The 127,972-nt window shown below is 44.4% G+C and overlaps 1 protein-coding gene across 1 annotated transcript; it reads left to right on the top strand.

Moving 5' to 3' along the window:
- Positions 1-24,627: 24,627 nt before the first annotated feature.
- On the top strand, positions 24,628-126,112 carry LOC137522195 (potassium-transporting ATPase alpha chain 2-like). Its single transcript, XM_068242226.1, has 25 exons — positions 24,628-24,715; positions 38,570-38,770; positions 66,296-67,266; positions 86,784-86,906; positions 88,848-88,907; positions 90,463-90,666; positions 90,767-90,880; positions 90,979-91,113; positions 91,226-91,343; positions 92,247-92,515; positions 92,625-92,823; positions 94,460-94,569; positions 102,036-102,170; positions 104,737-104,929; positions 105,646-105,821; positions 107,136-107,272; positions 107,359-107,509; positions 109,247-109,415; positions 111,933-112,087; positions 113,407-113,530; positions 114,728-114,873; positions 115,025-115,158; positions 120,093-120,194; positions 123,260-123,351; positions 126,012-126,112. The coding sequence occupies exons 1-25, from the start codon at positions 24,628-24,630 to the stop codon at positions 126,038-126,040; spliced, it is 4,335 nt and encodes a 1,444-aa protein (XP_068098327.1). The 3' UTR covers positions 126,041-126,112.
- The last annotated feature ends 1,860 nt before the right edge of the window (positions 126,113-127,972 follow it).

Below are 127,972 nucleotides of genomic sequence, written 5' to 3'. Positions count from 1 at the left end.
TAAAACAAAAACCCAAATACTTACCTAAGACGAGGGAAGCCACTAGATCCTGCTGCTTGTCGGACATGTTATGTTTTTTTAATTAGTCACCTTGGGTTTACTTACGCACATTACACGAGGCTGTGAGTGATTGCTGCTAAGTTGTGGGGAAAGATGGAGTGACTGGATCTCCCATGGGAGTTGTGGAGAAGATAAGGTTGCCGAATATGTCATGTGCATGTTAATGAAAAAGAAGGGGTGGCTAGATATACCAAATGCCTCTTAATGAGGCTGTCTCCAGTCACTTACTGGGATAAGTTGTGATCACAGAGCCTGGGCGCCTAAGATCCGGTCTATTGTGTCCATTGGTGTAAATTAATTTCCCGTGCCACCTAGTGACATCAGCGTGGTTGGCTAGCAACCGGTGAGGGACCTTGTGGCTGGAAAGGTGTATGCAAAGGATGATGTTGCGACTGCACAGGAGGACACCTGGAGCGGCCTGCTTCTGCCGCCACCCCTTTAGTTCGCCACTGTTGCCACTGTGGCTGTTGCTGACTTACTAACAGAATGTAACATTCTTAACAGAACTTGCCTGGCGTCTGACAGCTGGCTTGGCGGAACTGCTAGCTCGCCAGCTGTTACCATACTAGCTAGTGGACTCTGAGGCCAGTATTCAGTAGAAAAATACATGTATTTGCATAGATCTGTACATCAGTCCTGAAAGAGGGACAAATGAGGGAGAAAGAGGGACAGAGGGACAGGGTTCCCAAAGAGGGTCTGTCCCTCCGAAAGAGGGACAGTTAGGAGCTATGCTGCAGGACTTCTCAAGAGCTGCCCCCACCCTCTGGAACTCCCTTAGACTACCCATCAGGCTTGCTTTATCCTTCGACACCTTCAAACAAGCCCTTCAAATGCACCTCTTCAAGAGTGCTTACCCCCCAATGCCATTACTTGCTCTTATGAGCACCTGTCATGCAACTAGTACCTAATGTTTCCCTAACTCCTTCCCTTTTAATTGTAAGCTTCTGGCAGTGTCCTCCCACCTAGTTGTATCCAACTTAATCATGCAGCCCTTCATCGGGTAACCTTCCTGTGGACTGACTTGAACTTGAACTAGGGGATCTCTAAGATTTAAACCCTGTTTCTGCCAAGTCAAATTCCTTGTAAAACTTGATTCTGATTCTGTTGCACTGCATGATCTTGTATTTTGTACCTTGTACCTCTATTGTCTGTCTCCCTGTTTATCTATTGTTCAGCGCTGTGTAATATGCTGGCGCTTTATAAATACAAATAGGCACAATTTCCCTCTTATAACAATTTTCTCATTCACAAACAGTGGCGAAGCTAAGGATCTGTAGGCCTCAATGCAAGTTTTACAATGGGGCCCCCCAAGCACTCTATACATAACAATTGATACGGCACACCAAAACCTGCCAATGGCAACTACAGTATCAGAGATACAAGAAGGGGATGGGGAGGGGTTTGATTACCACTATTCAAAGTATCTATAGAAAGTGATAATTATGAGCACAGGACCAATAGAGAGCTAATACTGTGGTTGAGGACGGGCCCTTCGGGGTCCCTCTGGCGCTAGGGCCCCGATGCGGTCACTACCTCGGCATCCACTATTGCTACGCCCCTGTTCACAAAGCTTACTGGGGGTATATTGACTAAACCCTGTTAAACTTAACTTGTGCAGGCAGGGTACATTAACTTTACTGTGATTCACACAAATGATGTAACCTTTTATGTAACTTACATAACTCGGGTTATAAATGGAACACCTACATTGCTTGTGTAACAGATATAACAAGTTCTACAAACTACGTGTTACATCATTGGCATCAATTCCAATAAACGTAATGTGCGCTGCCTGCACGTGAGGTTTAGCGGGGTTTAGTGAATTTACCCCATGATGCTGTAATGCATGGATCTACACACGTTATTTCACCCAAGTAAACGTTTATGTATAAACTGGACAGTTAGAGTGCTTTAGGGGGTATCAGTGCTGCTCCCCATTTCATGGGGACATGGGAGGCCTACAAACGGTGCCCATGTTTAGATGCAAAGTATTTTGCCTGGGCCAACTCCTGCTCCTGCGAGGCATAGCAGTGAGTTTGTTTCAGACCCTGCATATTTTGGCAAGCAGATGTCAATAGACAATTAGGCAGCCAGTGAATGGGCCTGATTCACAAAGCAGTGCTAACAGTTAGCACGCTGGTGAAAAGCCCTTTATCATGCCTAAACTCAGTTTAGGCATGATAAGTTTAGGTGTGATAAGTTTAGGCATGTTAAGTTTAGGTGTGATAAGTTTAGGCATGATAAGTTTAAGCACAAACTGGGTTAGCACCGCAGTGCACAGTTGATCAAAAGTTTTGCGCTAGCAAAGTCTGGTGCACTTCGCATGGGGCCTGATTCACAAAGCGGTGCTAACAGTTAGCACGCTGGTGAAAAGCCCTTTATCATGCCTAAACTCAGTTTAGGCATGATAAGTTTAGGTGTGATAAGTTTAGGTGTGATAAGTTTAGGCATGATAAGTTTAGGTGTGATAAGTTTAGGCATGATAAGTTTAAGCGCCAACTGGGTTACCACCGCAGTGCACAGCTGATCAAAAGTTTTATGCTAGCAAAGTCTGGTGCACTTCGTATAAAGTTTAATGGCGCTGCTTTGCGTGCTGGACTTTGCAAGCGATCTAAACTTATCTAAACTTATCATGCCTAAACTTATCACACCTAAACTTATCATGCCTAAACTTATCACACCTAAACTGGCTTTTCACCAGCGTGGTGCAATGGTTATCATGCCTAAAGTCTCTAACTGGGTTAGCACCGCTTTGTGAATCGAGCCCATAGAGTTTAATGGCTCTGCTTTGGGTGCGATCTAAACTTATCTAAACTTAGCATGCCTAAACTTATCATGCCTAAACTTATCACTCCTAAACTGGCTTTTCACCAGCGTGGTGCAATGGTTATCACGCCTAAAGTCTCTAACTGGGTTAGCACCGCTTTGTGAATCAAGCCCCATATATGTTAGGTGAGCGTACACCTTCTTTTTCCTTTTTGATGCGGATGGGTTCAGCACTTGGGGGTCTTGTCTGTGACTCCCCCCTCCTCCCCCCCTTCCCCCCCACACACACAAACACACAATTTCGGTGTGCGCTGCCCCCAGGATATGCATTATGCATAGTCTTGCAGTTGGATAAAATTTGTTAACAGGTAAGGGACCTATCCTTGGGGGGGGTTGGATGGACTTGGCCACACCTGGGGGTGGGCTGTCTGCGTCTCTTTGCTCTACTCCTCCCCCCCCCCCCCCCCTTTCACCAGGCATGTGCAGTGCTCCTGGGCAGTGAGAGTGCTTTAGGGGGTGCCATTTCTTGAGGGCACGGGAAGCCCCCTGTTGAGGTGCAAAGTATTTTGTGTGGGCCAACTACTGCGGGGCATATCAGTGAGCTTGTTTTAGACTCTGTACAGTATATTCTCGTAAGCAGATGCAATAGCGAATGCTGTGCCATTTTAATTAGTCAATATACAATTAGGCAGCCAGTGAATACAATATATGTCAGCGACTCTTTAAAAAAAACCTGAGCAGAGTTAAAAAAAATGCAATACTGAACTTACATGGGCCTTCCTCCAGCCTCCTCCCCCCTCCCACCCCGCAAGGTCCCTCTGCGTCTTCTGCGAATGAGCAGCTGTGCACGACTCCCAGGCGGGTCACACAGCTAATAGAGCCTCCAGCAGGAGAACAGAGGGGACTCAGAGGACGCCAAGGGGCCTACGAGGGGCTGAAGGTAGCGCCAGGTAAGTCCAGTGTTCCATTTTTTAGCTCTGTTCAGTGCTACTTTAATTTATTGTGTTTGTGTTTTGTTGTCAATAAAACTTGTTCAAGTATACATCTTTTACCTTAGGAGGTTGTGTGACATTGTTGCCTGAGGTGCGGTGATGTCTGCTTATGGCCCAGTAATATATGGGGCATTTGGCATGGGTAGAGCAAGTGTGGCATGTTATGCTCATTATTGAGACAGGCACTCATCCATTTATTACACTCTACCTGCCTGCACTTTGTAAGGGATTGTACAGTATTACCATTTGCTACTGCATACTTTCTTTGTGCCGATAAATCTGTGTTTGTTGTTGTGACTTAAATTCACCATATGGTGGCGCCCTGGAGCCAGGTTCCTGTCACAGTCAAAACCGTCTGGGAAAAGCACTAGTAAATTCCACAGTTTTCTAGCATGTACTGTCCCCTGTGTCAGAACACAGAATGTAACACAATGAATCCTCTTCACCTGTCAGACAACACTTCACCCTTATTGTGACCCACAATTACACAGGCTAAGATAGTGTCTGGTCAAACCAGGTTCACAGGTACTCCAGGCTCTTCACTTTTTATAGACTGTAAATTTTAAAAATTGTTGACATAATCTTTCACAGATTCAGCAGTGTAGACTGCAAAACTTTTACTGAAGATTAATAAAGAGGACTCAAACTGCAGGTGTTCAAGATTGAACGCATGCAAGTTTCGTATTGTGTCTGATCGTACACAGCTTACTGGCTGCAGGACCGTTTCTAGCCTTTTTGTCCCTCCAGGCAAGAAGTCCTGTGTCATTCCCCCCCCCCCCCCCCCCCCCCAACAACCTGCTGATCCTGCCACATTTCAGTATACACCTTCTTCCCGCACTCCCCCAGCCCAATGTATAAATGTAGAGTATAGTGCAGCAGGAGCTGTGCTCTCACCTCTCTGCTGGTGTCCAGTGCTGTGCTTCCACCTGTCCACTCATTACTCGACATAGTGCCCAGCATCTCCTACCACATATAGCATGATTACACACGACATGAGTAGAGCGAGGTGCCAGCACTAGAGGGAGCAAATTTACCAGTGTTGCTGCACCAATGGATCAGATGTACAGGGACCACCACTGGAATCACAGGGAATCTTCAGTAATCACCAAAGGTCCTCACCATCAAAGTTCACATCTCTTTATTTATAGCTCTTTAAAAGTTACATCCATAAAAACAGGTCTGCAAGATGATGATATACAGGCGTTTCGCATCGTTACCGGCATCACATAACCTACACATGAGGCAGCCAATCACCGTCTAGTGCAGGCATGGGCAAACTTGGCCCTCCAGCTGTTACGGAACTACAGGTCCCACAATGCCAGGGGAGGACTGGCCCAGGGGGACAGGGGGCAATTGCCCCCCGGGCCGCCCGAATCTTAAGTAATTAGGGCCAGCTGCTGCTATACGCAGCGGCCGCAGACATACCACAGGTGGCAGGTTCGCAGTGGGGATCGCAACCTCGCGCGATATTTCCCAGCAAGTTGAAGTATCCAATCAGAGAAGGGGCTGAGGCGCCGGCCGTGGTGTGCCCTTGTGCGTGGCTGCGCCTGCGGTGGATGTGAGCGGCACAAGGACACAAATAGCTTCGGTCCTCTCCGGCCGGGTGGATTGACCCTGCTTGACTCCGCCCCCCGCCTGGAGCCATTGCCGCCCGCAACGTGCTGCTGTGCCTGCGGTGTCAGCGGAGTGAGCTGTCTCACTCTTCAGCTTTCTGTGCTGGGGGGGGGGGGCTTCGGGCCTGGAGCTGCTGCTACGTGTGGCTGGCTGGAGGAGTCGGACACTCGGGGGGCTGGGAGTCAGAGACGCCACCTATAGCTGCTTGCTGCTGTGGAGGAGGAGGTGTAGGACTGAGGAGACAGGAGGATAGAGGAGGTCGGGTCCAGGTCGCCAGAGGAGAAGGTGGTTTTTATAAATTTTGTTTCTGTACTTCTCCCTTCTTTTCACTGAGTTACTCACACTTTGCTGCCTGCCTGCTACTGCTGTCAAATTCAATTCTCTGCCCAGGCCAGTGACCTCTGAGTTTTTTTTTGTGAGATAATCATCCCCATTCTGACCCTGGCCTGAGGGGGAATGTTTTTTCTTCTTGTGGTGTGATTGGTGGCAGGGGAGGGGGGAGGCAGGCAGTTAGGCACTGTCAAACAGGTAGTTGGAGGGGGGGGGGGGTAGGTGTCAGACAAGTAGTTTGTATGGTGGGTGGGCAGGAGTGGAGTTAGGCATCACTAGGTAGGTAGGTTTGTGTGTGTGTGTGTGTGGGGGGGGGTTGTTTAAAGGAGTTATCAGGCATTTTTAATGAAATAAGTACTACTTACCCGGGGGTTCCTCCAGCCCCACGCTCCCAGCATGTCCCTAGCCGCAGCTCTGCAGTCAGCCATTCGCTGCCGTTGCCTCCCAGTCCCCGGCGATGGCACCAGTCCGACCTGGATGTCGGCCTGTACTGCGCCTGTGCGAGCAGCACTGTCAATCACCGCCACGTGGACCGGAGTGTACTGCGCAGGCGCAGTAGTTCTGCGTCTGCACAGTACGCTCTGGTCCATGTGGCGGTGATTGACAGCGCCGCTCGCGCAGGCGCAGTCGGCCTGACGTCATCGCCGGGGGCTGGGAGGCAGCGGCAGCGAACAGCTGACTGCAGAGCTGCGGCGAGGGACATGCTGGGAGCTTGGGGCTGGACGAGCCCTGGGTAAGTAGCACTTATTTTCATTAAAAAAAAAAAAGCCTGATAACTCCTTTAAGGTTAGACATCAGACACAGACAGGTAGATTGTGCAGAGAAATGGGGTTAGGCATCAGGTGTGTGTGTGTGTGTGTATGTGTGTGTGTGTGTGTGTGTGTGTGTGCGTGCGTGCGTGCGTGCGTGCGTGTGTGTGTGTGTGTGTGCGCACACAAGGAGGATATGGCTTTGGGCTGGGGATGCCGTGAAACGGGCCTCTAGTTTGTGTTGTCCCCCCAGGCCAAAAGGTCCCAGTCCTCCCCTGCACAATGCATTTGCCTTTATGAGTCATGACTGTGGCTGTCAGACTCCTGCAATTCATTGTGGGACTTGTAGTTCCGTAACAGCTGGAGGGCCAAGTTTGCCCATGCCTGGTCTAGTGTCTAGTCTTCTGGCGGACGTCGTCGGCATAATGGTGATTGGCTGCATCATGCGTAGGTTTTTATGCATCCGCATGGGTCTGATGCAGACATTTGTCGCCCTTAATCTGATTGGTTGGGCAGCCCATGATATGTTAGCTCTGCCCATCGCACCTAAGTTGATACAATGTTGGATGGTCTACAATCATATTTTGCAGCCGTTCATCCAGTTTTTCCCTGATTTGATTACTGCATACTTAGAGACTGTCCAATTATATTTTTAGTGATATTTTATCTGTTTTCCCTTTCCTCACAGATGCATTTCTGATTGGTGTATTCTACCTAATGAATATGCAAATTGTGAGTGTTCCATCAGGACTTCTGGATACCTTTAAAAAGGATGTGTGTTGTGTGATGTTTGTCAGACTCTGCAATGATTTGAGAAAAAGGGTCGAAACGCCTGTGCGTCATCATCTTGCAGACCTGTTTTTATGGATGTAACTTTTAAAGATCTATAAATAAAGAGATGTGAACTTTGATGGTGCGGACCTTTCGTGATTAGCACTAGAGGGAGCAGAAGACAGACAGGATAATCGCACAGGCACAGCACTAGACTTGGGCAGGGAGGTTAGAGCACAGCTTCTGCTGTGTTATACTCTACCTTTACTCACTGGGCTGGAGAAGCGTAGGAGGAGTACGGGGACAGATAGTGGCACAAGACAAGACAAATAACATTTATATTGCGCTTTTCTCCTTGCGGACTCAAAGCGCCAGAGCAGAGCAGCAGCCACTAGGGCGCGCTCTATTGGCAGTAGCAGTGTAAGGGAGACTTGCCAAAGGTCTCCTACTGAATTAGTGCTGGCTTACTGAACAGGCAGAGCCGAGATTCGAACCCTGGTCTCCTGTGTCAGAGGCAGAGCCCTTAACCATTACACCATCAGCCAACTGCTAGGGGACAGTGGGAGGCACGAAGGGGGACAGAAAGAGGCCCAGTGAGACAAAGAGATGCACAGGGAGCAGAGGTAGCAAAGGGGAACAGAAGGAGGCACAAAGGGGAACAGAAGGAGACACAGGAGGGCAGAAGGAGGCACAGGGGGACTGAAGGACATACAGAGAGTGTAGAGGTGCCATGGGGGACTGAAGGAGTCACAAGGGACAGAAGGAGGCACAAACATCCTTGTTGGCGTGGCTTTGCTCTGGAGGCATGGCTTTGTTTGAGCTAGGGCTTAATTAGGGGCATGGCGCCCCCCAGGACGAATGGCACTCCAGGCCATTCCATGTGTTGGCTATGTGTGGTATGTGGATTTTTGGATACATCCATTCATAAAAGAAGCTCTTGTGTGGATCATTCTGCTTCTTTGCATTAACAATATGGGAAGTCGCCCATGCAGTGTGACAAGCGGAGCAGAGAGGAGAAGCAACTCACCTCTCCAGGCTCCACTGATGATCTACCTACCTTCACTGTCACCATACTGTATCTATGGCCCCAGTGGCTTCTCTATTCATGCATGTACCGGAGGGTCAGATGAAGAGGGATGCTACTGGTCTGGATCCATGGAGACAGGGAAACCTAGAAGGAGGGGGGGATCATTGGTGGACCTTGGAGAGGCGACCTACTTCACTTCTCTGCTCCACTTGCCTCTACACTTCAGCCTGCCTGCGCGGGTCTCTGAGGCCTGTTGCAGTTTCCCTTGTCGCCAGCCACTGAGAACTGTCTCCCTTGGCTATGTGCACCAAAGCACCTACTGGCTGCTGTGATGATCCCTATGCCACTGGGAATGAGTAGCATCTTACTTTCTTCCCATGCCAGTGATGATTTCAGGCACTCCAGCAGGACTGTTCTGTTGCATGGACCAGGTTCTACACTGATGACGTCATTAGGCTCCAACTGGTAAACATAGTGGAGGAGATCAGCTGCCATACAGGACCGGAGGACATATCACCTTATACATATATAGCCACACATCCAATTACTACACTTAGCGAGTCCTGGTGTTCCTCTGTATATCTTTTTCCTGAGGTTGTGCAACGCAATAACATTACTTTTCATGACAAGTGCATTGCCGTGACTCTATTCAAAACTAGAGAAAGTAAAATACAGGTCAAGCAAGAACAGCATGGGCTCGATTCACAAAGCGGTGCTAACCCAGTTAGAGACTTTAGGCATGATAACCATTGCACCACTCTGGTGAAAAGCCAGTTTAGGTGTGATAAGTTTAGGTGTGATAAGTTTAGGTGTGATAAGTTTAGGCATGCTAAGTTAAGATACGTTTAGATCGCACGCAAAGTCCCGCACGCAAAGCAGCGCCATTAAACTCTATGCGAAGTGCACCAGACTTTGCTAGCGCAAAACTTTTGATCAGCTGTGCACTGCGGTGCTAACCCAGTTGGTGCTTAAACTTATCATGCCTAAACTTATCACACCTAAACTTAACATGCCTAAACTTATCACACCTAAACTCATCACACCTAAACTTATCATGCCTAAACTGAGTTTAGGCATGATAAAGGGCTTTTCACCAGCGTGCTAACTGTTAGCACCGCTTTGTGAATCAGGCCCCAAGAGTACTTATGCTTCATTTTGTGCATCAATGTTCCTGGATTCCATCCGGCTCACATGGAGAACAAAACTGGTCTGTTTCTGTGTCCCCCAAAAAAGTATACAGCTATGGAAGAGGTCACTGATTATTTTCTTTTAAAATTGCTACACCCCTGGCAGCTGCACTGGTCTTCAGCCTGCAACACCTTCGGAGTAGCAATAAAGACAGCTGGTTTTAACAAACCCCTGCTGAATATAATTAGGATCCCAACCCTCATAATAAAGGGCTACAGTGACAAGCTAAATGTATATTTAGATATGCAAAAATTATATGTTATTACACATACTGTAGCAGCAAGAACTCAATCTAATCCTAATGTGTAAACTTTATTTAATGTCAAATTGTCCTGCACATTTAATTATACACAAATCAATTATTACAGGTGTGGAAAGCAGGCAACAATTGTCCATGCTCTCTGCAGCTGGATTTTTTTTAAAATGTTGTAGTTCTTACTATTTAACCCTCCAAAAGAAAATAGGCAAGGTGTAAGAAACAAACTGTTTTGCAGCGTTGGTGTTTGAATTTAGGGGACCGCACACCACACTTCAGCACTGGAAACTGGAAGAGGACAGGGTCACAGGGAGTTCACTTATTTGTGGTTCACACCATGCTTCATATGACTGGAAGCATAGGAGTCACGTGAAGTGTGGTGTGGACCGCAAGTAAGTGAACTCCCCGTGACCCTGTCCACTTACTCAGATGCTGAAGCTTGGTGTGCAGGAGAATTTGGGCTTCCAAATTCAGTCTCCTGAATTCTAACATCAACACTACGGTTTTATCTAACTACCTGGATGAGGTTTTTTTGGGATCAGTTGAAAAGGGCACCTGAGCTGCCTGTATGAAAAGGGTCGTCCATAGACATCAACGTTATTTCTGCAAATATCGGCTACAAGGTGGTGAAAAGGGCGCCCGAGTTTTGATATAGGCTACAAGCAGGCGCCTCTTGGTAGACCATACTTTTTGTCAGGATCTCTCCTGTAGCATGTTCTGTCGCTTGCAGTGGAGCTGCAACTGGGCAATTCTGACTTGTCTGCTTGCATTTGATTGCGCATTCGCAGTCAGTCTTATTGTCATTTGCAATCACTCTGCAGTTCAGAGTAGTTCAGGATGCTGTCAGGATTCCTGCTTTGGTTTGCTGCAGTTGAGCTGCAGCCAGATAGCCCTGGATTTCCTACATGCATGTTGTTGTATAGTACTGCATGCATTTGTTATGATAGTCTTTCAGCTAGCAAATGGTAATCAAGCCAGCTCAGGATTGAATGATTACCATTCAGCTGTGTGGAAATTTGCATACCTGCATCCACTGGCTTATGCCGGCATAAAACTTTGCCTCCCATTTCAGACTCTGCCCGACATAGCGGTCAGTACGCTGGTCTGCTGGCCACTTTTTCACTCCGTAATATATCTGTTATTGTAGTTCAATGCGACCTTATTACTTGTGCTTGCTTTAGCTAGTTTCTTGATAAATATATATGCAGACTTGCTAATATATATTTATCCATTAGTTGAGCCGTTTGTTATTTTTCTGTATTATTGTGTATTGCCTTGTTTCCATGCCTGATAGACGTTCGCTGCATCCGCGGTGGGTCAGTGAAGTCCACTATCCTGATAGCTTGGATTCTGCCATCACAACATTAGTGACTGGTAGTATTCCTGCTGCTCTAGTTTCTTGGAGCGTAACTATAGGCTGCGGTTGCTATTAGTTACGTTCTTTCCTGTAGTCTTGCCTGTGTGGATGCTTGCTTGTGACTGGTTTTTTAACCTGCTTGCTCTGCTTCTGTGGACGTGACTGTGAGCTGTGGTTGCTAGGGATGCTCGCTGGATGATTCCGGCCGGAATTAGGTCAATATTTACGCGGAATCGAATAAAAATCAATCTCTCTCTCTCTCTCTAGACCAGACGGAACGGAATGAGTAATTTCCACCTAAAAATTCCGGAAAATACAATTCCACGGAAGTCGGTGACCATCCCTACTAGAGAGAGAGAGAGAGAGAGAGAGAGAGAGAGAGATGAATCTACCTGGCTATCTGGGGTTCTCTTCGGACAACTGTTGAACACAAAAGGCAAGGCCATGCCTGGCTACAAATCCTTAAGCAAGCTACTTTTTCTCTTGGATTGATCATAATGGTACATGCTATTCTGGCTTCAGCATGTAGTGTTGTTGGTGGTATAGCGGATAAGTCAGTTGCCTATCACACACTGAGACCTGGGTTCAATTCCCAGCCATGGTGAGTTGGCTTTTGACATGCTACAAATCCTTAAGCATGCTACTTTTTCCTCTTGGATTGATCATAATGGTACATGCTAGGCTGACTTCAGCATGTTGTGTTGTTGCTGATATAGTGGATAAGTCAGTTGCCTACCACACACTGAGACCTGGGTTCAATGCCCAGCCTGGGTTCAATTCCCAGCCCCGGTGAGTTGGCTTTTGACATGCTACAAATCCTTAAGCATGCTACTTTTTCTCTTGGATTGATCATAATGGTACATGCTAGGCGGGCTTCAGCATGTAGTGTTGTTGGTGGTATAGTGGATAAGTCGGTTGTCTACCACACACTGAGACCTGGGTTCAATTCCCAGCCGTGGTATGTAAGCTGGCTTTTTAAAAACTACAATTCCCTGGAAGATGATACCCTCCTCCTTCTGGGAGGAGAGAGAGAGAGAATTTCGTACAAATCCGGCGTAATTTTCATAGCGATGGAATTTAACACTGACGTAATCCGTGATTTCCGGCGGAATGGAATTTGCTGGTTCTGATCATCCCTAGTGGTTGCTACTAGTTACGCTCCAATCTATAGTCCTGTCTTGTACCTGTCTGAATGCTTGCTATTGCTAGGGCACCGCTAAGTCTTGCAAGCGTTCCGTCTGTCGGTTCGTTCTTTGTCTGGTTACTCAGATCATAGGCAGCGCAACATCGCACTGGGCTGCCATTGTGTCTTATTTGTAGCGATATCGGAAGTCCAGAGCTGCAGTTGCTCTGGGCAACCTGTGTAGCCTCTTTCATTATTCAGCCACTAGCCTTGTTGCTCTGGGTGGTCAGAAAGCATAACCCCCAGGCATCACACTTTATTTGGCTTACTTTTGGCTACAGTAGTGCACCCCTTTGTAGCCCATAATTTTTATTTGGCTGCAAGGTTTTCGGCTACAAAAGGGTGCCCCTTTATAGCCCATAATTTTTGTGGCTACAAGGTTTTCAGCTACAGTAGGGCGCCCCTTTGTAGTCCATATTTTTTTTGGCTACAAGGTTTTCGGCTAAATTTGGCGTATGGGCACCCTTTGTAGCCGAATTTGGCATATATGGGCTACAACAGGCGCCCATTGTAACCAAATTTGACATATATGGGCTACACCAGGCGTCCTTTGTAGCCGAATTTGGCATATAGGGGCTACACCAGGCGCCCATGGTAGTCGAATTTGGCATGAGCTACACCAGGCACCCTTTTTTCCAGGCGCCCTTTTCAAATGGATACGTTTTTGTTTTTTTTTGGTTGACCCTTATGAAAGGGGGAGGATCCGGAGGGGCAAGAAGTAAAAGCTACCACACATGGCATCAATTAGGCAAAGAACGAGCATGTCCAATCAATATTTGATCTATATTTTGATTGTAATATTGACTGTGAACACCATAGTTTTGCTAGTTTTTATTTAAATTCCATGTTCATATTGAAGCTAATAAAAAAATAACAATGACATCATCCAAGCATATAAAGAGTACAGACAATACATATCTTAAACCACTCCACGACGGCCACAGAAAACAACTCAATGTACCCTAATAACACATGCACACACCCATCAGGGTCCACTTACAACAGACACTCAATATACTAGACAGTATACTTACACTCATCAATAACTTCCTTCCTGATGGAGCTTAGTGTTCTGTACACGCAGATAGGCACTCAGTATAACAAGTAAGAACTTTTTACTGAAGTAAAACATGCAGAGATATATCATATATAAAAAACCTTGGCGCTGTTAGCACTTTAAAACCTGCAGTCACCTTAGTGCTCAACAAACAACGGATGACCAGAACCACACACAATAGATATGCAGATAAAACATTATTTATTCTCAATAATCATTAAAAGCACGTAAATAGATACTCACATTGTGGGTCCTAAACAACACGGACCCACATGTATGGTTTCGCCTTGAATGTACAACAGAATGTAACAATCGATCAGAGTGAAGCCCACTCTCCCTATCCCGACCGGTTTCGGCATTCCACCATTGTCAGAGGTGATTATATATATATATATATATATATATATATATATATATATATATATATATATATATATATATTAGCTGATTGCCCGGCGTTGCCCGGGTATGTATTTGGCTGGTGTTGGCTCTGGATACTTTTTCTAGCCCTAACACACAATTACTCAATAACCAAGTTTGTGAGCTTTGCGATCTTTGGTATCAATAATTTGCATTGAAATGAAAAAATCTGATTGGCTGTTTGTGGCTCCACACCCTTTTCTGAATTGGAACCCCAGTCACCCAATAACCAACTGTACCAAGTTTGAGGCCTGTGCCATTAACAGTGCAAGAATGGTAGCAATTAAATATTCCCCTTGAAAAGCAATAGGTGAAGTGTGATTCACTTTTGTAGACTCCACCCACTTTTCTGAATATTAATCCCAGTCACCCAGTGACCAACTGTGCAAAGTTTAAAAACCCTGCCATTAACAGTGTAAGAATGGCTGCTGTTGACATTTTCCCAGTGAAATTTGTATTTGTCTCCACCCACTGATGACCCGGCGTTGCCCGGGTATGTATTTGACTTGTGTTGGCTCCGCCCACTTTCTAACTCTAACGCACAAACACTCAATGATCAAGTTTGTGAGCTTTGGGGTCCTTGGCATCAATAATTTTTATATTCCCATAGAAATTAAACAAATCAGATAGGCTGTTTTTTGGCTCTGCCCCTCTCTAGCATTTGAACCCCAGTGACCCAATGGCCAACTGTAGCAGGTTTGAGGCATCTGCTATTAACAGTGTAAAAATGGCAGCAATTTAAATATTCCACTTGAAAATCAACAGGTGAATTTTGATTGGATATTATAGGCTCCACCCACTTCCCAGAATATTAATCTCAGTCACTCAGTGACCATCTGGGCAAAGTTTGGGAACCCTGCCATAAACAGTGTAAGAAGGGCTGCAGTTTACACTTTCCCAGTGAAATTTGGTTTTGGCTCCACCCACTTTTTGTAACCTGGACACAAAGTCACTACTAAGTGACCAGATTTGTGAGCTTTGGGGTCCTTGGCATCAATAATTTGTATTTTCCCATGAAATGAAACAAATCTGATTTACTGTTTGTGGCTCTGTCCCTTTTCTGAATTTGAACCCCAGTGACCCAATGACCAACTGTACCAGGTTTGAGGCTTGTGCCATAACAGTGCAAGAATGGCAGCAATTTTAATATTCTCCTTGAAAAGTGACATGGGATTTTTGATTGGCATTTTTAGGTTCCACCCACTTTTCTGAATATTAATCCCAGTCACCCAGTAACCAGCTATGCAAAGTTTGAGAACCCTGCCATTAACAGTGAAGAAGGGCTGCAGTTTACAATTTCCCAGAAAGATTCACAGTTTTTAACTCCACCCTTTTTTATAACCTGGACACACCGTCACTACTCAATGACCAAGTTTGTGAGCTTTTGGGTTCCTGGCATCAAAATTGTGCTAATGGAAGCAGTTTATTCAGTTCTGGCTGTTTTTGACTCCGCCCCTTTACTGAATTTGAACCCCAGACACTTAACGACCGACTGTAGCAGGTTTGAGGCCTCTGCTATTAACAGTGTGAGAATGGCTGCAGTTTCAATATTCCCCTTGAAAATCAATAGGTGAATTTTGATTGGCTGTTGTAGGCTCCACCTACTTTTCCAAACATTATTCCTAGTCACCCAGTGACCAACTATGTGAAGTTTGAGAACCCTGCCATTAACAGTGTAAGAAAAGCTGCAGTTTACATTTTCCCATGTAAAAAGTTAGTTGTTTTTGGCTCCGCCCACTATTTCTAATTTTGCCATACAGTCACTTAATGACCACCTTTATGAGCTTTGGGGTCCTTGGCATCAATAAGTTGCATTTTACCATTGAAATTAAACAAATCTGATTGGCTGTTTTTGGTCTGCTCCCTTCAGAATTTAAACCCCAGTCTCCCAGTGACTGACTGTAGCAGATTTTAGGCCTCTGCCATTAAGAGTGCATGAATGGCAGCAATGTAAATATTCCCCTTGAAAATCAAAACGTGAATTTTGATTGGCTGCTGTAGGCTCCACCCACTTTTCTGAATATTAGTCCCAGTCACCCAGTGGCCAACTGTGTCACGTTTGAGAACCCTGCCAATAACAGAATGGCTGAAATCAATCTAACAAATCTGATTGGCTGTTTGCGGCTCCACCCCTTTAATGAATTTGGACCCCAGTTACCCAATGACTGACTGTATCAGGTTTGAGGCCTCTGCCACTAACAGTGTAAGAATGGTAGCAATGTGAATATTCCCGTTGAAAATCAATAGGTACATTTTGATTGGCTGTTGTAGGCTCCACCCACATTTCTGAATATTCATCCCAGCCACCCAGTGGCCAATTGTGTAAAGTTTGGGAACCCTGCCATGTTAAGAATTTAGCTGTTGGCACTGCCCACTTTTTCTAACCTTGACATACAGTCACTCAATTATCAAGTTTATCAGCTTTGGGGTCCTTGGTATCAATATTTGTATATTGCCATTGAGAAATAAACAAATCTGGCTGTTTGTGGCTCTGCCCCATTTCTGAATTTGGACCCCAGTCACCCAGTGACCAACTGTACCAGGTTTGAGGCATCTGCTTTTAACAGTATAAGAGAATGGTAGCAGCTTAAACATTCTCTTTGAAAATCAAAAGGTGAATTTTTATTGGCTGTTGTAGGCTCCACCTACCTTCCAAAATCTTAATCTCAGTCACCCAGTGACCAACTGTGCAAAGTTTGAGATCCCTGCCATTAACGGTGTAAGAATGGCTGCAGTTTATATTTTCCCAGTAAAAGTTGTTTTGGCTCCACCCACTTTTTGTAACCTTGACACACAGTCACTCAATGACCAAGTTTGTGAGCTTTCAGGTTCCTGGCATCAAAAATGTGTGAATTTAATGGGTGCAGTTTATGCACCAAGAAAGTCTGATTGGCTGTTTGTGGCCCCGCCCCTTTAGTGAATTTGGACCCCAGTCACCCAATGACCAACTGTAGCAAGTTTGAAGCCTCTGCCATTAAAAGTGTAAGAATAGCAGCAGTTTAAATATTCCCCTTGAAAATCAATAGGTGAATTTTGATTGGCTGTTGTAGGCTCCACCCATTTTCTTGAATCTTAATCGCATATGTCCAGTGACCAAGTGTGCCAAGTTTGAGAACCCTGCGATTAACAGTGTCAGAATGGCTGCAGTTTACATTTTCTCATTTAAAATGAACGGCTGAAATTTGATTGGATGTTCTATGCTCCGCCCACTTTTCCTGGATTTGTAACCCCGGTCACCAAGTGACCAACTGTGCCATGTGTGGGGACTCTGGCTTGATTACTGTGAGAATGGCAGCCTTTTACATTTTTCCCATTGACTTGAATGGGTGAAATCTGATTTGCTGTTTGTAGCTCCGCCCACGTGTGCAGGGGGGGCGCAAGACCCCCAGAACATATCATCCCAGGTAGTAAGGGATCTGTATACCAAGTTTCGTTCAAATCGGTCAAGCCGTTTTTGCGTGATCGCGGCACATACACACATACACACACACACACACACACATACATCCGATTTTATATATATAGATATATATATATACGTTTTGTCAACCTGCTGCTATGGAATAGGATCTCTGGCTGCCATGTGAGCACTAACTATTCGTGTGATTGCAATATTAGAGATATATCATACACAACCATTAGGAAATGCAGCTCACTTTGAACAGAGAGGAACACAGAGGTGAATACAGGAGATAACAATGCCATAGAGATCCTCATCACATTTTACAGACAGTGACATTTGTGGTTGTTTTACTATACTGCCTTTCCTGGCTCCAGCGGGGGTGCTGTTGTGGCTCTCTGCACGGTCATAGGCGAAAATAACCGACCTCTGTCGGGTCCGCTCTACTGCACAGGAGCAGGGGACTTGCGCCTGCGCAGTAGAGCAGACCAACAGCGATCAGGTATTTCCGCCTATCTCCGATCGGAGAGCTGATACTGCGCCTGCGCTGGAGCTGGAGCCGGGAAGTTCGGGGAGCTTTATCTCCGCCGCCATGGGACCGTGGACGACGGGGGAAGCCTCAATAGGATCCGGAGGCTTTCCCCACCCGACTTGAGGTGAGTACCCCCTAGAGGAGGTTTTTTTTGTTACAGATTTTCTTTAATACCTTCCCTCCAAGTTCCACCTACAGTAGACACTGAGTCAGGACCATTTCTGGCCATTTTGGTGCTCCAGGCAAGACACCAACTGCCACACACCCCTTCCCTATGCGATCTGGGAGATAGGCAACTTATATAGAAAACTAAAATAATCATGAGCTTAATTAGCATGTTAATTGAACCTGGCACATCATGGTTAAGGTAATGAGAAGACTATTGTCATGTTTTTCCCAGGTATCCATGTTGATGTTGACAAATTATTGGTCTGGCCAGGTGTTGCAGGTGGGCCTTTTGCCTCCCCTTATTTAGTCAGATCCTTTCATGAAGTAATTAGCACACGCATGTAATAGTTCCACTAAAAATAGTGAATTTACCATAGTTCTTTGGTGCCCCCTCCAGCAGTCGCTACCCTAGCAACTGCCTAAGTTTCCTATGCCTGAAAATATGCATTCAATATACTAGAGAGTGTATTGACCGGGCCCTTATCAGTCCCATCTGTCCAAGTTCTACCTACAGCAATTATGCACACAATCTGAAAACAGAGGTCTTATACTGGTTGGGGTTCCACCTCTCGTCCCCAGAAAGCAACAGTATACCTTTCAAAGTGATAAAGGAAGACTGAGATACATTCTAACAAGCATCAACATAGTATTAGTATTATTTGGATATATATATAGCACTAGCATCTTCCCTGGAGGTTTACAATGGAGGGCAATAGGTTACCGATAAGCAGCAATTGAACAGCTCAGCAATGCATTGTACATGAAGGTGGAAAATATGAAACCACAGCAATAATAACTAGTGATGACAAGCACTCATTTTGCATAGTTGTAATTTTGCACCGTAATTTGCAATTACGATGCCAAATTTGAATCAAAATTTGGGGGAAATTCGTAACAAATTTTGAATGTAAATGTAATCCATCCATAATTTTGCGTAATTTTGTACCGTCTTTGGCACTTAATAGCAAAGCCCCCACACATGCTATCATAACCAAAACTGTTACGTATGTTAAAGGACACCCGAAGTGAAAATAAACGAATGAAATAAACGATTGTATCTATCTTCCTTCCTATTGCACGCAAAGTCCTGCGCACAAAACTTTGTACGTGCACAGCGCAGTGCGCGCAAAACGTCGCATTGCGGTGCGATGAAAACGGCACACCCGATACGCCAATAAGATCGCATGGGGTGCGACCTTAACGTCGCACCCCATGCGATCTTTTAAGTGTATCGGGTGTGTGAGCCGGACTTTGCGTGCGAGTGCTATTTATCACACCTAAACTAACTTTAGGCGTGATGCAGGGCTTTTCACAGGCATGCTAACACTTAGCACTGCTTTGTGAATCAAGTCCAAGGTGTCTCTGAGTGCAGTTTGTGGCTGGTAATATCCTTGCAGAAGGGCCGAGGGGAGCAGGCAGAATGGACCAGGGTCAGCACTGCTGGGGCCTGAGCAGAGGTCGGGGCCCTGGGGCATATGCCCCCCTTTGCCTCTATGGTAGCTCTGGCCCTGACAAGACAGAAGCTGTCACTTCCATGCCTAAAAAAACTTAACTCTTTCAGGCAGCAAAATAAAACAAGTAAAACAGCATGGCCATTAATATGTTTTACCCTCTACATACACATGTTTATTTCATCATGTCACATGTCACCTTGGGTACACTTTAAGGGGCAGCACAACAGGTAGTGGGAGTGGTGTGTACAAGGTGGCAGTGTGGTAGTGGTGGGTGGCTAGTTATGAGTGTTAGTTGAGATTACATGCTTGCCTGAAGAGGGGCATCTTCAGGTTCCACCTAAAGACAGCAAATGTTGATGAGTGATGCACAGATTGTGGAAGGGAGTTCTGGAAAAGTGGGGAATGTCACATTTTTTTCGATCAATGATAAATATAAATGGTCCACAAGCCTAGACTCACAAACAATAATTATAATGACATCAGGGGCGTAACTAGAGGGCAGCAGCCATTGGCGTAACTAGACTTAATAGGGTCCTCCATGCAAAAATGATAGCATGGGGCCCCTTGGTCCCCAAACCCCATGCAGGTCACGTGATCCGGAGCTGGCGAATGGCAGCAGAGAGTTTTCTGCTGTGAAGCAGCAACAAAAAAATGACACGGTTTTTATGAGCAAACAGGGAGGGTTTTTGGCCGATTGGCAGCACTTGCAGTTGGGGAGAGAGAAGAGGAAGGGCCCTGAAAGCCTCTGGGCAGCCCTGCGATAGCAGAGGTCACAGGGGTTATTGCTCCGCCCATGGCAGCAGCCCCTGGGATCACAGGGGGAGCCCAGAGCTGTGGGGGCCTGAATTACTAACCTTCCCTCCCTCCGATACAAAGGACTAACCTTCAGATTCGGTGTTTTTGTGGCTACTGGGAACTGGGAGGAAACCGGAGAACCTGGAGGAAACCCACACAAACACGGGGAGAATATACACTCCATGCAGCACTGTCCATGAAGGAGAACTATTTTCTTTACACTTTTCCAAAATGAAATGCTGTGTTATAAACATATTGATTGCTCATTTTCAGCACGATGACACGAATATCACCAAAAATTCTAATGCTAACTGGTGGAAAAATGAGGCACTCAGTATATTAGCAGTATGAGATAAGCGTCAGGCCTTGTATACCTGGAAAATGTGTTTTTGTTTTGTTTTGTACAATATCCCCAAACTATAACAGATGGGCAGGAGTGATGGAGGTAAAGCTACTAATGGTAAGCCAACAACAGGGCCGTTTCTTGGACAGGGCGGGCAGGTGCTCCAAAACTCATGAGCTATTTTATCCTAAGCCTGTGTACATTTGCAATAAAAATTAGACGAACATAATTTCCAGTTTGGGTGGATTCTTCTCCACTTCATAGCAGCTGAGCTTAGAGTTGAACTAATTAAAAAATTGCAAGAATAGTTAAAGCATGGGCGTCCGCAGAAAATTTTCCAGGGGGGGGGGCAAAAAGTGGGGAGCAAAAGGCGGGGCTGGGTTGGTGTTGTGCGCCAAAAAATGGAGTTACGTCATGGGTGTGGTCATGAACCAGAATGTGGGTGTGGTCGTGGGTGGAGACAAGTTACATGAACTAAGCAATGGTGGGACATTAGATTAGGACAGTGGTGGCGAACCTTTTGGAGGTGGAGTGTCCAAACTGCAAAGTCACTTTACTATCACAAAGTGCCAACAGCAATTTAAATACAAACGTTTTAACTCATACATGAACATTATGGAAAATTAAGTTGAAAATAAACTGTGAAGATAAACAATTTCATCCATCGTACTCCTGAAAAAATTATTCATTTTTTTTAGAACATCCCAGTTTCATTTTCTGTTTTAAAAAGCGGAAAAAGTAGGTCTCGCAGTTAGCAATCATGTGACCCCCAACAAGACAAATTCAGCAATCATGAGGCCCCCCCCCCCATCAAGACAAATTCAGCAATCATGAGGCCCCCAACATGACCAACTCAGCAATCAAGAGGCCCCCAACAAGACAAATTCAGCAATCATGAGGCCCCCAACAAGACAAATTCAGCAATCATGAGGCCCCCAACAAGACAAATTCAGCAATCTTGAGGCCCCCAACAAATCATGAGGCCCCCAACAAGACAAAGTCAGTAACCATGAGGCCCGCAACAAGACAAATTCAGCAGTCATGAGGCACATAAATAGACAGCTTTTCACATAAATAGGCAGAATGCCCCCTTAATATGTAGACACCTCTCACCTGGCAGCAGTTTCCCAAAATACACTCAATCTGACAGCAGTGGTTCCCAAAAAATAGGTAGCCCCAGGTCTATAGGTGTCCCCAGAATAGGTGGCCAGCGGTATAGATGTCCCCAGAACTGGTAGCCAGGGGTAGAGATGTCCCCAGAACAGGTAGCCAGGGGTAGAGATGTCCCAAGAACAGGTAGCCAGGGGTATATGTGCCCAGTATATGTAGGCCGGGGTATATGTGCCCAGTATATGTAGGCAGGGGTATATGTCCCCAGTATATGTAGGCAGGGGTATATGTCCCAGTATATGTAGGCAGGGGTATATGTCCCAGTATATGTAGCCAGGGGGATATGTCCCAGTATATGTAGCCAGGGGGATATGTCCCAGTATATGTAGGCAGGGGGTATATGTCCCAGTATATGTAGCCAGGGGGATATGTCCCAGTATATGTAGCCAGGGGGATATGTCCCAGTATATGTAGGCAGGGGTGCTCTGCTCTGGCGCTTTGAGTCCGCAAGGAGAAAAGCGCAATATAAATGTTATTTGTCTTGTCTTGTCTATATGTCCCAGTATATGTAGCCAGGGGGATATGTCCCAGTATATGTAGCCAGGGAGATATGTCCCAGTATATGTAGGCAGGGGGTATATGTCCCAGTATATGTAGGCAGGGGGTATATGTCCCAGTATATGTAGCCAGGGGGATATGTCCCAGTATATGTAGGCAGGGGTATATGTCCCCAGAAAAAGTAGCCAGGGGGATATGTCCCAGTATATGTAGGCAGGGGTATATGTCCCAGTATATGTAGGCAGGGGTATATGTCCCAGTATATGTAGGCAGGGGGTATATGTCCCAGTATATGTAGCCAGGGGGATATGTCCCAGTATATGTAGCCAGGGTGATATGTCCCAGTATATGTAGGCAGGGGTATATGTCCCAGTATATGTAGCCAGGGGGATATGTCCCAGTACATGTAGCCAGGGGGATATGTCCCAGTATATGTAGGCAGGGGGTATATGTCCCAGTATATGTAGCCAGGGGGATATGTCCCAGTATATTTAGCCAGGGGGATATGTCCCAGTATATGTAGGCAGGGGTATATGTCCCAGTATATGTAGCCAGGGGATATGTCCCAGTATATGTAGCCAGGGAGATATGTCCCAGTATATGTAGGCAGGGGGTATATGTCCCAGTATATGTAGGCAGGGGGTATATGTCCCAGTATATGTAGCCAGGGGGATATGTCCCAGTATATGTAGGCAGGGGTATATGTCCCCAGAAAAAGTAGCCAGGGGGATATGTCCCAGTATATGTAGGCAGGGGTATATGTCCCAGTATATGTAGGCAGGGGTATATGTCCCAGTATATGTAGGCAGGGGGTATATGTCCCAGTATATGTAGCCAGGGGGATATGTCCCAGTATATGTAGCCAGGGGGATATGTCCCAGTATATGTAGGCAGGGGTATATGTCCCAGTATATGTAGGCAGGGGGTATATGTCCCAGTATATGTAGCCAGGGGGATATGTCCCAGTATATGTAGCCAGGGGGATATGTCCCAGTATATGTAGGCAGGGGTATATGTCCCAGTATATGTAGGCAGGGGTATATGTCCCAGTATATGTAGCCAGGGGTATATGTCCCCAGAAAAAGTGGCCATGTGTGCCCCAGCAGGAGGGGAGCAGCGCAGAGAAGAGGGAGAGCTATGGGCACTCACCTTAGGGGGCTCTCCCTCCCTCTCTCGCTCTCCCCTCCGGAGTCCGGAATGAAGTGTGCAGCGGCTGGGCAGCGGGCGGAACTTACCTGCTCTCGTCGCACGCGCCGGATGGATTAGCCGCTACACTGGTCTGATCCAGACCAGAGTGCGGCACCAGAACTTCCGGCGCCGGAGTGAGACGAGGTAAGTTCCGCCCGCTGCCCAGCCGCTGCACACTTCATTTCGGAGGGGACAGCGAGGGAGAGAGAGCCCCCTAAGGTGAGGGAAGGGGGGGGGAGACGTCCGCCCTTCCCCACTGTGCCCATAGCTCTCTCTCTTCTCTGCGCTGCTCCCCTCCTTCTGGCTGCACGGGCACACGGCCGGGGGGGGGGAGGGGGGTACTAGCGGGCGGCCAGGCTCGGGCAGATGCCCAGTTTTGCCGTATGTGCGGTCGCCCATGAGTTAAAGCCAAACACTTCTAAAATGCACAGCTAACTTTCAATGTGCATGCAAAATAACACAATGATGATAAAGCAAAACAATTTTATCCAAAGGCAGTAACTCTTTCTGAAATAGATGCAGCTCTGCCCCCGTCTCTGTCTATCCCTGTACCTTCTAACAGCATGACATTGCAAGACAGAATGAGAAACCCCTCCCCTCCTCCCCTTCATAAAGGCCTTTGGAGTGGCCTCTTAGGAATGGTTTCTGGTGCAAGGGGTGCAATTATTAGCCAAGCAGAGGGAATTTCCCATGTTTCCCGCCCGATCTTGTCCCGTCTGACCGCACCCTAGGCTGTATTTCCTCGTTCTTAACTAAGCTGACCACATGTTGAAGTTCACTGCCCGGCTTTTGAGATCCTGAGAGAACAGGGCAGATTTGCTGCGAGACATTTATACATTTATGGCTTCAGCATATTCTGACTCAACTGAAAAAGGCAGGCAGCTACAGTACTCAGATGTCACTATTTGCATGTTCATTCTGGGTCTGAAGCTAAAGAATTATACACAGAAAATCTGCATGACAGCCAGGCAAGTGCATGGTTCATAAAGAATAAACCAAATACAGCAGCTTTCATATCCTTCTTATTTGGGAGTCAATATACCGTAGTCCATAAATAGCAAAATGCTGAAGTATTTTAAAGGAGTTATCAGGCTAAATGGTCAAAATGAGCTTTACTCACCTGGGGCTTTCTCCAACCCCTTGCATCCGACTGTCCCACGCCGACCGCTCCGCTCCCCGCCGCTGTCCCAGTCTCCATTCTCAGTATTCAGGCCAACCACGGGGTCGGCCTTACTGCGGCTGCGTGAAGTGCCACTGTCAATCAAGGCCATGTGGGCCACGGCGAACTGCACAGGCGCAGTACGTGGCCATGATTGACAGTGGCGCTTTGCGCAGCCGCAGTAAGGCCAAGCCCGCGGTCAGCCTGAATACCGAGAACGGAGACCGGGACAGCGGCGGTAGGGTTGAGCCGAAATTTTCGAAATTTCGCGTTACTATAATTACGCATGCGAAATTTGCTATTACGATGCGAAATTATGGTAGCGTAATTGCCATTAAAATCGTAATTGAAAAAACCGTAAGCGTAATTTTCAACGCGTAATTTCGCGTTTCGTTCATAACGTAATTTTGCGTTAAACCATAACGTAATTTTGCGTTAAACCATCCCGTAATTTCGCATTTCTTCGTAATTTCGCGAATTTCGTAATTAAGAATAGTAATAATTGTTGCATCATTGTCAATCTTAGATTTCAGCGGAAATCTAATCAAGGGTCTACTGAGCGATTGTCTAAGCTAGTGTCATACTGCTCGTTGCTAGGGCTGGTCGGAAATGCCCATTTCCAATTCTGCAAATGCTAGTTTTGATTTTCCCAATTTCAGGTTTTCCGATTTTCCAATTATCGGGGAGTATTTTATTGCCATTTTTTGCATAAGAGAATGTAAAAAAGGACAGAAAAAAACAAAACAAATGGAAATCGGAATTTTTGGGAACAATTCTGCATTCTCTGATTGGTCCAATGCTTCCCAGTTCTGTGATTGGGCTGAAATTCCCGAGGTTGTGGTAAGGTAAATTGGATTTGCAGGGAATTACAATTTCCTATTTTCGTATTCCGATCAGAAATGCAGAAATTTAAAGTCAGCTGAGTCCAAATGAGCATCCCTACTTGTTGCATCACAATATTATGCGTTCATCACAAACCTTTTTTTTACCACTTTCAACTCTTAAACGTTCCAAAATCAATCACCAATTATTAGTCATATATATGTTGGGGACAAGTGATTGAAACTGCCAGAAGTATCAACCCATGTATGAACCCCTTATGGACCATTTCAGAAGTAAATTTGTTTCATTAATTACCGATATGTGTGGGAAAAAATAAATGGTCACGTTAAACTTTAAACTATAACATTTCCATATCTCTCGTCCTAAATGTTAACTGACCCATATCCATTATGAAAATCATACTCAGGTAATCCATGTAATATTGAACCAGGTCATCTAGATCGCGCAGTGCCAGCTGACAGCACGGATATAGCAGTAATGTTATAGTTCGCGCCCCACACACAGGTAATTAGGAGATCCCGCAATCTACGGACCCTGAATTACTTCTCCCTCTGTGTTGCTATGACTTGGAGGTGAAATACTATTTAATGCCACCCGGCGAATCAGCGGCAGCAGAGTGAGCCGTCATTCGGCTCGCCCTTTGACCAGCTCACGGGGCAGCCAAACAATACGTACGCTGTAATATTGCTAATGTCATCTGGAAACTTTTTGGAATCAACAATAAGCAATAGTCTTTAGAAGCAGAAAAAAAAGTAACAAAAAATGTCCAAATTAAAAAAAATAAAAATTAATAATCAGTATAATTTCATGATAAATATTCAGTGGTATAATTTCATGACAATTTTAATTCAGCAGACACCCTCCCAAAAAAATATAAAAAGTGGATTCATTAAATTACAAATGCATCCGCACAAAAATCACAGAATGCGTGACATTCTCATGCTCACATTATATGTCACCTACACCGTACAGTTTAGCAAGGTTCAAGAAGTAATAGATGCTTAAGCCTCCCCTTCTGTAGAAACATTCTTGAGATATTTTCTCTCTCTTTACACCTGTTTGCTAGTAAGTCATGCACTACAGGATATACATGAGTGCAGCACAATATGCCAATACATGCATGGAACTACAATCACAATAAATAATAATCTGTATCAGAAAGAAAATGTTTTTGCTAAATACACATTTTTGTGTAAGCATTTTTTGTCACTTAAAATAACTCTTTTTGGACTATTTCATGCTAGCTTTGTTTACAGGCAGCGCTGTTTATGCTTTGCAGCATCCATCATTTTTTATTCTAATGATCTCTGGCAATTTCAGCTCTGAAAAGTTGGGATACCTCCTTTGTTCTTATTTTTTGGGTTTTATAACTTTGGCACCTATTCTCAGTTTATGCATTTTTTTAAATGTAAATGTGCAGTCCTTGCTAGTTGTTTCCTTACTAATGTGTCTACTGACAGCAGTCAGCAGTAAGATGCTCACTGACTCACCAACTTGACTGGAAGATGAGCATTAAGGTTGGGAGACCCACTCAGCCACCATCCTGCATCTCCGAGGTCTGTTCACCAGGTGAGGGTTGTCACAGCTAAGGGATGCTATAAAGGCATTTTTTGACATGTTATAGAGATATGACTTATGCCTGTGGGGTGGGTCAGGCCTAAGACACCCAAGTGCAGAAAATCCAGACAAGAAAAAATGAGATGTTTCTGCTGGAAACTAGATTATTCTACTTTTAGCAGGTAACAAAGTCACCCAAATCTCTTTCAAATGAAGGTTAAAGCATGTTTCCAGCCGATGGGGAGTTGTTGTTTTTTTCCTGTAGAATGTTGCAGTCTGACAGTTTTTATCTCTGTAATAAGAACACAATGAATACATGTCCTGAAGAGAAGTAAACAAGGAACAGGAGGAAATGAGTAATTAATGTAAAGTCTATCTCCATGATTCTTTTTCCATTGACAAAGTAGGGTTTTTGTTTTTGATTTTTGCATTTTGGTGCAATTTTTTGTGCAGCTTTTTTTTTCTCTTTCTTTTTTTTTTTGATAATGCAATTGTGTTTGCATTTAAAAAAAAAAATTAGGTGACACATTTGAACAAGAAAATTGAAAGAAAATCACAAAGCACCGCATTTGGTATTCGATTTTCTTTTGCTCCCATTGACTTTAATCTAAACACAAGCACAAGGAAAATGGATCAGGCAGAGGCCTATATGCAATTAACTTTTTCCCCTGAGTTATCTCCTAAAAGATCATTTTCATCTTCTCTTTAAAACAACTTTTCAGCATTTGACAATTGAAAAAGTACTCAAAGGTTGGTGAAGAGGTACTATCAAAATTATTTTGAGTATTTTCTTGCTTGCATTTTATGGTGAGGTGTGAAAATATCACCTAGGAGAAAACTCAGGAAAAAAAATGAATTGCATACAGGCCAGTGGCTCTTATTTGTTTCACTTTTGCTCCTAAGTTTTCTCCTACGTGATATTTCACATTTTGGCCCATATGCAATTCACTTTTTTTCCTGAGTTTTCTCCTAGGTGAAATTTTTAAACTTGTCAATAAAATGCCTTTTAAGCGGCAAGCAAAAAAAAATGCTCAAAATAATTTTGATAGAACTTTTTCATGCACTTTTTGGTTCTTTTTCAATTGGAAAATGAAAATGTATTTTAAAAAGAAGATGAAAAATTACCCCCTAGGAGTTAACTCATGAGAAAAAGTGAATTGCATAAGGGCACTTATCACTTAAGCTATCAACGAGTGATAATCAGTGGATGAAATCCGAATAGGTTTTATTTATAAGAGCACCTGTGCGGGTGGGTTTAAACTAACCCAGCAGGTGTCTTTTTTAACTGCTTGGATGTGGCGGCAGCCCCAGGACCGCCTAACGCCGATCGGCGTAAAGTCCTTGGGGCTCACAGTGCAGGAGATCGCACGCAGGCTGCGCGCGCATCTCCTGTTTGGGGGGCGGAGCTCCGCCCCTCTTTCAGTCTCGCCCACCCGCACAGGTGCTTTAATTACCTAGATGAAATCCAAATAAAACTTACAAAAAGCAAGAAAGATTTTGATGGTACTTTTTTCACCTACTTTTTGGTACTTTTTAAATTTTAGAGTACTGAAAACGTATTTAAAAACAAAGAAAGAAAGATGATCGACCCTAGAAGAAAATTTAGGAAAAAAAGTCAATTGAATAAGGGCCAATGTGTTTGCATTTTGGAAAAAAATTTGACTAGATCAGTGGAAACAAGGGTCCGGAATTTCAATGATAATCACATTGCTCTTGAGTTCTGGGGGATTCGCAAATTATCCGCAAAAACGCTGCACAGCGCTGTACAGAGGAAATTGAGCAAAATCAGTAAATTACAAGAATAAAAAATGATGGAAACAGGCTTTAAGGGATAAGTGAACTTGTAAAACAGGTAACATAAAAATATTTAGAGTTAACTCCTGAAAATAATTTGCATTTAGGCTGCTTACACACAGGGACGTTACAGGCGCACGTTAGTGCGCCTGTAACGCTCCCCCAAAGCACAGCAATGTAACACAAGTGGGCTGTTCACACAGCCCATGTTGCGTTACATGTAACGCTGCACGTTATCCGGAAAGTGCAGCATGCTACGGCGTTGGAGCGGCTATAGCCGCGTTAGACTGTTTGCACATGCTCAGTGGGGGGCAGAGAGGAGGCGGGGAGAGCCAGCTACAGTAGCCGTTCACATGGCTACTTAATATTCACTGCACTGGCGGCAGCTGATTGGCCGGCAGGACCACGTGATGCGGAGTGTCTCGCTCCGCATCACGTGGTCCCGCCGGCCAATCAGCGCCACTCTGGGAGACCTTATAGGGATAGAGCCACCTAACGCGGCTCACTCTACTGTCCTTTCTTGCAGCACCGTACGTTGTGTTAGGTGCACGTTATGCGACCTTAACGTGGCACCTAACGCAACGTCTTGGTGTGTAAGTAGCCTTAAGGTTACAAATTTTTCTCACAGAACACAATTCATTATATAAACAGAATTAATTTCCAGGAATTCCTAACACTTTTTTCTTCTTTTTTTTTTCAAATGGAAATTGCCTCTGTAAAGTTTAAATATTTTTTGGCTCCACAATTTCCTGGGGGTCCGTTATTAAAATTATGCACAGGTGGTCATCATAACTGACGTTGCATCATTTATGTTTCATTTAAAAAAGCATATTAGGAAAAGAAAGATAACCAAAAAAAATAAATAAAAATAAAATCAGATGTAGGTAAAAGCGGAGATGAAGCATTTTGAGTTGCACAGGAGCGCAGCTCTGAATACACTGTATTTTGCAGCAACCATACCTTTTTTTACTCTGATGATCTTTAGCAACCTCAGTAGAGTTTCTTGCAAATTTTCGACAAAGTCATTTTCACATCAAAAATGCTATTTTTGATTTTGAGAATATGGTTAAAAAAAAATCTTTTGGATGCGAAAATTTGTGGAAAGCACAAAAAAGCATTACTTTAGCATGAAAATTTATGAAAATTCGAATACGTGAAAAAAAAAATACGTGAAAAACACATAAAAGCTATTTATTGCGAAAATTTGTGAAAAAAAGTGAAATATCACAAACTTCTTACAAAATAATTTTCGATGGCATTTTTTATTCGAAAGTCAAATTTTACATTATTTTGGCAAACATTAATGCAAAAAGAATGTCGCCATTTTTGCTCACCTCAAGTCGTGAAAAGTATTGTGTGTCCCCCAGTTTTCTCTCTTCTTTATGTTTGGATTTATGCAGATTGTGGCACCTATTCTCTGTTTTAGATTTGTATGCATGTTAACGTGCAGTAGTTGTTTTTTATTTTCTTACTAACTTGCCTACTGACAGCCATATGATGCTCACTGACTTACCCAGTTGAAGATCAGCATTAATGTTGGAAGAATATGTCAGCCATCCTGCATCACTGAGGAGTATGACCTTGTTTGGATCAGTGTGAGCTAACTGATGCTGTAAAGGTATGCACTGAATGTACAAAGACACATCCTATGCCCATTGGCTGGGTCAGCCCATGACATCAGAGTTCAGAAAATTCAGACAAGAAAAATTAAGACATTTCTGCTGGAAACTAGTTTATTCTACTTTCAGCAGGTAACTAAGAAAGCCAAACATCTTTCGATTAAATGTTAAGCATATTTCTAGGAGATATCACTGTCAGCTAAAGACAAAATAGCCTGTGCTCACGCTATTCAGTTATATACTTGCCAACAAGTGCTGGACATGGTATATTGTGCAGATACTTAAGTATATTGCCAGGAAGGATATGTTGCCTAATCATGTTGTTTGAGGGAACTCGTTGCCTAATTATGGCGTTTGGTGCATATGCCTGCTTAACCCCCTTGCCGTTCCAATTATATCGACAAGGGGGCGGCGCAGCACTTTTTTTAAAAAATTTTTAATTCATGTAGCTAGCCTAGCGCTAGCTACATGATAGTCGCTGATAAGCGGCATCCCCCTAAGTACTTCAATCGCCGCCGGCGATCTTTGCAAGCAGGAAATCCCGTTCAGAACGGGATTTCCTGCTGGGCTTCCCCCGTTGCCATGGCGAAGGGGCTGGATGACATCACCGACGTCATGGACGTCGGGACGTCAGAGGGAATCCCGATCCACCCCTCAGCACTGCCTGGCACTGATTGGCCAGGCTGCGCAAGGGGTCTGGAGGGGCGGCGCGTCGGGCAGCGGTGAATCGGCGGCGAGCAGCGGTGATCGAGAAATGCACGCAGCTAGCAAAGTGCTAGCTGCGTGCAATAAAAAAAAATTGAAAATTGGCCCAGCGGGGCCTGAGAAATCCTCCTACGCAGGTTACTCCGAGCTGAGCTCGGGATAACCGGCAAGGAGATTAATGATGACCTAAGAGTCTATGGACTTGATTCACAAAGCTTACTTATTTTTTACCTCAACTGTAAGGGGTGATATTGTATGAGAAAAACACATAAGGATAGATAATTCATGATATTAACAGATAAGGGGCCTGATTCACAAAGCGGTGATAACCCAGTTATCACACCTAAAAGATTTTAGGTGTGATAAGCTTTGCACCGCTGAATTAGCACCGCTTTGTGCTGCTGATCGCGCGCAAAGTCCCACGCGCAAAGTTGTGAGTGTGCAATCGCGTAATTGCGCGTGCAACGTCCATAGGGCTTAATGGGCGCATCGCGCGCCAGTTTCTTCTTATCACGCTTAAACTGAGTTTAGGTGTGATAAAGGGCTTTTCACTGGCGTGCAAACAGTTTGCACTGCTTTGTGAATCAGGCCCCAGGAGAGATAAATCATGAGTTAAATTGAACCTGTAGTGACCAGTATATGGAGGCTGCCATATAAATTTCCTTTTAAGCAATCCCAGTTGCCTGGCAGCCCTGCTGATCTATTTGGCTTCAGTAGTTTCTGGATCACACCAGAAACAAGCATGAAGTTAATCTTGTCAATCAATTTACAGAAATGTCAGAAACATCTGATCTGCTGCATGGTTGTTCAGGGTCTATGATTAAAAGTGTTAGGCCCAGTGCACACCAAAACCGCTAGCAGATCCACAAAACGCTAGCGGTTTTTGGAGCTGATTTCAGAGCGATTCTAGGTATGTTTAGAGACGTTTTCTAAACACACCTAGCGGTTTTGGGTGCGTTTTTGGGTAGCAGATTTCAGATATTGTTACAGTAAAAGCTGTTACTGAACAGCTTCTGTAACAAAAACGCCTGGCAAACCGCTCTGAAGTCGCGTTTTTCAGAGCGGTTTGCGTTTTTCCTATACTTTACATTGAGGACGAAACGCTTCAGAAAACCGCAAACGTGCAGCAGGAGGCACGTTTGCGGCTTGGCAAAAACCTCAAACCGCCGGTGTGCACCATCCCATTGCAATACATTAGGCAAGCGTTTTTACAGGCGGATGCGGGCGGCGGATCGCTCCAAAAACCGCTCGGTGTGCACTAGGCCTTAGAGGCAGAGGATTAGTAGGACAGCCAGGCAACTGGTTTTGCTTAACAGGAAATACTAAATATGGCAGCCTCCATTTACCTTTTGCTTCAGGTTTCCTTTAAGTCAAATAAAGAAGAGATAAACCATGCGATAAGTAGACAAAGTAGAGGCTGAACAGTATTTTACTTGTATGAATGTAACCATTATCAGAGTTTGTTAGTGCTTTGTGTTAATAATTTTAGGCCCTTGATTTGGCCTGAGGAAGTGGGTAGGGACCCACGAAACGTGTTGCCAGGTCTATTAAAGTTCATTTTATATGGATTTGTCTCCATTGAGGTAAGCCACCTTAAATTTCATTTATTTTATTGTTTTAAATTAATCGTATCATTCTCTGGGTTACTTTTCATTCTGCTGTGCATGCGATAAGTAACCCCCCGTTCTCCTCGGTCCCCCTCCTTTGCCTGCTAAATGCCCCCCGCAGCCTCTTCTGGATTGGCTGGGTTGGGCAGTAGTGCTCAGGCACTGGTTCGGCTGTGGCCAGGATCGCTTTGTGCATAATGTCCTGGCTACGCCATGGGGCTTCCTCCAGCCCCTGGAAGCCTATGTGTCCCTTGCCACAACTCTGCTCCAAGCCTTTCTCCCAGGATCCCCTGCATAGTGGCCTTCTGCACAGTACTTCTGCACCTTCACAGAATGCTCCCAGTCACGATATCGAGAAAGGTGTGGCGATGTGCTCACACATACTCAAAGGCTGCCTAGCTGGTCAGTGGCTGCTATGGAGGCAACCCTGGGAGAACTGCTTGGAGCAGAGCTACAGCGAAGGACACATAGGGCTTGATTCACAAATCAGTGCTAACCTACTTAGCACGTCTAAAGTCTTTAGACGCGCTAACCAGGGTGCTAAGTAGATTAGCACCGGATTTCTCAATCAGATCGCGCGCTAACTTTGCGCGAGCAAAGTTTTACGCTCGCAAAGTTTTACGCGCGCTAAGTCCCATAGGCTTTAATGGGCACTTCGCGCGGAGCGCCCTGCGCTCTGTGCAGTACACGCGTTAAGTTTTATGCGCATAAAGTTTTGCGCGCGTAAAGTTTTATGTGCGAAAAGCTTGTTTAGACGTGCTAAGGGGGTTTTCACAGGCATGCTAACAGTTAGCACCGCTTTGTGAATCAAGCCCATAGGCTTCCAGGGGCTGGAGAAAGCCCCAGGTAAGTAGATCTGATTTTTTTTCACTTCCTTTGTGTTTTCTTTAATGTTTTCATCATTAACATGTTATCAGCAGTGTTTTCTCAGCCAAATAGAAGTGTTTTGCCTTCTATTTAAGTAAGCTATTCAATTATCTATTCTGGTGGTCGATCTATCCTTAGATTCACTTGTTAAAGTGAACCTTTGCCTCTCTCCTCTGATGTCTGTTACTTTCTTCAGCCTTATTACATGCGTAACGTTGATTGGCTGTTAAGTAATCAGATGTTTTATATTGATTTAATAGCAACCTGGCATTTGTTATGTGTTAATTATCTCTATAAGTATGGTACTGATTTTACACACACTCTGTGCAGACAGTTTGTTGTAGCAACAGAGAGAGAGACGCAGGGTTGCTACAAAGAGGGGGCGGAGCATACAGCCGAATCAGCCATGCTTGTCAAGCCCTGCCCACCTACCAGACTGTGCCAAGAGTAAATACGGGAGCGCATAAAAGGCCATTGGCTGGTCTCTATCCTGAAGCTCCCACGTGGCTATTTGAAGTAACAAGACTATTGTCCACCCTACCTATAATCGCCTTTTGCCAATAAAAAAGCAAGTTTATTTAGTGCTGACCCCTCCTCTCTTCTTCTTGTCTCCTTAGGTAAGTAACTTTTTTATTTTCAGATAGCTTAAGTTTGCCTTAAATCGAATCAAGGGGGAATCAAATACATTTTTGGGGCCATAAGCAATTCGAGGAGATAAGAAGCTTAAAACATGCGAGCTTCTTATCTCCTCACATCGCTCAGGATTTACCAGCAAATTCAATTGCCAGTTTCACCTGAGCGATGTCCTTGTGTAAAGGAGCATAACTCAGGCGAATACTAGGTTTTTGCTGAGCGATGCTCCTGTGTAGTGAGCGATGTGGAGCGAGGCATCAGTGCCGGGGAGCTGTCCTTCAGCACCACAGCACTGCAGCCTTGCTCCCCGGGAGATGAGCGCGCATCCGTCGCAAGAGCCAGCCTTTGCTCTTACCCGCTGTCCGTCGTCTCCTGCCGCTCATGTTGCCAGGTCTATTAAAGTTCATTTTATATGGATTTGTCTCCATTGAGGTAAGCCACCTTAAATTTCATTTATTTTATTGTTTTAAATTAATCGTATCATTCTCTGGGTTACTTTTCATCCTGCTGCGCATGCGATAAGTAACCCCCCGTTCTCCTCGGTCCCCCTCCTTTGCCTGCTAAATGCCCCCCGCAGCCTCTTCTGGATTGGCTGGGTTGGGCAGTAGTGCTCAGGCACTGGTTCGGCTGTGGCCAGGATCGCTTTGTGCATAATGTCCTGGCTACGCCATGGGGCTTCCTCCAGCCTCTGGAAGCCTATGTGTCCCTTGCCACAACTCTGCTCCAAGCCTTTCTCCCAGGATCCCCTGCATAGTGGCCTTCTGCACAGTACTTCTGCACCTTCACAGAATGCTCCCAGTCACGATATTGAGAAAGGTGCGGCGATGTGCTCACACATACTCAAAGGCTGCCTAGCTGGTCAGTGGCTGCTATGGAGGCAACCCTGGGAGAACTGCTTGGAGCAGAGCTACAGCGAAGGACACATAGGGCTTGATTCACAAATCAGTGCTAACCTACTTAGCACGTCTAAAGTCTTTAGACGCGCTAACCAGGGTGCTAAGTAGATTAGCACCGGATTTCTCAATCAGATCGCGCGCTAACTTTGCGCGAGCAAAGTTTTACGCTCGCAAAGTTTTACGCGCGCTAAGTCCCATAGGCTTTAATGGGCACTTCACGCGGAGCGCCCTGCGCTCTGTGCAGTACACGCGTAAAGTTTTATGCGCATAAAGTTTTGCGCACGTAAAGTTTTATGTGCGAAAAGCTTGTTTAGACGTGCTAAGGGGGTTTTCACAGGCATGCTAACAGTTAGCACCGCTTTGTGAATCAAGCCCATAGGCTTCCAGGGGCTGGAGAAAGCCCCAGGTAAGTAGATCTGATTTTTTTTCACTTCCTTTGTGTTTTCTTTAATGTTTTCATCATTAACATGTTATCAGCAGTGTTTTCTCAGCCAAATAGAAGTGTTTTGCCTTCTATTTAAGTAAGCTATTCAATTATCTATTCTGGTGGTCGATCTATCCTTAGATTTACTTGTTAAAGTGAACCTTTGCCTCTCTCCTCTGATGTCTGTTACTTTCTTCAGCCTTATTACATGCGTAACGTTGATTGGCTGTTAATTAATCAGATGTTTTATATTGATTTAATAGCAACCTGGCATTTGTTATGTGTTAATTATCTCTATAAGTATGGTACTGATTTTACACACACTCTGTGCAGACAGTTTGTTGTAGCAACAGAGAGAGAGACGCAGGGTTGCTACAAAGAGGGGGCGGAGCATACAGCCGAATCAGCCATGCTTGTCAAGCCCTGCCCACCTACCAGACTGTGCCAAGAGTAAATACGGGAGCGCAAAACGGCCATTGGCTGGTCTCTATCCTGAAGCTCCCACGTGGCTATTTGAAGTAACAAGACTATTGTCCACCCTACCTATAATCGCCTTTTGCCAATAAAAAAGCAAGTTTATTTAGTGCTGACCCCTCCTCTCTTCTTCTTGTCTCCTTAGGTAAGTAACTTTTTTATTTTCAGATAGCTTAAGTTTGCCTTAAATCGAATCAAGGGGGAATCAAATACATTTTTGGGGCCATAAGCAATTCGAGGAGATAAGAAGCTTAAAACATGCGAGCTTCTTATCTCCTCACATCGCTCAGGATTTACCAGCAAATTCAATTGCCAGTTTCACCTGAGCGATGTCCTTGTGTAAAGGAGCATAACTCAGGCGAATACTAGGTTTTTGCTGAGCGATGCTCCTGTGTAGTGAGCGATGTGGAGCGAGGCATCAGTGCCGGGGAGCTGTCCTTCAGCACCACAGCACTGCAGCCTTGCTCCCCGGGAGATGAGCGCGCATCCGTCGCAAGAGCCAGCCTTTGCTCTTACCCGCTGTCCGTCGTCTCCTGCCGCTCATGTTGCCAGGTCTATTAAAGTTCATTTTATATGGATTTGTCTCCATTGAGGTAAGCCACCCTAAATTTCATTTATTTTATTGTTTTAAATTAATCGTATCATTCTCTGGGTTACTTTTCATCCTGCTGCGCATGCGATAAGTAACCCCCCGTTCTCCTCGGTCCCCCTCCTTTGCCTGCTAAATGCCCCCCGCAGCCTCTTCTGGATTGGCTGGGTTGGGCAGTAGTGCTCAGGCACTGGTTCGGCTGTGGCCAGGATCGCTTTGTGCATAATGTCCTGGCTACGCCATGGGGCTTCCTCCAGCCTCTGGAAGCCTATGTGTCCCTTGCCACAACTCTGCTCCAAGCCTTTCTCCCAGGATCCCCGGCATAGTGGCCTTCTGCACATTACTTCTGCACCTTCACAGAATGCTCCCAGTCACGATATCGAGAAAGGTGCGGCGATGTGCTCACACATACTCAAAGGCTGCCTAGCTGGTCAGTGGCTGCTATGGAGGCAACCCTGGGAGAACTGCTTGGAGCAGAGCTACAGCGAAGGACACATAGGGCTTGATTCACAAATCAGTGCTAACCTACTTAGCACGTCTAAAGTCTTTAGACGCGCTAACCAGGGTGCTAAGTAGATTAGCACCGGATTTCTCAATCAGATCGCGCGCTAACTTTGCGCGAGCAAAGTTTTACGCTCGCAAAGTTTTACGCGCGCTAAGTCCCATAGGCTTTAATGGGCACTTCACGCGGAGCGCCCTGCGCTCTGTGCAGTACACGCGTAAAGTTTTATGCGCATAAAGTTTTGCGCACGTAAAGTTTTATGTGCGAAAAGCTTGTTTAGACGTGCTAAGGGGGTTTTCACAGGCATGCTAACAGTTAGCACCGCTTTGTGAATCAAGCCCATAGGCTTCCAGGGGCTGGAGAAAGCCCCAGGTAAGTAGATCTGATTTTTTTTCACTTCCTTTGTGTTTTCTTTAATGTTTTCATCATTAACATGTTATCAGCAGTGTTTTCTCAGCCAAATAGAAGTGTTTTGCCTTCTATTTAAGTAAGCTATTCAATTATCTATTCTGGTGGTCGATCTATCCTTAGATTTACTTGTTAAAGTGAACCTTTGCCTCTCTCCTCTGATGTCTGTTACTTTCTTCAGCCTTATTACATGCGTAACGTTGATTGGCTGTTAATTAATCAGATGTTTTATATTGATTTAATAGCAACCTGGCATTTGTTATGTGTTAATTATCTCTATAAGTATGGTACTGATTTTACACACACTCTGTGCAGACAGTTTGTTGTAGCAACAGAGAGAGAGACGCAGGGTTGCTACAAAGAGGGGGCGGAGCATACAGCCGAATCAGCCATGCTTGTCAAGCCCTGCCCACCTACCAGACTGTGCCAAGAGTAAATACGGGAGCGCAAAACGGCCATTGGCTGGTCTCTATCCTGAAGCTCCCACGTGGCTATTTGAAGTAACAAGACTATTGTCCACCCTACCTATAATCGCCTTTTGCCAATAAAAAAGCAAGTTTATTTAGTGCTGACCCCTCCTCTCTTCTTCTTGTCTCCTTAGGTAAGTAACTTTTTTATTTTCAGATAGCTTAAGTTTGCCTTAAATCGAATCAAGGGGGAATCAAATACATTTTTGGGGCCATAAGCAATTCGAGGAGATAAGAAGCTTAAAACATGCGAGCTTCTTATCTCCTCACATCGCTCAGGATTTACCAGCAAATTCAATTGCCAGTTTCACCTGAGCGATGTCCTTGTGTAAAGGAGCATAACTCAGGCGAATACTAGGTTTTTGCTGAGCGATGCTCCTGTGTAGTGAGCGATGTGGAGCGAGGCATCAGTGCCGGGGAGCTGTCCTTCAGCACCACAGCACTGCAGCCTTGCTCCCCGGGAGATGAGCGCGCATCCGTCGCAAGAGCCAGCCTTTGCTCTTACCCGCTGTCCGTCGTCTCCTGCCGCTCGTCGCTACCGCGGGACCTGCTGGGACCTTTGGCAAAAAACATCCCTCTTTCGTTTCCGTCTCGCCGCATGTCCCACCCCGCTCCTCCGCTCATTCTTCCTCTGTCTCTCTGTTAATTCTTGGAGCCCGGCAAAGCATCTTTGAGTCTCCCACCGGGGCTCTCCATTCATCCACTAGGTGGCCCAATGAGAATCATCCTGATTCTAATTGGACTAATGAGAATCAGGATGATTCTCATTGGGCCACCTAGTGGACGAATTGGGAGCTCCGGCGGGAGACTCAAAGATGCTTTGCCGGGCTCCGAGAATAAACAGAGAGACGGAGGAAGAATGAGCGGAGGAGCGGCGTGGGACATGCGGCGAGACGGGAATGAAGAAGGTATGTATTTTCGTTACATTTTAAGTAGGTAAGGTGTCAAAACTGACATCTGGGGTTTCCTTAGTAAAGGAGGCTCCCAGATGCCAAAAACAGCTTGCCGACACCGGCGATAGGTCTTTTCGCCTGCTCAGAGCAGGTGAAAAATTAACATCTATGTTTGGCGGGAAGCATCGCCTCCCGGAGGTTGCAAAATGCATTTGCATAGGGGAAAAGTTGCTGGGCGATTATATCGCCGAAGCGAGTTCTTCTCCGCCCGGGGGGGGGGGGGGGGGGGGGGGGGCGGGGGGGGTTGTTAAATGCAATTGCATTAGGCGACCTTACTGACGCCTAATTTAAGAACTCGCCAGCACTTAGCGCTGACGAGTTTGGTAATTGCATCGAGCTGAAGATCAAAATTCTGTCAGTCAAACAAGATAGAAAATTTTATTACATTGCAAAGGAGTGGCTGTTGTTTCAACTGTAGATCGATTTACTGTTTCTAACAATGTGACTTTAACTTTTTCACATCAATCTTATTGCAACTATGAGTGATCAAAACACATATTACGTTTATAATTTGGATGAAATGTAATCACTATCAATGTGTGGGGCTTTGATCAATCTATTCTCTACGGATCAGAACTTTGGAGTATATGGCTAGCTTTACTTTTCAGGACAATAGGCTGAATCTGCCTAGCTGTGCAGGAAAATAGAAAGGGACTTCAGACAATTTCTTAATAGGACCAATACCATAAGTAACTATGTTTACTCTTTATGTCACATGTCGGTTCTGGTACCCTTTTAGGCTGACATATTGCGATGCAATTAAATCGTAATGGGATGTTCAAATCGGTGCATTCACAGTGTGGTGTGGTAGAATCCTATGGCATATTGCAAGGCATTCAGTGCGGTACTGGACAACATCCACGTTTACAGCTACAGCAGTGAAACATACTTTTAGTGTACTGTATGCTTCAACGTATGCATCATATCGCACAGATAACACGCGATTAGTGATGATTAATGATGACCATAACATGCTAGTTACGATGACATGAAATCTTGCATAAAATGTTGCAATTACGGCCACACGTAATTATGATTTGTAAATTCACTTGACTTCGCACAATCTCACTAATATTATAAATGGATGTTTGGATGTTTGGAAGTTTGCTACTCAATCACGCAAAAATGGCTGAACGGATTTGAGGGAAATTTGGCACACACATAGTACATTACCGGGAATAACATATAGGATACTTTTTATCCCCACAACCAAAAAGTGGGTGGAGACAAATACAAATTTCACTGGGAAAATGTAAACTGCAGCCATTCTTACGCTGTTAATGGCAGGGGTCTCAAACTTTGCACAGTTGGTCACTGGGTGACTGGGATTAATATTCAGAAAAGTAGGTGGAGCCTACAAAAGCCAATCAAAATTCACTTATTGCTTTTCAAGGGGAATATTTAATTGCTGCCATTCTTGCACGGTTAGAGGAACAAGCCTCAAACCTGGTACAGTTGGTCATTGGGTGACTGGGGTTCGAATTCAGAAATGGGGGTGGAATCACAGTCAATCAGATTTGTTTAATTTCAATGCAAATTATTGATGCCAAAGACTGCAAAGCTCACAAACTAGGTCCTTGAGTAAATGAGTCATTGTGTGTTAGGGCGATTTTCTGGCAATCGCATTTCAGTGCTATAGAAGCGCTAAATGCGATTGTGGAAAAACCGCTGCAGTGTCCAGTGATTTTTCCGCATTAAATCACAGAAAAATCACTCCCGCAAAATGCCGGCGATGTTTTGCTCTTTTAAGTGTGAATTGGTCCTTAGGGTTAGAAAACGTGGGCGGAGCCAACACCAGCCAAATACATACCCAGGCAATGCTGGGCCATCAGCTAGTATTGATTTTAAAAATGCAAAGGAAAAATGTTTTTTTTAACTCAATAAAAGTGGGAACAAGGGAAACCTTTTTTTTACAAAAAGACCGTATAGTTTTTGAGATCATCGATTTTAAAAGTTCAATGAAAATTTCGAAGGAAAAAAGTAATACATGTAAATGCGCTAAATACATTAACTGTCATTACCGCTTTTAAATGTATACTATTTTCCTTTGAACCTTTAAAATTGATTATCTCAAAAACTATAAGGTCTTTTTGGGAAAAAAAAGGTTTCCCTTGTACCCACTGTTCTACTTAATATATCCTGCAAATTTGGTGATTGTAACATGTAAGGGGGCTTTGCTATTAACCGCTAAAGTCGGCAGGATTTAATCACTAATACTTTTTCATTGAAAACTTTAAATTTGATTTTCTCAAACTATAAGGTCTTTTTGAAAAAAAAATTTTTAAGTTGCAGCCACTGATCACCTTTATAATCCATGCAATTTTGGGGACTGTAGCATGTATGGGGGCTAATCTGTGATCACGGCCGTAATTCCGGATATTAGAGGTAATCACGGAAAAAAAATCAAATTCGTAAGTCAGTGTCAAATCTGGAAAAAAAATCACGACTTCGGGCTCGTTTCCACCATAGCGAATCCGCATGCGGCGACGAGATGCGGATTCGCTTGTTACACTGAAGTGGCCAGGGCTGTTTCCACATGTGCGGCGTGCGGGAGCAATTTGGCGGCGGGCCAAATCTGCACGACGGGACCCACAGAATTCGCCTGCGTCGGGAATCCGTACGAATCGCCGCTAATGTATTTAATAGTAAAAACGCATGCGTTTGTTACATGCGTTTTTACCCGCGATTTCGCGTGCGATTTCGCACCCTTTTCAATGTTATTTTGCCCTGGCAGTGTCATGGTTAATTTCGCATGGCACCCTGCCATGCGAAATCGCACGCGAAATCGCGGGTAAAAACGCATGCGGAAACGCATCCGCATGCGTTTTTACAAGTGTCGGAATGCCGGCGAAATCGCGTCGCAACAGTGGAAACGGGCCCTTCGTCTGATTTTTTTTTAATCATGGCGGAATAAGTTGAATCCGTGATCGGGGGTATCCGAGCATCACTGCTTTGGAACACATAGTACTGGACTTTTATCTGCCTATAATAATCATATCTGAAGGCACCCTGAGCACTCTGACTGCTTAGAAGCACTCGGCAGAGTTTGTACATCGCAATAAAAGCAGACAGAGCCGGAATAGGCATTCTGCACATACACGGTGTACTATCACGCACAGGCTCATTATCTCGCAGCCTTCTTGCTTCACTCAGATATATATTTTGACAGTACAGGGAGGGACAGGCTGGAATTACCAGCTCTTCATCTCTCAATTACTATTCTAATGTCAGCCAGGAACTTCCCAGAGTTGTCTATCACTCATCCGGTTCTGACTAGATGCAGCGGACATCAAACCAGACTGATCCGCACCCTAATACTTAGCACAAAGTACATCCACTTCTAGGTCTCTAATTCTATGCCACTTATTTTTATATCCAAACGAAGCATGAATGATACCAGGTGCAGCTGCAGAAGGTGTGCCAGGGATGCAAACATTTTGGGGTTAAAGGAAACCTGGGATTACTTAAAGGACTTCCGAGGCCAACTCAAAAAAAAGTTAAATACTTGCATCACATTTGAAGGCACGGAGGACGCGGTCCGCGTCCTCCGTGGCGTTCCGCCGGGTCCCCGCCGCTCAATAACCCCCCGGGCCGGCTCCCGACCCTACGGTTACAAAAAACATACAAAACACATACAAATAGGAAGTACATTTCTCCCAGAGTAAAATGAGCCATAAATTACTTTTCTCCTATGCTGCTGTCACTTACAATTGGTAGTAGAAATCTGACATTACCAACGGTTTTGGGCTAGTCCATCTCTTCATGGTGGATTCTCAGCATGGCCTTTATTATTTATAAAGACAATTCCCTGAAAATGATTAATGCAAAGATGCTGGCCAGCCTCCCTGCTCACTGCACACTATTTTGGCAGTTGGACGGAGCACCTGCCATTCTTTTAAAAATAAAGAAAACCCTGTGAACTCCACTATGAGAAGATGGACTAGTCCAAAATCTGTCGGTAATGTCAGATTTCTACTACTTTCTGTAAGTGACAGCAACATGGGAGAAGAGTCATTTATGGCTCATTTTACTTTGGAAGAAATGTACTTCTTATTTGTATGTATTTTAAATTTCAAGATTTTTGCAATCGTTACTCTTTAAAAGAGACACTAAAGGGGAAAAAAATATGATATAATGATTTGTATGTGTAGTACAGCTAAGAAATAAAACATTAGGAGTAGAGACATAAGTCTAATATTATTTCCAGTACAAGGAGAGCCATTGAGCTCCATGACTTTCAAAGTCGCAGAGAGCTCTATCTTCTGAAGCTTGTTATCTCAACTGTCAGTCTGTAATGAATAGCGGAGATGTCGCCGCGCGGACAAGCGGCAGGGCGGCTGTCTCCGCGTTCAAGCCGGCGGCTGTTTCCACGCAGCAACATGTCTCTGGTTTGCCTGGTCCTTCTAGTGCACACAGATGGAGAGCTACGCACGCGCGCCAGGCGACAGGACCTTTATGCCAGCAGGACGGGAATCAGCTGATCAGGCCGATCAGCTGATCCCAGCTGGACTCCTGATTGGCTGAGTGGCTGGTGCGGCCCTGCAGAGCGCTGTAAGTATATATAGAACTTGCTTGTCAGTTGCTGGTTGTCTGCCGTTGCGAATACTCACGTGTGAGCACCCAGACCTCAGTCAGATCCTACAGTGTGTTAGAACTAGTTGGAACTGGGAATTCACACTTAGCCAGATTCCGCTTTAGGAGATTACTGTGTTATTACTGTGTTATACTTCAGACTAGTTCCCGGGTGTTGAGACCAAGGACCTCCCACCTAAGTCTAGGATATGACTGTGTTATACTTCAAACTAGTTCCCGGGTGTTGAGACCAAGGACATCACACCTAAGTCTAGGATATTACTGTGTTATACTTCAGACTAGTACCCGGGTGTTGAGACCAAGGACCTCACACCTAAGTCTAGGATATTACTGTGTTATACTTCAGACTAGTTCCCGGGTGTTGAGACCAAGGACCTCACATCTCAGACTAGGATTGTGCTATATTGATACCTGTTATGATCTCTAGCTTTGCTGACCTCTCTCCTGCTTTCTGATTCGGTACCTCGCATATCTGTCTACCCGTTGCCAACCTTGCCTGTACCCTGACACCGAATTAGCCTTCTGTCTCTGTACCTTATTTGCTGGTGTGTTGCCAACCTGACTTGTATGACCCTTCTGGCTGTCACCCGTCCCTTGGGTGAACAGTCACTCTGTCATCCTTGAGACACCAACTCTATAGGTGTCCATTAGCTGTAAGACTGCCTGCTCCTCAGGAAGTCCTTCTTACAGTGCAGTCAGGGGACTTTACCTATAGAAGTCCACTGGTTGTAATACAGTCTTATTCCCAGCCCATCAGGGAATCCTTGGCTGCAGTACAGTCTGATTCCCGATCCATCAGGGAACCCCTGGCTGCAGTACATTATCCATCTCCTCCTCTTAAGGAGGTTAGGGTCTACACAGTCAGAGGTCACCTGCGCCTCAGGTGTCCACTGGCTGCAGCGCAGTCCAATCCCCTGCTCTTCAGGGAATACTTGGCTGCAGTAGTGTCTATCTCCCGCTCCTCGGGAGATAACCTTTCTTACTGTTGCACCAAACACTCACATTACATTAGGTGTCTTGTGTCAAGCTATACTTGTATTATTGGTGATTCTGCAGATCACCATTTAATCAGGTATAACATCTGTATTATTGGTGATACTGCAGATCACCAATAATCAGATACACTCTGTGTGCTGACACCAATCGTTACACAGTCACTGTATTTTCTTTTTCTCTCCAGAGGGCAGGTCAATAGTTCACTGGCCTCCTCTGTAAAATCATTTAGAATGCTGAGTAGTGTGTAAACTGCAAATATTAGAGAGTGATGCAATTGCGAATATTTTCTTTGCTACTAATGTTCTAGTAATTATCCGTCCTACACAACCAATTCATTATATCATAATTTTTTTTTTTTTGCTTCAGTGTCTCTTTAAAGCGTTCAGTCTACTCAATGAGCATAACAAAATGATCTCCAGTCATGAGCTCATCAACATTCTTATCTGCGTTAATAATGAGAAGATCACTGAAATGATCTCAGCAGGTCCCTTTGTGACAGGGATAAAATGCAGTGGAAAATAGTTTTTTGGGGATTTCGTCAGGGCTGACTATAGCATGAGACGAGAGAGGGCTGGGCCCCCTCAAATGTTCTGCCCCCTAAATCGGGCAGAGCGGCAGGAAGAGGCAGCGGGGACAGCGGAACAGCGGACAGGGGACGTGCCCACCTTCCCCCACCAGACTGTGGGACCCCTGTGGTGAACTGGCCGCAGCGTCTAATAGACACCGCACCACTTTATCCCTGCAGCTCACCGCTCCAGCCTGCATAGTCTTCCGGCAGGCAGAGCAGGGCTACAGGAAGATGGCGCCTGAAGTCCTGTACTGGAGACTATTTGTGTCTTCAGTACAGGGCTTCAGGTGCTATATTCCCGTAGCCCTGCTCTCTGCCTGTCAGCGCTGTACTTTCGCAGGCTGGCTGCGCCGCTGCAGGTCTTCGGGGGAGAGGAGTCTTCTGCAGGAGGTGGGGTGAAACGCTGGCCATATTAAGATTATTTTCTGGTGAAATGCTGGCCACATTATGATTATTTTTTGGTGAAACGCTGGGCACATTATGATTATTTTATGGTGAGACGCTGCCCATATTACAATTATTTTCTAGTGAAAGATTGCCGCATTACGATTATTTTATGGTGAGTCATTGCTACGTTGCGATTATTTTCCGGTGAAAGATTGTCATATTACGATTATATTATGGTGAATCATTGCTGCGTTATGATTATTTTCTTGTGCAAGATTGCCACATTATGATTATTTTATGGTGAATCGTTGCTGCGTTACGATTATGTTACGGTGAAAGATTGCTGCATTACAATTATTTCTATGGTGAAGCACTGCTTGCATTCATGTGTCAGAGGTAATAGTTCTTGCATTGCATGTGTCGGAGGTAATAATTCTTGCATTTCATGCGTCAGAGATAACAGTTGTTGCATTTTATGTGTAGGAGGTAATGGTTCTTGCATTTCATGTGTTGGAAGTAATGGTTCTTGCATTGCCGCCTCACTGTTATGCATTACATTACAGTTAGCACCACCCATGACGTTATGACCACACCCATTTTTTCGCCGCAGCACGCTTCACGCACCGCACTAGCATTACTGAAAAAAATTGTGCTCGAACATGATGTCCCTTCACATTTCTGACTGCCCCCTCATATGTGCCTTTCTAGAACCGGCCCTGGATTACGTTCATTTTCATGGCAAAGAAGGACTTTGCATTTCATCTGATAACTTCCTAAAATTATGGAGTATATGCAAATTGCCTTCATTAAAACTGAAGCAGCAAACTATGAAAGTGTGTATTTGTGCCACTCTCAAAACTTTTGGCTATCGCTGCACTATATTTACAGTGGTTTGCAAAAGTATTCGGCCCCCTTGAAGTTTTCCACATTTTGTCACATCACTGCCATAAACATGAATCAATTTTATTGGATTTCCACGTGAAAGACCAATGGTGGTGTACATGTGAAAAGTGGAACGAAAATCATACATGATTCCAAACATTTTTTACAAATCAATAACTGCAAAGTGTGCTGTGCGTAATTATTCAGCCCAATACTTTGTAGAACCACCTTTTGCTGCAATTACAGCTGCACGTCTTTTAGGGTATGTCTCTATCAGCTTTGCATAACTAGAAACTGAAATCTTTGCCCATTCTTCTTTGCAAAACAGCTCCAGCTCAGTCAGATTAGATGGACAGCGTTTGTGAACAGCAGTTTTCAGATCTTGCCACAGATTCTCGATTGGATTTAGATCTGGACTTTGACTGGGCCATTCTAACACATATGTTTTGTTTTAAAGCATTCCATTGTTGCCCTGGCTTTATGTTTATGGTCATTGGCCTCAATTCACTAAGATCATGCTAGAGATAATAAGGCAAGAGAAAACTTACCTCCACACGTGAGAGAGTCATCTTACCTCTTCATTCCTTAAGTTACCTCTCCTGTAGTTAATTTACCTCCTCTGTAGTTAATTTACCTCCTCTGTAGTTAATTTACCTCCTCTGTACTTATTTTCACATGCAGCTAATTAACAGCTTGGCCTCAATTCCCTAAGCTTATCTCCTGTCTTTAATAACTCTTCTAGAGTTGTTACCATGGTGATAAGGCATGTAGTATTCAGGAAACATTTTACCTCAGGCAAACCTAATGTTAACTCTTCTGTCTTTAAGTTAACTCTTCAATCCTTAAAATAACTCTAGAGTTAAAGACAGGCTGTTTATTAACTGCATGTGAAAATAACTACAGAGGAGGTAAAATAACTACAGAGAAGGTAGAATAACTACAGAGGAGGTAAAATAACTACAGAGGAGGTAACTTAAGGAATGAAGAGATAAGATAACTCTCTCTTATGTGGAGGTAACTTTTCTCTTGCCTTATTATCTCCAGCATGATCTTAGTGAATTGAGGCCTATATAGTCTTTAACTCTGGAGTTATTTTAAGGATTGGAGAGTTAATTTAAAGACAGAAGAGTTAACTTTAGGCTTGCCTGAGGTAAAATGTTTCCTGAATACTACATGCCTTATCACCATGGTAACAACTCTAGAAGAGTTATTAAAGACAGGAGATAAGTTTAGTGAATTGAGGCCATTGTCCTGCTGGAAGGTGAACCTCCACCCCAGTCTTAAGTCTTTTGCAGACTCCAAGAGGTTTTCTTCCAAGATTGCCCTGTATTTGGATCCATCCATCTTCCCATCAACTCTGACCAGCTTACCTGTCCCGGCTGAAGAGAAGCACCCCTAGAGCATGATGCTGCCACCACCATATTTGACAGTGGGGATGGTGTGTTCAGAGTGATGTGCAGTGTTCGTTTTCCGCCACACATAGCGTTTTGCATTTTGGCCAGAAAGTTCCATTTTGGTCTCATCTGACCAGAGCACCTTCTTCCACATGTTTGCTGTGTCCCCCACATGGCTTGTGGCAAACTGCAAACGGGACTTCTTATGCTTTTATGTTAACAATGGCTTTCTTCTTGCCACTCTTACATAAAAGCCAACTTTGTACAGTACACGACTAATAGTTGTCCTATAGACAGATTCCCCCACCTGAGCTGTAGATCTCTGCAGCTCGTCCAGAGTCACTATGGGCCTCTTGACTGCATTTCTGATCAGCGCTCTCCTTGTTTGGCCTGTGAGTTTAGGTGGACGGCCTTGTCTTGGTAGGTTTACAGATGTGCCATACTCCTTCCATTTCTGAATTATCGCTTGAACAGTGCTCCATGGGATGTTCAAGGCTTTGGAAATCTTTTTGTAGCCTAAGCCTGCTTTAAATTTCTCAATAACTTTATCCCTGACCTGTCTGGTGTGTTCTTTGGACTACATGGTGTTGTTGCTCCCAAGATTCTCTTAGACAACCTCTGAGGCCGTCACAGACCAGCTGTATTTGTACTGACATTAGATTACACACAGGTGCACTCTATTTAGTCATTAGCACTCTCATCAGACAATGTCTATGGGCAACTGACTGCACTCAGACCAAAGGGGGCTGAATAATTATGCACACCCCACTTTGCAGTTATTGTGGCTGGATAGTGTAATGGTTAAGGGCTCTGCCTCTGATGTAGGAGTCCTGGGTTCAAATCCTGGCTCTTCCGACTCGGTAAGCCAGCACCTATTCAGTAAGGAGTTCATTGGGCAAGTCTCCCTAACACTGCTACTGCCTACTGAGTGCGCTCTAGTGGCTGCCTCGCAAGCGCTTTGAGTCCGACAGGAGAAAGGCGCTATACAAAAAAAGGAATTATTATTATTTGTAAAAAATATTTGGAATCGTGTATGATTTTTGATCCACTTCTCACATGTACACCACTTTGTATGTCTTTCACGTGGAACTCCAATAAAATTGATTCATGTTTGTGGCAGTAATGTGACAAAATGTGGAAAACTTCAAGGGGGCCGAATACTTTTGCAAACCACTGTACAGAGTTGTACTATGTATAATTAGCCCAGAGGGTGAACTGATCCAGGCAAGTCGCGCAGTAATTAACACACACTGGTAGGTATGTTTTCTGCTTGAATATGGACTTCCCAAAGGTATCGTCATGAAAACAGAAAACGACCCTTCAGGGTAAAAATACTGTTGGCAATTTTTCCTTCATTGTTGTCATAATAAACAAGTCTTACTACAGGTTGAAGGTTTACCTAGTCACATGTTTTGTTTGTCTTTTCTTTTATCAGACTTCCATCCAAGACAAGAGACAAATAACATTTATCTTCTTGCAAACTCAAAGCACCAGAGCTGTAGCCAGTGGGACACACTCTATAGGCAGTGGCAGTTGTTAGGGAGTCTTGCTCAAGGTCTCCTGTCTACTGAATAGGTGCTGGCTTAATGAACAGGAAGAGCTGAGATTCAAACCCAGGTCTCCTGTGTCAGAGGCACAGCCCTTAAAGAGAACCAGAGACGAAGCACCCTTATGTATTTTACCATATATATCAATGGGAACATGACAGTAAACACCTACCCTGCTCTTTGTTTCATTCTTCTCTGCTAAATCTGCTTGTTACCAGCTCTAATAAGAATCTCTGACTGAGCACAGCCACTCACCGATGCTCCGGTTCACTTCTGGAATTTCAGTCTTTAAAGTCTGAAAACCAATGTGCCTGCGTTGCCGTGTCCTTGCTCCTGCTGATTTAACCAGGAGTGTACTGCGCAGGCCCAGTATGGTCTGTGCCTGCGCAGTGCGCTGTTGGTGCCATCAGCGGGATGTCTGCGGGGGACCATTAGAAGCCCCGGATAAGTTCAACTCATTTTCCCCCGACCCCCCTACAGTATTCCTTTAAGCTTCGTCGACCCAGAGAGGATCGGGCTGCCTCTGTTGTAATGAATACAAGTTATGCTCGCCTTCTGCAGGCTCTGTGTGCTTTGTTTACTCCTCACTCTCTGCTCTCAGTTTCTGATGCAGTTTGTGAGGCAGAGGGGGAAAGAGCTGCCTGTCACATGCTAAGAAACTGTGAGAATCCCAGACTGGAGTGCAGATAATTTACTATGTAATAAAAACTTGTAGTATACTGTAACATTATATATACAGTGGTTTGCAAAAGTATTCAGCCCCCTTGAATTTTTCCACATTTTGTCACATTACTGCCACAAATATGAATCAATTTTATTGGAATTCCACGTGAAAGACCAACACAAAGTGGTGAACACGTGAGAAGTGGAACGAAAATCATACATGATTCCAAACATTAAAAAAAAAAATAACTGCAAAGTGCGGTGTGCGTAATTATTCAGCCCCCTTTGGTCTGAGTGCAGTCAGTTGCCCATAGACATTGTCTGATGAGTGCTAATGACTAAATAGAGTGCACCTGTGTGTAATCTAATGTCAGTACAAATACAGCTGCTCTGTGACGGCCTCAGAGGTTGTCTAAGAGAATATTGGGAGCAACAACACCTTGAAGTCCAAAGAACACACCACACAGGTCAGGGATAAAGTTATTGAGAAATTTAAAGCAGGTTTAGGCTACAAAAAGATTTCCAAAGCCTTGAACATCCCATGGAGCACTGTTTAAGCGATCATTCAGAAATGGAAGGAGTATGGCACAACTATAAACCTACCAAGACAAGGCCGTCCACCTAAACTCACAGGCTGAACAAGGAGAGCGCTGATCAGAAATGCAGTCAAGAGGCCCATGGTGACTCTGGACGAGCTGCAGAGATCTACAGCTCAGGTGGGGGAATCTGTCCATGGGACAACTATTAGTCGTGCACTACACAAAGCTGGCCTTTATGGAAGAGTGGCAAGAAGAAAGCCATTGTTAACAGAAAAGCATAAGAAGTCCTGTTTGCAATTTGCCACGAGCCATGTGGGGGACACAGCAAACATGCGGAAGAAGGTGCTCTGGTCAGATGAGACCAAAATGGAACTTTTTGGCCAAAATGCAAAACGCTATGTGTGGCAGAAAACTAACACTGCACATCACTCTGAACACACCATCCCCACTGTCAAATATGGTGGTGGCAGACTGGCAGCATCATGCTCTGGGGGTGCTTCTCTTCAGCAGGGACAGGGAAGCTGGTCAGAGTTGATGGGAAGATGGATGGAGCCAAATACAGGGCAATCTTGGAAGAAAACCTCTTGGAGTCTGCAAAAGACTTGAGACTGGGGCGAAGGTTCACCTTCCAGAAGGGCAACGACCCTAAACATAAAGCCAAGGCAACAATGGAATGGTTTAAAACAAAACATATCCATGTGTTAGAATGGCCCAGTCAAAGTCCAGATCTAAATCCAATCGAGAATCTGTGGCAAGATCTGAAACTGCTGTTCACAAACGCTGTCCATCTAATCTGACTGAGCTGGAGCTGTTTTGCAAACAAGAATGGCCAAGGATTTCAGTCTCTAGATGTGCAAAGCTGGTGGAGACATACCCTAAAAGACTGGCAGCTGTAATTGTAGCAAAAGGTGGTTCTACAAAGTATTGACTCAGGGGCCGAATAATTACGCACTCCCCACTTTGCAGTTATTTTTATTTTTTTAAATGTTTGGAATCATGTATGATTTTCATTCCACTTCTCATGTGTACACCACTTCGTATTGGTCTTTCACGTGGAATTCCAATAAAATTAATATGTTTGTGGCAGTAATATGACAAAATGTCGAAAACTTCAAGGGGGCCGAATACTTTTGCAAACCACTGTATACACACACACACGCAAGCACACACACACACACGCAAGCACACACACACACACGCAAGCACACACACACACACGCAAGCACACACACACACACAAACACATATTAGTGTAATGGCAAAGAGGGATCCAGGACTAGATTGGTATGTTTTTTTATTGTACAAATCGGACAGTACAGATTCTCTTTAATATGAATAAATGTGTAACAAAATCTAAAGGTGGCCACACACCATATAATTTTTTAATTTCTGTTCAATTTAAGAATTGCAATCAATTTTTCTGACTGATTGTAACATTTCAAAAATATGACCAATGTACCACACACCTATGTTCAAGTTTTCCCCAATTATGATAAAAAAGATTGGAAACTTTGACAAAATTGCTAGGGTGTGTATATTAATAAATTGATAATCTAACACACACACCATACAATCTTTAGAAAGATTGAAGAAAAAATATCTGGCATTCTGGATTGATAAAAATCGAAGAAAACGGGAAATCCGATCAGATTTTTCAGTCTAATGAAAAAAAAGCTTACGATTTTTTTCGGGAGATCCGATTAATTTTATCGAATTGCCATAAAATCAGATCATTTTATTGTATTGTGTGTGGCCACCTTAAGCCAAAAAAGGGTCAGAGAGCCTAAGGAGATCTAAAGGATTGGACCAATGCATGATAAATGTCTGCTGTGATTTATCAAAATGAACTTTGCTAGAGCACGAATAGATTACCATTCAACTAAACTCCAGTTGTATGGCTAATTTTAGTCTCCGTTTTTAGTGCAGAAGCAGTTATCAGTGGAAACATGGTGGACTGTGAAGGGTTAATTTTATTAGATGGTGTCTATGTACTACCTGGCCTGATAAATTGCAAAACAATAATGTACTCTATAGCCCAGAATAAGGAGACAGACCTGTACAGGTTGCACAGGAATCCACAGCAGGTGAATACCAGTTTTAACAGCAGGCCAGTGATGCTGGTCAGAGGTTGAGAGTAGAGACATCTCTACACTCAGTTCATCTTTGATATGCATCACTAGAACTTTTCCAGAGCTCCATTAGTGATATATTATAGTGCTGCATAATAGGATTACTATGGCATCGGGATCATTAGCCTATTCAGGGGCATAATAATAGCCACTGGCCCCCTGCAACCTCCATGATTGTGAGTGGGCGGGGCTGTGTGCCCCCCCCCTCCCCCCTCCGCACCTGCATGCAGAGTAGCGCAGGGAGTGGTGAAATATATACCTGCTCCAGCACTGAAGGTATCCTCCATGCTTGCATGAGTTATGGGCTACATGGTGGCCTAGTTGTGAGCACTCTCGCCTTGCAGCACTGGGTCCCTGGTTCAAATCCCAACCACAGCACTATCTGCATGGGGTTTTTATGTTCTCCTTGCATATATGCATGGGTTTCCTCCGAGAACTCCTGTTTCCTCACACATAAAAAAATACACTTAAAGAGAATCAGTGCTCTAAAATTCTTACAATAAAAAGCATACCATTCTATTCATTATGTTCTAATGGGCCCCTCTTTGCCGTTTCTGCCACTCCCTGCTGCAATCCTGGCTTGTAATTGCCAGTTTTAGGCAGTGTTTACAAACAAAAAACATGGCTGCTATCCAGCATGTGATAGGCTGAGAGAAGCTCAGTCTGTGACTCATACAGAGCCTGCAGGGGGCGTGGAGAGGGTGTGTATTCTACCTATCACAGTAGAGCAGCACATTCCTGCCTGAGCCGGCAAAGGAAAGAAGATTCAATTATATAACAGAGATAATACAGCCACTGTGCAACTAAAAAAGGCTGCAGTAAAACAGACCACATTAGAACAGGTATAGGAACTTATAGGATAGAAGAAATAAGGCTGAACATTTTGCTACAGTTTCTTTAAGTTAATTGTCTTCCCAATAAATTTGGCCCTAGACTACAATACATACCCTACACTTGTGTAGCAAATGGGGGGTGCAGAGGTTGCGACCGCATTGGGGCCCTTGGGCCAGAGGGGCCCCATAGGACAACCCCAGTATTAGCTCTCTATTGGTCCTGTGCTCATAATAATCACTTCTATAAATGCTTTGAATAATAGTAATCATTAACAAACTTCTCCCCATTCCCTTCTTGCACCTCTGACACCGCCATTGGCTGGTTTAGGACCACCGTATCAATTGTTATTTATAGAGTGCTTGGGGGGCCCCAATGTAAAACTTGCATTGTTGCCCACAGCTCCTTAGCTACGCCACTGACACTACACGATACATACATATGACTATGGTAGGGATAAGATTGTGAGCCCCTCTGAGGAATAGTTAAGGTAGAAGGCAATATAGTCTGTACAGCACTGCGGATGATGTCGGTGCTATATAAATAATAATAATGTGTCACAGCTGCACACTCTCTGCTGGCTCCTGATTACATGACGTATGATCACATGACATATGTGAGCCATGTGATCGGAGGATGGCAGCGCAGAGCAAGTGGCTGCTCGGAAACAGAGAGGTCACCTGCACCACAGGAAGCAGGTAAACATCTCACCATTTCCTGTGCTACTCCACAATGGGCTCTATTCACAAAACTTCTAATAAATTTCTTATTTATGACCTATTTGATAAAAATAACCTTTCAGCACATGACGTTCCTGATTATTATTATTCCGTAATTTCAACATCACTTTTCTTTCCTTAATTATATGATATTTTTGGCCTTTGGTTCGCGAGGGTTTGTAGGTCCATGGAGGTCTAAGGTGCCAGGGCATCTGTGCCTACAGGCTCCTGTGATGTAAATCCTGGCCTGAGTACTTGTACTTCTTGTATTTGGTTACCAATTGTCTTACAGGTTAGTATCAACCCTATAGTCTGGAAACACACAGCATCAACCCTATAATTTTGAAATTACACTCCTTCTTCCATGTTTGACAATTGATGTTACAGAATGAGGAACAATCTTTATGCCTACTCAATGGCATAGAAAAATCCTGTATGATGAGCCAAACATTTTGAATTTTGATTCAACAGTCCAGAACACCTTCTTCCAGTCTTCAGTAGTCTACTGGTGGTATTTACTGCCCAGGAAAGCCTCTATTTTCATATTCTGATGTCCAGGGGCAGACCTGCCATGATGCCACCTGAATCAGGCATCAAAATCAAGGGGGTGGGGGAAGAGACATTTGGACAAAAACTTTGGGCCACCTAGCACCTGCCTCCTCTTTTCTCTTCTGCCCACCTTCCTGGCCCACACACTACTCTTCTCATCCACACATCCCCATCCTCATTCAACTGGTGGCACCTGCTGCCGTTACCTATGTCATCATAAGCAGGTGAGGTGTTGGTATATGCCTCTTATCAAAACATGCTACAGTAAAATCCCATCACTGGTGAGAGATCACCATGGCCAGTCACAGGCAGAGGTGTATCTAGAGGGGTGCCGGCATGGTTCATGCCATGGGCGCCACAGCAGCATGGGTGCCAATTCTGCCCCTATGCTGTGCCAGATGCCTGCCCTGTGCTGCACTCCAACACCTGCCCCTGTGCTGCGCCCCAATGCCTGCCCCTGTGCTGCGCCCCAATGTGTGTCCCTGTGCTGCGCCCCAATGCCTGCTCCTGTGCTGCACCCCAATGTCTGCCCCTGTGCTGCGCCCCAATGCCTGCCCCTGTGCTGCACCCCCAATGCCTGCACCTGTGCTGCACCACCAATGCTTGCCCCTGTGCTGCGCCCCAATGCCTGCCCCTGTGCTGCATCCCAATGCCTGCCCCTGTGCTGCGTCCCAATGCCTGCCCCTGTGCTGCACCCCATTACCTGCCCCTGTCCTGCACCCCAACGCCTGCCCCTGTGCTGCACCCCAATGCCTGCCCCTGTGCTGCACCCCAATGCATGTGCTGCGCCCCCATGATTGTCCTTGTGCTGTGCCCCCATGCCTGCCCCTGTGCAACATCCCCATGCCTGCCCCCCATTCCTCCTGTTACTCAGACCTCAGATTAAATTAATTCTGTTATTTGGGGAACATGGCTTCTTATGTATGTAGGGCCCACTTAGCTTAGTGTTAGAAAAGAGGACAGAGAGGAAATAAGAAGAGATATTTTCAAAAAAGTAACTTCAGCAATATCCCGAGCCCAAAACACAGGCGACCATAACAAATGTACGTGAGAAAGGATGTTGTTCTTAGGAGGAGGGGCGAAATTTCAGAGTTTGCCATAGGCTCTATATTACCCAGATACGCCCCTGGTCAGAGGGGAATCTTTGGCATGCAATCAGGCCGGGGTGCTGGCACCAGACTGGCCAATCACAGCAGCCTGCTGCTCCTGTGCTAACTGGTGCTTATGGTCTTGCAAGCGGGACCTCAACACTATCATTGGGTCAATTGCTGCACTCGATCGGTAGCAGTGACAGATGATAGATTACATCTTCCAGTCTAAGTATCCCCAGTTTCTGAGTGCCTTTTTTAGATATTGAAAATTTAAATATTTTGTAAACTAGGTGCTCTGGTCTCTTTAAGGCAGGTGTCCCAACCTTTTCAAACCCGAAGACCGCTTTGACGCAAGACATTCTTCCCAAGGCCCGGCAGATCGAGATAACGGGACGCTAAAGGACATGAGGCCGTCGGGAAAACGTCTGCGCAGTCAATACGGAAGCTTACAAACACACAAGTGACCCCGAGGTCATTCCCCAGGGACTATTTGCTGTGAATAGTATAGTGCATTGCTAATAATCCATTGCTAGATCCAGCCAGCTACTGCTGAATACATGAATACATGTCTCGCTCACCAGTCTTCAAATGTCCTCCACTGTTGCCACTAGCCATGCTCCATCGTTCAGCTATGTCTACTAGTAGCCAGTAGCTACTGCCATGGAATTATGCAGAGATGCGGGGAGAGGCAGACACCCGCTTTGATACAGATCCGTCAGCACGTCACACTTCTAAGTACTAGTCACACTACTAAGTGGTGACTTCTTCACTCAACTCTCTAGGCGGGAGATGAGGCTGCAGGCGATGTAGCCACGTGCAGTGCCGGGCCGAGGCAGAGGTGAGAGAGGCTCCAGCCTCAGGGCGCAGTGTAGGAGGGGGTGCACAGCTCACTCAGCTATCATTCCCCTATTGTGTTTGAAGCAGAGAGAAATAAGAAAAGGTAATACATGGCAGTAACTGCAAGTCAGATAACTAGAGATTAAGGTGTTGGGGCAGTTGGGGGCCCTGGGGCGCCTGTTAGTCTAATAGCAATGAGTGTGTGACGGCTGGGGTGAGAGGGTGCTGGAGGACCTTGTCCCGGCTCTGGCCACTAGAGTGGGGCCGAACCTCCGATTTTCGGTTCGCGAACTGGGTTCGCGAACTTCCGCGGAAGGTTCGGTTCGCGTAAAAGTTCGCGAACCGCAATGGACTTCAATGGGGATGCGAACTTTGAAAAAAAAAAAATTATGCTGGCCACAAAAGTGATGGAAAAGATGTTTCAAGGGGTCTAACACCTGGACCCCCAGGTGGAGGAGTGGGATACATGCCAAAAGTCCCCGGGAAAAATCTGGATTTGACGCAAAGCAGCGTTTTAAGGGCAGAAATCACATTGAATGCTAAATGACAGGCCTAAAGTGCTTTAAAACATCTTTCATGTGTATACATCAATCAGGTAGTGTAATTAAGGTACTGCTTCACACTGACACACCAAACTCACCGTGTAACGCACCGCAAACAGCTGTTTGTGTAGTGACGGCCGTGCTGGACTGGTGCGCACCATGGCGAGAGTGCAGGTTTTGGTGGCTTTACAGCCCATATGGTCGCCTGGCTGATGTAGCTGAATGACAGAACAGGTATACAGTGGCGGGTTCACTGAACACAACAGGTATGCAGTGGCGTGTTCACTGAACAGGAATACAGTGGCGGGTTCACTGAACAGAACAGGTATGCAGTGGCGGGTTCACTGAACAGAACAGGTATGCAGTGGTGGGTTCACAGAACAGGTATGCAGTGGCAGGTTCACTGAACAGGTATACAGTGGCGGGTTCACTGAACAGAACAGGTATACAGTGGCGGGTTCACTGAACAGAACAGGTATGCAGTGGCGGGTTCACTGAACAGTACAGGTATGCAGTGGTGGGTTCACAGAACAGGTATGCAGTGGCGGGTTCACTGAACAGGTATGCAGTGGTGGGTTCACTGAACAGGTATGCAGTGGCGGGTTCACTGAACAGGTATGCCGTGGCAGGTTCACTGAACAGGTATGCAGTGGCAGGTTCACTGAACAGGTATGCAGTGGCAGGTTCACAGAACAGGTATGCAGTGGTGGGTTCACAGAACAGGTATGCAGTGGTGGGTTCACTGAACAGGTATGCAGTGGTGGGTTCACAGTACAGGTATGCAGTGGTGGGTTCACAGAACAGGTATGCAGCCAGGAACAAGCTAAGCCTAACTAATCTTTCCCTATGAGAGACAGTCTGCAGCAGCTCGCCCTACTCTCACTAACGCAGGCACACGAGTGAGCTTAATGGCCGCCGCTGCCTGCCTTTTATTAGGGGGGGGAGTGGCTCCAGGGGCTAGTGTTGACCCTCATGGTGCATTATGGGGTGAACCGAACTTCCGCAAAAGTTCGCCTGCGGGACGCGAACGCGAACCACTGAAGTTCGCATGGAACCGTTCGCAGGCGAACCGTTCGGCCCAACTCTACTGGCCATGTGCACGTATTGCCATGCACTAGTGGCTAATTAAAGGGGGAGGATAGATAGAGGGGGCGAGACTGGAGACTTCCTCATTGTGCAGCCGAAGGGAGATCTCATTGAAGGTGCGCACTGAGCACTCCAGAGAGGAGAGGCGGGGCAGAGCAGCGTGATGTAGCCGCGTGCACTTGACGCCGTGCACTTGCGGCTATTGAAGAATCCAAGATCAGAGGGGCGGGACCAAAGGTTTGAGAAAGTGACTGCAATGTGAGGAGAGAAAGGGGATGTAGCGGCGGCCCAGCTAAACACATCCCGTGGCCTGCTATTGGGCCGGGGGTTGGGGACCCTTGCTTTAATGTACCCACTAATTATGTATTAGGCGATGTTGGGGAGCTTTCATACTTCCTGATTAGTGTTTTTTGGTCGATTTTCTGTCCGATCGATTTTCCGCTCAATTTTCCACTTGATTCTCTTACCAATTTCCATTTACTTCTATGAGAAATCAAGCAGAAAAATGATATCGGACATAATGGATATGATCTATCGAACAATCTATCTGTCGAAAAACGCATTGTGTGTACCCAGCATAATGCTAGGTGCACACCATACAATTTTCTGGCAGATTTACCTGCCAGATCGATTATTTCCAACATGTCCAATCTGAATTTTGAGAAATTTTTTGATTTTCTGATTTTTTTATCTTTTTTATTTTTTTTATTTTTTTTTGATCGATTTTCATAGAACGGAATGAAAATCGATCAGAAAAATGATCAAAAAAACAATTTAAAAAACAGTCGGAAAATCAAAAAAATTGATCGAAATCCAGATCGGACATGTTGGAAATAATCGATCTGGCACGTAAATCTGCCAGAAAATTGTATGGTGTGTACCTAGCATAAGGCCGCCTCTGCCTGATGCTAGGTACACACGATGTGTTTTTTCAGCAAATAGATGGTTCAATAGATTTCCGTTATGTCCGATATTAATTCTGATAATTTTTCTGCTTGATTTCTCATAGAAGTGAATGGAAATTGATAAGTAAAAGATAAGAGAATCGAGCAGAAAATCGAGCGGAAAATGGATAGGACGGAAAATCGACTGAAAAAAAAACGCAACGTGTGTACCTAGCATCAGACCTCAGTCAGATGCTTGCCATTGGCACAGACAACACTCTCAATCTCAGCCCCCCCCCCCCTTTCATCATCGTCACTTGCCTCGGCAGTGTCTGCGGCTCTTCCAGTGGCGGGTCCCGGTCTTCCCGCCTTCGGCGGCAGTAGCTCCCCCCCTTCTCCTCATAGCTGCAGGCAGCCTCAGTCCAACACTTCTGGTGTGGTGCTGCCTGACCAGGCTGACCTGGCTCATGTCACAACTAGGGATGGCCCTGATTAGGAGAACTCATGGAGAAGCATGTGATCAGTTTGATCAGCTGATAGATTTGTAAGGTCCCGATTTGCTGTGATGACTTCCTGGTTTAACACATGATCAAAACCAGCAAATCAGAACCTTACAAATCTATCAGCTGATCAAACTGATCACATGCTTCTTAATGAGTTCTCCCAAGTAGGGCCATCCCTAGTCACAACATGTGAATGGCAGGCGGCATCACATCACACTTCTGGACGTTGTGTCATTTGACGTTTTACCTCCATTTCCACTTTATGCCCAGTGCTGCCCCCAGGTAAGCTACCACCTGAATGACGAACATCAGGCTGCTGCATAGAATGTCCGCCCTTCCCATACACACACTAGTTTCTTGCCCAGGGCAATCTGTATTAGCTGCCCGGGCCAAGTTCAAACCAGTGCATATACGTAGCTTTGTCTTTGCGCTCTCTTGTTTATCTGCTTGTTTATCTGCTTGACTTTTCTTGGTTTCTTGACTTTCCTGTCCCACTCCCATTATGCATCCTTCTAATTTCTTGTTTTACCCCACATATGAAATGTGCCAAACAAATAATTGTAAGCACAAAATACAATTCTGCTGACGAATAATGCAATTAGCTCTGATGTCTTTTTGAAAGAAGGATAACATACTAGATTCTTGAAGCCTGAAGAAAGAGAAGCACATTGTATAACATCACTTGTGTGCAGTGGAACGATCAGCTTGTGCAGAAGAAGAGAAGATATCCAGGTCTATCTAGAGTAAACCTGGTACAGCTAGATCACAGTGAAATTGAACTTGTTACCCAGAGGCGTAGCTGGGGACATCAGGGGGAGGAGCATAACTCTATATAATGGAGGTATGTGGACCCTACCAGTCTATGGCATCCTCCCAAATTCAGTGCTAGAAAAAGATTGTCCTACCTGTTCCTGCTGCTGTCTCATCATTCCAAGTGTGATTGCGTAACCCGTCAGCTGTGCTTCTGTGCTGACTGCAGACTCCAGACACTTCCCAGTCTGTCACTATGTCTTCCCAGGTGAGAGCATCTATTACACTTACTATACTGCTACACTCATGTATTATTATTTACTGAATCTATAGCAAATAAGCTGTTCACTGTTAAAATGTGATTAAATCAGTAGCAATAGATGCATTTTGTATTGTTTTTGTTTAAATAATTTTAGTTTGTATTTAGTTGTGTGTATGTTTTCTACAGAGTTAAATGCAAAACTGTGCAAAGTGGGGCAGGTAAATTTGGGATGGGTGCATCATGCAATGGCATAGTAAATTATGGCTATAGTGGCACTCAGATAGTAATTTGGGAGCCATCAAAAGACAGAGCCCAAATTTCTTTAAAAACATAGTCATTCGGCCGCCAGCAATAGCTGGCAGCCGAACTACATCTTTACCCCTGAGTCCATGGAGCCTGGAAGGGGAATAGTAATTAATTCCGCCGGGCTTTTTGCAGGAGCAGGGTGGGAATGGGTTGGGACATTTTTTGTCTTTTCCCTGCGGCTAAATTTCCTGTGCCGGTTTTGCATGTATACGGTAATTGTACTTCTGTGTACACGTAACTCAGTCATGCTCTGTCCACACATAACATAACGTGAAAGGCCGCATTTTATGTCATGTTTTATGTTAATGCTGTGTGAGTTTTGTGTGCGTTTTTACTGCGTTTTTGGTGCATTTGCATTTTTCATGCGTTTTGTGTGCTTTTTAATGCAACTCCGGTTCCCATATACAAAACGCATATGCGTTTTGTATGTGTTTTTCATGCATTTTTATATTTCCAATTATGCAAATCACTAGGAAGAGAACAGGAAGCGGAAATACAGCATAAAAAAATATTTGGGGGAAAAAAACACACATAAAAACGCATTGAAAATGCATGAAAAATGCATACCATTGCGTTCCCATTGACTTTCATTATGTGCGGTTTTTGATGGGTTTATTATTATTGATTTATAAAGCGCCAACATATTCCGTGGCGCTGTACAAAGTAATAAACAAACATGGGGTACATAATAATACAGACAATAGTGTACACCAATATACAAGATACATAATTAGTGACAAAATACAAAAATGATACAAAATACAGAATACAAAAAACAGAATTGGTAATGACCATAATAAAAGCAACATGATAAATAATAAAATGTATAATAATTTTCAAGATACAAAAGGGGGAGAGAGCTCTGCCCTTGCGATCTTACAATCTAAAGGGAATGGGGGAAACATGAGCAAGGTTTATGAAAATTATGCAACAAAACCTGCGTTTTTAAAACGCAGGTTTAAAAAAACACATATGCATTTTTATGTTTTTGTTTTTCACCTGCGGCCCATAGACTTCCATTAGCGGCAAAAACACAGCGGTTTCCGCAACGCTAGCATTTCTGCTATGTTCTGCTATGTGTGCTAGAAATGATCATACAGCTGCTATGGGACCCGACAATAAGACGGCTCCAGGTTTCCCACTGGCATTTTTATGTTTGTGTTCTTGTGCTCTGTGATAGGGATGAGCAAAAATGCCAATAATCTTTTTCGCATTAATTTTCGCAAAAATAATGTTAAATTTGGATATATTATTCGAAAATACCACCAAAAATACGTTTTGTAATTTTTCACACTCTGTGCCGTAAAATATTGATTTTTCATGTTTTTGCTGTAAAATTTTGTGCTGTAAAAATATTATTTTTTCTGTGTTTTTGCACTTTTTTCATGAATTATCGCAGTAAAATATACGTTTTTCAAATTTTAGCAAAAAATGTGAAAACGCAAACATACAAGCTATTAGTGTAAAAAATTTCTTGGAATTGAAAAAAGCATTTTCAATGTAAAAATGACTTTGGCGAAAAATTCATAAGCAACATTGCTCTGTGACTGCTAGAGACAGCGCAGGTTCTCTCATGAAGCAAGGTGTAACATTTGCATCAGGCGCAGAGATTACAGGGGCAGCATGTTTGTACTGTGTTTACACAAACAGAATGCAGTCAGAGTAGGAGGAGAAGTGAGAGGAGAGCGAGGTGAAGAGGTCATCATTGGGGAAGAGCAGCTTGTTGTGCTGTGTGAGGAGTCTGACAGTGAATGAGGAGGGGGGAGGCAGGAGAGCAGCAGTGTTTCATTTGACTTGCTCAGCAGAATGGAGGATGTGACACTGCTGTCCTGACTGAGGAGAAATGGAGTGACTGAGGGTGAGCAGTTCGTGTGTCACAGACTCACAGCCAGCCAGTGTGCTATTGTGTTGAGCTGCAGTATGTCATGTGAGAACATTAGGTGAAGCAGAATAAATTGTTGGGTGCTGTGTGATCATTAAAAACCGGGGGGGGGGGGGGGGGATCCTAACAAGTTTGCCTCAGGCAGCAAACACTCTAGAAAAGGCCCTGGCTAGAGATATTAGATCAGTTGGGTGATAGAGCTCAGGGAGGGATGTGCAGGATGACAGCTAAGGGAATTTTAGCAACTCACATTAGTGCTGTTTAGATACCCCTTTTCAAAATCCGGATCTGGTTCGAATCCGGATATACAGATATCTGATCCAGGTCGGATATCCGATTGCAAAATTTTCCAATCCGGATCGGATATCCGACCTCAGTATCCGGGCAGATTCGGATATCCGGATAGGAAAACCGGAAGTGGCCTTTAAATTGCTTTAAAAACAGTTTTTAGGGTAAATGAGGCATGTAGCATCATTATTTTTTAAAGGGAAACACTAATTGATGATGTGGGGACTTAAAATCTCACCCCCCCCCCAAAAAAAATGGCTGTCAATTAACATCAGGCCTAGGTTCCAGACAGCGGTTGTGCAGCCCACATTGTGTCCAAAGTCCAACCGCACAACTGGGACATGACAGTTTTCAGCCAAGACACCTCCCAAAAAAATTACGCAACGCCACGTGCCCCGTGACACGTGCCAACTGCCACGTGACACGTGCCAACTGCCGCGTGACACGTGCCAATTGCCGCGTGACACGTGCCAAGTGCCACGTGACACGTGTCAAGTGCCACGTGCCGAGTGACAGTCAGACAGCAGAGGAGAAAACACTAGTTCACACTAACTGTCACACTGGCACTGCTCACAGCAAAGCAGTTCTGTAGAAAGCTAACACAGCAGTACTACTACTCTAACATCTACTAGCACTGACTGCAGTACTACAGTACTAACTACACAATAACACAGTAATCCTATCCCCTAATCCCTAACCTAACTAACCTATACTGTAGCAAGCTAAGTCTAATAGCTGGCCAGCAGAGGCGGGACAAGGTCCTCCAGCACCCAAGGCTAAGACACCAAAGTGCGCCCCTCCATCCCTGCCACCCCAGCCATCACACACTGATTGCTATTAGACTAAGAGGTGCCACAGGGCCCACAACCTCCCCAACACCTTAATATCTAGTTATCTGGCTTGCAGTCACTGCCATGTATCCCCTTTTCTTATTTCTTTCTGCTTTAAACACAATTAGGAATGACAGCTGAATGAATTGTGCGCCCCCTCCTACACTGCGCCCTGAGGCTGGAGCCTCTCCAGCCTATGCCTCGGCCCGGCCCTGCTGGCCAGCAGGCAGCAGCTGGCCTGGTCTGTGCACAGCACACACACAGACACATGTCTGCCTGCAGCAAACACTCTGACTGTCACACAATGACATCAAGCTAATTAATGATTTAACAATAGTGTAGTGATAGTGAAGGGGTTAATCACTGAACAGCTTTTGGATTATCACTGTGTACAGCCCTTGCTAAGCCAGCAGCACTGGAGCACACACTCTGACTGTCACACAATGACAGTCACACAATGACATCAAGCTAATTAACGATTTAACAATAGTGTAGTGATAGTGAAAGGGGTTAATCACTGTACAGCTTTAGGTTTATAACTGTGTACAGCCCTTGCTAGGCCAACAGCACTGGAGCATATCTCTCAGTGAGCATTCAGCAAGCTAGGACGATATATCTCATCATGGCAGCCCTCATTATACAGGGGGGCTGGCCAGTGTTCCTTTCTGTGATTGGGTGCCAGGGTTTAGGCTGGGAGCCCACTGATTGGCTCAATGAGGTCAGGTGGGGCTGGCCAGGGTTCCCCTCTGTGGTTGGTTGCTAGGGCTTCTGCTGGGAGCCCTCTGATTGGCTCCAGGACGTCATCTCCTTAGTTACAGTATTTCAGATCCGTATATCCACAATATCCGCGGATATCCACGTTATGCACCCAAATATCCGCAGATAGCTATCCGGATTTGAAAAAAAATCCAGAATCCGAATCGGATAGCTTAAAAATGGTTGGATATCCGGGTTACCCAGATATCCAGAATCCTGATGAGCAGCACTGACTCACATCAGTGTGTAGCAAGCAAGGACATTACACAGTGCATAGACAGCTCTGTCTTGTGGGCACACTTTTTTTTCTTATTTGATGAGGTTATTTCTGAGAAAACTGTAGCAGAAAATTAGGAGTTTCTGGCTCATCAGTGATGAGCTTGAATTTCACATAGCAGTAATTTTGCAGCGAAATTTGCAATTACAATGCAAAATCATAATTAGAAAGTTCAAACTATCGCAAAGTTAATTTGGCACATAATCCTTTTTAGAACACATCATCTCACATTGACTCATCATTTCGTGAAATGTTCATCACTGTGAGAATTTTTTATTGTGCTGTGTGACTTTTGGGGCATTAGATTAAATTAATTTTCACACGCATGCCCGTAGATTTTCGTACACTTACTTATCATCTATGCAAAAATATGATCAAAATACATTAGTGAATTTTGTGAACGTTATTTTGTGTTACTTGTGAAAATTATGCAAAATCATGATTAGGTGTGAAATCGTAAGAAGATTTTACCAAAAAGTGAAATTAGCCATTACAGTCAGCATAGCTGACATCACTGTGATTGAAGGCTAGAGAGGGCTATTTTACATGGTAGCTCACTTTATCAAAGTATTAAATTGTTTTCCAGTACAGGAAGAGTTAAAAAAACCTTCATTTTTGCAAAATAACTTATCCGAGCTATACCCACTGGGTCCAATAAAGTCCTGTTTCCTGAAGCACTCAAACAGCCAAGAAACAGTGAGAGACATCTTGAAAGAAGGTTTTACTGCAGGAAAGTTCAAAGGTTCATTATTTCTGATTTGTTTTATAGCTTAAAAGACAGGGGCCCTATCTCCACTAAAGAACCGTCATTTTTTCATAAGGATTATAGACAAGTGTACTTTGCAAGCGCTCAGGTTAAGAAAAGGGGAATAGCCATAGCTTTTAGAAACTCCATACATTTTACCCTTTCTAAAGCAATTGCTGATCCCGAAGGCAGATACCTCCTACTGACCGGTAAGATCCAAGATGAACCAATTTCCCTCATGTCATATTACGCCCCCAATGACAAACAGGCCCCCTTCATCTCCCACCTCCTAGAGGTTCTCTACGCCCACAGCGTAGGTACTATTATTGTAGCAGGCGATACCAACCACTGTCTCAACCTATTCTGGGACAGACAGCCACCACTCCCTCCATCACAGAATTCCTCACATAAACAAACTGAGATCATCAAATCCGCATTCCTTTCCCGTGGCTTGATTGATATCTGGAGAGAGCTTAACCCCCTAAAAAAGGGCTATACCTTTTACTCCAACCCTCACGGGTCCTCCTCTAGAATAGACCATTGCTGGGTACCATCCACTACCTTACCCATGATTAAATCAGCCACAATCCACCCCACCCCCTGGTCAGATCACGACATGAACATAATAACATTCTCTTCTTTAGTTCAGCGCCCCTCAGCGTTCCGCTGGGTCCTCAACCAGTATTTATTAACTGATGAGAATACAATACGTCACATCAAGTCTAAATTGGTGGAATACTTTGATTTGAATAAAGCCGACGAGGAACTCTCTGATCTCACTGTCTGGGAAGCACACAAAGTGGTAATACGGGGGATAATGATCCAACTGGCATCTAAACATAAAAAAGAGAAACAACGCACACTTCGTGACTTGGAACTTGATTATCAATCAAAGTATGACTTATTCCACAATAGCCCCTCTCCCTCGAACAAACCAGATTTATTGGCCGCTGAGACTGCCCTCAACTTAAGCTTAACTGATGTAGCGGAAAAACACCTAGCTTCTACTAAGTTTCAATTCTATTTGAAAGCCAATAAACCAGACACTCTCCTAGCTAACCGATTGCGCCACTCGGACCCCTCATATAAACCTATAACTCTACAAACAGGGCAAAACTTAACCACTTCTAATCCACAAAAAATAGTTGAGATCTTCCGGCAGAATCTTGAGAAATTATATAACTCCCCTGACTCGGCCTCCCCGGAGCAACTAGATAGTTACCTATCATCGATATCCCTTCCTAATCTTCCAGCTGGCTTTAAAGAGTCAATTGATAAAGAGATAACGTTAGAAGAAGTCCTCCTGGCAATTAAGCAGCTTAAATTAAATAAACAACCGGGCCCAGATGGCTTTAAAGCCATCTACTATAAAAAATTCAGTGAGGTATTAGCCCCCAAATTAACTAAGGCATTTAATAGCATCCTGAAAGGAGCTACCTTTCACACGGATTCCACCTCAGCAACGATCAGTATGCTTCCCAAGCCCAATTCCAACCATTCACTCTGGTCCAATTACCGCCCCATATCACTTCTTAACATCGATGTCAAACTACTAGCAAAAATCTTAGCGTCCCGCCTAAATGTCGAAATCGCCTCAATCATCCATAATGATCAGGTAGGCTTTATGCCAAACAGACATGCAGGCGATAGCGTCAGACGCTTGCTACACCTTATCCACCAAGCCCACTCCTGTAAAATTCCAGCAATGTTACTCTCCTTAGATATCACTAAAGCATTTGATTCTATCTCATGGCAGTTCCTGTTTGCTGCATTGCAGAAATGGGGCTTTGGCGACCATTTCCTCACATGGATCAAAGCCCTATATTCTACCCCATTGGCCTTCATAAAATACAATGGTTTTAAATCCTCCTCATTCAAAATTACGAGAGGTACTCGACAAGGTTGCCCCCTTTCCCCACTCCTATTTGCGCTAGCAATTGAGATCCTGGCCATCCAAATTAGAAACTCCCCAGATATCCAAGGCATTCAATTAGGGGACAAAATTCACAAACTCAGTCTTTTTGCTGATGACCTTATACTCTGTATATCTCGCCCCACAGGTACAATCTTAGCGTTAACCTCCTTGGCGGTAACCCCGTGTGTGACACGGGGTAAGCTGCCGGAGGGTGCCGCTCAGGCCCTGCTGGGCCGATTTTCATAATTTTTGCTTTGCTGGACGCAGCTAGCACTTTGCTAGCTGCGCCAGCACTCTGATCGCCGCCGGCCCCTGCCCGATCGCCGCTATCTGCTGCGGCGCGGGCCCCCCCCCCCCCTCCAGACCCCAGCGCTGCCTGGCCAATCAGTGCCAGGCAGCGCCGAGGGGTGGCCCGGGACTCCCAATGACGTCCCGACGTCAGTGACGTCGGTGACGTCATCCCGCCCCGTCGCCATGGCGACGGGGGAAGCCCTCCAGGAAATCCCGTTCTATGAACGGGATTTCCTGATCGGAGATCGCCGAAGGCGATCGAAGCGGGCGGGGGGATGCCGCTCAGCAGCGGCTATCATGTAGCGAGCCCTCGGCTCGCTACATGATAAAAAAAAAAAATTTTTTTAAAAAAACTGCTGCGCTCCCTCCTGGCGGTATTTTTCATACTGCCAAGGAGGTTAAATAAACTACTGGATAAGTTTGGCAACTTCTCAGGACTTAAGGTGAATCCGAATAAATTTAGAGCATTAAACATTTCCCTGCCGCATAACCTCATGATAGCTCTGCAAGATACCTTTGAATTTATACTAGATCAGAACAAACTCCCATACCTGGGTATCTATCTTACTAACTCCCACGACACACTATTTTCCCATAACTACCCAGCCTTAGCAAAGGAACTGCTCTCACAACTTGAATGCTGGAAAAAATACTCAATCTCATGGTTGGGCAGGATTGCGGCAGTCAAGATGTCCTTTCTTCCAAAACTTTTATATGCTTTTAGATTACTTCCCATTCCAATGCCCTCCTCCCTCTTAGCCAATATACAAAGGAAAATGAATGAATTTATTTGGGGCTCCAGAAACCCTAGATTCCGCAATTTATATCTTTACCGATTGCGACATGACGGAGGTCTTGGAGCCCCAAATTTAAAACTTTATTATGCAGCAGCACAAATAGCTCCCCTAGCCTTGTGGCACCAACTCCAATAAACCCACCTGGGTTGATATAGAGGAGTCACTAGTCAAGCCAATCAGCCTATCAAATCTCCTATGGCTTTCTCCTTCTTTAAGGAAACATATCAACAATCCTATAATTAAAACATCCCTCGCAACCTGGGACAATTACAAATACTCAGGGACCCTTATATCCCCTCATAAGCCTCTGTTATCTTTCCTAGGAAACCCCTCCTTCCCAGCGGCCTTAGATTCCCCAGCTAGCTTCCACTGGTGGTCTCGAGCAAACCTCACTACAATCTTTGATCTCTCATCAGGCTCTGGAATGAAATCATTGGCTTTCCTACGTGAACATAAACATCTTCCTAGGTCCGAATTATTTCGTTATTTACAGATTTCACATTTTGTTCAGGCCCACCTGGTATACACCGACTCGCCACTAACTAGAACTTTATTTGAACACATATGCTATTCTGACCCCCTTTCCTCTGGTATCATTTCTCATTTGTATAAAACACTTATCCACGAATTTTCACGTTATAGGCCAGGGTATATAACAGCATGGGAAAGGGATCTTGGAATTACACTGGACTCTGATGACTTATCTGATATATGGGCCAATGTCCCTAAAATTTCGGTCAATGCCAACCTAATTGAAGTTAACTACAAACTCCTCTTCAGGTGGTACTACGTCCCTGCTCGCATAGCAAAATTTAGCCGAACCATCTCCCCATATTGTTTTAGGGGATGCAACATCCTTGGAACACACGACCACATTTGGTGGAAATGTCCGAAAGTCCGCCGTCTTTGGTTGAGAGTTTGTACATGGGCATCCTCTTTACTAACCAAGCCAGTTCCTAGAGACCCGAAACACGTCTTGTTAGGACTTCCCTACCCTGATTTAACTAAAGCACAGAACTCACTTCTCTCCCACATCTTCACAGCCACAAAATTAACTATAGCAGCAGCCTGGCGCTCACGCACCTTATCTTTTGAGTTGGTCAGAAACAGGTTGACTCACGTATTATTCTTTGAAAAGTTGCGAGCTAGGATGCTAGATAAAATTAACAAATTTAACAAAATTTGGCTACCCTTCATGCAATATCTTCTAGGCCCGGAATGTAGTGCTAGAGTGAATAGCCTATAATTTGAATTGCGTCCTTAGCATCACAATACTCTTATTAACAAATGTGTGGTCATGGGGTCTCCCTGTTCCAAAACTTGGTCACTACCTCTTTCTTTTCTTCCTTTCTTCCTAAGCTTAGTTAAGCTTTTCTCTTTCCATCCTCTTCGCACCCTTCTTTAATTGTACCTGATCTGAAGGTGATACTCCTACTGCAGGATTTTCCCTCATTCGCAATGTAATGACCTAAAGCCTTCACCTGCCCTCACTGGAGGGTAGGCGTCAATGTAGCTACCCCCCCCCCCTTACTTAGAAGGGATGCATTCCTGTCCAGCCCAAAATGGGTTATTTGATTGGACAGGTACGCCATCCCAAATCAATGGCACCCTTATGTTATATACCCGTCAAACCCCCCTTTTTGACATATAGCAAAATAAGTGACACGCAATCTAAGCATATAGTATTGAATAACTACACTAAACAATATTAGAGTTTAGCTCTGCTCTATGGAAAATGTCATTGGCACTCTTATTGCTGTACTAATCTCAATGTATCCTGCATATGGACAATTTATCCTTTTACCCTCGTTTTAATGTTATGTTGACATTATATGTGTTTTTTTTTGCAAACTCAATAAAAATTTTATTGAAAAAAAAAAAAAAAAAAAGACAGGGGCCCATCTGCAATTTATTTTTTCACCTGAGTTTCTCCTGGGAGATAATTTTGCATCTTTGAGTTTAAGTAACTTTCCAGCCCTTTGCAACTAAAAAAGTACCAAAAAGTAGGTGAAAAAGTACTATCAAAATTATTTTGAGTATTTTCTTGCTTTCAGGTGGCTTAAAAGGCATTTTATTGACAAGTTTGAAAATTTCATTAAATGAACGCACTTTTGACACATTTGGCCGCAGCGAGACGGCCAGAACATACATTAATCTTTACTGCAATCATTTCATTTCTAACATTGGCCGCACCGCCGCGGCTAGTTCGCACATTGACCGGCCAGAACCCGAAGTGGCCGGCCAGAACGCAAAGTGGCCAAACTTCGGGTTCTGGCCGTAACATATAGAAAAAAAGCTATACACATGAAAATAAATGTATGAGACTTTTTTCATTGCTAGTAATGTTCAATTCATTATCCGTACTATTTATACAATTCATTACATCATAAGTGTTTTTGGGTTTTTTTGCTTTAACACCAAAATTATGCGTTTCAGTTTTGCTTTAGGCATCTCTTTCGTTTTCATGGGGTTGATTTACAAAACTTTGCTCTTGCATAATCTCACTTTATTTTTTTACCTCTACTATAAGGAGGGCTAATTCATGAGATAGAACAGAGGGCTTATTCATGAGATAGAACAGAGGGCTTATTCATGAGATAGAACAGAGGGCTAAGTCATGATATAGAACGAATAAGAAAAGATTTAATCAGTTAAGTTGGATAAAGAGAGTATGGGTTAAGACGGATAAGGAGAGAGAAACCTGAAGCGAAAAAAAAAAACCTCTGATATAATGAATTTATGTGAAGTATGGATAATGAATAGAACATTAGTAGCAAAGATAAGAGTCTCCATTTTTTATTTTCAGTTATATAGCTTTTTTTTTTTTTTTTTTTTTATAACATTGCATAATTCTGCCGTATTTGCAGTTTAGAAACCACACTCTGGCCCATATGCATTTAACTTTTTCACCTGAGTTTTCTCCTTAGAGATACATTTTCATCCTCTGTTTAAAATAACTTTTCAGCACTCTGCAACTGGAAAAGTACCAAAAAATAGATGAAGAAGTACTGTCAAATTTATTTTGATTATTTTCTTGCTTGCTGCTGGTTTAAAGGGCATTTTATTGATGATTTTGAAAATACCACCTAGGAGAAAACTAAGGTAAAAAGTGAATTGCATATGGGCCACGGGCCTCTGTCTTTTAAGCTATAAAACAGTGCAGAAATAATGACCCTTTGAACTTACCTGCAGTAAAACCTTATCTCAAGCTGTCTCTCACTGCTTCTTGGCTGTTTAAATGCTTCATGAAACAGGACTGTACTTGACCCAGTGGGTCAAATAGCTAAAAGAAACTCTTTTGCATGGATAACAACTGAAGGTTTTTTTTTCTTGTACTGGAAAACAATATGAGACTCTTTTCTTTGCTACTAATGTTCTATTTCTTAGCTGTACTACAAAATATTATTCATTATCTCATAAGTTTATTTTTGCTTTAGGATTGCTTTCATTAAAAAAGAACACAGTAGGATTTAGTATTTTGGTTGTGTTGTTCCTATTCTATAATTTTTGATTCACATCTACACTTTTATTATTCATTTATTTATTTATTTTATGTAACCCGAGTTATTTTGTGGTTGGGGTTTCACATGAACAATTTAATTTTCATTGAGTCACAAAGGCTATATTTGGATATTATCCCTTTTTGGCACAGGTTGTTGGGTGTGTACATTTTGTAATCACTTATACAGATTTAAATCTATATATTTTTAGCCATAATTATTGTATGGCATGCTTCACATTACTAAATGGTTTTGATACAATAGAAGTGTAATTAGGGTATATTTGAATTGCATGAACCTGGTTTCATATATTTTTTTCCCATTAGTAAATTTTTATTCACACTTTGTATTCACATTGGCTCATGAATGATGCTATATAGGAAACATCCAAACAAATGATCATTGAAGGTAATATAGCCAATTACCTGTTTCCAGAGAGCAGTTCTTAGACTACTGAGAGATTTCTATGTACAAGTGAAACTCGAAAAATTAGAATATAGTGCATCAGGTCATTTATTCCAGGAATTGAACTAAAGGTGGCCACTTACTGTCCAATGTCTAGCGAAAAATCATATGAGCGATCAAAAATTCTGATCCGATTGGTTGGAAATAATCTCCATTGTTGGTCACAATCGATTACAAACGATTATAAAAATAGTCTTCCGATTGGATTTTCTTGTTGGTTGTGATAGATAGGAAGCAAAGATTGGTTCGTTGATGGTGTAGTGAACGATTTTTCTTCCGATCAAAATTATCTTATCGCTTGAACGATTTTTCGTTAGAAATTGGATCGTTAGTGGCCACCTTAAGGGTGAAACTAATATATGAAATAGAAACCCTTTGCAGGTGTTTTGGATGAACTAGCTGATTAGAGTCTGACACTTTGAGCCTAGAATATTCTCATGCTCTGAGATTTTGATTTTGGGGTTCTCATAAACTGTAACCATAATCATCAAAATTATAACAAATAAAGGCTTGAAATACCTCCCTCCGCATGTAATGAGTCTATTTCATGTATTAGTTTCACCTTTAAGTTGAATTACTGAAATAAATGGACTTTTGCACGACATTCTAATTTTTCAAGTTTGACATGTAATAGATTGATTGGTTGATTGATTGATTGATTGATTGATGCCCATTAACAGTAGAATTGTTTCATCAGATGCAATCTTTCATCGCAATTTTTTAACAGGTAAATTTTTATTGTATTTTTAACTTTTCATACAAATACAACATGAAAACATGTCAACAATGCATCGCAATTTTTACAACGGAATTGTACAGAAAACTGTGTGGCAAAAAAATCAATGTCAAACAATTCTATGCTTGATCGGAACAGAGAATGTAATTGATCCGATTGTTGGATTTTATGATAGAATCAGAAGAGAGTAAATCCCCTCTTCGATCCATTTATGAGAACAATTGATTATTACCTTACAATTACTTTCAAATGTACAAATTGAGTCAAAAGATGGCATCTAATGAAAAAATTGTACCGACCGTTAAAGAGGAACTCCAGTGAAAATAATGTAATAAAAAAAGTGCTTCATTTTTACAATAATTATGTATAAATTATTTAGTCAGTGTTTGCCCATTGTAAAATCTTTCCTCTCCTTGATTTACATTCTGACATTTATCACATGGTGACATTTTTACTGCTGGCAGATGCTGTCACTGGAAGGAGCTGCTGCTTGCATTTTTGGCAGTTGGAAACCGCTGTAAACAGTAAAACAGCTGTTATCCCCGACAATGCAACGAGGTTCACAGACAGGAAACGGTCAGGACCATGGTCCTGACATCACAATGTAGGAGGGGTTTCACCACAATATTAGCCATGCATACTCCCCTGATGATCTATGTGAGAAAAGGTAAAGATTTTTCATATTCAATGCCAACCTGCTGCAGCTAAAGCAAATAAAATTGTGGGATGCATTAAAAAAGAAATGAAAACTATGCTAGCATAATATTGCTCCATTTAACTCTCTAGTAAGGCTGCTTCAGGAATAAGGAATTCAGTTTGGGGCACCACATTACAAGAGAAGGATATTGCAGTGTTAGGGCAGGTGCAGAGGCGAGCAACTAAAATGAATGGAAGGTCTCACTTATCAAAAATGGTGAGATAAAAATGGGCTTAGTCTGGAGAAAAGACACCTTATGCTGGGCATACACGCTAAGTTTGTTCCTTATCAATCGAGCCGCTGATGGCTCGATTGATAATTTCCGACAGGTCCGATGACCCACCGGATCGACTCCCCGCTCGATCCCCGCGGGCGGACAATAGCGGTGGATCGAGCGGAAGATAAGGAGCGCCCGCAAGAACGAGCAGGGAACGATCGAGGCGCCAGCGGGGATGCGCCGGGATCTAGCCAGCAGCTCAATCCGGCGCATAAACTTACCGTGTATGCCCAGCATTAGTGGAGATCTAATTAACATATATAAATATATACGGGCAATATAAAAGCATGTTTCTCTTATGTCCAGGGCCGGATTTGTACTCTTTACCGCCCTAGGCCACTGTCACCAGCCGCCCCCCTTTAGTATAGGTAGTGAGATGACCCCTTCCCTTTCCCTCTAGTATAGATAGCCTGATGACCCCCCCCCCACCCCCCATGGGTAGCCAGATGACTCCTCCCCTTTTCCCTCCAGTATAGGTAGCCAGATGACCCCTTCCCTCTAGTATATGAAGCCAGATGACTCCTCCCCCTGTTCCCTCCAGTATAGGTAGCCAGATAACAATAACAATAATATTTATATAGCGCTTTTCTCCCTGGGGACTCAAAGCGCTGTGACCTTGCATTATGCAGTCTCAAAGGCTAGGGAAAAGAGGTGAGTTTTTAGCCTTTTTTTAAAGCTGTCCAGAGAAGGAGCCTCTCATACTGGTTGTGGAAGTGAGTTCCATAGAGTAGGGGCTGCATAGGAAAAGGCCCGAGCACCAAATGTGCATGTGTTAAGTGTATCCTGGGAACAACCAACTTCATCTTGTTGACAGAGCGGAGGGTGCGTGGAGGGGCATAAAGTTCCAACAGATCCGCTATGTATTTGGGTCCCATCCCATGTGGTTTAGGGCCTTGAATGTCAGCAGACAGATCTTAAAATTGATTCTCCATTTTACTGGCAACCAGTGAAGAGTTTGCAGTACTAGGGTGATGTGTGAGCTGCAGGGGGCATTGGCTAGGAGTCTGGCTGCAGCATTCTGTACTAGCTGTAAGTAGTGTTGGGCGAACAGTGTTCGCCACTGTTCGGGTTCTGCAGAACATCACCCTGTTCGGGTGATGTTCGAGTTCGGCCGAACACCTCATGGTGTTCGGCCAAACCGTTCGGCCATATGGCCGAACTAAGAGCGCATGGCCGAACGTTCCCCGAACGTTCGGCTAGCGCTGTGATTGGCCGAACGGGTCACGTGGTTCGGACCCGAACGCGCTCTGATTGCCCGAACGGGTCACGTGGTTCGGGTCAATAAATACCCGAACCACGTCATTTCTCCGCCATTTGTCTGTGGGTTTAGCTCTGGGTAGGCAGGCAGGGTAGTTCTCTCTCCAGCCAGGCTAGCCAGGGTCCCCCCAGTCATTGTGTCGCTGCTGGGAACAGTAGTACACCGCTCACCCACACTATATAGCATTGTGTTTACTGCACTCTGTGTCTGCTGGGAATAGTGGTACACCGCTCACCCGCCACTGTATAGCATTGTGCTCTGTGTCGCTGCTGGGAATAGTGGTACACCGCTCACCCACACTACATAGCATTGTGTCTACTGCCACTCTGTGTTTCTGCTGGGAACAGTAGTACACCGCTCACCCTGTATAGCATTGTGCTCTGTGTTGCTGCTGGGAATAGTAGTACACCGCTCACCCACACTATATAGCATTGTGTTTACTGCCACTCTGTGTGTCTGCTGGGAACAGTAGTACACCGCTCAACCACCACTGTATACCATTGTGCTCTGTGTCGCTGCTGGGAATAGTGGTACACCGCTCACCCACCACTGTATAGCATTGTGCTCTGTGTCGCTGCTGGGAACAGTAGTACACCGCTCACCCAGCACTATATAGCATTGTGTTTACTGCCACTCTGTGTGTCTGCTGGGAACAGTAGTACACCGCTCAACCACCACTGTATACCATTGTGCTCTGTGTCGCTGCTGGGAATAGTGGTACACCGCTCACCCACCACTGTATAGCATTGTGCTCTGTGTCGCTGCTGGGAACAGTAGTACACCGCTCACCCAGCACTATATAGCATTGTGTTTACTGCCACTCTGTGTGTCTGCTGGGAACAGTAGTACACCGCTCAACCACCACTGTATACCATTGTGCTCTGTGTCGCTGCTGGGAATAGTGGTACACCGCTCACCCACCACTGTATAGCATTGTGCGCTGACTCGCTGCTGGGAACAGTAGTACACCGCTCACCCAGCACTATATAGCATTGTGTTTACTGCCACTCTGTGTGTCTGCTGGGAACAGTAGTACACCGCTCAACCACCACTGTATACCATTGTGCTCTGTGTCGCTGCTGGGAATAGTGGTACACCGCTCACCCACCACTGTATAGCATTGTGCTCTGACTCGCTGCTGCTGGGAACAGTAGTACACCGCTCACCCAGCACTATATAGCATTGTGTTTACTGCACTCTGTGTCTGCTGGGAACAGTAGTACACCGCTCACCCACCACTGTATAGCATTGTGCTCTGTGTCGCTGCTGGGAATAGTGGTACACCGCTCACCCACACTACATAGCATTGTGTCTACTGCCACTCTGTGTTTCTGCTGGGAACAGTAGTACACCGCTCACCCGCCACTGTATAGCATTGTGCTCTGTGTCGCTGCTGGGAATAGTGGTACACCGCTCACCCACCACTGTATAGCATTGTGCTCTGACTCACTGCTGGGAACAGTAGTACACCGCTCACCCAGCACTATATAGCATTGTGTTTACTGCACTCTGTGTCTGCTGGGAACAGTAGTACACCGCTCACCCGCCACTGTATAGCATTGTGCTCTGTGTCGCTGCTGGGAATAGTGGTACACCGCTCACCCACCACTGTATAGCATTGTGCTCTGACTCGCTGCTGCTGGGAACAGTAGTACACCGCTCACCCAGCACTATATAGCATTGTGTTTACTGCCACTCTGTGTGTCTGCTGGGAACAGTAGTACACCGCTCAACCACCACTGTATACCATTGTGCTCTGTGTCGCTGCTGGGAATAGTGGTACACCGCTCACCCACCACTGTATAGCATTGTGCTCTGTGTCGCTGCTGGGAATAGTGGTACACCGCTCACCCACCACTGTATAGCATTGTGCTCTGACTCGCTGCTGGGAACAGTAGTACACCGCTCACCCAGCACTATATAGCATTGTGTTTACTGCCACTCTGTGTGTCTGCTGGGAACAGTAGTACACCGCTCAACCACCACTGTATACCATTGTGCTCTGTGTCGCTGCTGGGAATAGTGGTACACCGCTCACCCACCACTGTATAGCATTGTGCTCTGTGTCGCTGCTGGGAATAGTGGTACACCGCTCACCCACCACTGTATAGCATTTATGTACTGCCACTGTACTGCTGCCAGTCAGCGTGTACTTTAAGGATAAGTGAAATGAGGAAGAAATCCGGTGAAAGAGGGAGGGGCAAGGGAAGAGGTGTTTCCCCTGACGGTTCACATACAGGCCACAGGGGAGCACCGAAGAAAACCCACTCAATACCGCCCATGTTGTCCAGGACAACAACCCTCACAAATCCAAAAGAACAGGACCAGATAATTACTTGGATGGCCTCTCAAGCGTCCAGCAGTGGGTTAAGCAGCACCAGCACATCACGCACGAGGTCCGAGTCCTCAGCCAGTTACAAGGAGCCAGTGGGCACAAAGCTGACACAACCGGCAGCAACACCATGCACACAACTGCCAGATAACCAGTCCCAAGAATTAACTCAGGACACAATGGGGTATTCGCAGGAGCTATTCCCAGCCCAACAAACTTCCACCTTTCAAAAGTCAATGGAACAGCCAGAAATGTTGTGCCCGGATTCACAACCATTAACTGTGGGAAATGCACCGCGCACTGAAATGCAAGGCGAGTCCGAGGACTTTGAAACCCAAATCCAAGAGCAAGTTGGGCAGGAGGGGTTGCAATTGCAGGAGGTCGGCCGAGAAGATCTGGAAGACGACGTTGGAGTGAGCTGCGCAGAGGTTGTTCTGGGGAGCTCTACTCCACGGCGGCGGCCCCCCACAATGACATATGACGAGTTTGAGGAGATGGAAGAGGAGGGTATGGACAATGTGGACACAGACCCAGATTTTGTATGTGAAGGAGAACATCACCGTCGTAGCAGCACAGATGAGTCTGTTGAAGAACCCACTGCTGCACGAGTTCGCCTTGTGCCACAAGGTAGGCGGCGCGAAATTTCAGGCACCACAAGCGTGGAAGTTCAAGTGAGACGCAAAAGAGGCGCAAACAGAAATCGCCAGCAAGGCAGGTGCTCCAAAGTCTGGGCTTTCTTTGAAGACTGCACTGAGGATGGTACCATGGCGATTTGCAAGGTGTGCAAGACCCGCCTGAGCAGGGGGAAAAGTATTAACAACCTCTCCACCACCAGCATGAGCCGCCACATGCTATCCAAACATCCCACTCTGTGGGCAAACGCGGCAGGACAGGGTACCAGCAACACTGCCTCCCTTGGGTTCACAAGACTCACCACCAGACCCGCCTCAGCAGCAGCAGTAGCCCAGCCATTGCATGGTTCACAACATTCACAAACATCAGACGACGCTGACACTGTCACTTTCCGGACTAGTGCTCTTGAGGTCTCCCAGTGTTCATCAAACACAACAACCAACAGCCCTTCAGTGTGCAGCCCTACGGTTCAGTTGTCTGTCTCGGAGATGTTTGAGCGCAAGAGGAAATTGCCTGCAAATGACCCCCGGGCTGTGGCACTAACAGCCAGCATAGCCAAGCTTCTGGCCTGCGAAATGCTGCCATATCGAGTGGTGGAGACAAACAGCTTCAAGGGCATGATGTCAGTGGCCATCCCACGTTACGTGGTTCCCAGCCGCTACCACTTTGCGCGCTCTGCAGTGCCTGAGTTGCATGAGCATGTGGTCAGCAAAATAACCCGAAGCTTGAAGAATGCCGTTGCCTGCAAGGTTCACCTCACCACTGACACCTGGACGAGTGCGTTCGGCCAGGGTCGATACATCTCCCTTACCGCGCACTGGGTGAACCTTGTGGAGCCTGGCAGCGATTCCTCACCTGCTACGGCGCGGGTGTTGCCCACGCCGCAAACAGCTGCACCGCCGTCCCTCCCACTGGATAACAACAGCAGCACCTACCTCTCTGACTCCTTCTCCTCCAACGCATCTCAAAGCTGTACCTCATCCGGAAACGCTAACCCAGCAGCAGTAGGATCGTGGAAGCAGTGCAGCACAGCTGTTGGCATGCGTCAGCAAGCGTTGCTAAAGCTGATCTGCCTTGGGGATAAGCAGCACACAGGGGAGGAAATTTGGAGGGGAATAAAGGAACAGACGGATTTGTGGCTGGCACCGCTGGACCTGAAACCGGGCATGGTTGTGTGTGATAATGGGAGTAATCTCATTTGCGCTTTAAGGTTGGCTAAGCTGACACACATCCCTTGCCTGGCGCACGTGATGAACCTAGTAGTTCAGCGGTTCCTGAGGACATACCCAGGCATGGCCGATCTTCTGGTGAAGGTGCGACGAGTGGCCAAACATTGTAGAACTTCCAGTACTGCTTCGGGGGCACTCGCCAAGATGCAGGAGCGCTTCAATCTCCCCCACCATCGCTTGCTGTGTGATGTCCCTACGCGCTGGAATTCTACGCTGCACATGCTAGCCCGCTTTTGCGAGCAGAAGAGTGCAGTGGTCCAGTACATGACGGCGCAGTACCGAGGCGCATCCGGCCAGCTGCCAAGCTTCTGTGGATCCGATTGGGCCAACATGTTGGACCTCTGCCAAGTCCTCCAAAATTTTGAGCAATCCACGTTGCTTGTGAGCAGTGACAACTCTTCTGTCAGCATTACCATACCACTGCTGTGTTTACTGAAGAGCTCAATGTTGAAAATCAAGGAAACAGCTGTCATGATTCAACTGGGGGAATCTGAAGGAGAAAACGATCAGCGTGATGGTACCAACATCAGGCCATCCGCCTCAGGAAACGCTGGCCCCAGCAGCTATGACGAAGAAGAGGAGGAGGAACAGCTGGAGTTGGAGCAGGAATTTCCTGCCACCACTGACGAGGGCCAGAGCGGTGCACGTTGGACTTCCACAATTCAGCGCGAATGGTCAGCAGAAGCAGACCAGGAAGAAGGTGACGACTATGATGCATCACAACAACTATCACAACGCTCACAAGAGGATGATGAGGATTCTGGCAGGACTCTGGCACACATGGCTCAATTCATGCTAGACTGCATTTAACGCGACCCACGCATTGTGCGCATTCTAGACAACACCAATTACTGGGTTTATACACTTCTGGATCCACGGTACAAACACAATGTTCCAAAACTGCTTGAAGAAAGAGTCAGACAGGTCAAAATGGAAGAATACCAGCAGGCCCTTGTGGAGACTTTAGAGAGGAGATTGACATCCTCCCCCTCCTCTAGCCAGTTGTACACCGACAGACTGACTTCCGCAAACCCAGGACGACCAGGAGGGCAGCAAACAACACAAGCCGCAGCTAGTGCCCAAAAGGGAATGGTATTGGCAGTGTCCTTGGAGTGGGAAAATTTTCTGACACCCATGCAGCAGCAGCCCACAGAACAGCAAGCGTGCAGATCCACCTCCAACACCGATCGCCTGGAGAAGATGGTCAAGGACTACATGTCAGATGGCGTAGCTGTGTTGAACAATCCATCTGCACCCTTCAACTATTGGGTATCGAAGCTAGACACCTGGCACGAACTGGCAATGTACGCAATAGAGGTGCTGGCTTGCCCGGCAGCCAGCGTTATGTCGGAACGCTGTTTCAGTCCTGCCGGAGGCATCGTCACAGATCGGCGTATCCGCCTCTCCACAGAAAATGCAGACCGTCTGACTCAAATTAAAATGAATCAATCCTGGATTGGAAACGACTATGCAACACTCCCGGACCCCAACCAAGTAACATGAACAATGATCTGTGATGGGTTAGCGTTGCCGGTCCCTGTTTATGGAACCTCTCATCTTTATTACATTTATGACTGCATGGCGGCAAAAAGCATTGCTATATCCGCACGCTTTTTGTCCTCATGCAAGGCCTGGGTTGTTGTGTCTCAAAAAGCGTGGCCTTCTCCTCCTGCGCCTCCTCCTGTTCCATCACGTGTGCTGCTGCTGGGTTAGCGTTTCCGGTCCCTGTTTATTGAACCTCTCATCTGTATTACATTTATGACTGCATGGCGGCAAAAAGCATTGCTATATCCGTATGCTTTTTGTCCTCATGCAAGGCCTGGGTTGTTGTGTCTCAAAAAGCGTGGCCTTCTCCTCCTGCGCCTCCTCCTGTTCCATCACGTGTGCTGCTGCTGCTGCTGGGTTAGCGTTGCCGGTCCCTGTTTATGGATCCTCTCATCTTTATTACATTTATGACTGCATGGCGGCAAAAAGCATTGCTATATCCGCACGCTTTTTGTCCTCATGCAAGGCCTGGGTTGTTGTGTCTCAAAAAGCGTGGCCTTCTCCTCCTGCGCCTCCTCCTGTTCCATCACGTGTGCTGCTGCTGCTGCTGGGTTAGCGACAGCGTTGCCGGTCCCTGTTTATTGAACCTCTCATCTATATTACATTTATGAATGCATGGCGGTAAAAAGCATGCTATCCGCACGCTTTTTGTCCTCATGCAAGGCCTGGGTTGTTGTGTCTCAAAGCGTGGCCTTCTCCTCCTGCGCCTCCTCCTGTTCCATCACATGTGCTGCTGCTGGGTTAGCGTTGCCGGTCCCTGTTTATGGAACCTCTCATCTTTATTACATTTATGACTGCATGGCGGCAAAAAGCATTGCTATATCCGCACGCTTTTTGTCCTCATGCAAGGCCTGGGTTGTTGTGTCTCAAAAAGCGTGGCCTTCTCCTCCTGCGCCTCCTCCTGTTCCATCACGTGTGCTGCTGCTGCTGCTGCTGGGTTAGCGACAGCGTTGCCGGTCCCTGTTTATTGAACCTCTCATCTATATTACATTTATGACTGCATGGCGGTAAAAAGCATGCTATCCGCACGCTTTTTGTCCTCATGCAAGGCCTGGGTTGTTGTGTCTCAAAGCGTGGCCTTCTCCTCCTGTGCCTCCTCCTGTTCCATCACGTGTGCTGCTGCTGCTGCTGGGTTAGCGTTGCCGGTCCCTGTTTATGGAACCTCTCATCTTTATTACATTTATGACTGCATGGCGGCAAAAAGCATTGCTATATCCGCACGCTTTTTGTCCTCATGCAAGGCCTGGGTTGTTGTGTCTCAAAAAGCGTGGCCTTCTCCTCCTGTGCCTCCTCCTGTTCCATCACGTGTGCTGCTGCTGCTGGGTTAGCGACAGCGTTGCCGGTCCCTGTTTATTGAACCTCTCATCTATATTACATTTATGACTGCATGGCGGTAAAAAGCATGCTATCCGCACGCTTTTTGTCCTCATGCAAGGCCTGGGTTGTTGTGTCTCAAAGCGTGGCCTTCTCCTCCTGCGCCTCCTCTTGTTCCATCACGTGTGCTGCTGCTGCTGCTGGGTTAGCGTTGCCGGTCCCTGTTTATGGAACCTCTCATCTTTATTACATTTATGACTGCATGGCGGCAAAAAGCATTGCTATATCCGCACGCTTTTTGTCCTCATGCAAGGCCTGGGTTGTTGTGTCTCAAAAAGCGTGGCCTTCTCCTCCTGCGCCTCCTCCTGTTCCATCACGTGTGCTGCTGCTGCTGCTGGGTTAGCGACAGCGTTGCCGGTCCCTGTTTATTGAACCTCTCATCTATATTACATTTATGACTGCATGGCGGTAAAAAGCATGCTATCCGCACGCTTTTTGTCCTCATGCAAGGCCTGGGTTGTTGTGTCTCAAAAAGCATGGCCTTCTCCTCCTGCGCCTCCTCCTGTTCCATCACGTGTGCTGCTGCTGGGTTAACGACAGCGTTGCCGGTCCCTGTTTATTGAACCTCTCATCTATATTACATTTATGACTGCATGGCGGTAAAAAGCATGCTATCCGCACGCTTTTTGTCCTCATGCAAGGCCTGGTTTGTTGTGTCTCAAAAAGCGTGGCCTTCTCCTCCTGCGCCTCCTCCTGTTCCATCACGTGTGCTGCTCCTGCTGCTGGGTTAGCGTTGCCGGTCCCTGTTTATTGAACCTCTCATCTGTATTACATTTATGACTGCATGGCGGCAAAAAGCATGTTACCTGTGCAAAGAAACATGACATTTTCCGCATTTAAAAGACAGTTTTTCCTTTGAAACTTTACAATCAATTTTCTCAAAAACTATACGCTCTTTTTGCTAAATCTTTTTTTCCTCTTGTACCCACTCCCAAGGTGCACATACCCTGCAAATTTGGGGTATGTAGCATGTAAGAAAGCTTTAGAAAGCACGAAAGTTCGGGTCCCCATTGACTTCCATTATGTTCGGAGTTCGGCGCGAACACCTGAACATCGCGGCCATGTTCGGCGAACGTTCGCGAACCCGAACATCCAGGTGTTCGCACAACACTAGCTGTAAGGGGCGCAGAACCTTTTCTGTAGGTCCTCAGCTGGGATAAGGTGTTTGATTTTCGCTATATTTCTTAGATGGAAGAAGGAAGACATGACGACAGCTCGGTCATGAAGGTTTCGCACAGAGTCTTTATACTGTACAGTATCTCCCCCAATTGCTAGTTTGAGGTGGTGAGCGTTTTGAACTGTATCCATCATGTGTGGACTACCTACCAAAAACACCTCTGTTTTGTCAGAGTTCAGCCTCAGCCAGCTGGTGTTCATCCAATTTTGTAAATCCACTAGACACGCATTTATGGATGCTGATGTGTCTTGGGTGCCAGGCTTGAAGGACATCTGCATAACAATGGTATCCTAGGCCATAGTTCTGGATTATTTTGGCCAGTCGGAGCATGTAGTCTGCAAAGAGTAATGGTGATAGTACAGAACCCTGTGGAACTCCATAGGCAAGTGGCACTGGATTAGAGTAGTGTGTGCCCAGACATACTTGCTGTGTCCTGCCAGATAGGAAGGTCTGAAACCAGCTAAGAACAGTACCCCATAGGCCACAGTAATTCTTCAATCGCTGGATTAGTATTTCATGATCCACAGTATCAAATGCTGCAGACAAGTCAAGAAGAATCAGAATTGAGCAATCACCCTTGTCCCTTGCAGTAAGTAGATCATTCATTACTCGGACTAATGCTGTTTCAGTGCTGTGCCTTTTTCCCTTAATCCCTCCTCCCACCCATCTTTCAATATAGGTAGCCAGCTCACCTTCACACTGCAGCAGCCATCTGTGCCACTAATTTCTCTGCTCTTCTCCAGTGCAGAAGCTTCCTCTTCTTTCCATCTTTAAAGCTGCCAAAGTCCATAGCTGCCAAAGTCCATAGCTGCCAGCCACAATGCAAACGTGCACAGAGAGCAAGGTGGCTGCTGCACAGGCAGCTAGCAGCAGAGTACCGCGGTTAGGCGCTCGCCTGATCTCCCTGCATTGCAGCATTTGCAAGCTTGCAAATGCTGCATCAGTTTAGCCTGCTGCTTTGGTGCCCTTCCTCCTGTGGTGCCCTAAATCCGGCCCTGCACTCAGGATTAAGAAGTCGCTCTCTGTAGATCGGAGCAAAGGGGGGCAACACCCCTCCACCAGGGGTGGACTTAGAACATGTACAGGCAAACAGAGGCGCCAAAAGGATAAAAGTCGATAAAAAGTTTAAAAGTCGGGGAAGGTTGAGGTGGATTTCCCTCCTCCAAGTAGACACAACAAACTGTTGGTAGAGTTCAACCAATTATTTATATACCTCTATTTGCCTGTACATGTTCCCTCTAGTATAGGTAAACTGATGAGCCCCCCCCCCCTCAAGTATAGGTAGCCAGATGACCCCTCCCCCCTTTCCCACCAGAATAGGTAGCCAGATGACTCCCTTAATCCCTCCTTTTCCCACTCTCCCCCTTTAAGTATAGGTAGCTAGCTTGCCTTCACACCGCAGCAGCCATCAGTTCTCAGCTCATCTCCAGTGCAAAAGCTTCCTCTTCCTTTCCATCTCCATTGCTGCCCAAGTCCATCGCTGCCGGCCACAATGCAAAGGTGCACAGAGAGCAAGGTGGCCACTACACAGGCTTCTGGCAGCAGAGTACTGCAGTCAGGTGCTCGCCTGATGTCCCTGCATTGCAGCATTTGCAAGCTTGCAAATGCTGCATAAGTTCAGCCTACTGCTTTGGTGCCCTTGCTCCTGTGGTGCCCTAGGCCATGGCCTAGGTGGCCTTGACCTAAATCCGTCCCTGCTTATGTCACATATCGCCTCAAGTACACTTTAACAGCATTTTATTGAATTCCAACTGTACAAGGTGGCCCTGCACATAACTGACTTCCACGCAGATTTAATCACTTTGATCTAATCCGCAAGTGATCAGTTATCCCCACATCCACAATCAATATATCTCTGCTCAATTTCAGATTGGACAAGGGCTCTGGGGGAGAGGGGGAGGCTTGGCCGACCCTCCCTCCCTGCCACCCCCCTCCCATACCATGGACCATGCGGGCTGGTATAACTCAGGGTGCAAAGCCCCACTCAGCCAGGGCTCCACATTCTCTCTATCCTAGCCTGCATGGGGGACAAGGGGTTAAAGAGGCTTGGGAGAGGTTCCCCTACATCATTTTTTTTGTTATTTTCCACACTATTAAACATTAAAAAAAAAGTCTAAAAAAATAGATAATAGGGATCTTTGTACAGCCATATTGCGGCTGTATAGCTATCCCTGGCCAAAGCATTACGACTTTGGAGGGGTTTCCAGGGGGTCCATACACACTTCTTATGGACCCCTTGGAAACCCCGTCATGAAATTCATTGCACTTTCTTTTGATATACAGTATGTCAATTTACACAACCGTTATGTTTGCTACATAATTTGTCATTTACCGCATTTAAATGTATTCATTTTTCCTATAAAAGTTTAAAATCGATTTTCTCAAAAACTATAAGGTCTTTCTGAAATGTGTTTTCCTCGTGTACCCACTGTCCCCCTCCACATACCCTGAAAATTTGGTTATTTCTAGCATGTAAGGGGGCTTTGCTATTAACTGCTAAAGCCGGCGGTCATTCGCCTGCCATTGAACTCTATGGAGATTCTAGATTCTCCAGATTCGCGAATTCAAAATTTGCAAACCCAAAATTTGATATTTGGCCCATCACTATACAGGACGTCCAGTGGCGGCAGAGGTGACCCAATGTTCCTCTCTGCAGACTTGTTAACATCTTGAAGTTTGAGCCTGTCGCTCACTGTAGCACCTGAGTACCAGACCACAATCGAGGAGCAGAGGATAGACTCGATGGTGGCAGTATAGAAGCCCCCATCACGTCTATCTCATTGATGCTGTACCCTGCCAGGACTCTTGTCATCAAAGAATTGTTGTATTTGTTTATTTTACAGCAATATTTACCAAAATATCAATCTAATCTATCAACTTTGGTCTTTTTCTGTCCGTATCCACAGAAGCCACCTGATGTCTTCACCGATAATAAGGACGACCCAAAAACTGGAAAATCCAAAGGCTTGAGCAGGAAAGCCAAGAAAGCTCAGAAAAAAGTAGACAACCTCAAAAAAGAACTTGAAATTGTAAGTTCCCTGAGAATCTATTATACCAGACGTAAAGAGAAGCTGGCAATTTACGAGCTTTAAATTGCTCGTACTTTTATCATTTAGCCTGCGGCCGAGTTGACATCACTCATTGGCACCCACATTCTTGGCACTTCAGACGGGTAATTTAATTTCACATCAGCAAAAAGAAGGCCATAGGAGAACAGACTTCAGAGAGCAATATAAGTACATAAAACTATCCATAATTTTCTAATTGAATCACAATTCATCAGATTACAATTGTCAAACCCCCTTATTGCAAAATGCAAATAATATTTGCCAATCAGAGAGAGGTGCTATCACCCAATGAATTGAGCTGAATGATTAGATAAAAGCAATGCATGCCTGACACCTACTTGAGTTTTATAGTGGTGTGGTGATCAACCCTGCTGTGTTGCTTAGAGGACCCAGCTTACAGTATATAGTTTGACAATGTACACAGCCTCATAAAAACAGAACTGTTTGAAGATGTGATGCTTTAGTGAAGCCTATTTCACTTTCTCAGGAGCACAGTCACAAAGCACATAAGGCAGTATCTGAGGATAAACCAAAGGAAAGATATGGTCATTATTAACTACTTAAAGAGACTCTGTAACATTAAAAAGATCCCCTGGGGGGTACTCACCTCGGGTGGGGGAAGCCTCCGGATCCTAATGAGGCTTCCCACGCCGTCCTCTGTCCCACGGGGGTCTCACCGCAGCCCTCCGAACAGCCGGCGACTGTGCCGACTGTCAGTTCAATATTTACCTTTGCTGGCTCCAGCGGGGGCGCTGTGGCGGCTTTCCGTTCCGAACTACACGGAAATACCCGATCTCATTCGGGTCCGCTCTACTGCGCAGGCGCAGGAAACTTGCGCCTGCGCAGTAAAGCAGACCCGACGGCGATCGGGTATTTCCGTGTAGTTCGGAGCCGACAGCCGTCAGAGCGCCTGCGCAGGAGCCAGGAAGGTAAATATTGACGTCACCACTGCCCGGACTCCACGGAGGGCTGCAGCGAGACCCCTGACGGATGGAGGACGGCGTGGGAAGCCTCATTAGGATCCGGAGGCTTCCCCCACCCGAGGTGAGTACCCCCCAGGGGATCTTTTCATGTTACAGTTCCTCTTTAACTACAACCACAGTTTTCTTTGCCCTTAAAAACCAGAGCAATGTTCACATCATGCTCCTCCCTTTCATTCGCCAACAACTCTATTGTTACTTATCACACCAAAATGGTCTGTATATTGCTTTTTTTGCCACAAATTAGGCTTTCCTTGGGTGGTTCTTTTTTGTAAGAATTATTTTATTTCGCATGCATTTTAAAATGAATAAAACAAAAAAATGAAAAAAACAATACTTTTTAGTTTCGAGGGGTCTTTACCCCCCAAATCCCCTCTGTGGTGCCCGGGGAGTGCTGCCTGTTGAGGCAGAGCTAATGGCTGATGCTCTGCCTCTCAGCGCGTCTATCAGCGCTGATCGCCACCTCTCCCCGCCCCTCTCAGTCTTCCTTCACTGAAAGGGGCGGGGGAGAGGCGGAGATCCGCCGGCTGATAGACGTGAATGGAGGCAGAGCTGCGGCTGAAAGCTCTGCCTCTATGAGCAGCAAAATCCCTGACCAAGAAAGTCGTGGATTTTGCACGGGGGATTTGGGGGTAAAGACCCCCGCGGGATAGCGGCATTTTAGCAGGGGCAAACATGCCCATGTTGAATATAAGGTAAATAGAAATTTTTAATCTCGCTTCAGAGTCTCTTTAAAAGAGAAAAGGAAATAACCTCTCGACTTTTCCAAACAGTCATAATATGTTTTGCGGTTTGAGGCCCCTTCAGTAACTACGGTAACCTCCCAGGTCTCAAAGAATTCGATGTTGGTTAAATCCATAACACTACAATTATACAGAATTAATTTTTTTTTTTTTTTTTTTTTTTTTTTTTACTATCTTAGGTGGACCATACGTTAAGTATTGAGGAACTGGAAAAGAAATACTTTGTGGATATTTCACAGGTAAATTTTGATATAAAAAAACACCTTGATACTGTATTACGTTCACAGTGCTCAGATATGTTGCGTCATAACTAAGCTTTTTTAACAGTGAATATTGCACAGCAATGAAACGTAAATGCAACATTCACAGTGCAAGCCATGCGATGCGCATCAACGGGGTGCGTAAAAATGACACAGATCCTGCTCTGAGTTTATGCAAATATATGCATTGATGCGCTCAATGTTGGTCTATGGTAATGCTGGCATGTTAGATTTGTACTGTGTTTCCCCGAAAATAAGACAGTGTCTTCTATTCATTTTTTCACCAAAAGATGTGCTGGGGCTTATTTTTAGGGGATGTCTTATATTTTTATGGACACACAAGTTCCTGTGCTGTGAGTCCTACTGCCTTCTCCACTGTGCTGCTTCTCCCTGTGCTGTATCCACCTCTTATGTGCCCCTGTGTCCCCCTTGTACCTTTAGTGTCCTCCTGGTGTCCCCCTCTATACCAGTGTCCTCCTCTATCCTCTGTCCTCCTGTGCCCAGTGTCCCCCTTTGTCCTCCTATGGTCCCCCGTGTCCTCTTTTTTCTCCCAGCTCCAAGCCACTGTGTCCCCAATCTTCAGCCTATGGGGAAGAAGTACAGCAACTGGTGTTTCTACTGGAGCCAATGGCCTCGCAGGCAGAGCCATGGCTATGTTATTGCGCCGATCACTGCACTCGCTGAGTAGCAGCGAGTTCAGTGATTGGCCCAGTCACAGAGCCATCGTTGTGCCTGTGAGACCATGGGCTGCAGTAGAAACACCAGTTGCCATACTTTTTCCCCCTTATTTCAGCTAGGGCTTACTTTCGGGTTAGGGCTTATATTTTGAGCTTGCTCGAAATTCCTTCTAGGGCTTACTTTCAGGGGATGTCTTAATTTCAGGGAAAGAGTGTTGCATCACACTACGTTATTTGCACATGCCCACATCTTTTTTTTTTAAAAAAAAGGCGGAGCTTTATCCTCTCAAATGTGCGACACAAACTGCACACATCGATGATGCAATTTTGATTCTCATGCCTCCGTTACATCGCATGCCACCGCAACCACATTACTTGTAGTGATGATCACAAATTTCACATGTACAGTATGTAATTTGGCATCGAAATTTGCAATTACAATGAAAAATAATAATGCAGAATTTCATGGAAAATCTTAACGCACTAGTCACAGGGATGGAGAAGCACCCAGGTAAGAAGACTTCGATGTGCCTCAGCTCACGGTCACACTACCACGTGGCCAAGCAGCAAACAAATCCACAGAGCTGGCACCACCAGATGAGGAAAACAATGCTCTTTTATTTCAACGTCATTAAAATAACAGTCAGTATTCATAGCAATAGCAAGTCAGTATTATAGCAATGGCGACAGCCCGCTGTTTCGAACTTGACGTTCTCTTTTAAGCCATGCTGCTAAGGGGAAATTCATCTGTAATTCCTTGATGCTCATTTAAAGGATGTATGAGCAAATTTATAAAAATTGATTTTCATTTAGTAGTTATTCTTTATTATTAATGATATATATTTGTTTTTCTGTAGGGCTTGAGTACAGTAGAGGCTGAGAAAATTCTTGTTCGGGATGGACTGAACAGACTAAGTCCTCCAAAAGGAACCCCGGAAATTGTCAAATTCTTGATGTTGATGGCCGGAGGATTTGCAATTGTGTTCTGGATTGCAGCTGCCTTGTGTTTCCTTGCCTATGGTCTACAAGCAGCCCAGGATCCAACTGTTTCTAAAGACAATGTAAGCATAAAACTAGATCAACTATATATATTTTTTATTTAATGATTTTTTTACGTATTTTGTGTTCCTTTGTAAAATCATAAACATGCTGTACTTCCAGCTCTGGTTGGCCCTCATCCTCATCGGTGTGGTGTTGGTGACAGCCCTCTTTGCTTACTACCAAGAAGCCAAGAGTACAAACATCATGGCTGGCTTTAAGAACATGGTCCCACAGGTAAGATAGGGCTGCTAGTTCAGCAAAAACGATCTTCAACGTTATCTAATAATCCAGTGAGATGACCTTTGTCCCTAATTAGCTGTTTGTCCATCTAGCAAGCCTTGGTTCTTCGGGATGGACAGCGAGTTGAGTTGATAGCGGAGAAGCTTGTTGTAGGAGACATTGTCTATTTAAAAGGAGGAGACAAAATCCCAGCTGACTTGCGTATAATAGAGAGTCACGGATGCAAGGTGAGAAAGATAGAAACTCTCAGTTTGGAAAATCCTTTTAATTTCTGATGTGAGGTGGAGCATATTAAAAGTCAAAGATTAATGACCACAACCACCCACTTTTACTACACAGGTTGACAACTCTTCTCTCACGGGTGAGTCAGAAGCACAACCTCGTGTGACAGACTGCACAGATGAAAATCCATTAGAGACAAAGAACATTGGGTTTTACTCTACCACGTGCCTAGAAGGTAATTGATATATTGCATACATTTATTTTCGCTGCCCGGTCACTTTGGCACAGGGTGGGTGGCGGCTTTAATCACTATTCCCTTTCCACGTCGTAGCAATTTGGAGGGAAAATACATTTGGGGTCCGGCCATTGCAACATCCCCGAATTACCCATCGGACTATAGCATTGCTCCTATAGCCATGCCAAACTCAGGCTCTGCGTGGCGCATGGTGTGCACCATGAAGCCCTGTCTCATCTATGTTCCTCTTCTGAACTGTCTTAAAGTGGATCGGAGATAAACTTTTACTCATTGCATAATTGTGTTCCTTTCATATAATTTATAGGGCATTCCTCAAGCCAAATACTTTTTTTTTTAATACTTTATTTCCCTATAAATTAAACAAGCATCGCCCACAGCTTCTCCAGTGCCTTGGCACTTTGAGACCCATGCAGCAAGGGCTTATGGGAGCTCAGTCTGGGCAGGAGGATGAGGAGGTGTTACTAGCCAGAGATTTCAGAGGCAGAGGGGAGGAGGGAGGAGGAGAGGGGAGTGAAATTGTCACGGGCTGGAGATACAGATCAGCTTATGTTGGATATGCTCTCAGGGCCACGATTTTCTCTGCCCACGAGTGGCTTCCTGCTTCTTTCGCAGGCATGGCTGTACATGGAGGAGAGCACAACAGCTAATAAGAAGAGGGTCCCAGCCAGCGGTAGTGGGGTCAAGGAGAACATGGGAAGTCTTTAGACTGTTCAAAGACTTTCCTCGACTTAGGTAAGTATCTAACTTCTTTATGGGACATAAATAATTTCCTAACAAAACCAACTTTTTTAACATTACTTTCATTTTTAGCATGTTCAAGTTGTGCTTGAGTGCCTCAATATGCACTCAAATTCAACCTAAAGAATGTGTCTCATCCTACAGGAGCAGCAAGTGGAATTGTCATAAACACCGGTGATCGTACAGTCATTGGACGGATTGCTTCGCTGGCCTCACAAGTAGGAGACCAGAAGACTCCCATCGCCCTGGAGATTGAGCATTTTGTCCATCTTATTAGCGGTCTTGCAGTGTTTGTTGGGGTTGTTTTCTTCATCATCTCCATCGCCATGGGATACAGTGCCCTCAATGCTATTATTTTCTGCATTGGCATCGTGGTAGCCTATGTTCCAGAAGGTCTACTGGCCACTGTCACAGTAAGTATGACCACGGCATTTTGATTCACTGCCCAATGCCATACTTTGCTATAGTTGCTTCACTTATCAATATCTTAACAAAGACATTATTACATTATTTTCCTGCTAGGTCTGCCTCTCACTTACTGCAGTCCGTATGGCAAAGAAGAACTGTCTGGTGAAGAACCTGGAAGCTGTGGAGACACTTGGCTCCACCTCAGTCATCTGCTCTGACAAGACCGGAACCCTGACCCAGAACCGGATGACTGTTGCGCACATGTGGTTTGATAAGGTCATTCACAACTCGGACACCAGTGAAGAAGGAACTGGTAAGACCTCTCATATTTCTCACTAGGATACATAGCAGTGTTGGTTGGATAGTGTATTGGTTAAGGGCTCTACTGCTTACACAGGAGACCAGCATTCAACTCTTGACTCTTCCTGTTCAGTAAATCAGGAGACCTTGGGCAAGACTTCTTAACACTGCCTACTGAGAGGTCCAGTGGCGTAGCAATAGGGGTTGCAGATGATGCAACCGCATCGGGGCCCTTGGGTCAGTATTAGCTATTTATTGGTCCTGTGCTGGTAATCATCACTATAGATGCTTTGAATGGTAGTTATCATTAAAAAGCAGTTCCCCGCCCCTTTTTGCACCTCTGACACTGTGGTTGTCCTTGGCAGGATTTGGTGTGCCATATCAATTGTTACATACCGTATAGAGTGCTTGGGGGGCCCTATGTAAAACTTGCACTGGGGCCCATAGCTCCTTAGCTACGCCACTGGAGAGGTCTCTAGTGGCTGCAGCTCTGTTACTTTTAGTTTGCCAGGAGAAAAGCGCAATATAAATATTCTGTGTCTGTGTCTTTGTTTGTACTATGTTGTATTTGACAGCATGATAGTAAAGTGGCTCCTGGCCGCCCTCAGTACTTGGAGTGCTAGAGTTCCAGGTTTATATATATGGCTTTTATATGTTCTCTCCAGTTTTTTGAATGTCTTTTTGGCACTCCATTTTCCTCTCACAATTCAAATACATGCCAGTAGGTAAAAGAGGAGTATTATTTTATAAATTATTTAGTCAATGTTTACCCTCACCCTGATTTACTATATGAAATTTATCACAGCTGGCTACATTTTTTGTACTGGCAGGTGATCTCTGTGGAATGTTTGTTTACTGTTTTAAATCCAGTAGAGAAGTTTTCTGTTCTCCCAGAATGCTCTAGGAGGAGTGGAGAATTCTACATAATCATCCTAGGCTAGGCATTAGTGGGAGGGTGGGTCCAAATACCAGTATACAGAAACATGTAACAATAGGAAGTACTTTTGATGCTGAAACCAGGATATTTATGAGCCGCAGGGACATAGATAAACGTCTTGTAGCTGAAGCACAGCTGTGCATGGTTGGGATTTCTCCTGTGCACACCTGCACTATCTGCTGCAGCACTAATTAGTGAAAGGGAATATATATTCCCTGACCCAATAAGATTGTTTTTTACCATTAACAATATTTTTTAATTTCTGAGTTCATAGTGAAAAATACACACTGTAGCATTATTTCAGAATCAAATTTTCTCACCATAAATTGTGACAGGAACATAAAAGTTTTGTGATAATAAATGGTAAAATGGTAATAAATGTTTTTTTTAATCTACAGTAGCATAGTAGCCTTTTTATTTTTGAACTGGAATTGGTAAAACTGAGAAATAATGTTTTTCTATTTTTTCCCGCTTTTTCCAATTAAAATGCATAGAAAACAAACTTTTGCCTAGAAAAAAAAATATGTATTTTATTTAGGCGTCATAAGTAGGGACGAAGTTATTGCTAATTAAATAGGGACACGGAGGCACCACACTTGCTATGAGCCAGTAATAAGCTCCTCCTGCTTTGATTGCCTTAAGAAGTGGGCTGCAATCCACGAAACACGTTACAACTGTTAGCAACTATTCCGTTTTGTTTTTTTTTCTCCAGGAGAGATGTTTGATCAGAGCTCTTCCACCTGGCAAGCGTTAGGAAGAATCGCCACCCTCTGCAACAGGGCAGAATTTTGTGCAAATCAAGAGGATGTTCCTATTACTAAGGTAAGAATTAGTAATATTGGGTATGTAAAATATCGTGGCATTATTTTGGCTTAGTGCTCCCTCAGTCATCAGCAAGCGAGTGACTTTGATTTAAAGAAACAGCAAAGGATTGTGTTGTTCGGTGTACCAGGACCTGTGCTTGATGGAATTAAATGAATAAGGTTACAGTGCATATGTATTGCATGTTAATTTATTTATCATCACCAGCCAATGCCATCGCACTGCTGACTTGGCAGCCCACACAAAGTTTAATCAAACAAAGTTTTGATGGCTGGGCTGTGCGATGGTCAGTGACTACATTTTTTGACAGCATTGTACAGGTACCCATGCACTCAATGTTTAGGGTTTTTTCTTAAAAAAGATTTCTAACAGAATCTTTAAAGTGGCACTATGGCAAAAACATTTAAATTTGAAATATGTGCAAACATAGACAAATAAGAAGTATGTTTTTTTCCAGAGTAAAATGAGCCATCAATTACTTTTCTCCTATGTTGCTGTCACTTACAGTAGGTAGTAGAAATCTGACCGAAGCAACAGGTTTTGAACTAGTCCATCTCTTCATAGGGGATTCTCAGCAAGGCTTTTATTCTTTATAAAGATATTCCCTAAAAAGGATTTAAACAGTGATGCTGGCCAGCTTCCCTGCTTGCTACACATTTTTTTGGCAGTTGGACAGAGCAACTGCCATTCACTAAGTGCTTTTGAAAATAATTAAATCCCTGAGAATCCCCCCATGAAGAGATGGGCTAGTCCAAAACCTGTTGCTTCTGACAGATTTCTACTACTTACTGTAAGTGACAGCAACATAGGAGAAAAGTAATTTATGGCTCATTTTACTCTGGAAAAAATGTACTTCTTATTTGTTTAAGTTTGCGCATATTATAAATTTAAACATTTTCGCCATAATGCCCCTTTAAGAATTAGCGTCCACCTGGGAAATCAGTGTAAGGGAGGGGGACCATAGACTATGAGGGAAGTCTATAAGGAAGGGGGATATTAGACCACCAGGGAGATGTATTTGATGGGGAGGGGGACCACTAGAACACCATGGAGATCTATAATATGGGTTTTCTTGACTACCGGGGAGATTTATGTGAGAGTTTGGGACCACTTAACAACCAGGGAAGTCTATAAGGAAGAAAAGGGATCCACTACACTGCCAAGGAGTATAATGGGTGCCACTATAGAGACGTGCACAGCATAGGAACGCATACAAAGGACACACAGCACAGGGACCATGATAAGAGGAGATTATAGAGGGTCTTTAAATGGGCAGATGCTTTAGTAGGAGTAACTAGGGACACATCATAGGAGCACCTTTATAATGGGAATGTCATCTATCTATATATATAATAGACTAAGTGCCTCAACCTTCAAACAAGAAGAAGAAGTACTTTGCATGAGAAAATGTATGCGTGCTTAAACACCAAGTTTAAGGCCTCTTTTCCACGGACTGTTGAGCTGTGTGCTCAGCAAGCAGTTACCAGGCAGCAGTGAGCAGATACCAGGCAGCAACAAGCAGTTCCAATAACAGTACAAAATTCGGTATAGAGTGTAATCGAATATTGAAATACTTTATTAATATCAAAAAGGATGGGGTTGGGGGTATGGTAATTAAAAACTAAAGGAGGAAGTTTTGCGGAGTCAACATATGCATTATATATGGCCGGCCATTCAGTTCATCAGACCACTCACAACACACACTCAAATATTCCCCCATGCAACCTAGTGGAACTCAGCGCTGAGATAACATCTTCATGCATCCAGTCACCATCCCCCCCTTTGATTAGGGGGGTGCCATACGGACAATTTATCCGGTTGAGGCGAAATTGTTCTAGTGATGAGACTTTTCGCATGGAGGCTAGATCAATGTATGATCGCTTCAGACAAAGAGGATATCCACATCGCACCCTACGCAGGGCTCTGCGGAAGGCTTGGAATGTGGATAGAACTAATCTATTGGAGTGTCGAGAGAATATAAAAAAAGGAGGTGACGATTTTTTGCGCCTGATTAGCACCTTTGGGTCCCATTGGGAATCTTTGCGCCATATATTGGAAAAAAATTGGAGTATTCTGACCGCTTCACCCGAGATTTTAAAAATTGTTGGGCCTAGACCCCTTATGACAGCTAAACGAGCACCCAATCTTCGTGACAAATTGGTCAAAAGTGAATATAAGCGAAATACAACAACATGGCTAGATAAACATATACCAAATGGGACTTACAGATGCTCTGGGTGTAAGTTATGTCCTTTTATAGATCGCAGAGACAATAAGAACTTTTGCGATAGTTCTGGTTAGAATACGTATGAAATTAGATCGCATATAAATTGTCTAACTGAGAAAGTTATTTATATGATTGAATGTCCTTGCGGACTAAAGTACATAGGGAAAACTAAAAGAATGATGAAAGACCGAGTTTTAGAGCATTTGCGCTTAATTGAGGATAATAATGAGGAAAAAAGTTTTTTGGCTGCACATTATGCTGAATGCCATAATAGTGATCTGGCCGGAACTAAAGTGAAAGGTATTTACAGACTAAACATTTCAAGTAGAAGGGGGGATTATGACGATGTTCTGTATTGTAAGGAGGCCATGTGGATACATAGATTAAACACCTTGTATCCTCATGGCCTCAATAGAGAATTAGACCTGAGAGCATTTCTGCGCATGAATGCGTATACGTGATGGCGCGCATGTGAATAGTATGGTTAGTTTAATGACTTTGTAGTCAGTTATCACTTTGGCCCATCTCTTTTGACATAAAGGTAGATGATGGATTTATATGTATGATGTCCCTTTAAGGGGCGACATGTGATAAACGTGCAGCCAAAGGAAGATTGGCACTTCTAACAATATGAATAAATTAAAGAAACTCTCAGTAAGGATGGATTTTATATCTTCTGAGAGGTGGAAATGATACTGAGGAAAGGTCTGATTTGCTGTAATAACGCTATGTGCAGTGTCCGATTGACAAATGCAGTAAAAACGTGCCCACCTACCACTCTCTGAAACTATGCTTGCCTTTGCTGAATCCTGGTGGTGGCTGTTGCCATAGTGAGCGCTGACCAATAGCCAGCCAGGGAGGAAGTCGTAGCTCGATATAAATGGATGCACAGAGGGAGGCAACTACACCCTGAAGAAACGCCCACAGCGTGAAAAGCGTTGGTGGGCGGAGCCAACGCATCGTGTGGCCGTCCAGACCACCCACGACACGGGAACTACCCTACCCAGGAACCATTGCAGGCAGTAGGACGGGCGCTCCATACGGAAGTCCGCGGAGAGTGCAATCTGAGCTGAGCTGGGACGCCGGCCAGCCTTATCTCCACGCTGCGCCCTGTTGACAGCCACATATACGATGACCTGGTGGAAAGGGGGACCCCCGATGATGATCACACATACCCCATTGATGTAGCAGCATTTGGAAGCAGCGCTGCGGAGGCTCCTAGAGACATTGGTGAGATCCATCCATATTACATTATGCTGTGCATGCATCCATAATCATTGCTGAAGCTTGCTAACAGCCGTTATACATATATGGAATACAACTAACCACCTGTATGTTAGTAATCTTGAAGAGACGTCAGAAGTTTTCTTGGACTCTGAACCATGGTCCTTCAGTGAGTGTTATCTCAGCGCTGAGTTCCACTAGGTTGCATGGGGGAATATTTGAGTGTGTGTTATGAGTGGTCTGATGAACTGAATGGCCGGCCATATATAATGCATATGTTGACTCCGCAAAACTTCCTCCTTTAGTTTTTAATTACCATACCCCCAACCCCATCCTTTTTGATATTAATAAAGTATTTCAATATTCGATTACACTCTATACCGAATTTTGTACTGTTATTGGAGTTAATGTTAACTGGTTGTGTTCATAGCAGTTGTGATGGATTAATATTCTATCTATCAATTTGGAGGCGGTATCTTATATGCCCCACCTGAGTTTATTGGAATCTGCTCACTGCATTAGATCATTACAATTTATTATAGCAACAAGCAGTTACCAGGCAGCAGCAAGCAGTTATCAGTCAGCAGTGAGCAGATACCAGGCAGCAACAAGCAGTTACCAGGCAGCAGCAAGCAGTTACCAGGCAGCAGTGAGCAGATACCAGGCAGCAACAAGCAGTTACCAGGCAGCAGCAAGGGGTTACCAGGCAGCAGCAAGGGGTTACCAGGCAGCAGCAAGCAGTTACCAGGCAGCAGCAAGCAGTTACCAGGCAGCAGCAAGCAGTTACCAGGCAGCAGCAAGCAGTTACCAGGCAGCAGTGAGCAGTTGTGAGAGTTTGAGAGCCATTTCACTGCCTATTCACAGTTCATGGAAAAGAGGCCTTACCCTAGCAAGTCTGACATTGCAAATCTGGCCTAATTGGCTATTCATGAGGCAATGCTCATGCAAATGCATGCACAAACCAATACCACAAAGCAGTCACCCTGCTACATGCTACATTAGCACTATCCGGCTTAGTGCACACCAGAGCGGTTCGGCAGCGTTTTGCGATCCACTTGCGGCTGCGGATACGCTTGGGTAATGTATTTCAATGGGCTGGTGCACACCAGAGCGGGAGACGTTTTGCTGAAACGCATACTCCCGAGGTGAGGCATTTTTTGGATTGCGGAGGCGTTTCTGCCTCCAATGTAAAGTATAGGAAAAACGCAAACCGCTCTGAAAAACGGCAGTTCAGAGCGGTTTTGCAGGCGTTTTTGTTACAGAAGCTGTTCAGTAACAGCTTTACTGTAACAATATATGAAATCTACTACACCAAAAACGCTTTACAAAACCGCAAAATGCTAGGTGAAATGCTACAGAAAAATAAGAAAAAGCGTTTCAAAATCTGCTAGCATTTTGCGGATCTGCTAGCAGTTTTTGGTGTGCTCCAGGCCTCCAGGAGCGCCACGGGGAGGATTCCCAATGCCCCCTTTTTATACAACTGGGGGGGACCGCAGGGTCCCAGGCTCTCTCACTGCCTGGAAACCACAGCGGCACCCCGGAGGGGGAGGCTGGGTGGCGTAGACGACCCCCCCCCCCCCAAGTGTGGCCAGCGCCGGGGAGAGCCGTCTGCACCCACCTCCCAATATTAAAAACAGGCACTTACCTTAACGTCCATTGCGTTCTGCTACATGCGCATTAATTTGGGGGCACCACATGAGAAAAGAGAGAAGCATGGGTCACCCCGAGCTTTAGAGCTCAGGGCTGGCTCACATACAGCACTCCAGAGGGGGGGGGGGGGCAGGACAGGCGCACTCACTCCAGGGTTCACACCACCAGAGCAAGCCATCCACCACCTGCCTCCAAAGGATACAAACTGCACAAAATGCTTTCCATGAGAAAATTAATGCGCATGTAGCAGAACCCAATGGACGTTAAGGTAAGTGGCTGTTTTTAATATTAGGAGGTGGGTGCGGACGGCTCTCCCCAGCGCTGGCCACGCTTGGGGGGGGGGCGGCTGCGCCACCCAGCCTCCCACTCCGGGGTGCCGCTGTGGTTCCCAGGCAGCGAGAGAGCACTTTGCAGTATTGGTTTTTTGACCCTGCATAGTTTGGCATGCGAAAGCAAATGCATATTTGCATGAGCATTGCCTCATGAATAGCCAATTAGGCCGGATTTGCAAAGCCAGACTTGCTAGGGTTAAACTTGGTGTTTGAGCACGCATGCATTTTCTCATGGAAAGCCTACTTCTTCATGCTTCAAGGTTGAGGCACGTACTCTATTAGATAGATAGATGCGGCGTATGCTACGACGCGGGTTGGCTAGTTGGAATTATTACAATAAAAGCAATGTTTAGTCAGGCCCACTTTTTGGACTACACCCCCTATATAGTAAAAATGGCAAATTATCCCCCCTATTAACCTCTTCTTCCTCATTTTTATTATTACAAATATTTGTTATTACATTTACAGTTCAAAGTGAAAAGGTATGCAATAAATTAAGAATACACCTTTATTTCAAATTCAAATATCAAAATACTGTACATTGTGAAAGCAACATAATTGTGATAAATAGTCTAACACGATTTGTACTTTTTTTTTCTTTAGCAGAAAAAAAATCGAATGGGTAAAACCTGAGAAATAACGTATTTTTTCTTTTTTTCCCACTAACATGCATAGAAAATAACATTAATCTTGAGAGAAAAAAACTGACAGTCCAGTCCAAAATAAAAAAAGTGTAAGGTCTAGATGTGCAGTGCTTAGATCTCCATGATTATTTTGTCTCCTTGCTGTTTTATCTAGAACTAGTACAAAGGCCCGCCCGTTGAAATAAAGGCACTAGTAGGCCTCAGCTGGGACCACCCCGCTACGGGTGCAGTGCCCCAACCTGCCATGTGCGTCAGGCACGATGCACGGACACAGAAAGACTCAGGACAGGGAGATTATTATAAAGGATGCAGTGTGCTGTCATCCTTGTTGCCTTATGCTGCTGTAATGAGAAGCCATTTGTATGGAGCAATGAGAATTATCCTCAGAAATTTCTAATCAGCCCCACCATAAATTTTGTGTCGACTGTATTTTCCACCAACAATTCCTATTGGTCCACACAAACGGATCCATTGGAAGCCCACACCGTAAATTGAGCTACACTGTAGATGGGTCTCCTGGTCATTATAGCAGGGGGATACAATGAGGACAGATGCCGGCCAGTGTACTCTAGGGATGGTCACTGAGATGCAAATAATTTCGACTTGATGCAGGACTATGCAAATAGTGTATGCAAATTCATGCAACTTGAAAATGGACCACTCAGTTTAACCTCAGCGGGATTTGATTGGTTCATTTTCAAGCTGCATAAATTTGCATAAGGTTACATCAATTTAAAATTTTTTGCATCTCATTGACCTTTCCTAGATTGCTGCAGCCAAGATAAAAGAAGAAAAAGATAAAAGAGATGAGCATACAGAAAACTACAAACATTTAAAGGATACCTGAAGTGACGTGTGACATGATGAGATAGACATGTGTATGTACAGTGCCTAGCACACAAATAACTATGCTGTGTTCCTTTTTTACTTTCTCTGCCTGAAAGAGTTAAATATCAGGTATGTAAGTGGCTGACTCAGTCCTGACTCAGACAGGAAGTGACTACAGCGTGACCCTCATTGATAAGAAATTCCCCTGTTTACCTCTTTCTTGCTCTCAGAAGCCATTTTCTGCTAGGGAAGTGTTTTATAGTTGCACAGTGTTTTACAGTCACACTGTAGTCATTTCCTGTCTGAGTCAGGACTGAGTCAGTCACTTACATACCTGATATTTAACTCTTTCAGGCAGAGAAAGAAAAAAAGGAACACAGCATAGTTATTTGTGTGCTAGGCAGTATACATACACATGTCTATCTCATTATGTCACATTTCAGTTCGGGTATCCTTTAAAGGAAGGGGGAAAAATACAGAAGAAAAATTATGAAAATATGAACGTATACAGAAGAAGAATACAATTTATATTTGTTTTATTGGTTTTGCTTTCCCATGTAGAAAACTGTCAATGGAGATGCCTCAGAAGCAGCGTTGCTAAAATTTACGGAGAACATTTATGGTGATGTGATGGGAATCCGGAAGAAGAATCCGAAGGTGCTGGAGATCCCATTCAACTCAAGCAACAAGTACCAGGCAAGTGGCTGCAGCTGTCCTCTGTATGGCTAAGTGCACACACAGCAGAAACGCTAGCGTTACGGAAAACACGGCATTGTTGCCGCTAATGGAAGTCTAGGGGCCGCAGGAAAAACGCATATCACGTGTGTTTTGGAAAATGCTGGTTTTGCTGCATATTATTCAAAAATGCAAGAAAAACGCACATAATAAGGCTGCTTTCACGTTATAAAAAGGAATAATGCAGACTAACGCACAGCAATAGTAAGTCTGTGCAACATTCACAGTGCACACGTTGCGTTGTGTGTAACGTGTAGCAATATTTAGAAAGTGCTGCATGTTGTGCGTTATATGCGTTATTAGCTACGTTGGACTGTTTGCACATGCTCAGTAATGTTTTTGATTTTTTTTTAAAATGTGATGCATGTGCCGTTTTCGTTCTATCAGTATGCAACGAAAACGGCGCACCAAGAGACGCATAACGCAGTTCAATATAACGTCCAACTTCAAAACCAACATGCGTTGCGTTAGGGGCACGTTGTGCGACCTTAACATCGCATCAAACGCAACATCCCACTGTGAAAGAGGCCTGAAAGTCAATGGAAATCCAATGTTATGCATTTTTCATGCGTTTTCTATGTGTTTTTGCTTAAAAAATTGTTTTGTGGGGTATTTCCTCTTCCTGTTGTCTTCCTAGTGATTTGCATACAATGCAAAATGAAAACACATGAAAAATGCATACAAGGTGCATATGCGTTTTTTTATATGCAAAACACATTAAAACACATTAAAACGCATGCAAAATGCTTGAAAAACGCATCTGCAGTAAAAAAACGCTAATGCAAACGCAGCAAAAATGCACAAAGAAGACACGCACAAAACATTCACCTAAAACATGACATAAAACACAGCTTTTCATGATCTCTTATGTGTGCACCCAGCCTATATCCAGATTAATCTCACTAAATATTTAAATCAGTGCATCCGTATCTGTCTCATGTTCAACACATTCATTGTCATTGGGTGCTTTAGTTTTTCCATTTGGCCTGGAACCTACTAGAGCGTTTCTTTAAGCGTCCAGGGAGTGCTTTAAATTGCTAGCAATTTTCCCAAACGCTCTGCCAATGTAAGTAAATGTAACAAATTCCACAGTAGCGATTGTGATTAGGAAAATCGCAATTGCAGGACATGCAGCGTTTTGAGAGCGTTTGCGCTTCAATATAAAGTATGTTAGCGCTGGCAAATCGCTCATGTATCACTACACATAGCGATTTGTGTGCGATTTAAAATTACTGCATACTATAAAAAAAATTAAAATAAATTGAAAGAACCAATCCGAATTAAATTCGCTAATCGCAAATCTCTATCGCAATTGCTGGCAAGAAGCTTACACTTTTTAAAATTGCTATCAAAATATTCGGAAACATGCTTACTGATTCAAAACGCTAGTGAGTGCGCTAGCACTTTGCGATTTGTAGTGGGTTCCAGGCCTAATACCGTATTCCAAAGTTGGGCGTCTCTTTCTTCTCATTCTTCTGCCTGCCTTCTGCATTTGTAATTAGGGATGCTTATTTAGATTCTGTAGAATTGAAAAATCGGAATTCTGCGTTAATTCTCATTTACCACAACTCTGAAATTTTAGCCCAATCACAGAACTTGGTAGCACTGGACCAATCAGAGAATGCAGAATTTTTCAGCAAAAAAAAAAAAATGGATTACCACGGTAATTTTAGACCCATCACAAAATCCCGTTTTTCCAATTGCTGATTTTTTTCTTTGGCATTTCTTGCATTCTCTGATGCAAAAATTGACAAATAAAAACTCCTCCGAAATTGGAAAATAGATATCGGAAAATCGTAAATCAGAAATTGGTGAAAATCGGACTTTCCGAGGAATCAGAAATCAGCATTTCCAACCATTCCTATTTGTCATTTTCTTTTTTTTTTTTTTTACATTTCTCCCTCAGTTTTCCCCATCATTTTATCTTTCCTTTTCCATATGTCATCATTCCCTTTATCCCTCACAAGTATTCATGAATTTTTAAGAGTACCTGCAGGGAACTCATCTTGAGGAAGGAAGCCTCTGGATCCTGGAGAGGCTTCCCCCACCCTCCCTCACCAGCCTGTTTCTGCGCTGGGACCCCAGAAAAGCCGCTTGTTGATAGCTCGTGCATGCGAACTAGAATGGATCTACTCGGGCTCTGGCGGAAAAAGCTGACTGTGCCTGTGCAGTAGCACAGACCTGCTTGGGTTCAGCTTTTTCCTCCTGGGCTCAAGTGGGTTCATGTTACTGCAGGCAGTAAGCACAGCTCGTCTACGCTTCAGGGATCCCATCACTGAAGGTAGGAAGGGGGAAGGCCCTTGAGGATCCAAAGACTTCCCCCTCCCGAGGTAAGTATTCAAATATTCCTGTAACAAACCTCACAGGCCTTTTGTTATTCTCTTTTCCCATCATTTGTCTTAATCTCCAGCAACTTACATCATTCATCGTTCCCATATCACCTGTCCTTCCTCACCATTCTATACTATCTTTTTGTATTCTTTTGAAAAAGAAAACAAATATTCCATTTGGCTTCTTCTTCTTCTAGGTCTCCATCCACGTTCCAGATGATCCTTCCACCAAAGGTTACTTGTTGGTGATGAAAGGAGCTCCAGAACGTATCCTCGATAGATGCAGCACCATCATGATTGAAGGAGAAGAGTTTCCACTGGATGAGGAAATGAAGGATGACTTTCAGGAAGCCTACATGGCTCTGGGGAGTCTGGGAGAAAGAGTTCTTGGTAAGTCCACAAATGCAAGTGGCCTAGGAGCTGTGAGCATATCTTCTTCCTAAGGCAAAAATTATATAGCCTGTCCTGACATCTTCATGTCACAGGTGACTGTCTGTCCTCCTCCTTGGCAGTGCCGTCGCGGCTATGTTTTCCAAAGACTGCTGAAGCTTGTTGGAAACCTCCACCAGTGCTGCTGTGGCCCAGCCCCAGCTTGGCAGCCACCAATTAGGCAGTGGCTCCAAGCTGAGGGTGGGCCGCGGGAAAGCAGATGGGTATGGCCAGAGCTTTGGCACGGATTTAAAAAAAAAAGTAATTGTCAGGACCCATTCTCTGAGGGGGGCAGAGCGATCACTTGCCTGGAGGAATGACACGAGAACGCATGTATAAACCCGTGTATAAAATAAAATTGAATATAAAATAAAACCATGAAATGTTTAGGAGTAGGAGGATGAATACAATTGTCTTACTTCATCCATTTATTTTCACCTCGGGTAAACTTTAATGCTGAGAAGAAAGATTAATGTCTGAAATTGGAAACGGAGTTTTCACTTGATGTATTTTACAATAAGCTAAATAATGTAGGGAGAGCATTGAAATAACCAGAAAAAAAATACCATGCCTATCCGAAGCACATCCATACAAATTCTAAATATTTAAATCTAAAATACTAATCCTTACCCATTTACGCAACAGATTAAAAAAAACATGGTCTCTATTTCCTGCAGGTTTCTGTCAGCTGATACTTCCTGCTTCCTCCTATGGACCCGGATACCCATTTGATGCAGAAACTGGCAATTTCCCATTAGACGATCTATGTTTTGTTGGCCTCATCTCTATGATTGACCCACCTCGTTCCACCGTTCCTGATGCTGTTGCCAAGTGCCGTAGTTCTGGCATTAAGGTACCTGTACACCATCTGGAATTGTATGACTTTCTGTGAACATTTGCCACATCTCTAATCATTCTGCTTGACAATAATGATCGTATTATAATTATTTCATTAGTATTGTGGATTTAAATTGTGCCATCACCTTCTGTGGCATTGTTCAACAATGCATCAGAAATGGAAAATAAAATCACGGGATGCTAGCATGCTACTCCCTCTGTATAAATCACATGTGAGGCCACATCTGGAGTATGGGGTACAGTTTTGGGCACCACACTATAGAAAGGACATTAACATTCTAGAAAAGGTTCAAATACGGGCAACTAAATTAATCAAAGGGATGGAAGGTCTTACTTACCAAGAGAGACTGGACAAACTGGTTTATTTCGCTTGGGAAAAAAATACATTTAAGAGGTTGCCTGATTAACAGATATATAAGTACATCAGAGGACAATACAAAAGCTTGGCAGATCACATTTTTGTCTCTAGGCTTGTACAAAGGACAAGGGGACATGATCTGCATATGTGGGAAAAAAGGTTTTGCCATCTATTTAGCAAGGGGTTCTTTACAGTAAACCTTAAAATGTGGAATATGTTTTTTTTTTTACCAGTAGTATATCTGCATATCTGCATTTAATAGAGGTTTGGATGCTTTCCTTGCTCTGAAGGACATCCGTGGATAGAATTACTAGATCATTCCTAGAAGAGTTGATCCAGGGATTTTATCTTACTGCCACCGTGCATCAGGAAGGACTTTTTTTCCCCTTGAAGCTTAATTAACCCCAGCTTTGTAAGGGTTTTTAGCCTTCCCCTTCGATCCAACTGAGATTTGTGAGGGTGCAAGAGAGAAATGTATCTAATGTTTACTTATTTATTTACTTTTTTTGTATTCTGGTTGGCTTTGATGGATGAATGCATTTTTTTTAATCCAACCTATGTAAGGAGTAGTGTTGCTCTCTACAAGAAGCTACAAGTACATAGCTACTTGTAACTGAAATTTAAATTAGATTGAGCTGACCGTGGCTGAGGGGGTTAACTTACCTATGCAGCTACCAATGTGGATGTGTTCCATTCATGGGCCACGTAACTCCACTACTTCCTCCTTCCGGGTTTTCTAATCGTAGAGAGCAACACTAGGAAGGAGGTGAGTTGCCTAGAAGGTTAGAGTGTGTTAAAAGATTTTAAAAAATAGGCTGATACTAAATAGGAAGTAGGACATTGCAGGAAAAAAAAGTCAAGATTTGACACTAAAACATTAATGATCCTGTGTGTTGGTTGGTTGATGGTGTTTGGGCAGGTGACAACTTAACTTTAATGTGTTCCCATCAGGTTATCATGGTGACCGGTGATCATCCAATTACTGCAAAAGCTATTGCGAAAAATGTTGGTATCATCTCACATACCAGTGAAACCGTAGATGACATTGCTGAAAGGCTCGGAATCCCAGTGGAAAGTGTAAATCCAAGGTGAGCAAATCGTATTGCAGCCTTCTAACCTATGAACCGGTGTATTCAGTCCCCCAAGCAAACTCACACTATTCCTGCATTTACAGGGATGCTCAGGCGGCTGTTGTTAATGGTGGGCAACTTGCTGAAATGTCTCCTGAGGAGTTGGATGACATCTTAAGACATCACCAAGAAATTGTGTTTGCCCGCACATCGCCACAGCAGAAGCTTATCATTGTGGAAGGCTGTCAGAAGCAGGTAAATGCAGAAAAATCAATAATATAATCTGAAAGTAAAGATCGAAGCCAGAGGTTCTCTACCAAGAACTGGTAAAACCCAACCAGTAGTCTGTGATGTGGACTACTGCCTGTCAACTTTAACCTGGCAACTAAAAAGAGGGAAAAGACGGGCACTCTGGGATGCACGAGTGATAGTGGGGGTGTGTAGCCTCTGATGGCCCCTGAAGAAATGCAGGCTAGCAGCAATGTACATGCATAAATAGAAATATGAAGTTACGCCTGGCAGCCACATTGCAATGAACTGTCATGCAAAATCAACAGTATGCTTCATGCATGTGGAAGTCAAATACATAAAGAGTAGCTGACAGGTACGACCTACCAATGTTTTGATCCTCCAGTGGTGGAGTGGTGAGTGCCAAGGGTGCATGGCCTGACAACCATTTCACTGTCTGCTTCTTCTGAGGACAAAACATGCACATTTTCATCACAGAGGAAGCAGATAGTGAAACAGTCATCAGGCCATGCACCATTGGTACCCTTTTGCAGCAGAGAAGCCAGGGTGTAGCTAAGGTTTTGGTGTCCCCAAGCAGCCCATGACTTGAGGCCCAACTCTCCCCCCACCACCACCACCAATAAGTGAAGCAACACCACTGAATAATGGCAAAAAAGTGGGTGTGGTCAAGACGTGATGTGGGTTCACAGGGGTAACAAGACTGGGAATAACAATAAGAGCCCAGATAGTGATACAAATAATACTAGCAAGCACTGTGTGTAGCATGAACTAGAGTGAAACAATGGCAGAGTGAGAAGCAGAGTGAGAGTGAGTAGTATATGTTTTTCTCCTATGGCTTTATAGATTGTGCCATTTTCTATGATCATTGAGCTACACTTTAGTGTAAGCATTACCTTGATGATTATTGTCAGATTACATTATCATATAAGTGTTCCACCCTTTCCTTGTTTTTTACCTGTTTTTATTGTAATTTGATGCTTTTGGTATTTGAATAAAGACAGATCATTTTGCTAATATTTATGAGTGGTGCGGTTGTCTTCAGATCTACTTTTTCTCCTTTACTATGTATTAGATCAGTGGTCCTCAAACTAAGGCCCGCGGGCCAAATGCGGCCCCCTGGGGCTTTTTTTACTGGCCAGCCACAGTGCTGTAGGCTTTTGCAGGCCATTGAGTGACATTATGGCTCACATATGATTTGCTATGTTAGGTTCATAATATTTGCCCTGTGTTGTGGGGCATAACATCTGCTCTAGTTAAATGGGAGACATGAGGGCTGCCCATGTTAATTGGCGCTGTTTAGTCTACAAAACTTAGGCTCAATGTTATGCTTTTCTACATTATTTTATGTATACCCCGGGCCGCCCAATAGTCTGAAGTATGTTGACCTGGCCCTTGACCAAAAAAGTTTGGGGCCCCCTGTATTAGATGTAATACTGTTACTCCCTCACGAGGAAAACAAGTGGTCCAAAATGTGTCAGATGTGCCAGCTTTTTACTACCTACCATATGTTACAGCAAAATAGGGAAAAAGTCATTAATAGTGCATTGTACTCTAAGAGAAATGTACATATATGCATTGTATAGTTTACAATTTCTTTGTGGTAGCATGATTCTTTAAACCCCAAATAAGACTTTTGACTTCAGAAAAGTTCTATTTAGGATTAATTTACAAATACAATCCCTTACCTCATAAGTTTGCTTACACTGCAGGCTTGCTAACTAACATGCTATCCATCCCTCCCAGGGATCTATTGTGGCTGTTACTGGTGACGGAGTTAATGATTCCCCGGCATTGAAGAAAGCTGACATCGGTGTTGCTATGGGAATTGCCGGATCAGATGCCGCCAAACATGCCGCAGATATGATTCTTCTGGATGATAACTTTGCCTCAATTGTGACGGGTGTAGAAGAAGGTGAGATGAGAACATCTAAGTTTCAGCAAAAGTAATATAATTAAACAAATTAAATGTTTCTTAAAGACTTCCTGAAGTGAAAAAAGACAACCTGTCATGACAGGATCTAGGGGGAGGCGGGGAGGAGGGTCTCAGGCTTGAATACTTACCTGATCTGACAATTTTGGGTCACAGTTTATGCTCCACCCCCCTCCTCGGGAAAGCGGTCGTGGCTATGCGTCCAAACTCTGCTGAAGCTCTTTGGAAACCTCCACGGTTCACCCACAGCTTAGTAGCCACCAATTACAAACGTAGCAATGCCGGTAGGCATGGCCAGAGCCTTGGCAGGATTTCGAAGAAAAAAAAACACGTTAGGCACAATACCGAGGGTGACAGCGCCATCACCTGCCTGGAGGGGTGTCAAAACAGACAGGGGCTGCTCCACAGTAGTTACACCCCTGAGTCTAGTGGTAACCTCTTCCCCTTTAAGGACCTCTTTAGTGTGTAGTGATAACCCCCACTTTCCCTTTAATACCTCAGTAGTCCCTATTTCCCAAAAAGCAAAACAGACCCAAAAATAATATTAGAAAAGTAATATGGAAGTTAAAGCAGAACTGTAGATAGGATTAAAACAAGCTGTTTGACTTACCTGGGGCTTCTGCAAGCCCCCAGCAGTCGTCCTGTCCCGCGTCGGTCCTCCACAAGCCTCCGTTCTCCAGCCGCCAGATACTTTTGGTTTTGCTGGTGGGCCACTGCGCCTGCGCGGCTCTGGCCACGCGTATCCTTTCTTCGTGTTCCAGTCTGCAATAGAACTATTGCAGATGGGAATGTGTAAAAAGGATACACTTGGAAGGGCTGCGCTAGTCTCGACTTACAGGTCGAAGTTCGGAACAAAGCGGTGGCGAGAGAATGGAGGCTCATGGAGGACCAGTATGGGACAGAATGGCTGCTGGGGGCTTGCAGAAGCTCCAGGTAAGTGAAACAGTTTGTTTTAAAGAGAACCCGAGGTGGGTTCTGACAATGCAATCCACATACAGAGGCTGGGTCTGCCTATACTGCCCAGCCTCTATTGCTATTTCAATCCCCCCTAAGCCCCCCCTGCACTCTGCTATCCCCCATAAATCACAGCCGCGCTGTCGACACACAGCGTGTCGCAGCGGGCTGTGTTTATTTCTGTACTGTCAGTCTGCTGCTTCCCCGCCTCCTGCAGAGCTCCGGTCCCCGCCTGCGTCCCTTCCCTCCCCGCTGATTGGAGGGAAGGGACGCGGGCAGGATCGGAGCTATGCAGGAGGCGGGGGGAGAACGCAGAGTGACAGTACAGATGTACAGCGCGGCTGTGTTTTATGGGGGATTGCAGAGCGCAGGGGGAACTTAGGGGGGATTGGGATAGCAACAGATGCTGAGCTGTATTGGCAGACCCAGCCTCTGTATGTGGATTGCAATCCTATCTACAGTTCCGCTTTAAGTGAATCGGCAAAAAGTTTCTGAGCATGAGCTTTCCTTTCCAGGCAAAGTCCTGGGACACCCTCTAGAGCCCAAAGTGCAACACTGCATCCTCTGTATTAATGAAATTCTGTTCCAGGCAGTCTGCAGGGCAAAGCACACCATATTATAGCTTTCCACTGTCCCTGTGTTGTGTTCTGGCATTTTGCAGTGTAATCTTTGGTCTATGCAGTTGTAATTTTCACAGCAGGGAACATTTAGGCATGTTAAGACATAGTGGCGTACCGGCTAGCACTCTTGCCTTGCAGTGCTGGGTCGCCGTCTCGGTTTGACTCTCAGCCAGTGCACTATCTGTACAGAGTTTGTATGTTCTCCCTGTGTCTGGGTGGGATTCCTCCATACACTATGGTCTCCTCCCACATCTCCAAAGTACAGATAAGTTAATTGGCTTCCCCTAAAAAGAAAATTGGCCCTAGACTACCTAAGTCACATGTCAAGGATTACATTGTGAGCCCTTGAGAGGGACAGTTAAGTGACAAGACTATATTCTCTGTACAGCGCTGTGGAAGGTGTCGGCACTATATACAGTAAATACTCATTTCCTGGTTGAACTCGGCGTATGTCTTTTTGCAAACCCAAATAACTAGGGATGGTCGGGAATGCCTATTTTCGATTCTGCAGATATTCTGATTTCTGATATTCTGATTTCCGCCGTTTTACATTTTTCTGATTTTGCGTTTTCTGTTTTTCCAATTTCTGTTTTTATGGTTTAGGTTTTTCCGATGTTCCATTTTTCCAATATCCGAGGAGTATTTTAGTTGTCATTTTATACATCAGAGAATGCAAAAAATGACAAAAAAAAACAGAAATCGGAAAATTGGAAATCAGAAAAACTGAATCTTGTGATTGGTCTAAAATTACCGGGGTAATCTGATTTTTGCAGAGGTTGTTTTGCTTGGGCACTAAATATAACACAAATGGCCCTGATGTAAAGGTATTTTAAAGATAAGGCGATAACAATGTGAGGAGGACTAAGTTGTGTGAATTCTCCCCAATATTTCCTGCCACAAGCTCATCAATGGTCTTTTTCTGCAGGACGCTTGATATTTGACAACCTGAAGAAGTCCATTTCCTACACAGTCACTAAGAACATTCCAGAGATGATCCCTTTCATGGTCTATGTGATTATCAGCTGCCCTTTGCCCGTTGGAGCCATCACCATCCTCTTCATTGAACTGGGAACTGACATTGTAAGTCAGAGTGTGGGAAATATGGTAATCTGGCCATACACAAAGGACAGACAAGCTTGTAAATCCAGAGTGTGGGAAATGTGGTAATCTGGCCATACACAAAGGACAGACAAGCTTGTAAATGCAGAGTGTGGGAAATATGGTAATCTGGCCATACACAAAGGACAGACAAGCTTGTAAATCCAGAGTGTGGGAAATGTGGTAATCTGGCCATACACAAAGGACATACAAGCTTGTAAATGCAGAGTGTGGGAAATATGGTAATATGGCCATACACAAAGGACAGACAAGCTTGTAAATCAAGAGTGTGGGAAATATGGTAATATGGCCATACACAAAGGACAATAATGGGAACAACCATGTTAAAGTACAGTTCTGACATATCAGCCAAGCTTGTAAATCAAAGTATGGGAAATATAATCTGGCCATACACAAAGGACAGTAATGGGAACAAACAGGTTACTGGACCTGGACTCAGAACTTCCTCTCTGTTCTAAAAGATAAGCAATAGCATATTAACTTTTAAAGAAAACACTTCTTTGGTGCAGCTGATACAAATCCTGCAATAAATCTGCAGTGTGTCCTCTTCCTGCTTTTATGGAAGCAGACATAGTGTTAACATCCTGTGTTACAAATTAGCTGCTCTGCCTGAAGCAGCTAGCTGATACAGCTGAGAGATCAAATTACAGTTGTGATCAGTCACAGATGAGGGGGAATTAGACAGGCGATACACTCTAAATACATACAGGGTGCTTTTTTCTATGTGTTCCTTCTGTCCTGAGCAAGAGTTCAGGACCACTTTAACCTCTTGAAGGCTACAGTGTTAAACCCCCCTAAAAACCAGGCTAATTTTCACTACATTGGCCACTGCAGCTTTAAGGCCAAGCTGCAGGGCCGCACAACACAGCACACAAGTGATTCTTCCCCCCCCCCCCCTTTTCTCTCCACCAACAGAGCTCTCTGTTGGTGGCGTCTGATAGACTCCCCCCCCCCTCCCCCCAAACTCGCCCCCCCCAAGTGCTTATTATTTATTTATTTTTTGGTATAATTATTTGGTAAAAAATGTAAATAAAATTTACTTTTTTTTTTTTGTCAGCTGAAACTCCCCCCCAGCTAGCCAATGATGCGATCGGCTGTCATAGGCTTCTGCCTATCATAATTAAGAGATAGCTGCATAAAGGAGGGGAATGTGTCATGGTGCAGTGTTTGTGTAATTGTACCATGACACATTGCCCTCCTTAATACGACTGTTGTCTTTGCTCTGCTGTTCTTTTCTTGGTCTTTCTCTAATTCCACAACTTTTCCTTAACTATCCTAAGGTGCCCTCCATTGCTTTGGCCTATGAAAAAGCAGAGAGTGACATTATGTCAAGAAAGCCACGTAACCCCTACAAGGATCGTCTGGTGAACATGAATCTGCTCTCCTATTCCTACTTCCACATAGGTAAGAACCAGCAAACATGCCTTTAGGCTTTTGTATGTGTTTTGGAAGCGTTTTTCACACCTTGAAAATAGATCATGCATTGTGGGAAAGAACAGCATTGCAGGAAAGAACACCGTAGTTCATTTCATTCTATTGCGTTTTTATTTTAACGCATTCATTGGCTTTAAAGGGGCACTATGCGAATATTATACTGTTCCATTATCCCCACCATCAGTTATTCAATAAAGACAGCATGAATCTCACCATAGAGCTTGTGTTAACAAAATAGCTCCTAACACCATTTTTTCTCTTCTACAGTGTCAGTAAATCAGCTGTTCCTGTGCTGATGTGACAGCTAGCTGTTCCCTGCTAACTGTTAGCAGCCTTTTTGTCTCTCTTAGCTGATTTATAATGCAGTTCATACATTTCAGAGCCTGTTGTTGCTAAGTTCTCACATATAACTATAATGTATCTAAATAAATAGGCTGCTAATTAGTTACTTACAGTACTTAGCTAGTTAAATTTAACATATGACTTTAAGTGAACCAGACACAAAGCACCCTCATGTATTTTACCATATATATCAGTGGGAACATTAGAGAAAACACCTACCCTGCTCTCTGTTTCATCCTTTACTGCTCAGCCTGCTTGTTATCATAAAATCCCCGACTGAGCATTCAGTCTGGCTTTGCTCAGGAATCATTATAGCTGAGTCTGTCTTCTCTGATGTCTTTTCAAGCCCACGCCTGCCCCCTTTTGGCTCTGCTATAATGACTCTGCTATAATGATTCCTGAGCAAAGCCAGACTGAATGCTCAGTCGGGGATTTTATCAGGGCTGATAACAAGCAGGGTGAGCAGGGAAGGATAAAACAGAGAGCAGGGTAGGTGTTTTGTCTAATGTCCCCACTGATATATATGGTAAAATACATGAGGGTGCTTCGTCTCTGGTTCACTTTAAGAATTACCAAAATAGTGCTTCATAGCCCAAGTATGACACCACACCAGTGCTACAGTGAACATCACCAGAAAAATCAAATGTGGTCTCTTCTACTCCTCTTTCGTCATTTCTGCTCAGGGCCAAATACAAACACCAAGGACTGAAATCTTAACAACTATTGCTTTAGCTATATAATAGCCTTCCTACAATGACTTCTCACTTTTTCACCATGTTTTATAACTCATAGTTTACCAGTATTTGTTTTATCCTTTCCCTACAGCTGCTATGGAATCCTATTCAGGGTTTGTGAATTATTTCACCGTCCTGGCCCAGCAGGGGTTCCTTCCTATCGATACTCTGGGAATTCGAGCCAGGTGGGAGGACAAGACCATCAATGAGCTGGTAGACAGTTATGGACAAGAATGGGTAAATATCATCATCAGACCAACCTACTGCAGTACTTTCATTTTAGCAAAGAAAACAGGCCTACATTTCCATTTGAATGCCGAAAGAAAGAGAGAACTGGTAAAAAGAAAAATAGATCAATAGCATGAACATTGTCTACTTTTTTTTACAGACATACAGACAGCGTTTGTGCCAGGAGTGGTACTGCTACTCTGCGGTCTTCATCAGCATTGTGGTCTGCCAGATGGTCAATACACTAATCCGAAAGACAAGAAGGAACACCAACCTCACACGCAGATTTTTCAAGTAAGAGGAAGTAAATGTCTTTCATGATTGCTTTAAAGTTCACTGTAATAAACATTTTCCATAAGGCTGCAGCTGTTGGTAATTACCCTCTGAGGAACAGCACTTGAATTTCCATAGGGACTGATTCACAAAGCGGTGCTAACAGTTAGCACGCTGGTGAAAAGCCCTTTATCATGCCTAAACTCAGTTTAGGCATGATAAGTTTACGCGTGATAAGTTTAGGCATGATAAGTTTAAGCACCAACTGCGTTAGCACCGCAGTGCACAGCTGATCAAAAGTTTTGCGCTAGCAAAGTCTGGTGCACTTCGCATAGAGTTTAATGGCGCTGCTTTGCGTGCGGGACTTGGGGCCTGATTCACAAAGCGGTGCTAACAGTTAGCACCCTGGTGAAAAGCCCTTTATCATGCCTAAACTCAGTTTAGGCATGATAAGTTTAGGTGTGATAAGTTTAGGTGTGATAAGTTTAGGCATGATAAGTTTAGGTGTGATAAGTTTAGGTGTGATAAGTTTAGGCGTGATAAGTTTAGGCATGATAAGTTTAGATAAGTTTAAATCGCGCACAAAGGGCTCGATTCACAAAGCGGTGCAAAGTGTTAGCACCATGGTGAAAAGGCCCTTATCACGCCTAAAGTCACTTTAGGCATGATAAGAAGAAACTCGCGCGAAGTTGCCGCGCGTACGCGCGTACGCGCGTACGCGCGTAAGTGCGCGCGCAACACCCGCCGCTTCGCGCGAAGCTCCCATTAAGCCCTATGGGACTTACGCGCGAACGGGCTTACGCGCGGTAACTTCGCGCGAAGAGCAGGAAAAATCGGTGATAACTCAGTGGTGAAAAGGTCATCACGCCTAAAGTCTTTTAGGCGTGATAACTGGGTTATCACCGCTTTGTGAATCGAGGCCAAAGGGCCTGATTCACAAAGCGGTGATAACTCAGTTATCACGCCTAAAAGACTTTAGGCATGATAACCTTTGCACCATACTGGTGAAAAGCCAGTTTAGGCATGATAAGTTTAGGTGTGATAAGTTTAGGCATGCTAAGTTTAGATAAGTGTAGATAGCGTGCAAAGTCCCGCACGCAAAGCAGCGCCATTAAACTCTATGCGAAGTGCACCAGACTTTGCTAGCGCAAAACTTTTGATCAGCTGTGCACTGCGGTGCTAACGCAGTTGGGGCCTGATTCACAAAGCGGTGCTAACAGTTAGCACGCTGGTGAAAAGCCCCTTATCACGCCTAAACTCAGTTTAGGCATGATAAGTTTAGGTGTGATAAGTTTAGGTGTGATAAGTTTAGGCATGATAAGTTTAGGTGTGATAAGTTTAGGCATGATAAGTTTAAGCACTAACTGCGTTAGCACCGCAGTGCACAGCTGATCAAAAATTTTGCGCTAGCAAAGTCTGGTGCACTTCGCATAGAGTTTAATGGCGCTGCTTTGCGTGCGGGACTTTGCACGCTATCTACACTTATCTAAACTTAGCATGCCTAAACTTATCACACCTAAACTTATCACACCTAAACTTATCACGCCTAAACTGGCTTTTCACCAGTGTGGTGCAAAGGTTATCATGCCTAGAGCTCGATTCACCAAGCGGTGCTAACCCAGTTATCACGCCTAAAGGACTTTAGGCGTGATGACCTCTTCACCACTGAGTTAGCACCGTTTTTGCCTGCACTTCGCGCGAAGTTATCGCGCGCAAAGTTTTGCGCGCGCACCCGCACAGGCGCGCGCGCAAAGTCCCATAGGGTTTAATGGGCGCATCGCGCGAAGTGCGGGGCGCATCGCGCGAAGTGCGGGGCGCTTCGCGCGCACGCACGCGGGAGCGCGCGCAAAACTTTACGCGCGGAAACTTCGCGCGAAGCCCTTCTTATCATGCCTAAAGTGACTTTAGGCGTGAAGAGGGCCTTTTCACCACGGTGCTAACACTTTGCACCGCTTGGTGAATCGAGCCCCTAAAGTCTTTTAGGCGTGATAACTGAGTTATCACCGCTTTGTGAATCAGACCCTTGGGGCTCGATTCACAAAGCGGTGCTAACCCAGTTAGCATGCCTAAAAGACTTTAGGCATGATAACCATTGCACCATGCTGGTGAAAAGCCAGTTTAGGCGTGATAAGTTTAGGTGTGATAAGTTTAGGTGTGATAAGTTTAGGCATGCTAAGTTTAGATAAGTTTAGATCGCTTGCAAAGTCCCGCACGCAAAGCAGCGCCATTAAACTTTATACGAAGTGCACCAGTCTTTGCTAGAGTAAAACTTTTGATCAGCTGTGCACTGCGGTGCTAACGCAGTTGGCGCTTAAACTTAGCATGCCTAAACTTATCACACCTAAACTTATCATGCCTAAACTTATCACACCTAAACTTATCACACCTAAACTTATCATGCCTAAACTGAGTTTAGGCATGATAAAGGGCTTTTCACCAGGGTGCTAACTGTTAGCACCGCTTTGTGAATCAGGCCCAAAGTCCCGCACGCAAAGCAGCGCCATTAAACTCTATGCAAAGTGCACCAGACTTTGCTAGCACAAAACTTTTGATCAGCTGTGCACTGCGGTGATAACCCAGTTGGTTCTTAAACTTATCAATCCTAAACGTATCACACCTAAACTTATCATGCCTAAACTGAGTTTAGGCGTGATAAAGGGCTTTTCACCAGCGTGCTAGGGGCTCGATTCACCAAGCGGTGCAAAGTGTTAGCACCGTGGTGAAAAGGCCCTTATCACGCCTAAAGTCACTTTAGGCATGATAAGAAGAAACTCGCGCGAAGTTGCCGCGCGTACACTACAGTGTGACCTTCACTGATAAGAAATTCCAACTATAAAACACTTTCCTAGAAGAAAATGGCTTCTGAGAGCAAGAAAGAGATAAAAAAGGGGGAAATTCTTATCAGTGAGGGTCACACTGTAGTCACTTCCTGTCTGAGTCAGGACTGAGTCAGCCACTTACATACCTGATATTTACCTCTTTCAGGCAGAGAAAGAAAAAAAGGAACACAGCATAGTTATTTGTGTGCTAGGCACTGTACATACCCATGTCTATCTCATTATGCCACATGTCAGTTGTGGTATCCTTTAATAGCAAAGCCTCCATACAGGCTATAGTCACCAAAATTGCTACGCATGTTAAGAAGGAGGGTGTGAACACGGAAATTGATTTTAAAAATGCAAAGAATTTTTTTTTTAACTCAGGAAAATAACAGGTTAACCATTTATGCTGTGCGGACGTGAGCTTCACGTTCACAGGGCAGCTGCTAGAGCCACAGGGACGCACTAGTCACGTCCCTGCAGTTTGGAGAATTTGCAGGCGATCGTACGGGTAGATGCCTGCGATCGCACTGCTAGCAGGGGGGATTGGCTGCAGGGGACAAAAGTCCCCTGTGCCAATCCGAGCATGTCTCCCGAGAATAAACACTGTTTTTGTTCAAAAACAGTGTTTATTCTTACATAGAGCCGCCCGATCGTTAAATTTATGAATGGAAATGATGATCCTATTCATAATCTCCCCGCTGGCAATGTGATTGCAGGTTTCCGATGGAAACCTGCGTCACTTCCTTAGTTACAATGTAGTGATACATTGGCCCATATGCAATTAACTTTTGCTCCTGAGTTTTCTCCTAAGTGATACATTCAAACTTGTCAATAAAATGCCTTTAAAATCACCAGCAAGCAAGAAAATACTTAAAATAATTTTGCCAGTACTTATTCACCTACTTTTTGGTACTTTTTTTTATTGCAAAGTGCTGACAAGATTTTCTAAACAGAGGATGAGAAATTATCTCCAAGGAGAAAAACTCAGGAGAAAAAGTTAATTGCATATGGGCAATTGTATCCTATGTAGCGTGCAAAGTACGCTAATAGGATTTTTGCTCAGCGGAGACATCTTGTGGCCAAATAGTAAAGTACACCTACTGACTTTAGGGAAGAAAAAAAAATATTTATGACAAGAGGGCATATAATTATGAAATAATGGGCTAAAAATTAGTGATTGATGTAAAACTGAAAAAATGCACCTTTATTTCCAAATAAAATATTGTCACCATACATTGTACTAGGGATATAATTTTAACGTTGCAATAACCGGGACAAATGGCCAAATAAAATGTGTGGATTTTAATTATGGTAGCATGAACTATTTTAAAACTATAATGGCTGAAAACTGAGAAATGATTTTTCCATTTTTTTCTTATTATTAACATCATAATGCATTTAGAATAAAATAATTCTTAGCATAATGTACCACCCAAAGAAAGCCTAATTGGTGGCGGAAAAAAACAAGGTATAGATAATTTCGTTGTGATAAGTAGTGATAAAGTTATTGGGGAATGAATGGGAGGAGTGCTGACAGGTGAAAATTCCTCTCGTCCATAAGGTGAAAAACACCCACGGGCTGAAATGGTTAAGAACCATTTTTCCTTTGCATTTTTAAAAACTATTTTCTAAAAAATTACAAGGTCTTTTTGAAAAAAATATTTTTATGACTTGTTCCCCCTATTCCCCTTACCTTACATAGCAATTGATGATATAGGGGCTTTGCTATTAACCACTAAAGTCAGCACTAACTTACGCAAAAATTACACAAAATTACAGTTCCTGAGTAAATTTGCAAACAAAATTAATTACGATTTTACTGAAAATTTTGCATTACAATCTTGCATTGTAAATGTGAATTATGATGCAAAATTACGATTATGCGAAATTTGTGCTCATCACTAAGCCTCGGGTTCTACACTACAAGGTTTTTCCTTTTTATTACACAGTCCAGTGAAATTTCAGAGAATTCCTTTAGACATAAATCTTATTCCTTTAGACATAAATCTTATTCCTTTAGACATAAATCTTATTCTTGCTTATCAATGTTTTCTCTTTTTCCTCTTTTCTTCCTTTTTCCTCTTTGTGCCAGGTTGCCAATTTTTTTACACCTCCTTTTTATTCTTTCATTAGAAATAAAGTCATATTTCTGGGAGTGTTGTCACAGATCGCTATTGGAGTTTTCCTGTGTTATATCCCCGGCATGGACGACGCCCTGCACTTCATGAATATCCGGTGAGCACCAGCACATACAGAAACTGGCTTTTACACATAAATCTCTGCTAATGCCACTGTCACTTATTGTCATGGCAAAGGTCTGTTCATGATCACTTGTATGTGGGCATTAAAGCAAACCTGAAATGAAAAATAAAAGTCACAAAAAAAAATGGACACGTCATACCCCTCACATACAATCGATTTCTCCTCTCCTGTGTCCTGTTTGTCCACTAAGATCAATTGAATTCCCTGTCCTCCATTTTGAAAATGGCAATAATCATTTAACAGCTTCCTGGTCAGCACACTGTTAAACTATAATATTGCCCATTTGAGCCATAGGAAAACATAGACATTACCTTGCTCATCAGTTGTCCTTCCAGTTATAACTGACAGCAACTGATATATAACTGACAGCAACTGAAATATTTCATTTTAGTTCCGACAAAATCTTGTCCGAACTAGAAGGAATCATTGTAAGAAGAAAAAAGGTGAGCTTCTGAGTAGACCTGGTGGCGAGGTAAGTATGTAATATTCATTTGCAGGTATATCATGTGTTAATTTTAAAAAAATTTACTCGATTCAGGTTTCCTTTAAGACTCTGCTGGCCACCCAGCTATTCGTTACCCAGAAGTGGGACCTCTTTGCCAAATCCCTAATAATGTAGCTTATGTGTTATATGATTAGAGAAGTCTTAAAATTCCTTTGTACCCAGGCTAGGACCCAAAGCTCACCTCCTCTTCCTACACCTTCCTATTGCTCTTCCTGATCTACCCTGCAAAGAGGGTTCATCCTGATCCCCTGCTGTAGGTACAGCCCACTAACACTGCTTCTCCACCCCATCTGGAGTAAAGACTGGGCTGAGCTGCCATTGCATGATTGGGGTTCTCACTTGGTGGGGGAGAAAGGGGGGGGGGGTAATGACTTGTTATTCAATGAACTAACCTTGGAGTATGCATAATGTTAGTGGGCAGAATATGATCAGAATAGGGTGAATGTAATCAGTGATTATGGTTAACGACATTCTAGCATATCATATAAGTTTAATGCAAATTGTATGCATCTTAGAAATGGGCAAATAGCTCCACTTTTTACATGTATATAAGCCAGGGCTCGCGCTACCAGTAAGGCAAAAAAGGGGGCAATTGCCCCCAGGCCCCAGAGTCCCTGGGGGCCCCAAAGCCAAGCATCTACCATTGACAGTCCAATTAAACTATGATCGCAGCCATCAGATGCTCTGGCCAGCATGTCTCTGTGTGTGTGGTCTGTGGTGTGGTGGTGCGGAGTGGCGGTGCTGATGCAGACAAGGCAGAAACAGGCAGGGGTAGGTGGCTGGGACCGTACGTTACCTGTTTCCTGGTAACTCATCCTGGTTTCCATGGTTTCCTTCTCGTGCTGCAACACACGCAGCCGTCCGCACCGGCGCTCCCCCCGACATGACGTGGACGTCACATCAGTACGTCTTTGCCTGTGAGGAGGACCGCCTCGCCTTTCTGTCCCTGGATGTGGGTGCAGATTGGCAGTAGCTGGACGGATGTGCCTGACTGCATCTTTGGCGGTGAGTCAGGCAGTCTGATTTGAAGGTTTCTGTAGTTATGTACCATGAGCTGCCGCGTGTGTGTGCACTGGTGTTATGCATATAACTTGGTGGGGGGACTGGGGAATGCACATTTAAGCTTTGCCAGGGGGGAGGGGGGACAGAAGATGCGCGTGCAATTTTGCTGGGAAGAGATTGGAAATATGCATGTAACTTTGCTTGGTGGTGGTGATGGTGGTGGTGGGGGGTCGTTAGTGGCACATCCTGCTACTATACTGTATGGGGCACATCTGGGTATTGCATGATACAGGGCCAAGTTTATTATCGATCCTTGGGTGGTGGCACACTTTTTAATCACCACCTCTAGCACAATTACATGTGGGACAGGGTACTGAGCTGCAGATAAACATTGCCTGCTATGGTTTCACCTTCCTGGCTCTTTTAACCCATTGTCAGGGGGGCCCCCAGGTTACTTTGCCCCAGGGCCCCATTGTAGCTAGAACCAGCCCTGATAGAAGCCTCCTCAAAAAGCGTCCTCAAATGTAGTATCCACTCCACACCCCTCGTCCATTTATAGCCATTAGCCCCCCCCCCCCCCCCTTCAATATGCAGAAGCCAGCCTTTCATTTCATTTGCAGCCTATTCTTACATGTTCTGTGCAGCATCTTCTCCTTCCATGTACGACAACACCCCTCGTCTGCACTCACCTTTGGTGGCAAGTATCACCTAAAGGTGCATGGCACAGTAATGGGGTCTAACTGAGCCCCACCCAGGGCCAGATTTACCATAGGGCACTATAGGCTCATGCCTACAGGGGTCTGATGGTGGAAAGGTGGCTCACTCCCATCCCCAAGTGCCTCCCTTCCTACTTCCCTATGCAGATTCCTGATTGTGTTCCGGGTCTCAGAATTCCACTGACAAGATCTCCCTTCAGTCAGGGGTGACTCTCTATCTACTTAATACTAAGGTTCCTCTAGCTGTCTAATGCTTGGGGGCACCTCTAGCTACTTCATATTGTGGGTACTTCTGGCTACCTAATGCTAAGGGGCACCTATACAACCTATGGCAGGCAAGGGAAGCAAGGGGGGAGTGACAGCTGGGCCAGCCAGCACACCTGCAGTACGGATTGTGAGGGGTTTGTAGGCTCATGGGGAGGGAAGTCTAGAGTGCCAGAACATCTGTGCCTATAGGCTCCTGAGAGGTAAATCCTGCCTGGTGCAGCCCCCATCAGATGCACTCTTCCATTTGCATGCCAGTCCTCCATTTGCAGCAGCCCTCCTCTTTGTAGAGCCTATGTGAGAAGGTTCTGATGGAAGCCATGTTCCACAGCTTATTACACAATAGCCATTTTTAAGTGCCATGGAGGCAAAAAAGCAAAACTTACATCTTGGGAAGGAGTGAAGGAAACGGACAGATAGCGCTTCCTACATTGATGTTTTGTATGTAAAAGAGGCAATGATCATCGTACATTAGTGAGATACATACAATTCCTTCGTTTGGTTTTTAATGGTAGTTGTTTTTTGGTTTTTTTTTACCTTTGCCCATGCAGAGTCCAGTACTGGTTTGTTGGAATTGAATATGCAGTGATGATCTTTGTTTACGATGAGATCCGAAAGTTGCTCATAAGAAGGTATCCTGGAAGTAAGTATCCCCGTGTCACTATGAAATTCTGCTTATCTTGCTGGTTTCCATGGCAGCTGGCAGTGCTACTGGGGCATTGTTGCATCCTTGGTTGCTACAGAACTGACTGACAGTTTTATGCATGCATACAGTGCTGTTTTGTGCAGTGTTCAAAGACGGCATCATAAAGCTGGGTTTGCACTGTCACTAAAAACCTGATGGAACTTAGTGTTCTGTACACAGGGGCGTAACATTAGGCTCTGCAAGGGATGCAGCTGCAGGGGGGCCCAGTGATTTCTAGATACGCCCCTGTCTGTACACACAGATCGGCACCCAGTATAACAAGTTAGAACTCCTTACTAGAGAAACGCATGCAGAGATAGATCATACACCACCATCAGGAAATGCAGCTTGCTAAGAATAGAGAGAATGCAGGAAATAACAACCCCAATAATATCATCAATTCATCATCACGTTTTACACACAGTGACATCTTGTGGTTGTTTTACTATACTGCAGTTTGAGGTAACTATGTTGTTAAACCTCCTACAAATCCTTCCACTTATCAAGGCGGAACAGAATTGCAGACATGCGAACCGCTGCTATGCAAAGCATGGTACAATGTGAATATTCCCCTAGCATTTCAGTGCACCAAGGCATCCACGTTGGGAATTTTAGTCTGATGTCACTAGTTCTTTCTTTTCAAAACATTTTAATGTGGTTGTTCGTCAATTACATTATAAGTGCATCATTAAAGTGAACCTAAAGTGAGAGGGGTATAGAGGCTGCCATATTTATTTCATTTTAAACAATGCAGATTGCCTGGCTGTCCTGCTGATCCTCTCGCCCTAATATTTTTTGCTATAGACCCTGAACAAGCATGCAGCAGATCAGGTGCTCTGACTGAAGTCTGACTGAATGAGCTGCATGCTTGTTTCAGATGTGTGATTCAGACACTATTGCAGCCAAAGAAATCAGCAGTGTAGTCAGGCAACTGGGCTTGCTTAACCACTTCAGCCTTCAGTCGTTTTCACTTTATGCATCCGAGCAATTTTCACCTCCCATTCATTAGCCTATAACTTTATCACTACTTATCACAATGAACTGATCTATATCTTGTTTTTCCGCCACCAATTAGGCTTTCTTTGGGGGGTACATTTTGCTAAGAGTCACTTTACTGTAAATGCATTTTAACAGGGAGAAAAAATTCATTATTTCTCAGTTTTCAGCGATTATAGTTTCAAAATAATACATGCCTCCGTAATTAAAACTCATGTATTGTATTTGCCCATATGTCCCGGTTATTACACCGTTAAAATTATGTCCCTATCACAATGTATGGCGACAATATTCTATTTGGAAATAAAGGTGCATTTTTTCCGTTTTGCATCTATCACTATTTACAAGTTTAAACTAAAAAATTTTTGAAATATTTCATCTTTACATTGATATTTAAAAAGTTTAGACCCTTAGGTAAATATTTACATGTTGTTGTTTTTTTATTGTAATGTTTTTTTTTTTTTTGTATTAAACATTTTATTTGGGTATTTTTGGGAGGGTGGGATGTAAGCCATAGTATTATAATGTAAATGTGTCTTGAGTTTTATTTGTTTCACTTTTAGTTGTAGTTTTACTTTTTGGCCACAAGATGGCGGCCATGAGTTTGTTTACATGACGTCACTCTAAGCGTAACATACGCTTAGAGCGACGCATGGGGGACGTTACAGCCAGAAAAATCGCAGCTTCCGAGAGAAGCTGTCGCTTTTTCTGCGGGGGAGAGCAATCAGTGATCGGGTACCATAGCCCGATTCACTGATTGCCAGGCTAACGAACCGTGGCCGGGAGCGCGCGGACGCGCACATGGCCTCCTGGGCGTAGCTAGTACGACCAGGAGGCCAAAGTAGTTAAAAGGAAATAAATATGGAAGCCTCGCTTAAGGTTTCCTCTAACAGAAGAAATCTAGGTGGAAGAAAGTTTATTAGGCTAGGGTAACACTTAGCAGAATCACATGCATTTTCCAATATATGCTATGGGGGAAAATGCATGTGATTCCTCTAAGTGGCCTTTTGGGATTAAAGGGGAACTGAAGAGAGAGGTATATGGAGGCTGCCATGTTTATTACCTTTTAAGCAATATGGGATGGTCGGAAATGCCAATTACCGATTCCGCTTCCAATTTCCGCATTCCAATGCGGAATTTCCGCCGGAAATCGCGGAAATTCTGCCCAACTTTAACATTGATTTTCTCAAAAACTATAAGGTCTTTAAAAAAAATAATTGCATCTTGTTCACAAGATTCTGTTTAACAAACCCTGAAAATTGGTGTTTCTAGGACTTACGGGGGCTTTGCTATTAACCGCTAGAGTCGGCGGATTTTTACTGTAATGTAAAATGCAGAAAATAGGCAGATGCAGATTTTCTGCATTTTACATTACAGTAAAAATCCACCTTATCAGTGAGGGTCACACTGTAGTCACTTACTGTCTGAGTCAGGACTGAGTCAGCCACTTACATACCTGATATTTAACTCTTTCAGACAGAGAAAGAAAAAAAGGAACACAGCATAGTTATTTGTGTGCTAGGCACTGTACATACACATGTCAGTCTCATCATGTCACATGTCACTTTGGGTATCCTTTACCTTTAACATTGACTGTGTATCTGTGTCCTGTTTTTTTGCAGGCTGGGTGGATCGAGAGCTTTACTATTAAAGGAAGAAAAATCACAACTTTAAAGAAGAGCTCAGCTCCAGTGCTTCTATCGTTCCCTCCAAACTGCCTAAATCTGTGCATATTGTATTTTTGTAAATAGCAAAGTTTTAATAAATTTTTGAGAAATATTAGCCAGTTTGGACTCTCCTGCTATTATGTTATGCCTCTATTGTTTTGAACCAGTGCAGTAGACCATAGCTCATTGAAGGTCTGGAAGAAAAAAAAAAAAATTTCTGATCTCTGAAGAGCTACTATAGTACCCTAATGTCAGAAAATGGCACGTCTGAGGAATGTATTGCTGGTGGGTGGAAACGTACTATAGTGGGGAGTGGGGACTGGGGAGGGATTATTTTATCAAAGAAGGTGATTTGTGCACATGGCTCAGCAGGCATGTAATTGACACCAATGATGAGTATCAGTAATTGGGCGCCCAGGCGGTGAGTTGGGGGCCTGATACAGGACTCAGGAGTAGAAATTGATTGGCTACATAAGCAGCCAAACAGATACTTAAAAGGTTTGTAGTAGAGTAGCTGATTGGCTACAAATAGTGGGTGCCTGAGGGCTGTGGTGGGGGTTAGTTTTACATTAGAAGAGGGAATTAGTTTTAAAGTGTACCTGTAGCAAAAAAAAAAATCCCCTTGGGGTACTTACTTCGGGGAGTGGGAAAGCCAAGCGGTGGTCCGGAGGGGGCTCTGGAGGGTGCAGATGGTGCGTGTCACAGATACATCGTGATTAAAAGTAAGTTAAAAAAAAATCAGTTACGGAGTACTTTAAGCATTAAGTGGAGGGGGGTTTGTTTTACGCAGTAGCCGGCGGTATTATGTTTAGGCATTAGGTTGGGGGAGGGGTTCATTTAGGCGCTGGTAGGGGTTAGTTTTAGGTTCTAGAAGGAGGGTTCAAGTGAGAATGGGCACCAGGTTTGTGTTTTTTTATAATATCAAGAATTTCAATTTCCAGTAATTTTACTATCAGCAACTCCTGTGCCCCCAAATCATTAAGTGGCTGCGCTTTACGTACTCTCATTTTATGCAGCTCGGAGGACAATATTTATGGGTAAGATGCAAGCCCTTTAATTTACATCTTTGAAGGGATCCTTCATACTGTACACACTGCCACAGAATCACTAAGAGTCTTCCAACAGTGATGATACCATACATCAGCAGGGCATACTTCTCCTCTGCACGTCAAAAACTGCAGCACTCCACAAAAATATTTTTAAAGAAATGTCAGTCAAATTAACAGGCTATTCTCTTGCCGTCACAAACCAGTTTAACGAACTGTATAGACCGTGCAATGGTCTGCTCCCCAAAGAAAAAATATCTCAACATTGGCAATAGGCAAACTGTCTCCAGCACTAACACTAGATTCAAAGGTGTATCCTCCCAAATTGTGCCCACCCAGAATAGGTAGAAAATGTGCCCCAGTATTAGGAAGACCCCCTGCCCAGTTTAGAAAGCTAGGTGTGCCCCCAGTATTAAGTATCCCCCCTCCCCAGTATAGATAGTTACATGTTCCCCCCAGTATTAGGTAGCCCCCCTTCCCAGTTTCAAAAGCCAGATGTAGCCCTCCTACGCAGTATAGTCAGATGTGCCCAAGTTTTAGGTAGCCCTCTCAGCAATATAGACAGATGTGTTTTCTGTATTAGGTAGTCCTCCTCCTCCGTATAGCCAGATGTGCCCCAGTTTTAGGTAGAGGAAGTGAAACATTACTGGTTTCCACCAAATAATAAAAAAATAAGAAAAGTTACAACATAAAAAAATATATAATTTAAATATATAATTTACCTACACCACAAATAAGCATTGGCCTGTTTTCTGGATTTTAAAATAAAAAAAAATATGACAACAATACTAAAATAAACTCTTGAAGTCTAACCAGTCTGACATGATGCAATTAAAAACCTTTCTCCCAACTCCTTACTGACCACATAAT

This window comes from Hyperolius riggenbachi, chromosome 6 (assembly GCF_040937935.1).
Source record: "Hyperolius riggenbachi isolate aHypRig1 chromosome 6, aHypRig1.pri, whole genome shotgun sequence".
Taxonomy (NCBI): Eukaryota; Metazoa; Chordata; class Amphibia; order Anura; family Hyperoliidae; genus Hyperolius; species Hyperolius riggenbachi.
Note: the sequence above shows the minus strand (reverse complement) of the source record. Positions and strands in the feature narration are given on the sequence as shown.

Coding starts and splice junctions, on each gene's coding strand:
- LOC137522195 (XM_068242226.1), top strand. CDS start 24,628: ATGATTGACAGTGGCGCTTTGCGCAGCCGCAGTAAGGCCAAGCCCGCG. Junction 24,716..38,569: donor CGGAGACCGGGACAGCGGCG/GTAGGGTTGAGC, acceptor TTCATCCACTAG/GTGGCCCAATGAGAATCATC. Junction 109,416..111,932: donor TGTGACGGGTGTAGAAGAAG/GTGAGATGAGAA, acceptor CTTTTTCTGCAG/GACGCTTGATATTTGACAAC.